The sequence below is a fragment of the Perca fluviatilis genome, chromosome 16 (genome assembly GCF_010015445.1).
Source record: "Perca fluviatilis chromosome 16, GENO_Pfluv_1.0, whole genome shotgun sequence".
Classification (NCBI taxonomy): domain Eukaryota; kingdom Metazoa; phylum Chordata; class Actinopteri; order Perciformes; family Percidae; genus Perca; species Perca fluviatilis.
This window is the reverse complement of record NC_053127.1, coordinates 16,387,394-16,531,572: the sequence shown is the minus strand read 5'-3', so window position 1 is coordinate 16,531,572 and position 144,179 is coordinate 16,387,394. Positions and strand designations below refer to the sequence as shown.

The 144,179-nt window shown below is 39.4% G+C and overlaps 1 protein-coding gene and 1 long non-coding RNA gene across 2 annotated transcripts; one reads left to right on the top strand and one right to left on the bottom strand.

Moving 5' to 3' along the window:
- Positions 1-23,395: 23,395 nt before the first annotated feature.
- Positions 23,396-124,721, bottom strand: LOC120544700. The gene is made up of 3 exons (XR_005636540.1): positions 124,496-124,721; positions 24,952-25,113; positions 23,396-23,733 (listed from the first exon to the last, which is right to left on the bottom strand). It is a non-coding gene; the product is annotated as an uncharacterized LOC120544700 (long non-coding RNA).
- Positions 56,781-59,143, top strand: msx2b (muscle segment homeobox 2b). The gene is made up of 2 exons (XM_039778644.1): positions 56,781-57,290; positions 57,821-59,143. The coding sequence occupies exons 1-2, from the start codon at positions 56,903-56,905 to the stop codon at positions 58,267-58,269; spliced, it is 837 nt and encodes a 278-aa protein (XP_039634578.1). The 5' UTR covers positions 56,781-56,902; the 3' UTR covers positions 58,270-59,143.
- Positions 124,722-144,179: the final 19,458 nt, after the last annotated feature.

Below are 144,179 nucleotides of genomic sequence, written 5' to 3'. Positions count from 1 at the left end.
AGTATTCACAACTTTCTTCAACCATCCTGCGTCCTCTATTCTTCTCTTTTCCCTTTACTTCCCCCTCTAATTATCCTGTAATTGGGACTTCATTCAACAGCATATCTGTCTCATCCCACCGGCACCTGACAATGAAACCTGATCAGAAGGAAAGAGAGACAGAGGGAAATAGCCAGGTAGGTTATCTCTTCCCTACTGATTTGCTGCTGAACTTCAATAACAACCTTACGCATTCAACTAGTCTGTTTAAAAAGAAACTCTCTTCCTTCATATACACACTACCATGGATTCTGCATCAGAAACAGGGGCGACCACATTTTCCACTCATCTACAACCATGGCAGAAAACAGGGATGGGCACAAGCGTTGTGTACAAACTATTGTTACTGCCTATATCATAATCTCTGATAAGTCTGCCATCGCTCATCAGTGACTGTGACACATATCGTTCATTTAAAATGAATTCAAAGTCATGGTTAAAATGCAATCAAGCATCATTTGACCAAACTCCTATATAGGAGCTTGATTGTCACACACACACACACACACACACGCACACACACATATATATACAGTCATGTGAAACAATTAGGACACCCATGCTAAAGTTGACTAAAAAGAGGAATAAAAAAATCATCTTTTGGAAATTGATCTTAATGTCTTAATTTAAAAAATGAGGAAAATTTCAATCTTTAAGGACACCAATTTTCTTTGTGAATGAATAATGTATCGTAAATAAATAAATGTTCTTCCTTAAAATACAGGGGGCATAAGTAAGTACACCCCTATGTGAAATTCCCTTAGAGGCAGGCAGATTTTTATTTTTAAAGGCCAGTTATTTCAGGATACTGTGCATCCTGATAAAGTTCCCTTGGCCTTTGGAATTAAAATAGCCCCACATCATCACATACCCTTCACAATACCTAGAGATTGGCATGGTTTTATTTCAGTTAGCCTAATAGCTGGTTTGATTTGCATTGAGAGATGATTTTATGGAAAGTACCCCATGCCAATTTTCTTTCTTGTCTTATTTAGCTGGAATTACACCTGCCCAGGGACTGCAGTTAAAATGTAGCCAAAATAAAATGAGCCAAAAGTAAATGTGCCACTAAAATGGCACATTTACAAAAATGTCTATTAATGTGCATTGTCCCTGTAACTTTAAACTGTATAAATAAAAAAATACATAATTTAAATCAGTGGGAAGAACATGCCAGAAGTAATTGAATACATACAGTAAACCTGTTTCCAATGATGTAATCAAACAGGGATAGAAGAGGGAAAATCTCAATTCAGATTAAATCGTTAAATTGTCATTTCTTTTAAAAATAAGCTTTACTCATAAAAAAAACAAAACTTGCAGAGACACTGAAGTTAAAAGCCTGAGGAGAGAAACCACAGAATTCTCCTGAAGTCGGCGGTTGCTATTTTGAATATCCTGCCGAGATTTGACTACCACAGGTGCAGAAGGGGATAAAAATATTAAAAAATATATACATATAACGATGATTAAATGGGCGTTATCAGTTGTTCTCACTATCATAGATGTAAGGCTGTAGGGCCTTACTCTACCTCAGTTGGCTCAGTAGGCTGTTATCATCCTTTGTATATCATGGATGTACTGTATAATAACAACAGCAAAATTCAGCCTTGAACTGTTCCAGTTGTTTGTTTTATGTCAGTATCATTGTACAAGTACTTCTGTTATACTTTTACAGTGTGTGTAATCCATTATGTAAAGATCAATCTGTATATCCATTGTTGGTAATTGATTAATGAATTGCTGATCATAAAAAAAGACAGTTCATCAGCTCTTTTAGAATAAATGACAAAGACACTTTGGGCAGAGAATAAAGACAAAATGTGGATCTGGCTTCTAATTAACATATATGTAAATGGTTCTCCATTTACATTCAGGAGAAGAAAGAAAATTAAGATGCTTTAATTGTGTAACAAAAATAATGAAGCTATTTCATTAAAGCCCGGCAGGCTTTGATGAAATGAACTGTGACAAAAATATAAAATCCACAGGCACTTGGCTGTGTTGGTATGTTCACACCTAAAAGGGAGAAATCATTTGCCTTTACCTAGCAATAAAATAAAGTATGTTAATGACACACATACATTCTATCATTCTTTTTTCACCACATTCATAGGCCTCAACTGATGTGAACTAAATATTAGCCACTTAGAATACCAGACTAATACAACGTTTTTCTAAAACATTTCCTTTAGATTGAAACTCCCAGATATATACAGTAACTGCATTGGAATACAGCATTACTAGCATAACTGCACTGTGTACAGAGCCAACATTTCTGATACTGCTGTTGTTTGAGTGCTACAAAATGTATCACATTATTTGTGGCATTTAATCACATCTGCCTTGAGGGACAATTCTCTTTCTTTTTTGGTCCACTTGCCTAATTTGTTAAGTAATCCTAAATCTACTCATTTGAAAAGGCCTTCACAACACACAAACACTTAAGTGTCACTTCAACAGGAATTTAAATGTGCAAATGATTATTGCAGAAATACTATAGTTGTGTCTCATGCCCCATATGATGAAGGTGTATGGATTAGCAGTCAATTTTCCAATTGATACATTGAATCATAAACCATATGTGATGCTACAGCAGCTCACATGAGATATACATCCAGAAAAAAGGCCGTCCCTTTTTCTTTCTCTCTCTTGGCCTATCCATCTGATTTCATACTCGCGACATGACAGGTTTGCTCCATCGAATCAAGATCTTACTCTGACAGCCACAGTAACATGCAGTGGGTACAGATATGTTCTGATTTGCACACAGGACACACACACACACACACACACACACACACACACACAACACAAACACACACAGCAAGCACAGGAACCTCTCTGTCTGACTGCCTCCGTCTCTACCTATAACACACACAGACACACACATAAAGTACTGTTGTCTGTCTCACAGTCCCGAGGCTGACGTGACTGGCTACTGGAAAACTTAAACAATAACTACCTTTATTTCATTCTTTAAATTATTATTGTTTAACCATTTTTCCATCAATCAAACAGTTAGAATGGAATTATTTTGCTTTGCGGCTGAACTTAGTAAACATTAACAAATAAGGCCCATTGTCCTGATATTTCTTCTATTTTTGAATATAAACAACAGAAACAGAAGAAGATAGAAGACAAAATGCTACATCTGTGCACACTCTTTTACTACAAAACCTGATGTGACTGGCCACACATGCCTGGAGTGCTCTGTGACTTTGATGCAAATGTTCACCATGTTAACTCCTTCACAAATGCTAGGTCTTGTCACTCTATCTGAAATGAGAATGAAATCGAGGACACACAACCAATACTTCATATCCCTTTTACTGACTATACATTTAAAACTCATGTACTCAGGGTACGTCCTGAATCAAAACACACGCACGCACGCACACACACACACACACACACACACACACACACACACACACACACACACACACACACACACACACACACACACACACACACACACACACACACACACACACACACACACACACATAAAGGACTCTGGTGTCCTTCTGACATCCTGAGGCTGACATTGCTGGCAGATTCAGAACTAGATGGATGCATCCAAGGAGAAACTGTTCAGCGAACAGTTCTCCGCTGACATGTCTGACGCCGAGGGAGGTAAACTAGATAAATCACTGTCCATAGATTCATTTGTTGGATTATTTATTCTGTTGATGTTTTTTACTCTTGGAGTCAATTCATCCTTTCCATCCAACCATGCATTAATTAGTCAAACAATCAGCCTTATACCACTAAAATTAGCAATCTAGTAGCACTTTTTAGACACAGTTAATGAGCCTGAATAAATAAAGCTTCTTGTTATGATTGTGCCCATCTGCTACAGACAAAAGCAATAATTGCTCAGGATGAAAGGACTCATCTGTTTGCTGTACATTGCAACAGTTCCTTACTCCTTTTTATTCTGTCATTTGAAAGCGCACAGCATGTACTGTATCTGGCGTTAATGGCACAATTAGCCTCATATGTGGGCATTTTGCTTACTTAATGACCTTCCACTTCACCAATTCAAAACAAACAGTAAATGACCCACATCCAGGGCCAGCTTGTGTTTGTAGAAAGATTAAACATCCGTCATACGTATCAGTGTAAATGTCTTTGCTAAACAGCTGTCACTGTTTGAATTATTTTCTAAATCCAGATGCGCTATTACGCAGATATTAGATATTATTTCTACACTTTTCTCCTAAGTGAGTCTTCAGAAGAAAATCTAGACAGGTCCTTGAAGTACACAATTCTAAAGGTAGCGATAATGAAGGAATACAAATAAGTTCAACCTCAAAGTTTGACTGAAGTGAAAAAACACAAGGGGTAAGAAAGGAGGTAACATTGCAATGTTTCATTTTTTTTTGTATCTGTTTGGGTGAGACCAAAGAGGATTTTCCGGCCTCATACTTTTAGATGTGATCTATTGCATATTACTGTCAGTTCAAAGAAGTAAGGTACATTAGTCTTGAAACGCTGAAGGCTTTGGACACTGTTGAGCTAAACTGTTCAGTGCTCTATAGATGCAACAGTGGCTCTATACTGATAGAGGCAGGGGTGTTAATGTTATAGGTAGGCTAAGAGAATAGAAAACAACACATGAGGAAACACCAGCTCAAATTTCAATGTTTGTGATATGGATCAGTTTTGCGGTAGTCTGCCTTGCTGCAAATACATAATGCAGTGTCATTATTGTGAATGTGGTACTGTAAAATCATTCTCAAGTTTGCAAAAATGAACACTGTTTTAATTAATTACTCATTAAATTAATATATTTAATGCATCATCATATGAAATGTAGTTTCTCAGCCATGAATGTTTTTATCCTATTTTTCTTTTTTTTTTTTTAAATCATTACAGTTTTCAGATTTCCAAAAAAATGCCATGCTTCTTTGAATGAAAAGTTTATTATAAGTTGCATAACTTGCTCTTTTAATTTTAAAACATATATTTTTATTGTAAACGTTTTCTATTTTATGATCATGATTCTTGACTTGAAGTACTTGGTTTTTCTTTTTCTCTTACTTTTTTTTCTTATGACTGCTATGCCCCATACATTTCTGATTCTGATCAGTGACCCTGTATGGCCTCATGCAAATGCCTTTATGGTTGTAATATTGACAAAGAAAAAAAACTTTTCCCCCCCATTTCCTTTTTTTATATCTAACACTCACTCTTTGTGCCCTATTAACACCCACTGTAGCTGCAGCACTGCCGTCACAGTGCGCCTTTCAAGATTTTTTCAGTTAATCACCACAAAAATGAATGACACATTCCGGCACATTTCCAGACAATAGAGTATGATTATTATGTCAGTCTGTGTATGGGCACTGAGGAGCGAAGGAGAGCTTTTTATAATCCCCCTAATCTGTTTACCGCTCTGTTAGCCTAAAATTCAGAGAAGGAAATGTGGTATCAGAAGAATTCTCTCTCACATCATCCTTATGTTTAAATACGACCACAGGCTCTTTTTTGAAATGGTAATTGCTGTGCTGATAAACCTAATCTCCCTTGAACAACCAAACTGAATGTGGACATGAAATATCTTAAGGATTGAGTTTGGGGCAATGGAATTTGGTAGGCAAATGAAAATACAGTATTTGGCTATGAGACACATTTAAGTCTTACCTTATTTCAAATTGTATACAATTTTACAAGACACCCATACCTGGATTTACTTAAATTAGAAGTTGAGGGTAATATTTCCACTATTTACATGAACTAAAACATGTGGAATCCTTTAAAAAAGTACTGCAGACGAAGGTGTTCAGCCTTTATGAACATATTTTTATTTTCCCTTGATTTACAGAGATTTAACATTTCAATATAAAAAGTAGGATTTATCTGTAAGGCTACATTAAAAAAACTTTGAGTGCTTTATTAGTAGGTGTTGTTAAGAATAAAACACCTCTACTTAGTCCCACAGGATGAAGCACTATGCAAGCTAAGCATTAGTTGTGAAATTCAGAGTTTAGTGTAGTACAGCCTGTTCAAGAGACATCTATCTTTCTTTAAGATACAATAAAATGCATTTTGCCCATCTCCATAAGTTATTTTCTGTCACTGCTTCTTTAGTATGGGCATCTCCTGTTCATGTTTCATCCTTACTGCCATATCTGTTCCATACATCAAAACACCTTGAACAATAGTGAATAATGCCTTTTGAATTATCATATGAAAGTTTCTGAAAAATTAGTGGTATCAGAGAAACTGTACTGAAAACCATATAGAGACTACTGAAAAGAAACATATACTCACACACAGAAAGAGAGACTCTCAGGAGAAGAGATGAGCAGCAGGAAGAGAGGTGTTTCGATTAGAGGAAGTACTAGAAGTGCAGGTAACGTGAATGCTGAAAGAGATGGAAGAAAGATAAATGCATTGTGAAGAGCTATTCACTAACACCACTTGGCTGCAGGATCTCTTCTCTGGTGTTTATAAAGTGTCTGACTCATCCACAACAGTGCCAGAAAACCTCTGGGAGTAGCCCACATAAACCGATAACGAAGTATGATTTAGACTGGACTGTAAGGAAGAAGATCATTGCACTGCATCACTCACTTCCTGCATACAGAAAACTGTGCATATGGAAACCATGATTCCAGTCTGGGAACTGGCTTAACTGAACAATTTCCATCCCTAACTCTGGTCATTCATCTGGATAAGCAGTCCACCTTGAGCAGCTTGTAGCTTGAGGTGTCAAGTCAAGTCAATTTTATTTTATAGTCCAATATCACAAATCACAAATTTTCTTCAGGGGGCTTTACAATCTGTATAGCATATGACACTCTTTGTCCGTTTCAAACCTCGCTTTGGTTAAGGAAAAACTCCTCAAACAAACCGCTTTAATGGGGGGAAAATGGAAGAAACGTCAAGAAGATATACAGGCCAAAAGTTTGGACACACCTTCTCATTCAATGTGTTTCTTTATTTTCATGACTATTTACATTGTAGATTCTCACTGAAGGCATCAAAACTATGAATGAACACATATGGAATTATGTACTTAACAAAAAAGTGTGAAATAACTGAAAACATGTCTTATATTTTAGATTCTTCAAAGTAGCCACCCTTTACTTTTTTTGATAACTCTGCAAACCCTTGGTGTTCTCTCAATGAGCTTCATGAGGTAGTCACCTGAAATGGTTTTCACTTCACAGGTGTGCTTTGTCAGGGTTAATTAGTGGAATTGTTTCCCTTATTAATAAAAAAGCAAAGGGTGGCTGCTTTGAAGAATCTAAAATATAAGACATGTTTTCAGTTATTTCACACTTTTTTGTTAAGTACATAATTCCATATGTGTTCATTCATAGTTTTGATGCCTTCATTGAGAATCTACAATGTAAATAGTCATGAAAATAAAAAGGAAATGCATCGAATGAGAAGGTGTGTCCAAACTTTTGGACTGTACTGTACAATATAGACAATCCATATCACAAAATGCTATACATAGAATGTGAAAAAGAAAAAGATCTAGGAAGATGTCAAGCAGCTTCCAGTTGTCGCCAAACAGCTAGAGCCTGAGCCACGCAAACTCCTCTTCACCATGTAACCCGGAAAGAGGACAGACTATGCAAACACACACGAAACAAAACTGAAGCTCATCATTCACATAGATAGCAGAAAAAAAACTAACAGAAAGAGACAGAGAGAGAGAGAGAGAGAGAGAGACACACAACACACATACACAGAGACACAGAGAGGTGAAGCTGACTGGCATCCTGTTTAGTTGTTGCTACAACCTTCCTGAAATCAGCCCATCATGATGATCATGACTACGGCTGGGCAACATATCGAAATTATATCGATATATGAGGCTAGATATCGTCTTAAATTTTGGATATTGTAATATCTTGATGTGACACAAGTGTTGTCTTTTCCTGGTTTTAAAGGCTGCATTACAGTAATGTCATTTTCTGAACACACCAGACTGTTCTAGCTGTTCTATTATTTGCCTTTACCCACATAGTTATTATATCAACATAATTGATGATTATTTATCAAAAATCTCATTGTGTGCATATGTGAAAGAACCAATTGTCAACCCTACAATATCGCCACGATATCGAGGTATTTGGTCAAAAATATCGGGGTATTTGATTTTCTCCATATCGCCCAGCTCTAACCACGACTAAGCTCACAGCTGATCACTCCAACAGCAAATCATGTCCAACATCCAAAACATCACAATTACAGAAAAAGGAGAAACATAAAATCACAATCTGGGTAAACACAAGATAATGTACAAATCTGCTACAAGAAGACCGTGTGAGTATACAGAACATTTCAGCAACAAAGACAGCTCAAAAATTCTTTTGTTGATGTTCCAGTGATTATTTGGTAAATGAATTGCCTTCGAGCCTGTCTACCCCATTCACATCCACGTAGAACAAATATGTGTGTGTGAGAATGTGTGTGTGTGTGTGTGTGTGTGTGTGTATGAATGAGTGTTGTGTGCAAAAAATACTTTCCTCCACTTACATTATTTATGTCTTGTATGAAGCCACTGCTCAAGGACACTGCGTCACTGATCAGCTACTTTTGTGAGACTCAGTAAAGTGAAAAGTAAGATATTATGAAAAATAATCTATAGTAATGTACATTGGTTTAATGCAACAGGTCTGTTTATTAACGATTTTGAGTGGTAAATCTGGCACTGTTATCATTGTAAACCACACATGTGCTGCAACAGTAACTAAGGAGGAGTGGTCAGTTGTGCCCCAAACACTTACTGTGCGCTTTATTTGAATATATTGCACCTACTGTATGGTGTATTGCTCACTTTGCTTTTAGAGCCAACCATCTCCCCATCCTGCAAATTATGATATATATCTTTCTCACAATTCTCTGTTGTCCTCCATAAATTTAATCTGAGCCATATAATCCTGTGTTTTAAAATAACCTTGAACGTGATCAAGGCCTTCAAGATTTCAGTCTGCTGCATCAAAGCCAAAGACAGATGCACTCATTTAAAAAAATAAATTAAAAAAATAAAATAATATATATATATATACTGTATATATATATATATATATATAATATATATATATATATATATATATATATATATATATATGTGCATTCCATGCCAAGAAAATCTTTTTTATAATTCATTTATTCATAAAGTGCCTTCTCTGTCAATTCAACCATCAGTGTGAGCAATGCAAATTCATATTTTTGCCAGCAAGAATATGAATGTGCAAGCACTGACCTCTTCTTTTCATGTGTCATTTGCCCAATCTCCACCTCTCATGATGATAATTAGGCAAATTCACGCTTGCAAAAGGAAACCCTTTGTTCTGGGTGCTGCTTGTACACACATAGTTCAGTTTTTGACATCCTGAGATTACAACTGGATTAATGCCAATCATCCTACTGGTTTGGAACTTCCGTTCTTAAAATTCCTGCCTGAAACTGAGGGAGTTACAGTATATCATAAAAGGGAATTATTATATACATTTTAGGTGTTATAAACAGTTTTCTATAAACAGCTAGAATCTTCTGAGGTTTCACATTCCCTGTCTGTGGCCAACATGTCAGAATAGGAAGGATAGTAAATATTTTAATCTATGTTCTACTATGCCTTACAAAGGGGGAATTATCCTAAATTGTTGGCATAGATATGATATATTACCTCAAAATCTTCATTATCTTCAGGGAATGTGAGGGGAAAACACAGTATTAAACAAAATGATGCCTTATAGACACTTCCCATTTGTAAATAACTACATTGAAATCACTATAATACATTAAAGCAAACTCCAATTCCTTGTGTATAACAAACAGAAAATGCAGTATAACTGAGGCAGATGTTACCCAAAGTCTACCCAAACTGTTTCCATTAAACCTATGAAGACCAGCAGAATTTGCTCCATGCCTGTAACACAGTGTAGACATTACAGGCATGTACATATACTAGAATGGAGCCTGACAGCATCTCATCGAGGCATTGATCAATGTGTTTGAAGCCTGGCCCCTGAATGCAAGTCAGCTGGCAGTTCAGATGTCATTGTCATTTCTGAGACTTTTTTTTTAGCCATACTGTTTCTTTGGATGGTAATATCGATCTGTTGTTTGTATCGGTCGGTGCACTTTTTATCCAGGCTGACATCTCAAAATGAAATTTTGTGCCGACATTCAGATGATGTATCTTAATGACTTTGAAAATCCACTGACTTTTCCTCTTGTGCCACCATAAGGTAGACATTTGTGGTTTTAAAGGACAATTATTATATAGCATTTCCATGTTTATAATTGTATTTTGTGTTTGTACTAGAACATGTTCACATGCTTAAATGTTCAAAAAAACAGTTTCTTTTTCTCATACTGCCCATGACTGCTGCTCCTGTAATCACCCTCTGTATGAGATCCTATGTTGAAGCGCCTGGCTCTTTAAGTCCCACTCCCGACAAAGCCCAGTCTGCTCTGATTGGCCAGAGTGTCCGCTGTTGTTTCACTAGTTGAAGCTGGAACTACTGCAACGGAGTATATAGCAGGACTTTGAACCAAGGCTTCTAAACCAAATGCTACACAACCGGACATGTCCCAGCAGTAATGTGACTCGAAATTGGGGAGAAATGACCAATATTAATATTGTCCGCCAAGATTACAGCTATCTTGCGTTAGCATGCAGCTACTTAATAGTAAGCAGTAGGCTAACATTAGATTGTAATGGAACGAAGCAGCACTTTCTACCATCAACAATCTTAGATAAAGGCTTTTGAACCAAACACTACCCAATCAGACATGTTTCAAGAGTAATGCGACCCGAAATTTGGGAGAATTTAACAAATTGGCAGCCAAGATGACATATTTTACTGCCATTAGCATGTACCTACATGTGACAATGTTAACAACGCAGTAAACACTCCAGTCCTACCTACCTGGAGCAGATGACCAATCATAGAAGGCCGGCTTAGAGTTGCATAACACTTAGCTGAGAGTAGAACAAATTGTTGAAACCGGAGCGTTTAGAACAGTTGGAAATCTGAACGTTTTAGCTGACGGGGATTTCTCTGAAATATGTTTTGGCCACGTTTAACATAAAATAAAATCCGACATTATAACATTGTATGTATGACAGAAAACACGGAAAAGCATAATATGACCACTTTAAGGGAAATGTCTCAACAACTGTATTAGCAATCCATGCTATAATTTGGTACAATAATTCAATGTGATCCCTTTGGTGACCTTTCATCCAGTCAAAATTTTAATTTGTCCAATACTTTGGTTTGGAATCAAATACCTGCAAAACTAATTCCCATCAGCCTTACACGACTCAATTATTATTTTAACTGTGATGTGACCAGGGGCGTCGGACTGGGGGGAAGAAGGGGACTGAGTACCCAGGGCCCTCATGTGAGGAGGGCCCAAAAAGATGCTAGAATGAATAGCTGTGGATGCGGGGAGGGGCCCATAGAAAATGCCTTTCTACAAGGCCCAGAATTTTGTGCTACACCCCTGGATGTGACAACTGATGGTAATGCTTTTTGTTACATAATTGTCAACTTGCAGCTGGCTAGCTGGATGATTCAGTTGTTTTGACAAATTATTTTTATTAAATTTCAATACATAAACCAATATATGTTATATATATGTTATAATACATGCTGAAAGTTAAATATCTATTTTCAACCACTTCAGTATAGTCTGGTTCAATAAGTTACCTCTAGTCTCATGAAGCCATCCAAGGTCATTAAATGAAGAAATCTTTGGTTTTGTTTCAATAGATGAAATCAGCGTAGTTATCTAAAGCTGCAGTTGTAAATGGTAATGAAGGTGAAGGGATGAAGACCTTCTGGCCTCCATTCTGAGTCTGATTATAAGATTGCACACACACACACACACACACACACACACACACACACACACACACACACACACACACACACACACACACACACACACACACACACACACACACACACACACACACAAGCAGTGAATTCATTTGATCATGAGAAATCATAATTATTGGCTCTGGCCCTCACATCCTCTGTGATGCTTAGCATTTCACATTTTTTCAGTTTTTTTATCAGAACCTCTGGAAGTTGAAAGAGGGCTTTAACCATGACAGTCAGCAATCTGTTATAGGGAAGTAATAATGCAGCCTCAAACATGACTTTGTATTATTATGGTTTCACTAAAATCAATAAGCAAATTCACATGTTCTGCTGCTTATTAAAAAAAACATCATTATAGTTTAATTAACTATTTCAAAGTTAATTAAACTATGATGAACCTTCCAGAGAGGTGAAAGTGCTGAAAGAAACTGCTTGAAGAACAAAAAATCCCTGTAATTGTGATTGAGGGCATTGTCTACACAATGTATTCAATTAACCCAGACAGATGTGCTGTCAGGATGTTAATAAACATATTGAACAGTACACTGTGGATTAATCCCTGCAGTGTGAGTCATCCTGGTGTCACTGCTGGCAGTAATATTATCTTGCCTAAGATTTTCAATGCGTGCCCCTAGCTGCAAGCAAACATATACACACAAAAGGTCGACAGCTCATGCAGCTTTTGTATGGTTTTGAAGTGTGCTTGTGTGTTAGTTAGCTTGTGTTTTCCTGGGCTTCCTACAGAAAAAATTAATTTGTGCATGAGGCTATTTGTAGCCAATTATAACCCCTGAACCATGCACTACACCTGACTCAGCTGCTTCTTGCTCAAATTACCGGATTTTACTCAAAAAGAGCCACAGTACAGGCTCTCTGTCCCTCTCTTATTAACGCTATAGCTTCTTGGTAATGCAGCTGGCAATAGCGTTTAACATACAATATGGTACATACAATAAGTTGCCAGTTTATTAGCATAACTAATGCATTTTAATACAGCAGGTCTGCAATGAAATGGAGAAAATGTCTGCAACTTTCTATGTTGCTACCTTGGCCAGGCCTTCATTGCACAAACGTTTACAAGCTCATTGGTACATACATCTGACATATCATAACACATCATTACGGTATGGCTGTTCTAATATCTGTGTTTGTGTATGGACTTACCCTCCTCTCACCCTCTTCATCACTGATGTTCCATTACACTTTTGACTTCTGTGTGTGTCATGCTGAAGTGTGAGCTTGCAGCACATCAGGGCACATTTAGCCCATTCAATTGCAATTTTAATTAAGGAAAAGCTGCAATTATTTTCCATATGAGGGAGTTATCCTTTTGCTGTTGAGGTTATCCTATTCTCTAGAAAAATGTGACAGAAAGTGTGTGCGTCTGGATTGTTTGTTCCAATACCGCCATCCGAATCAGTGCCTTGGACTGTAGAGAAACATTAAGAAAACATCTGTGACACATTGGTTTCTGAAGAGCGTATTTAATCTTGGATTTGCATTTTCTAAGTGCTGCTATTTCGTTTGTCAAAAGTGTGGGTGTGATAATTACAAGCTGTTGTAGAAAGGCTGCTATTGAACATTGACAACATCTTAAAATTGCCTGTTACATCCTGCTGTTTCATACTATATCCACATAATAAACACCTTCTAGCACACCCACCTTCTTTCTTTCACTTCCTGTGCTTCCCTCATTTTCCACTCCCTTCCTCATGTCTTCCACATCTTTCAAAGTTTCTCTGTCTCTTCTCGCTCAGTAATTACCCCTCTACTGGAGTCAGATGTTTTAAAAGAGCAGAACGTATTTTCATCTCTGTGCTATAGGGATCAGACAAACTACAACAAACATTAATTCAGAACATTTACAAAGGAAGGGGCCATCTTTTCATTTCCCCCTTGTTTTCTATTTTTGTATTGAGCAAAAGAGCCAGATCTAAGGTTGATGTTGGTCTTTATCCTTTGATTTCTATCAGCTAATGTGGACTGAATTTAACCTTTGCTTGCATTGTATCCTAAACAGAAAGGCTAGATTAGATAAATGGATCAAACTTTAATGACTCCAGGGGAAATGAGGTCATTGCATCTGCACAGAACAAAATATTGATAACAGAGCAAAAAGGGACAAAGTGGACAAACTGAGAATAATGCAGCACATACTGTACATCTGGTATTCACTGATAGATTTAAAGGCAAAAACTTGTTTTTTTTGGTATAGAATGTTCATTTCCGTTCCCAGTACTTGCATCTTTAGATTTAGTGTACACTGGAGGCCGTTTAGATTATCACAAGCTGAAAGAAGAGAGGAAAAATATAGTTTCATAAGTATTGGTTGTACTTTAAAGATCAAGTCTGTTTGTAGGATAAGGAAAAAAAACTAATTTAGCTTTAGAAATCTAATAATTTCAGACTCAACCAGATTATTCTACAAGTATATGGTAGATCCTGTGAACAGCTAGATGCTCGAACTGTGCAGATGTGCACAGTTAATGTTTAAGATTGAGAGATGTACATTTAAAAGGTAAGAGCACCATTAGCTGTTCATAACATTTAATTATATTTATTATATCCAGACAAAGTTACACAAAGATATACAGTATTCTGCTAACATGCATGTAAAATGTATATGAGTGTTATGGTTTGCTTTGGACTACAGTGAGAATAGAGAGAGCCAGTGGAGGCGTAGATAGAAATACTGTGTATGGCAGAAAGCTTTGTGAAGCCGGATGGCAGTTGGTACAAATGAACACTTAAAGCACTCCTGCACTCATGTAGCTGCATCAGCTTATTGAAGAGAAGGTGGGAGGCTTTATCCAAGATAAATGAATCATCCGCCCCTGTGCCGACGCCTCCAGGGTTTCCTCGCTCAACCCTGTGACTCTGCCAGCCCGAAGAGGACAGGATCAGAATTTTCAGTCTGCGCTGTGGGTGGGGGGTGCTGGGGAAAGTGAGGCATTTTGGATTCAGGTGTGCTGCACAATGTCAGATTTCTGAAGGGGATTGATGTACTATGCTCCTCTACAGTCTATACTCCTAAGTTATATATCATCTGTGGATCTATAATGAGCATAACTGCACACAAAACACTTCAATCTAATCAAAACTAATCAATATGGAGTTGTAATAACTGGAACATAGCTCAGATGAAGAAGTGACCTCTATTTCACATGCCATCCATCTATCTATCATAATCTCAGCTGGCTCACATACTGTGCACTCAAGCAAGCAGCAAAATATGTCCCCCCACACACACACACACATTTCTATCTCACACTGTTTTGTTGGGTGTTGGATACCTCCCTCCTGCCTATCACCACAGGGCAGATTCAGTCTCACCCAGAGACCTAGAGATAATGACTCTAGAGATTCCTCAGCACAAAAAAAGAGAGAATTCCACAAGTGTTCAGTTTTCAATATATATTCATAGAGCAGAGTGGATGTGGTCGTACTGGATAAATAAAATAAAAACAAGTCACTTATAGCAGACCCAGATTCTTATTTCTTAGGTGAGGATGTACCCATTGTGTATGCGATCTATCGTCACGTTTTAGCTCAGCATTCACATGTCAACACGTTAAGACCCGTGTAGACACATTTTTCTGTTAAAGTGCAAGCACACACAAACTGATTCAACGTGCTCACGACCTAGTCATTATTTTACATGTGTTGAAAAAAGACACGATAATTGAGCTATGAATCATCGGTAATGAGAACTGTGAGCAAACGATGTGGATGGACCTGTGTACCTCGCCTGCATTTGAGTCTGGGTGAGTTTAAAAGGCTCCAGGGTTCACAGCAGAAGTATCCAGTAAATTTCAAAGCATAAAGTTGATTGTGGTTTTGACTTCTATCAGTCTTGAATGGATGCTTGTGTAGAGTGAGATAAATAGAGTCTACACTAAGGTTAACTACTTCATGTAAATCTAGTCTATTAGTGAGACAGACATTGACGTCAAGTGACAGAAAGTAGAGAAGTCCAAAATTGGAACCTCTTGCACATTCACTGGAGAACAGGAAACAATATTGATCCCTGTAAAGAAAGATGTGTGGGGAATCAGAAATGAGGCTCACTGACATCTTCTTACATGACTAAGTGAAACTGAAAGCCACTCAGCCATTCAGAGCCACAACTACTAGATTAAGTTCATTGTGTTAGTAATTCATTCATTCCTTTTTTAAAGGGGCTTTAATCTACATTAAATCTACATACCATGCATCAAATGACACTGAAAGCAGGCAGACAAAGTTGGCAACTAGTGAACACAGGGGAGCATTTGGGAGCTAAAGAGACAGATATTTCCCTCAGGAGTTGGTACAGACCTAAAACGAGAATTTCATATTGGACTTACATTCATCAGGTGGATCCATGACTCCAAAAAAGGAAATAAACAAAGAACAACTAAAAGCTAACAGGGAAAGTGAAAGACAACGTGCGAAATCCCAACGACATTCGGTTGGGCTTTCAACAGATGGAGACAATTACGGGATTGTAAATGATTCAAAACCCACCCGAATTGGCCCTCAGGTATGTTAATATGTCTATTTCATTCATAAAATAACTCTAGATTGCACAATGTGGTTGTACGTCAGTAGCCGACATTAAATAACATTCCCCTTCCATTTAGCGCAGAGGTGTTATTCCTTTTAGTCCGTGTTTGTGTTTATTGAAATTTATTGAAAAGATTTCTGGTACACGATATACAATGCTCTATTCCAGACTCTAAAAAACACAAACAAACATGTATATATATATGGAGATGATGATGATAATTTTTTAATTTTATTTTTTATTTCTTCACGGTTAGATTATTGTAATTCCCTTTTTACTTGTTTTAACAAATTTTCTCTGAGCCGTCTCCAATTGGTGCAAAATGCAGCAGCAAGGCTTTTAACAGGAACAAACAGAAGGGCACACATTACTCCGATTTTATTTACTCTCCACTGGCTTCCAGTAAAATACAGAATTGATTATAAAATTTTAGTTTTAACTTTTAGAGCACTACATGGACAGACACCTCAATATATCCCAGACATGTTGACCCCTTACTCTTCTTTCCGCACTCTTCGTTCCTCAGGTCAAAATCTCCTGATGGTCCCTTAAACCCGCCTTAAAACTGGGGGAGACCGCTCCTTTCAGGCAGTTGCTCCCAAATTGTAGAATGCCCTGCCCCTGTTGCTGCGTGTGGCCGATTCGATTGTTTCTTTTAAAAAACAGCTGAAGACACTACTATTCAGACAATAGTTGACTGATCTATCATGTTTTTATGTTTTGTATGATGTTTTTAAATTGTTAAACTTGCAGCATGTAAAGCACTTTGTGATTCTATCTGTGATAGGTGCTATATAAATAAAGTTTACTTACTTACTTATATTTTCACATTTTAACATTTTATAAAACACATTAATTTCATAATTGAAGTTTTCTAACAATTCATAAATAAATTACATACATTAATTACATAAGTTACTGACAAGCTTTATAATTATACATAACACCTTTGATGCATCCAACCTATTCTTAAAGGAATTAATAGAAGGGGAACACACAACTTCTTCTGGAAGCTCATTCCATGATTTTACCGCATGGATTGTGAAAAAGTTCTTTCTCTTTTCAGACAGACATGTTCTAGGGTAGAGTTTTAAAGAAATCCCTCGTGTCTCGTACCTATTGTTCCAAAACTGAAAGATAGGCTCAACTGTTACATCGTATATTCCCTGTACAAGCTTATATACCTGAATCATATCTCCTCTGTATCTCTTAAATTTGAGAGTTGGTAAACTTAATTTCCTCAGTCTATCTTCATACAACATATTTTTCATTCCTGGAATTAATTTAGTAGCTCTTCTCTGGACCCTTTCAATTTTTTCTACATATTTTAATTTATATGGACACCAGACTGAGCTTGCATTCAAGATGGGATCTTACCAGGGATTTATACAACGGTAAAAATATATCCTTACATAAATTTTGAAAAGTTATTTTTATTATTGCAATCCTAGATGTAGCTTTTTTAACTTTTTCAGAAATATGTGTGTGGAATTCAAGTGAACCATCCACCACAACACCTACATCCCTCTCCTCTTGTACAGGATTAACCACTATATCCCCAATTACATAATTCGCTACAGTGTCATTTTTTTTTCCCAATATGTAAATGTTTACACTTTTCGGGATTCATCTTTAATAGCCACTGGCCACACCATTTGCTCATGCTACATAGATCTTCTTGAAGATGGGCTCGGTCTGTGTCACTTGTTATTATTCTGAAAATTTTAGTATCATCCGCAAAATGGTAAACATCAGACTGTATCATGGCCTACAACTTTTTTTCCCCTTTTCCCCCTGTACTTGTCTAAAGCGTCCTTTTCATGAAATGTGCTATATAAATCAAAGTTATTATTACATTGGCTGCTACAACAAACTCTTAATGCTTTGGCTTGTGACACAGAGACAGTGATAACGTTACCTGGTTTAGCTCACAATACAGGCTCAGTTACCGTAAGAAACACTTGAAATTCAACGATGCATCTGTAACGTGTTCTCTTATTGTATTGTATTGATTTTCTGTCCGAGCAAAACATTCAACGCAACTATATGACCTCCCCATAACGCTAACTCAGCAATACAGTGGGCAATACAGCACCATAAAGAAAAGACCTTTACAACAGCAGGTGTGGTAAAAACACTACCGCTTTTATCCGAAGAGGCTGCTGGAATCAACACAAACTGAAAGTTGCAAACAGCCAACATTTTTTTAATTATAGCCATCCAAATATTGTTTGTGACAAAGTATTAACTAATCTAAATTTATAAACTCATTATTTTATATTACACTAAATGAACAATAAAATAACATACACTATAATATTACTAATCATTAGTTAACATTATAAATCAGAATTTCATTGTTTGTAAAATTAACTAAAGTTTAATTATCAATTTGCCATTTATTAATGGATATGGTTAGGGCTACACGATATTTTGTTTCATCGTCTACATCGCGATGTGCGCATGCGCGATAGTCACATCGCAGGACGTTGCGATGTTGACGCACTTTTTTGCTGCTTGATAGAAAAGTAAACTTTTACTGTTCTCCTTCTACATGATTGTTACTGGCCGACCCTTCCCCTTTAGAGCCCAAGACACACCAAGCTGATAATCAGCCGTTGGACAGTCTGGCGAGGTCAGTGACTAGAGTCTGTTCGGTGTGTCCCGTGCCGTCGTCCGTCTGAGGGGCTGTCGGCCTTCATTTTGGCCGACCTGACATGTTCAGTCAGAGGCAGGGCAGTAGGGACTTACCCGGAAATGGCGAGCGGAATGAGCCTGACTAGAGTCTCTCAAAATCTGATGAAAATCTTTTAAACTGACCTTTGTTGAGCTGAAATGAAGACAGATTCAGCAACTGCATGGCCTATTTCTCGCTTAAAATGTTTTCAGAAACACGTTTCAGTGAACTATTTTAGTACAATATGAGATCGTATTCTGAACAAGCCGCCATGACAGTCTGGATTTGAATTTCCGGAGAAAACAAACGTGACACGTTCGTCCAATCAGCTGCCGGTTTTCATTTCTTGGGCAACAATACAGAGTAGCGCCGCCTGCTACTATGGTCAAGTCGGTGTCACCTCAGTGTGTTCCGAGGCAGTTTTTTGGACCTCGGGGACCTGACTGATCATTCCGACTGGCTTTTCTGTCTTTTGCCGTCTGGTTGGTGTGTCTCGGCTATAAGACAGGTAGCCATGTGACGTAACGTTAGTCCGATGGGGGTTGTTATGGGAAGTGAGGCTCTCCCATGTGTAGAAAAGTACCGTAAGCGGCAGCTGCCACTGACACAGTGATGTTAATACTTTTCCATGGGTAGTCAGTGTTTTATGTACGCTGCAACGTAATCCCGACATCTCCCGGCCATTTTTCACCGCAGAAAGCTGCTACCAGCCAGGCTAAAGCTAACATAGTTAGCCTAAAGAAACAAGGCGTCTGTCCCACCTAATGTTATGGTTCGGAGCTGCGACACTGGAAACATAAAACTAATCTACAACAGCAGTCTGTTAACCCTTGTGCGGTCTTCCCATCAACCTTGAAAAAAAACAGTTTCACAGTTTGTTTTTGCTTTTTCCAGCGTTTTCAATTGTAAAATGTTTCTTCTTTACATTTTCAGCGCTTATTTCTACGTCCCATATTTTCTGATATAAAACAAAAACTGAAAACGGGTCAATTTCACGCAAAGTCAATGGATAACGTAATTTACACTGATTGAAGTGCTCTTGGATACACAGTTTGTTGCAAGAGTGTGACATGCAGGCTCTGCATGCACAGCAAACCAACAATCAAGATCAATTTTAATCAATTTATCAAACAACCAAAGCAGGCTCCGCTAGTCGACCAAAACCTGAAATTTAGAGGAAGCAACATGCATGCATTATTAATATCATTCACTTTAGCCTGGATTGATACTATATGAATACAATGGTGTCATGTCAGTCAACCAGTGTATTTCTTCCTAATTTCCCTCTCCAAAATCACTTCAGAAGAGTAGTCACAGCACTTACTTGTTTTGGTTTTTGTAAAGCAAAGTTCAACAAAGACACATAAGAAATTTCCATTTTCATTTTTCTTTGTAGATGCACTCCCCTACAAAATCACCCCAGTAGTTGAGAATGATTTAGTATTTCTAAATAGGGCTATTTATGTCCTCTTGTAAAAATTACAGTCTTTTTTTCATATCGCAATATCGCAATAATATATAGTTTTTTCCAATATCTTGCAGGCCTAGTTATGGTTATTATAAAGTGTTACCAATACATTTATACTAAATCAAATGCAATTAGACAGAAAGAAAAACTGCCAAAAATGTAGACACACCGCTGTGTGTCTACATTTTTTGTTTTTATTACTATGTTTGTGGTAATTTTTTTAGTTTTATTTGTCGATTTACTGGGGATTTTCACGGAATAAAGAACGTCTGCAGACCGGCTCCGCTGCGTGTCGGCTCCGTGCTCCGCCGTCCGTCAATACCCACCAGGTCCAGATTTGTTGCGGTACGGCTGCGGCCATGACTGACAGCTGTAGTCATGAGGACCTATGAGATCTCGCGAATTCACGTAGAATAAAACCACAAAAACCAACAACAGTTTGTTTCCATCCAGAGGAGTAGAGGGGAAACAGCTCTCTGCTGTTTTCAAGGTGTAGTGCAGGGAAATATGATCCGCCGTGAGCACGGTGTATTTTATTTTGAAAATGAACCGGATGTTTTATTTTGCTTCTGTGCTCCACTTCCTGTTCCGCACGATCTGCCATGTGCTGAATTGCTGCGGAGCTCTCCGGCGTCCGGCAAAAATAGAAGCTCTGTGTATCTGCTCCGGAGGGCTGCGGATCGCCAGAGCTGTGCCGGAGTCGGAACGCAGCCGTTCTGCAGTCAGTGGAAATACACACATTGACTTTAATGGAAACCTAATGACTCCGCCGCCATTGTGGAGCGGATCCGCAGACGTTCCATAACCTGTGGAAATTGGGGGTTACATTGACCTCTCAAGATATTTTCATTTTTTCACACTGATGGTTTTTTTCAAAGAAGACATTTTGACGGGTCACAGTAAAAGCACAGGTGTAAATAATAAAATGAATGATGTCTGTCTTCCATTTAGCTGCTTAAGTTTCAGGGTCCTGCAGGACTGGCTACTTTGAATAATCTAAAATATAAGACATGTTTTCAGTTATTTCACACTTTTTTGTTAAGTACATAATTCCATATGTGTTCATTCATAGTTTTGATGCCTTCAGTGAAAATCTACAATGTAAATAGTCATGAAAATAAAGGAAATGCATTGAATGAGGTGTGCAAACTTTTGGCCTGTACTGTACACAATATACATACTTTATCATTCCAATATGCATCTTGCACAATACATTTGCATTATTACTTTGCACTCTACATCCTTATCTATTTTGTATTTTGTTTATTCTTTTTTGTATATTGTAAATTAAAGTTTTAAATCCCATCACGTTTGCCTGTTCATTCATTCCTGCTAATATATAATAATTAATTCCTGCTCATGCAGACGGTTTAAAGTAATAATAATATTAGTATCATTGTTGTTAAAGGTTAGGGAAATGTAAAAAAGAACGTTAGGGGAACGTAAAAAATGTAAAAAAGAAAGGTTACAATGTTAGGGGAACGTTCTCTAAAGGTTTCCTACAACGTTCGGAGAACGTTCGATGTAACCAAAAACGAACGTTCCCAGAACGTTCAACCAACTTTCCATAATAACCAAAACACAACCAAACCTAACCTTCAGGGAACGTTCGCGCAACCAAAAACGAACGTTCCCAGAACGTTCTGGGAACCTAAAATTGTTAGCTGGGTGGTTGTGCATACTGGCTCACTGCTTACTTGGCACTTGAATAGACAACTAAGCCATTGCTGATATTGCACTTGTGAATTCAGACTTTTTTTGTATTGTATTATATCGAATGGATTTTCACATTAACATATTTTTGTAAGTCAAGGGACTTCAATGGAAAGTAGGTCACTGAATTTCTTGTTGTGTTTTTACTTTATTTAAATGAATTAGACCTGAAGGTTTCCTGTGATTGCACTACATTTAGACAAAAATCAGGTCACATCACTGAAAATGAGATGCACCACAGAAAACAGGATAATACAAACAGGATGTTTCTGCCCCAGGAGTGTGCCAGTTAGTATTTGCGGGGACTCTTGAAATGCTCACACTAATTTGATATTTGTTGTTTACTCAATCAAGAGACATGGGATAAAGAAAATACAACTCTTATTTGAGGACTAACTTAATATTATGCTGAATAGCATTGACAATATGTCAAAGGACAGCAAAGATGGAGCTGATTGTTCATCGCTTGCTCAAATAGAAAAAAGATGAAATCAAATTCGTCCTTCACTGATACAAAGACTGACTTCAGTTTTTATATGCCTTTGGAGAAACCTAAGAATGATTCATTAAATGTTTATTCCTCCCTGCAGCATTGTCCAAAGGATTTTTCATGGGACATTGACTTTCTGTATACTAAATCATATCAAACTATCCTCTGCATCAGCCTTTGGAGCTTCTTTCACATTTGAATGCACAAAGACTCAACAGTCATCAACAGTTTCCTGTGCCTGAAGAATGAATGTGAAAATGTATCACGGTGGGGCGCCTGGGTAGCTCACCTGGTAGAGCTTGCGCCCCATGCACAGAGGCTCAGTCCTCGCTGCAGCAGCCATGGGTTTGGTTCCAACCTGCGGCCCTTTGCTACATGTGTTTCCCACTCTCTCTCCCCCCTTTCATTTCAAAGCTATCCTATCAAATAAAGCAGGGATCTTCAACAGGGGGTCCGGGACCCCTAGGGGGTTCTCAGAGTCAATGCAGGGGGCCCTCCAAATTATTGTTAAAGTTTGAAAGTTTTTTCAAAAATCAAGTTTGACTCTTTAAAGATATTAACAACAATTTATTTCTAATATATCCACATTTCTCTAAGTTTAACTAATATACCAATTAAGGAGTCATAGAAGCAATGAAAGTTAAAACATATTACGCCATGTCGTAATCTGTGAAATGCATTTGCCTTGCTTCAAACACGACTTGACTTTCAGAATATTGCTGTCCCTGTGTAAGCTAAAACCTCTCAATCCGCCAATAATGAGAAGTCCCTCCACTTCGGGTGTGGAGTTGCTGACACAAAGCTTCAGAGTGATACATGGCTTATGAGCGTGTGACTAATAGAAATAGAGGGATAATCCCTCTCACTGCTTGGGTCTGCAACTGACTGGCTTTGGAAAAAGAGGAGAGAGGCTGATACCCCGCCTTTCATCTGAAAAGATAGACAAACAGAGGAAAAGGTAAGAAAGGAAGAGAGGGGCAAAGGAATGATGAGTAAATAAAACTAAGGCAGCCAGTTCTTATTCAGCATAGTTACGACGAGGAAGAAAATGGCAATAGTTTGCCATGCACCATGAACTGTGTCTCACTTATGAACCAGCTACTAATCAGAAAGAAGAACCTCGAGGAAAGCAACACAGCGATTACTGTGGAAGCTACATTGTGTGGGTGTTAAATGCAACAATAACTACAAAATGTACGACTGACCCCGAACAGCAAACACTCATGTCTCTTGTCAGATTGTTCCCTCCAAGTTGAATGCAGGTTTAAGTGCATTTTAATTTTGTCTCTACAAGTTGATGTAACCTTTTTCCGGTCAAGCGAAGGCTGTTGTTGGTGGAGGTTGCCTCCAGGATTGTGTTTACCTTTCCATTACAGTAACAATGTCTGAATGTTGGGAAAGAAAATTTATAATTTCCTCACTTAAAAAGAGAATTTTGCCCTTTGGCCAACATTCAGCAGATATTAGCAGGTGGCTATATAGGTGTCAGACATGTTTTCTCGGGCAAGAGTGTGTGGAACAAACTACTGTATGAAGAACACTATTACATCAGTCCTGATTATGTTGTTTAGCTTTCCTGTGTCCCCAGGTGGTATAATGCCAATTAATGGAGGTTACTGCTTTATTGTAAAAGCATAGTGGTTTATGAGTTCCTTATGTGAATATTAAACCCAGAATGTTTTGAACACAAATATACGGTTGATCATTTAGTTTGGTGGACCCACACCAGAGACAAAAAGCCAGTAAACTGGATTAACATTTAACAGGCAGCTAAAAAGCCAAGGTCACACTTTATTATATTGTGTTTTTTGTTTGTTCCTTTTTTTGGTATTTCTTTCCTCATATTTGTGTGCTTTCTTCTAATTATGTTCTTCTTTGTGATAATACAATTATATTAATGCCCCACATTTGACCTGTTTGTACTCACTGTGTCATTTTGTCTGCAGAGACTTGGCCTTTGCCCTTATGTTATAGTTATGTAACCTGCATAGAGGTTATCATTTCTTTAAATCAGTGGATGAACTTTTAACTACTGCACAACTAAATTTTGATACTACCATACTCTGCTGCAAATACACACACCGTATACATTACTGAGAAGGAAATGACCCTGAGGTTTGTACCTACCTTATACATTTAACTCCCTACCTCTGATATTGGAATCTATTGAATCCTGTCCAATCTTTTGTTTTATAATGCCCTGGCTCTGGCTCTCTCACTCCGTTAGACAGAGTCTGTAAAGTGCCGCCTCGAGGCTGACGGCAAGCTCAGGATGTCGGGCAGAACATCTCTGGATCCGTGGCGGTAAATCTGGAAGGCAGGGATTGAATATATGAATGGAGGCTGGAAATGGAAAGGGATGTACAGATTAATGGGTTCAGAGAGCTCTTAAGTGTGTGAAGAGGGGAAGCTGCTTTGATCAGAGCTGCTACTAATCCCATAGACGTTTGAGTAATTAAACTAAACTAAAATGATCTCACTGTGGGAGAGACATTAAAAAGACTTCCATTTATTTTTCCTCATTCACATATTCCTCATTCCTTATGGGAACTATCCCATGTTCAGTTGTGTTTAATTACAGGTGGAAGTTGGGTGGAGCTATGCAGGGCATTATGTAATGTCACCAAACTCTATGTGCTAGGAATGAAAACAGTGTAAGTTTTCCGATTTGTGTGACAAAACCAACAGAAGAGTGAGGGAGCTGTCAATCAAGCACAGTCTGTACACGCCCATACAGTCCTGAGAGGAGGTCTTATCAGGCAACATAAGTGAAAACACCTGCGTAGGTGGACTATGGGTCGAGTGTGTACTTTAAGGGTTGTCTGTTCATTAGAAGAAAAACATTAGGGTATAGGTATTATGCAAATACGGTTATTAACATAATACAGGCTCACTTCATGCACTGCCTGCTGTGACATATAGCACTTTCCCTTTAATCTGTAAATGAGTTCTCTAGACACTTTTTTATGTCAAATGGTAAGAAATTCCACAGGAACAGAAGTGATCTTCTATTAAAGAGCCCCACATTATAAACCTCCCAGGTTATTTACTGTATTTGTAATAAGATTTGTCACTTGCCATGCCCCTCTCACAAAGGAGAGACATCAATGCAAAAACACAAGAGAAAAACAAAGAAAAGACACACAGGTGAAAATTAATTATTCAAAGGAGGAGGAGTGTGTTGTCAGAAATAATCTGAAATCTCATCAATCTCAGGTTAAATGGTTTGTCAGCAAAAATAACTAGAAGGCACTCAAATCTACCATCAAGTCATGATTCTTTAATTCGCCAAACTGCATCCAGCATGATCACTGTTCACTCACAAATAAAATTGTTGGTGTTCCTGCTCACCCTCATACCAGTTCAACCATCTGTTGAAGTCTGAGTCAATAAAACAAGCAATAAGTTATGTATCGGTTTGTCCTCCTACAATAAAAGTGACCATAAAATTAAAAAAATGGCTACAAAAACAACGTCCAAAATGCTGCATGTTTTCTACATCTGAATGCCTTTATACACTGAAGTAGTCTCTTTATATTTTTTGCCACTCAACACATTATTTATGGTTAGTTATATCCAAACAGAGGCCACCAATCAATACCTCTGACCTTACTTGGACCATCCAACAAGCACCTCAGTTTCTCATTCTGTGACATTTCTGTGCTGCATTTCAACTCTGCCATTTTCTCAAATGCAAAATAATGAGCTCTTTGCTTTTTAGTATCCATGAAGGTTGGTATTTATGGCTAATTGTTGGGGACTTAAGACTTGTGAATACAATGAAAGCTGATTGGAATTAATTAGCCTAATGAATAAAATGATTATTTTTATTTATTTATTTTTGCATTCCCCCTATTTTCAAAACATAGCCTTATAGTGCTTTATCTTTGTAAGTTTCAAATGAGATCAGCCTCCCTCGATATCAACTTTAAATACAATTAACATTGTACATCTAGCATGTGAGTAGTATAATCTCTGTAAACCTGAAAAAGGATCCATATTTTATACATACATAGCACGTCTCATTGTGTTGGTTTCACGTTGTGGACAGCTAAAACTTCACTAGTTTACCTTCAAGTGATGTCTCCATTGTGCTAAGCTCTGACCCCTGCTGTGCTCCGAGTTTTTCCCTGAAATTGGGGCACTGTTCCTGGCCAGTGAGAAAACAGAAACTCGTACCAACACACAACCTCATCACAAGCTCAGAGTGAAAACAAATGGACTGACCCGAAGACAGCAAAGTTGGATCATTGCTCACTGGGGTTCAATGAAAGCAAATCTAACATTTAGCAACTTATAAAGTAAAAGCACTTATCATTACAGGCCTTTTCACAGAGCACATTTTGACATGTCACAGTAGGGCTGTGCTCAAAATCACTTCCTTGTTCACTCATTCAGTGTTCCTGATATTATAGACAATAGGTTTACCCAATAGTGAGCAGTAAACAGAGGTGTCAAGTAACAAAGTACAAATACTTTGTTTCCTTACTTAAGTAGACATTTTGGTTTACTGGAGTAATTATTTTACAGCAGACATTTTACTTCTACTCCTTACATTTTCTTGCAATTATCTGTACATTCTACTCCTTACATTTTAAAAATAGCCTTGTTACTCCTATTTCAGTTTGGCTTGTTTTCATCCGGCTTGTCATCATTAAAAAAAAAAACAAAAAAAAAACACACACACAAAAAAAAACTATCCAGATAAATAGATATATCCGGATAGATTGAATTTGATTGTGGTTGGATGAGAAGTATAAACATATACCCTTCAGACACCCTATTGTTTGTACGCGATCCATCGCACCTGCACATGACACAAATCACGTCACACTCCAGCAAGGAAAGAGCAGACGTCTGTAGCCCATAGACAGTATATAAGAAGATGTAGCCTAGTACGAAGATGTACGTGGCAGAGACACAAGCGAACTCGAACGAAATGTCCCAACCAAGCACCAGCGAGGAGGTTGGTAGCCAGGAAGACCAGCCAACCCTTCTAAATCCCTGGCCGTACCTGGAAGAATTTTTCGAAGTGGTTATTTTTTTCCCCTTACCTTACTTTTACTTTTATACTTTAAGTAGTTTTGAAACCAGTACTTTTATACTTTTACTTAAGTAAAGAGCTTGAGTTGATACTTCAACCTCTACAGAAGTCTTTTTAAACCCTAGTATCTATACTTCTACCTGAGTAATGAATGTGAATACTTTTGACACCTCTGGCAGTAAATGATTTTGGACACTTTCTAATCATCATTTTGCGTCACCACTAACAGGTGTAGGGTCGCTCAACTGTAATTTTCGCATCTGTAAAATTCATAGCATTGCATTGTGGAATTTTTTATGGCATTTAAGAGTGGATAGAGTTAAAACGCGTAGAATCCGGACACTCAAATAAAATGGCAGACAGTAAATATAGTGCCCTACGTAGTTAATAGGGAGTGATATCGGACACAGCCTAGGTAAAGCACAGATGTAGGCCTATATTACAAAATTAAAAATGGATGAATTTAGCTGCTTCAGTTTCAGGGTCCTGCTTAAACTGCACTTAAGACGCTGTCCAATTTATAAACCAGTTATATTCATCAGTTGCTTGGTGTCATTAGACTTAATACTAGAAGAGGCAATCAAGAAAAACGAAAGAGAGAGTGAAATCAATACTTGCTTTGTTATGAGGCGTCACTCCAACACCTAAAGCCACAGTCTCTCTCTCTCTTATTTCTCTCTATTTCCCTGTATTTTCAGTTTCTCTTCTTTCTCCCTATCTCAAATGGACATGCATTCTTGGGAGAGAGAAGTGTGTGTGTGTGTGTGTGTGTGTGTGGTTGTGTGTGTGTATGTGTGTGTGTGTGTGTGTGTGTGTACTTGCTATAGATACTATTACAGCAGGGGAGAGTAAATTGTGCTCAGTGATTAATCATTTCGTACCCATGTTGTTTTGGTCACACTTTGTATGTATGTGCACAGAGCGGCATGTCCTTTTATGCGTGTGTGAATCACACACACACACACACACACACACACACACACACACACACACACACACACACACACACACACACACACACACACACACACACACACACACACACACACACACACACACACACACACACACACACACACACACACACACACACCCGTCCTGCAGCCAGAGGAGGAGCAAACTCTGAAGTACGTGGTTGGGGTATGAATAACCACTGGACTGTACAGACCCTGAATCTGGTGCAGTGGTTGAGAACCTCTGCAACATAGCAGCAGATACGTCAAATAGAAGCTGGAGAACTAGAACGCTACAACTCTCTGTTTACAAAACACCGTTTGAGTAGCACATTTGCTAAGACATTACTTTGCTTTAATCACTTATACAAATGCCATTGAAGCCTTTTATTTCATTTCTTATTAACTGACATTTTCATTATTCAGCTGTACTTCTATTCAAGCTTCTATAAATCCCAGTCATATAAATTATTAACTATTTTCAAAAGAAATACAGAATGATAACTAAGAGACATAGGTGGTAAAGGCACACTTAACTCAACCCTGTTTTGGAACAAATCCCTGATGCTCCCAATGATCCAAAATGTTTGTAAAAAGAAAATGTTTGTTACTTATTATGACTGTTCTGTTTCATAAATAAAGTCTGTGACCATTATCAGTGTTAGTGAGAACTCTTCTCATCTCTCATCATCATCAAAGGGAGCACAGCGACATCTGCTGGCCTTTTCATATTTATTCAGGAATCAAGGTTGTGGAGCCGAAAGCCTATTTTATACTGACAAGGACTTTGTGTGAATTGGGCTAAGAAAGTAACAATGGGCTTTTGAAGATTTTTCCTTTTCCTCATGTTTTTCAACTGCACTCAGATGCTGCCACAATATAAGAAAAAGTGTACACGTATCTAACCAGAATCTCCTAAAAACATGCTGTTGTGAGAATCTGATCTTGTCACAAGGGGGAGCACTTGCACAAGATAATTTACTGACCTGACTGCATCTAAGAAATAGTACAAACTATAGAAATAGATCAGTGTTTAATAAGGGGTACTCCAGGTACTTCTGGAGTTAACAGGCGGTAGGCTACATCAAAAGACTGTGGATACAGAAATTATGATATGGCAAATTTGGTTGATATTTGGTATATTTATTGTCACAATAACCAAAAAACTATTAGGAACGACAGGCTGACTGCATAGAACACACGTCCAACCATCCAGTCACCGTAAAACTAAATGGACTGCATTTCTATTGAGACTATGGCTGCTAACTGCTAAAATAACAATTATTTTCATAGTTGATTAGTTGTTTGGTCTAAAAAATGTCAGAAAATGGTAAAAGATGTTGATCAGTGTTTCCCAAAGCCTAAGATGATGTTCTCAGATGTCTTGTTTTGTTCACGGTCATAGAGGAGTGAAGAAGCTAGAATATTTTCACATTAAAGAAAATGGAATCAGAGATTTTTTCTTTAGTTCTTTATTTCTTCAAAAATAACTTAAACCGATTATCAAAATAGTTGGCGATTAATTAAAAAGATATACTCTAACTGAAAGTGCCTGGAAACTGGTGAGCAGAATTAAAAATAGCTAAAAAAGTAACGAATAAATAGTTGAAACATCCAGCTTCTGCCCCTCCGAGTGGTAAGAGTTAGTTAGTTTTAGCAGCAGTTTAGTTTAGTTAGTTTCTCTCTCTACCAAGCTGATGTGAGGTGAGCGTCTGGCGTCGTAAGGCTGCCGTGCATCACCCAGGTGCTACTGTAATTAATTATAAGAGTACGAATGCAAACTACGAAACCAAAACTACTGAAAAAAGAGACCAAGCCTAAGCACAAAACATGCTATAATCACTATGTATTGAACAAAGACAGTATTGTAACAATACTGTGCATTTTTGATTAATTAAATAGCATCCAGTTTAAAATTAAATCAACACATTTGGAGCATGACAGTGGTGTCAAATAAAGTGTACTTGAGCTCTAATTTGTACACTGATCTGATAGTGTTGGCAGAGTATGTCAAACTACTGTTATACTAAATGATATGAAAATGGCCAGACGTTGATAATAGGGCAATATATTGATATTATATATATATGAGGCTAGATATCGTCTTAAATTTTGAATATTGTATTGTGATATGACACGTGTGTAGTCTTTTCCTGGTTTAAAGGCTGCCTTACAGTAAAGTGATGTAGTTTTCTGAACTTACCAGACTTACTGCTGTTTTATTATGTGCCTTTACCCACTTAGTCATTGTATCCACATTATTGGCGATTATTTATGTGAACTCTCATTGTGAAAATATTTTGTGAAATCACCAATAGCCAACCCTACAATATCGCCGCAATATCAACATCAATTTATTTGGTCAAAAATATCGTGATATTGGATTTTTTACATATCGCAGCTCTAGTTGATAGGAGTCTGGAAGTTCAGACTTGACCTTGACAAGTAGTCCACTTACAAGCTGAAACAGAGAGTTTGGCTTCATCTGTGAAATGGCAAGGACCCTGGACAAGAGACTGAATTAAAACCAGAAAACAGACAGCATCAGCTTCACCAGACTGAGACCGGTCAAAGCATCGACTGAGAAGAGGTCAGAGTAATGTACCAGGAGTCAGTAGACGGCTGCAGAAAGATCAAGGAGGACATCACATCAATACTTGTATAGCTCTTGGATGTCTAATGAGGACAAAAAGGTCCTGCCGTAGCAGAAGCTTGTCTCAACTTGTACGTACATTTTACAAACATTATATATTAAAGAGCAACTATTACATAGCATTTTCAGGATTATACTTGCATTTTGTGTTTATATTAGAACATGTTTACATGCTTTAATGTTAAAAAAACACTTTATTTTTCTCATACTGCCCATGACTGCTGCACTTGTCAGTCCCTCCAGGATTTCGCGGCCTTTTATTGAGATTGTTGCGGCCCAAAATAACTGATTTTGCGGGAGCTTTTTATAAAAAATTTCGATAAAAGTTGCAATGAAGTTGCAGGAGAAAGTGAAAGCCGCAAAAAAAGTTGCGATTTTTTTTGTATAGTTCTTTAAAAATAAAAAGGAAAACTTGTTTCGGGGAGAATAAAACTACTCTGGGCCGAGTTTTCCTAGTAACCTTACCAAAAAGGCTCAGGATGCTGCAAATGTTGGTATAATATGAAAATGGCTGGTGGATTTAAGACAAAAATTAATAATTTATTGAATAAATCAAATTTGAAAATATGTGTCAGTGGCTTGTTGATCTTTACATTGTTAGTTAATTTCCTATCCTGGCCTGGGACACACATTCATACAGTTCGATAAGTACTTACTGGACTTTAACTTATCATTGCACTTACAATAACGAGCGTAGCTGTCCTCAATTTAGGTCATTGTGTCGTCTCCTCTCCGGTTTTTCCTGCATCCACCGTGTGTGTGCGCGTCAGTAGCAGGGGAAACTGTATGAGCAGCAGCCCCGCCCCCTGCAGACAGCCGCAGTGAAAAATCGTTACAGCGTACATTGATGTCTTCCCTTACGTTTTGTTGGTAAATGTGAGATGTTCGAGTCTCGTCTTCATATCGGAATTCAGAAACAAGCTCGCTCTTACTCTCGCTTGGTGAGTGGCAGTCAGAGTCACATTATACTGACCTAAAGTCTGGCACGTGGGACTGCTGGGATTGGTTGAAGTCGCGGGAAAACTCTGGTGATTGATCAAAATTGCGAGTCGCACCAAAGTCACGGTGAATGGTTGAATTTGCGTGAATTGGCGCGATCGCGACATTGCGAAATCCTGGAGGGACTGACCTGTAATCACCCTCTGTATGAGATGCTCTGTAGGAGCGCCTGTATCTTTAAGCCCTCCCCCCCAAAAAAGCCTGCTCTGATTGGCCAGCATGCTTCCTGGAAACTCCAGGGCCTCCACTCCGTGTCACTAGTTGAAGCTGGGGCTACTGAAACGGAGTAGCTATATAGCAGGACTTCGTACCGTGAAAAATCACCAATAAAGGCCAAATATTACACAACCAGACATGTCCCAGCAGTAAAGTGACTGGAACCCTCTGTATGAGATCCTATGTTGAAGTGCCTGGCTCTTTAAGTCCCACTCCCGACAAAGCCCAGTCTGCTCTGATTGGCCAGAGTGTCCGCTGTTGTTTCACTAGTTGAAGCTGGAACTACTGCAACGGAGTATATAGCAGGACTTTGAACCAAGGCTTCTAAACCAAATGCTACACAACCGGACATGTCCCAGCAGTAATGTGCTCGTTAGCATGTAGCTGCTTAACAATTAGATTGTAATGGAACAAAGCAGCACTTTCTACCATAAAAAATCGCAGACAAAGGCTTCTGAACCAAATACTACCCAATCGGACATGTTTCAGCAGTAATGCAACCCGGAAATGGGGAGACTTTAACAACATTGGCATCCTAGATGACATTGTTTACTGCCATTAGCCATGTAGCTACTATAGTTTGTAGGCCTAGTGGACACTTTATAGAATATAGCAGCAATTTCTAGAGTCAAAATCGCCAATAAAGGCTTTTAAACCAAAAACTACATAAACAGAAAATGTTTAAGGAGTAATGTGACCCGGAATTGGGGAGAATTTAATGACAGTGGCAGACAAGATGACATATTTTACTGCCATAGCTACATGGGACAATGTTAACCACTCCAGTCCTGCCTACTTGGAGCAGATGACCATTCATAGAAGGCCGGCTTAGAGTTACGTAAGACTTAGCCGAGCGTAGAAAAAACTGTTGAAACTGGAACGTTCAGAATAGTTGGAAATCTGAACGTTTTAGCTCACAGTGATTTGTCTAAAATACGTTTACCTCGTTATTTGAATGTTTAATGTTTAACATGAAACTCTAACATTATTATTATTTGGAGACAGAGCCTTTAGTGTTGCAGCCCCATCCCTCTGGAACACCCTTCCTGCAGATATCCGAAATGCTACATCCCTGGACATATTTTAAAAACTCCTGAAACACCACCTATTTACCACAGCTTACAACCTGTAATTCTGTAAAGTGTCCTTAGGTTTCTTGAAAGGCGCTATATAAATAAAAGTTATTATTATTATCATTAGTAGTAGTATTATAACATTTTAGATATGACAGAAAAAAACAGAAAAGTATAATATGTCCCCTTTAAAATATTGTTTTCTACACTTCCCCCTCCAGCCAAAGTCCCTCTGACACTGAGAGTGTTGACCAAACTTACAAATGTCAACCCACAATAACACACTTTTGATTTTTACATAATTTGAGGGAAGAGACTAAACTGTTTGTGTCTGAATAGAGAAAACAAACAACAGCAGGAAAATACAATTGAAAATATGTAGAAAACAGTCTGTTTCCATTCCCGTAACTTCACCACACACCACACACACAGAGACACACACACACTCACACACACACACACACACACACACACACACACACACACACACACACACACACACACACACACACACACACACACACACACACACACACACACACACACACCCTCTCCAGCATATATCTCTAGAGACAGTTTTAATAGGGATGAGTAGTGAACAGGTTAAGTGACAGGCTTACAAAATCACAAAACAGGTTCTCCTGTTTGAAACCGAGCCACGGCATTTATGAGTGAATCCATCATAATGGAGACAGGTAGAGTTCCCTTGTTGTGTCAGAGACTCTAAATAACACAATGAGACCAAGCTGTCCTGCTGTTGGCAGCAGCTGTGAAGAGGAACATGAGGACTGTCTCCACCAGCGACCTGTCTCTTTTAGTGTCTGTCTTTTTGATTCACAATCCTTCTCGGTCTCATCGCTGCGAGGAATCTGATATCCTCCCTCGGTGCATTTAGCCCAGAAAGCTAATGCAATATGATGACAGATAGAACGAGTTGGAGAGGCATTTCCACAGAAGTTTGCTCATAATACAACAGTCCATTGACTAAAACATGACTAACAAGAGCAGAAAAGGTTTATGATTTATACATTGTTATCTGTATTCATCTGCACGGCTTTCATCAACTAATTTACCCATCTTTCTGTCTTTCTATTTTTACTTTACATACATTACCTTTAAGTTAAATTCTCTTTCTAAATTGGTTAGCCAATAATTACAAAGATGTATATTTATTTGACAGCAGTCTTTGTAGTAAAATGACTCCCTTACTGCAGTCTACAAAAGCCTGATTCCCAATTAAGGCGTGTGTAAACACTTGCCGTACTGGCAGTGACTAGAACTACTAAAAGTCTTTTTAATCATGACTGTGGTCTTTTTTGTAATAGACCTAAAGTCATGAGGGGCCTTTTCCAACTCTGTGGCTTCAAACCACCCTGTGACAGCGCTACATTTCCCCTCTGTGCCTGCTTATGAGAAGATGTATTTACTGTAAGGATAATGGGGCCCCGGTTGGGCACTTTGTTATCTCAAAAAAACCACGCTATATGCCAGCCTATTGCTATAGCTGTGTGAAACTTTCCTTGCAATAAGCTATAAAGACAAAGAATAACTCTAACGATGCTGTTAAAACACTAATTTGTTTAAGTTTGTTATATGTATTATCACATATTACAGTAGTAAGTACAGCATTGGTTGTTCCTGTAATTTGATAAATAAAGAAGGTAAACATCAACGCTGCCCTGAGGACTTGATATCATTAAAATAGAGTAGCCTATACATTTGGCACTTCTAATCTTGAGTTCTAATTACATTGCTATTTAATTTTAAAAAAACTGAACAAATAGAAAAAGAAGAAATGTTGTTACTGCATGCCCAAACAAATTGTGTTTTGGTGTGAAATGACGACATCAAAATATTTTCCAGCTCGGCTCATTTTTTTCTTGTTTGTTAGGACAGTCACATCCATTACACATATAATTAGCTACTGGCAAGGACCATGCATGCAGCCTTAACATCTAACTTTGACATATGACCTTCCTAAATGCTCCAACCATCACTTCGACATAAAATATTAAGTGTTACAACATAAAAAGAGCCAAGCCGCAGGCTTTGAAGAGTAAACCTCATTTCCCCCCAGAGGTTCCCCGCATGAAATAGGATAGGGTTTTTAAGTCCTAATAAGTTCTTTAATTTAGTGGAAATACACACACACACACATACACACACACACACACACACACACACACAGGGTCAATAGCAGCTCCCCATCGTGCATGAGTTATTTCCCTACTAAATTACAGTTTGTGTGTGCGTGTCCTTGCTTTCTCTACACATTCTGGGGTCTGGTTTCAGGATATTTCAACTAAAGGTTAAACAGACATGTAAAGTTCACAAACAAGTGTGGATAGTATAGTGTGGATAGTATATGTTGCAATCTGAACAAAAGTTAAATTTAAGTTAAATTGTAATGTATTGAAAAAAGCTCATTATGTGCATTCATTCCTCCTTTCATGCTTGTTTTGGGTGTTAACAGGGGGAGGGCCTAAAAACCTATTGAGGTTAGTTAATTAGAGCACGTGGAGACCAGGGGGCCTCCATCATTAATCAAAGCAGTTCTCTGTTTGGAGACTAATAAAATCTCTCTGGTTGATTACACACTGCCATGCAGCAGATGGATAGGACACAACTTCTGATTGAGAAGTGATAGTCCATAGTCCCACTGTGTTTAGCTCTCTGTGCAATCAACTGGAAATATTTGTAAACTAGAATCATCCTCAGTCACTGCATCTTTTTTTTTTTTTTTTTTAAATGTTCCTTGAAGTTATTATTGCATATTCAAAAATCATGTGGCACAATTAAGTGGATATAATAAGTAAAGTTGTGAGTAACGTCAACTAATCCTTTTCGACAAGAAAACACGTTTTACATTTGTGCTAATGCTTTTAGCCGTAGCTAAAAGTCTTTTGGGTCGCAGATTAATCCTTAAGAGTTGAAAATCAAACAAACCTCCTACCTTTCAATTATGGAGACATATATCATATATTATTATCTATCTTAATTTTTAAGTATCCCATATCTGATTCCACATTCCTTGAAACGGTCAAGGAAACTGCCTTAAATGAGATCTATCTCACTCATTTATCTCAGTGAGGCACTTTTTCAGGTTAAATACATTTAATTATTTATTTTAGAAGAAGTGTAACAACTGACTACTATGATACAACTTGCAAGGATCAATCAATAAATATATTAACACATGGACATAATTTATAGCTCATGTAAAGCACCTAAAGTAACTGATTAAGTCTGATACAAAAGAATTTGTTTCCAGATCCAAGGTGTGGGTGGATGTCAAACACTGATCCAGGATTAGCCGATTGCTTTCATCTCAAATTTGTTGTAATGATGGCTGAACACCAATTACTTTGGTGGTCGCTTAATTTTTCTATCTGGCACCACAAATTGGACCAAAGTCCTTTTTGTCCTTTTTAATACCTAAAAACTAAGCATTCCTTAGTTCCTGTCAGTACCAGTTTGTACCTCTTATGTATTACCATTACTTTTGAGTAATGATTTATTTCCCTAAAAGATGAAAACCAGGCAGAGGATTGTGTAACACTTACTGCTTTTTTGAAGGTATTTCCAGAATCCTTAAAATATTTTTCTGGATATTTGGATGAATAAATATTCCGTCAGCCGCACGACAAAGAATCTCTGCTTGGATTAGGAAACAAAGTGAGCATGCTAACACTAAATGTTTGCACTTGATAAAGTTAACTTCCAATTCAAAGCACACCTGAATACACAGAGTCTGACAAATTAAAGCTCAGACAAATAAAAATTATGTAGAACTAAGTTTGACAAGCTGAATCTGAGATAATTAATGCTTAATTTAGGTAAGAACATGGCCTTACCTCTGGCTCTTTAAATTAGTAGTAAGGTCCATCCACAAATAGCTAAGTTGTCTAATATTCTACACATCCAACAATTGTGTGTTACTCTGTGTGTTGAGCCTCACAGGGCAGCTTGTTAACTTAGAGGTCCATTTTACAGGAGACAAGGAAATCAATGCAACACAGACAGAGTGTAACCCCTATTAACTCCCTGCTATAATGTCTTTTTCTGTTTTGTCTAAACTAGCAAATACAAACGCACAACAGGGTGCCAAACAATCCCTGTCAGTCCTCAATAATGCCACAGACAAGTAACACCAATGCAGAATATAGCTAAAGTGATAATCGCACCCGCTTCTGAGAATTGGCAAACATGAACACAACTCCTGTTTTTTTTTATCATTAATTTGCTGTCAAAGGAGAAGTCTGTGTGCATATGTGAGAATTTGTTTGTGCAGCACACTTGTGCATGGATGAATGAATGTTTCCAATTAGAGTTACAAAGTGTATACACGCAGTGCACGCACGCACACACACACACACACACACACACACACACACACACACACACACATCTTCTGTTCTCTGAAACAGACTCCAACACGGCTGTCTGGCATTCCTCTCTACTGACAGTTGACAGGTTTAGGCCGACATTAAGCCATGCTGCCGTGTAATTTACATCCTGTTGGTTGTCAGGCGTTTTTCTTTTTCTACTGTTCCTTCAATTAGAACATTGGTGCCTCATTCTCACACTAACAATACAGGTCACATGATGAGGCCTGGGAAAATTATTCAGTTTTTTTTTTTTTTTTTTTTTTAAAGCAGAAGTTGTGTGTTTGTGTGCCCGAGAAGTGAAACTAGATCCATGTCTCAGATTGACAGTTCATGACATGGTCTCAATAGAATTTTTTGATGGTTACGTGGCCTTGACAGGATGATCATGGAAACTTCATTGACACACAGGCATGGGCACTTTCTTAATTATGAGATACCAATGTTAGATACCTACCCATGGAACCATAACACATCAACGCTGTTGATACTCCATAACAACAGAAACAAGTGTATTTCATGAACATTACTACAAGACACAAACCAGAAATGTGGAACACAAAATCAGTTACTGAAAGTGGTGATCCTTAAGAGTCCTGGATGATTTGGCTAAAGCCGTGGTGGTAACAATAAATTAGGTTTTATACAACAGAAAACATCCAAACAAAAGAAGTTTTTCCTCACCACTGTTGCACCAAATGCTTGCTATTGGGGGGGATTGTTGGGTCTTTGTAAATGATAATGTGTGGTCTAGACCTACTCTATCTGTAAAGTAACTTCTGTTATGATTTGACACTATGAATACAATTGAATTGAAAAACTGAATTCCTTGACCAGCCATTTATATCAGAAATACAATAGAAGAGGAACTTGTGGTTACAGTACTAATAAATTAGTCAGCCATGACTTCCTTTAATATTTAACACTGATGTGCTGATGTTTGAGATGCATTTTTGATGAACAATCGCAGTCAACACTAACCTCGGTGACATATACACTTCACAACAAAAGCCATCCTGTGTTTCACCAGTTGAATGCTTTTAATGTGAACTAACAGTAGTAGTTCAATTTGCATTAGCAGTAACTCAATACAGCTCTGACACAATGATGCTGACAACAAGATAAAATTACAAACGGCAACAGGATTAGTCATGCATCGTTTCCTGTAAATCCTTCATACGTGTGAAGGCAATTGGAATCTACTGCTGGAATGGCAGACTCCGTCACTAACAATCAAAACTACGATATAGAGAGGTAACTGCAAAATTTATACATTTACAGTAATGGCCATTTCTGTAAAAAATACAGAAATGGGGTTTAATAACTTGGGGGTGACAAATATCTGTCTCTTATAAGAGAGATGGTTTTAATTGTATAGATAAAAGAATCAACACAGTGTCTGAGGCTGGACTTGAGGACATTGAATGTTCTTGACCATTGAACCTTTCTTTGTGGGTGAGACAACATCACACAGTGTGTCCATAATGTAAATCAGCATTCTGTACATCCAATCATCAGAATGCGAGTAAATATAACTTGTGACAATCATGTCAGATCCCTATAGTTAAATAATGGTTACGTAAGTTGTTGAGCAGCACGGTGTCAGTTTTGAGCGCTGTATTGTCACTAATGGACACTTTGGAAATGTCTCACAGAGGACAAAAGACAGGACTTAAAAAGGCCATTATGGCTGGTCAAAGGCCTTATAATTATATGGTACTAGTCAACTTGGACAGATGTCAGGCCTAAATAATGAAGGGTGTTACAGTTTCACCTGCAGGCCGGTGTGACAACAGTATCAATTCTACACATGGAAGCAAATGTTCATCTTACTCACATGCTTTTCTTACATATTTGCTAGGTCCTAAGGTCCCATCATATCTTTACTGATTTCATATTAGGTACTGCATAACAATATATTTATTATTTTGGCATTTCCAATCCATTACAAATCTTTTGCAAAGAAGGGTTTAAGAATCAAACAAATGATGGCAAACATTCAATTAATTTGCATATCTATTTAATAGCCCATAGATAGTATATACTATTTAGTACAGTATAACATGGTATAGTATCTACTCTATATAATATAGAACAAAACCCATTGGGAAAAATTACAATATATAATTTACTGTATCACAATATATATCAAGACTGTGGTATAAAATGAAATATAGAGTGATAGAGGATTTTATCCTCTCACCCACTCCTAATCTGTACAGTACCTGAATATATTTTATGGATATATTTCAAATTATAAGCTTTTTAGATTTGTGTTAAAGATTACAAAACTCTCATAAAGATCTTCATGTATAGAACATGTCACAAGTTCAAACTGCATTATAAAATACAAAAACTACCATAAAGCTCCTGGTGTGGAAAACAGAGAGAAAAAAACCCAAACTGTTAATCCATGAACTAACCACTGCTGAGACGGCAGGCTAAGCCTCAGGTATTTCATGCACTTTACAACTTCAAATTAAGAAGCAATTATATTCTCTCCTGGGTCATTACTAATCCTGCTGAGGTAATGGAGCCGCACCTACTGCCTTAATTGCAGGGATTACAACTGAAACGGCACATTACTTTAACCAATGCTGTCAGAAACAAAATCTTAACAGGAAGAAGGGAAACTTTAATACCTAATTTGCTAAAGCTGAGAAAACCTTAAGCGAAAGGAAACTATAATCTCTCTATGTACTAACGCTTGTCTTTCAAGCCATCGCTTTCTTACACTCTCCTTTTTAAATCAATTAACACTTCAACAAATGGCATGTTTATATTATATGTTAAAATGTAGATCGCGGAGCTGAAACACCAACACTGTGGACTGCAAGAGGAGGATTTAAACACATGAATGGATTCATTACTTTCACCAACATAACATTACACATGCATGTTTTTAACACTCGTTTTATGGCCCAAGACGGCAGAGAACTTCATAGATTCTCTGTCAGATATACTGTAGAGCAAAATCTCAAACCTATGCAAACCAAATGTTTGCATGCACCATTGTGCCTGCTCAAAACTGGGCATATTGTTGGTGCATGGTGGTACAGTAGCTGATATGAAGTGCAGAGAGGCAGAGATTTGATACAACTTCAATGATTCCCGTTGGGAAAGTTTCAGTGTGCAGACACACGGCAATAAATTCCTAATACTGTAAATCACTGTGACCACTCGGCCACAACAACTTGTTAAACTAAAAGAGGGAGAAGATAAGAGAGAGAACTAAAGAGAGGTGAGAGCTGAGTACAGGGGCAGAAGAACATCCCCTTCACATTAACCAGTATTAGCACTGACCTTGTTCAAAGAGAAACATTCCCTGTTGTCACCACAATGTCTGCAGGAGGTGGAGAGTTAACCAAACCCAATTATCAACCCTTTCTATGAAGTATAGCCCTGCAAGTTCACGTTCTTGTGAGTACCATTTGTATATAATTATTTCTTTTCTGTCCACTTAGCAGAACTGGTAATCAAAATAAAGTTGTAAAAATGATTACAAAGCTGTGTTTCCTCTTGAAGGGAGACAAACAGGCAAGCATTGAGGAATTCACTGTAGTAGATGATTGTATCAATGTACTAAGAAAATGTAACCTGCATTGCAGAATATTGCCTCCAAAGAACTGGAAAAACAAAATGTTGGCAGGGATGTGATGAAGTTCATTTCACTTCTGTCAAAACATGTACAATGATTTGTTCATGTCTGCACATAAAAATGTTACGCTGGTATAATTGTTACATGTGAGAATAAATAATATGAACATGGGTAGGTGTCAGTGTAATGTGGGACTTTTGGTGCCATGCATGGGTCAGCAATGTTCCCGGACCTTTAAATCACCTGAGTGGTGGTGTAATTACGGCTCTCTGGGACGCCACTCAACCCTCTAATACCTAAGGGGCTCTACAGCGGCGCCACTTGTTGCGCAAGTATTCGCAGAGAGGGAGCTCCAGGGAGGGAAACACAGAGAGAGGCGGGGGAAGAGGCTAAGGGTGGAGGGGAGTTGGGATGCCCTTTGGCAATTTCAAGGTTAATCTTCTAAACGTCGGCTGACAAAGCAATATTGCTGAGTGAGTGTGCGTGTGTGTGAAAGGGCAAAGGGGTGGGGACCAGGGTTTGTGGGAGAGGGGTTTATGGTGGCAAAGCAAATGAGAGGGAGAAAATAAGGGAGTCACTCCACTTCAGACAGTTTAGCCAAGATTTAAAGTGTTGTTTTTTCTTCAATCAAAACAAGTGCTGTTTGTTTTTTGTTTTTTAATCCAGGAAATATTTGCTGTTTAAGCAGTGCTACAGGCCAAAGTTCCACACAGAGTACATTTCTTGCTTAAGGATGCTTCATTTGCTGCTGAAGGTAGAGGGAGGAAAAACATGTATTCTTTTACTTTCTCTTTAGGCTTAAGGATTAAGCTACCAATGTCTGGTCAGCTTCTTGAACCCGCACGCTACCGGAAGCTATGACATACTGTACTGTAGACACCATAGACTATAAAAATGGTAGGCACCGACTCCCAAATAAGCAATCCCAAGTGAGTATTTACCAATGGCGTGATATAACTACTAAGATCTTTAAAGTAAATTAAAGACAGAAGCAATCAGCAATGCTCATTGTCACTGCTGTGATTTTAATAAACTCTGCTGATGTGAACAAACAAAGAGGGTTGAAGCCCAGACACGACAGTTGGCGCCTTCTGCACTACAGCAAATGATCTGCCCTTCATCAGTGAGTATGTGAGTACGGATTTGTGTCTGTAAGACTCCATATCAAAAGCGTTGTAAAGAGAACAATCCTGTGATAATGGATTATATCTTAAACCATCAAAAAGTTTCCCCCCTTTCATAAATGCTTCAGACTAATGCCCGGATTTTATGATAATGAAAAAGGCAACAATAACTTTTGTGTTAAGTATGGTTAAGTATGGTTGGAAGTTATTTGGTACGAAAGGAAATCATAATTTTTTTATGCTGTAAAGACGTTGCTGCATTTCAAGCCCTCATGGCGCCAGCATATATTTAATGCCCAAGAGAGGATCTCATAGCTGCCAGAGGAAATGTTAGGTTAGGTGAAAGCCCTCTATAATCGGAACAGAAAGAACTGATAATAGATAAGCATCACTCTGTGTTTAACCAATGACATTGACGCAAGTTAATGTTTTGTTAGTGTGCAAAAACAAAGCAAATACATAATTAGAGAGGCATACAATCACTTAAACAAAGATCTGCCTTTTCCAGGTTTGATTGGCCATAATTCATCATATCTGAATCTAAACATATCATGTATTCATGTTTTGTTGATAGAGGTTTTTTTGATTTTCCCTATCTGGATGTTGGAGGACCACAATGACAAATAAGGCATCCATTAATCAGTCTTTATCATCAATGACTGTAATTGTATTTTTAATCATCATTAAATCAATGAATCTTCTTAAACATAAATTTGTGGATACACATTCAAAACAGGTATTTTAAGGTAAAAACAAACAGAAAAACAAAAAAAGGGTCGAATCAAGGGCAACTGGACTTGATAAAAACCTTCTTAGTTAATTATGATCTTGATGACTGAGAACAACCCAGAGTCATATTTTTATAGCTCATCTAAAATATTCCAACATTTCAAACACAGCTCATCACTATCAATCCATCTTTACAGGATGAGGCAGCGCATGGCTGTTTTCCATACAATGAAGATAAAGCTTCAACTGGCGCCTAACATTTTATTAAAGGTTATTTCCAGATCCATCTTTCACACTGTGACGACTCAGCAGCCATTACAGATGCCTAGGCCAACTGGATTTTCACAGCGTAGGGAACTGGCAAATTTGTGAAAGACATACAAAAAAAAATAAAAATAAAAACTTCAAATTGAAGGAAATAAAAGTAACATTTCAAACCCCTTGACTTGGAGTTAAAACTCCCCTCTGTTAAATATTAAGATTTGCAGTCAACACATTTCAAAGTAATGTTTTAATGACATGCAAATAGTTGCAGATGCACAGATATAAATCCATTTCCCTTCACATCAGTCACTAAATATATGGTAACACATTAGACGATGCACCGATACACTGTAAATCCATTTCACTTCACATCAGTCACTAAATATATGGTAACACATGAGGGATGTGCACTGACTGGCTACAGTAATATGTAGGCTAATAGTATGCTAACTATCCAATGCAACTCACAAGAAATTCAGTTAGTAGTGTGGGTAAGGTGGAGCTCTTATAAACCTCATTGTAATTGGTGTAAGGTATTTGGAGTATTCAAATAATATAATATAGTGCATAGAGTGCATGTTGGCCAAGTGAACACCTTAAGCAATAAATTATCTATGAAACATCAACACAGCACTTTAACATTAGTCTTTGAATCAATGCTGACATTTTTTTTTTTTTTTCAGAGATTCAAATACTACAGTACGTACGGTGTTGTGCTCATTGACAGCAATTTTCCCACTTGGAAAAACAACAGAGCCAATCAGAGCTTTGTAGGCGAGATTAAGAATGACAATGTCATCTTCTTGTGCCAGAGAAATGGCCACAATATGGCAACAAGAGTGGATGAGGTGGACATAATAATATAATAATTATAATAGTGGGCTGCCGGGCTGTGCGTTTCTCAGCAGGCCAAACCCCCCCCCCCCTTACCCACGCCCTACCCCGAGTCCCACGCCTTCGCGGCGAAATGTGCAACTGTACATTTCTGTTATGTTGTATTGTGTTATGTTGTGTTATGTTATGTGCAGCAGTGCAAATGTACTGTTGTGTGCTTATGTGCTGAGGTGTTTTTTCCTGTTCCCAAACTGTTCTTATCTTTATGAGGACAGTCTGAGAGCCGCTTTTTTGTTTCCCTCCCCTCTCCTCATGTCATGCTGTATCTGCGAGAGTTAGGAGAGAGTTGTGATGGCGCCGCATATGGCGACTCGGTGTGTTTGTGCATGTTGCTTTAATGCTTTAATGTGACTTGCACCTACGATACCACGACACATCCCTCGTGTGTGTAAACATACTTGGCAATAAAGCTTTTCTGATTCTGATTCTGATAATAATAATAATAATAATAATACATAATACATTTCATTTAAAAGGCGCCTTTCTCGGCACTCAAGGACACCGTACAGGGATACATAAGACATTTAAAAGCAGCAAAAAAATATAAATTAAAATTAAAAAAAGAATAAAACAACAATAGAAACAACAGAAAGAGGCAGAGCAATTGGCATCAAGTGGAATAGGCAGTTTTAAACATTTGTGTTTTGAGTTGCAATTTGAAATGGGGAATGAATCGATGTTTCTGAGTTGGGGTGGTAATGAATTCCAGAGACGGGGGAGCAGAACGGCTGAATGCTCTGCCCCAAACTATACAGGTCAATTAAACCTGCATTAACAAACATGTTTGCCCATTTCATTGACAGAATATTATTCTTTAAATATTTTAAAATCAACATATTCATTTATCCAACTATCTAATCCATATACTGTAACTTGCATAGTTGGAGTAATACTCGTGCATTGTTTTTACCTGCAAACACATCCACTGATATGCCATTTGATTTAAAAGAGCAACTGTATTCACTTGCTATTTCAGTATAATACTACCCTAAAGGACAACTGTTTAGTTAATGTTTAACTTTTAAAGCATCAAAATGTGTTCACACTTAATAATTTGTAATATCTTCTGGTTTTCATGGCGACACAGTGCTGCAGATATTTTTAGAAGTGGGTCTTTATTACAAGCTCACGCCCTGACACTTATCTATGCATGACAAATCACACAAACACACATAGGCGCATGGAAACATTCATTTCATTTTTTGTTTTTTTACCTTTTCATTTATTTCACCTCTCACTTGCCTCAGATTTGACAGGGCTCCCAGTCATTTGTTGAGGTAATTACCTATAGACATGGCACAGAACAAAGCAATCAGGGAGGGTCCCTAAATATGCTGTCTAGACTTGGTGTCTCGCTCCCTCTCTCTGTATCCCTCCATTTATTATTTGACCTGTTGTTTGGCCTGACGAGGAGTCAACCTTTAACATGAAAGAGGACAGACGACACCAATTGTCTTCAGCTCATTGCTCGTCATTTATCCTTTAATTAGCAAGATAGAATTGGTCTGTTTTGTGCATGGTTTTCTTTATTAACAGATTTCAGCACCTAAAATGTTAAAGCGTAACATATCTGAAGCTTCTTACTCTGAGGCAAACAACATAAAGAGACAGTTAGTCTGACCCGCTGTAATGGCCCTCCTTTGAAGTGGTGAAGATAGTGCTTGTAATCAGCTTAATTGATTGTAACAAGGCACCAGCACCAGAGAGTAAGATAGAGACAGAGCACTGTGGGGTGGTTTTAGAGAATGTTTGGGTGTTTGGGTAGGGTAGTAATTCACCATAATGACAGCCATTACTCCAAAGGAAAACAATGTCACTCACTTCTCCAAACTCTAGGTCAAGCTGGCAGATGTAGTCATTGTACTAGAACACATCCACAGGGGAAATCACAAGCAAATAGGGTTTAAGTGCTACTCAAGTACTATTGAATCATGAGTAATTGCCTTTCAATTAGGTAAGGAATAAACTGAAGGGCAACACAAACACCTTTCTGTTTCTATTAAGGAGCAATTACCAAAACACAATATTCGTCGTACTTTCAAATGTGGAAATCAATCACATTATCAAAATTATGTCATGTCCCATGTTGATCTTTTCACGAACATCTAGGAGCTAATGTTAGATTGTGTGAACAAAATGTCACATTTACCGTAAAAACTGCATGATCAGTATATTTGTCTCTCGCTCTCTCTCTTTTTTTTTTTTTTTTTTTTTTTTTTTTTCCCCCCCACCACCACACATTTGTCTGTCTTGCTCTCTCCTCGCTCTTGTCTCGTCATCTGGAGTTGATCATTCCATTTCCTGGCTAGTATTACAGTCAACAATTATCCACAGATCAGCAGACAGCCTAACTTAAATGGCTTGGAGGGGGCACTCAAATAGGAGTGGAGAGAGCAAGAGAAAGAATGTCATATCATTATTATGAAATTATTATCTTAGTGAGGTTGTTAATATGGTTCCAATCTCAAGTCTTTCAACCTGCAATAAATTACATTTTGGCCACATTGGGGCAGTGGAAACAGGCTAGAAACACAACACTGACCCCTATTTTCCACTGCGCTGCGTTCGAGGTGCATGCGACCCCCGTGAGCGATCACGGCCATTCAAGTCAATGCTTGAGAATCCAACAGCCGCGTCCCAGAAGCTCTCCGCTCCGCTAAAGATACATGCCAGGTCTATTTTCACGCAAGCCGTGAGCCGTTCAGACAGACGGGCAGGAAGTGAAACAGCGAGAGGATCCAGTCAATTTACCAAAAGATACCCCCCAATATTTCAAGACCACAGACGACAATAGATTTATAAAATAGAAAAAAATTGCCGGTGCAACAAGATTTATCTTGGAGGTGGAAAAATAATAAGACATCACAGATCGTTTTTATGAAGACAAAGCTAGAAATGAGAAGGCATGGGGTTTAATTGTAGGAGTGCCTGGAGTGGAAGGTAGAACCTAGCTTAATAAACACGTAGAGACAATATAATCTAAGATTTGGGAAGCAAGACGCTCCGCTTCTGAGACGCTCCCGGTGTGGTATGGTGCGTGGCGGAGGACGGAACAAAACCGGAACGCAACAAAGACGTGCCTAGTGGAAAATCGGGGTTACATGTTTATATGGCCACTTGTTAGCATACAGTTGTTTATCTACATATCCAGCAGGTACATCAGAGTTTCAGTAGCTTTCATTTTGAGTCGGGTTTCTGGCCACCTGGTGAATGCGAGTCCAATATTTACTCTCGTTTTAGCTCTGTTTTTGTTTCCACAAACTCCTGAGGAAGTATCTGGTTCTTTAGGTGCTAAATTATCCACTGTTTTCACTAACTAGTTGCTAACTTTGGTGGTGTGATATTTATCATGATTTTTTTTTTTTTTTGCTAAAACCTGCATCTGGAAACAATGCTTATGAGAGCTGTGGGAGTAAGTCAAAATAGTGAAGTTGCGGATTGGACAGCAAAAACATTGAGTTAAAAGATGCTGAAAGACTCCCCAAGAACTGCCGAGTTAAGGTGATAAATCTCTGTTGGATTATCACTTTAGGCGACCCATATTTACATGACCATAGTCATTTCATTGATGATATGAACATATTGATAACAGCAGCTTTAAAATAATGAACCAAGCTGTATCTTGTATTTATTTTATTTTACAAAAGTATTGCATGGTCAACTTTGTGTGCACAATCAAATGTCGTAAGTGTTGGCATTTTCGATGTTGTTTTCACTTCCACATCATTTTGTTGTAGATAATAGATTACTGGATTTGTTTCCAACCTGTCCGATCATCTCATTGCTGTGTTGCTTTCTTTAAGTTTATTCTAGAAATGCCCTTAAAAGTCTTGATCTCAGCTTTCCTATACAATCTCACCACCTTATTTTAGATGACCCAGCTTGAGCCAATTAATGGAAGACCAAATATGTTTCATCCACAAAATAATCACACACACAAACACTGCCATCCATATCAGCACCCTGTAAAATGTGATGCCACCTTGCTTATGCCCATTACAAAGTTAGACTGGCTGTCTATAGGTGATGGCAGACATGGCAATTCTGGGTGTTAATCGTATAAGAAATAGTGTAAATAAATATTATAATAATAATAATAATAATAATAATAATAATAATAATAGTGTATGATATAACTTTGAAAGAAAACTTATCATTGCAGCAGTAAGCATATTCCATGCTGTTTAAAAGCATATTGACATAATGTAGATATAGATGTGTAATAGTGCAGCAATAGTGGTAGAAGAACTTATTGTTTTATGAAAAAAAACATAGATAAAACCAATTAAGAAGACAATACAGCAACAATGCTGTGGTAGTCTAGAATATAGTGTTGTGTTTTTCTAGGATGGATTCATAAAAGCATGTGTTAAAGATACAATCAAAGCAGACAACCTTTAGCTCTGAAAGCCATTAAGTGTCATCTTTGAGATATTTTTGCCAAGAATTCAGCAACAGTATTATTTATGGATTGCAAAAGCAAGCTCAAACTTTATATATTATTTACACTTGCTGCTGCTTTCTCTGCTTTTTTCGCCCTTTCATGGCTGGAAGGTGAGGCAGATAAAGTGGACAAGCATTTTGGTAATTGCCATCCTGCCAATCAGTTCAACAGCAAGCCCCTGTTGCTCCATTTCAAAGGATGCATGCAGAGGTTTGTAACCTTTGACCCCATAGGCAAAGAAAGGGGTCACCACAAGGGACTCCGGTGGCAGTTCTCGCTCTACAGGGTCAGAGCAAAGATCAGTGTGGTTGTGTGGTTGTGTGTTCTGGACTCTTTATCATATCCTCGCTCTGTCCTTGGTCCCACTGTGACTGGCGTCTTTCGCTCGTTAAACAGCAGTGAGTCCGAGACTTGAGTCTGCCAGGAAGGATTTCATTAATGAAGATCCAGTGTGGTAATGCCTTTTTTTGCACCTCATTTCAGGTCTCTGTGGTTCCTCACCCTACAGAAGCCAGCCTGTGGATCACGTCCCAATGATTCAAACAATCCGCTGATGAAATAGCCCGTCCTCCCAGACATTATTCAGGTCAACTCAGCCAGCCGACGAGCCATCTTCCACAGTAAACCCACTAGCCGACTAACCAACGAGTTAGTCAGTAAGCCGCCCAGTCCTTTCCCAGCTGCTGACCTTTTAAACGATGAGACCAGCTTTGATGTTCCCCTTTTCCTTGTTCTGGCAGAGTGGCTGATTTGTTTATTCAGTTAAGTGCTTTGCACTTTATGACTCTATAAAATAAGCTCTTGCCAGACACTGAAGGCAGAACTGCACATACTGATTTTACCTCAAGGTAACACAAAACACATACAGACTGAAATTTGAATCTCGATAAAGATGAGTGGACTTTTACTGTAAATATTGAAAGGTTGGCGCCATATATTAAAGAAGAGGATGAAGGACACAAACTAAGAATCTTCTGTGATATGATAGAATTGTTATAAAAGTCCATAATGAGGGAGATATCTGAAGTTATATCAAGTTTTCAAGGCTCAAATTAAACATACACTTTATTCTTTAAAGCAGCAAATGTTTACCAATATTTGTTTAATTAAATTTTTATTATTATTATTATTATTATTATTATTAATAATAATAATGATAATAATAATAATAATAATAATAATAATAATAATAAGACACCTAATCACCATTTGAAATTTTAAGTAACACGGTCCTTAAAAGTGTATACATCAGGTTGGTGATATACTATGCACATTTTAGGGTTAATGCAGATGGTCAAAAAAAACATTTTCCATGGTTTCGGATATAAATGAAACACTAATATTGCAACATGGCATCATGACTTTGCGTAAACATACACGCCACTTTCCTAAAGCCAAATGGCGTGTTATCTGTACGCATTTTGAGCTATCCACGTGTATGTCTACGCTGTATACAGCAGATGTAAACATACACACCACATGGCATCGCCAACGAGGTTGGTTTAGGAAAAGAACATTGGGAAAGACTTTAGTAACACAAAAAAACAACAAAAACATGACGGTGACCAACGTCACACGCTTAGGAAAACAATAAACGGTTGGGTTTAGGAAAGAAACATTGGGGAAGGCTTAAAAAAATAAACAAGAAAAAAAAACGGCTGAAAAACGCCACACGCGGGACGCGATCCGGGCTCTCCTGGGTGAAGGTCCTGTGTTTTACCCATCCGCGGACTTACGTCCTTTCATACTACTCGCTACGGCGAAAATTCACATGTAATGTAGGTCAATGGCAGCTGAACTGCGTTGATAAACACGCTAAAAAGCGATTATGCGTCTTGATAACACACCAAAATGGCATACGAATTGGCGTGTCATACATACACCACTTTATGAGATCAGTCTGAATATTGAGGAAACTTTTAACATACTCCGTTCATTCACAGTTGTCAAAAACTCTTATTGTTGTTGCACAGATAAACACTGTTCCTGTGTGTAAGCACATTTCACTCTCATATAACCAGGGTGCGTGTAACGCGGCCATAATAGCTGGGAAAGTTGTGGCTTTTTCTACCATGAAATGTGATTTGTTGTAATGAGACAAAAATTTATTTTAAGGAGATTTGTTTTCGTGGTTTAAGTTGTTTGTTGTGTGGTAGGTGGATTTCCCCAATCTCTGGAAAACTTCCCAGAATACTGTGCATGTTCACGCGATCTTATGCAGCGCACACACACACACACACACACACACACACACACACACACACACACACACACACACACACGCTTGCCCTTCCAGCACTACTTAAAAACAATTATACCATTTCAGTGCATCTCCATAATAACAAGCCTTCTTGTGATTTACACGACGACCTTGTCATAAATCCTACCTGTCAGAAGTGATTAAGATATAGTGTGTCAAAGGGAATCTACATGGCTGTGAGAGGAACAGATGGCCCGTGGCTGGTCTCTCACTCTCTGCAGAGGCTGAGAGTTTGACACGGAAACTGAAGTCTCGAGGCCTGTGATGCACAATGAGTCATAAAAGTCTGATGATGCTCCTTTTTTCTGATCTTCATGGCACTCTATGATAATTTCCAAATATTAGCAGCAAATTACTCCTGCAAGATGTAAAAGATGGCTCCTGTAATGAGCAATTACGGTGAGCGTCTAGAGTGCTAATTCTTCGAATTTATACTGTACTTGAACTACAAGTTGCTCTGCAAGAGTTATATATTTACCACTGTTAGCAGTAAAGAGTTAAGGTACATTCTGTAAAGTAAAGCTCATGATTTTAGAGCTAACCTACATAGGAAAAAAAAATGCATACCCATTTGCACAATTTTATCGTGTACAAGAAAGGTTAAGATGTTGCAGAGTTTGAATGGGCCCAACTTTCCAAAACCCTTCAAGGTGTAATATTTTAGTCGTGAATTGATGGGAAGACTTGATAATGATGGGTTATGGTGAGGTGAAGCTATGAACCTACATTAGTGGGTAAGTACTGTACATAAGACTACGTAGTGTTCAGAACTTCATCAAAGAGCAGTTCCAAAAATATAATTGCAGATGGCAATTACCCAAGCAATCATCACCTTCAAAAGAACACACTTACCAATTGTTATGTTATGCGTCACCACATTGCTACATGCATCATTATGCTTTGCACTGGGCAGACATGCATGTTCACATGCATGTGGCAGTGTGTTCCCTGACAGCAACTTGCACCAGTTTACACTTTTGTGTATTTGTGACATGGTGTTGTGTGAAATCTGTTCTATAAAGGTAATATGTGACATGTGTGTCATGTTTTATTTATCATTGTGGCTGTGTGACAATGTTTATAGAACTGTAATATTTCATATTGTGTGTAATAAACTCCAACAGCTTGGCTGTGTGGCCATTAAAGTGAACTGAACCGAATGCGTGTATAATAAGTAAGCCGTTCATGGCCACTGTGCGGCTGTTAATAGAACATACATACCGGTATGTTGTTTTGGAAGTCATTGACAATAGACCTATTCTGTCATTCAGGTGTGAGGGTGTGTTTTCAAAGCTGTCACGTTGTTTTGCAACATTGCCAGAAACGCCCTAGTGCAACCAAAGATATTTAAGGAATACCCAAGTCATAGGGTAACAAAATGTCTTATGGCTGACAAACTTCTGTCATATATCATCATATTGCCCAATACTAGTTGTAAACATACATGTTTAATTATGTGTGCATGTATCTGTATGTGTGTTGACGTCCCCCATTTGACCCCAATAGTGAGTTAAACTCCATTTCCAATTTTCTCAGGAGGCCTCCCCTGCAGGCTCACAGTCATCAGCTGACTATCCTGTAACCTATAGTCCAGGGCTGAGTCAAGCAACAGATTGCCTCCTTCTCTTGTCATTAGCTAAGTGGGCATCAATCTTTCCCGTTACAGGAGGAGGCCTCATTCACTGGCTTCTGAATAGATCTGTCCCCAGCGTTAACAGCTAATTGGCCCTGGCGCCATTGTAGCATTCAAGGTAGTCATTTAGGTGCATTACAAGCAGAGGTTCTGAGGGCTCTGGAAGATGAGAGAGAGAGAGAGAGAGAGAGAGAGAGAGAGAGAGAGAGAGGTGGGGTTTGTGACAGTACTAGGATCATTTGGATGTGAGTGAAAACAATGTGATTACATTAATTGAGCATGTGTGAATGTGTTCATTATTTATGACATGTCCCACTGGTATATATATATATATATATATATATATATATATATATATATATATATATATATATATATATATATGTCAAGAAGTTCATAATAACATTGTATTAGTTGTAATGAAATAGTGTAGTCCAAGCTAATGTTTTTTAAACTTAAAATGAATTAGTGATGTTTTTGTTTCACGTGTGAAAAATGTAATGCGACTTAAGTTCAGTACATTGAGCATCAATTTAATTATTTTGTATTTGATTTTGCACACATTTGCTATACTTTAAAAATAAATGGCATATTGTTATTGGAAATATATTAATAACATGATATCCTAATCAAGTCAGGTCTTATAAGGAAGATAATTAGAAAAGGGTAAATAAAAGCAGAAGAACTTCATGAGAAACTTCCACCTAATACTGATTACACCAATTTACATACTGTAACATCACTGCACATTTTACATTTAGGTTGTTACTTCCCCAACTTTGTACACAGTAAGTATTAGTATGATGGCAACATATGCTGATATGATGGCATGAATAAGTGTTTTAGTGGAAATGTCAATAGTGTGAGAGTGCAGCACAGCCTGCTGATTATCCCAACCAAACATTCCACCACTTCAAAGCTGCTGCTGTAATTACAATGCTCTGAGGTGTGCCCAACCCACACAACCAGAGGCTTCTCTGTCACACACACAAAAGCACATACTGTACGGACATCACAGTACACACATAGTGTGCGCACACACACACACACACACACACACACACACACACACACACACACACACACACACACACACACACACACACAACAAATTGCTTTAGCTACTATCAGGCTTACATGATATTATGGAAAAAAGGAAGTGGGATGTGTGGGTAATTTTGCAACACCCAGGAGAGAACCCCTCTCATTTCTACCCCTCCTCTTCCCTGCTTCCTTCCTTCTTTCCTCCCTATTCTTCTCCTGCTTCTCTTTGGTCACACAAAGCTGTGGTTGCATTATTTGTATGTCTAAAATATATTTAACATGCATATAATGTATACAAAATATTTCATTTATATCAGCTTCCACACATTCAAAGTGCATCTAAGACAACATGACCTCAGATTAAATATTACTTGAGTTGGGCATGGCATTTTTTTTTTATAGAGGAGCTGTCAGTGGAGGCTGTAATTTGTGTTAATGTCAGATAGGTTTTCGAAATAAGATAATTATTAAATGAGTGCTACAGTTCCTGTAATTAGAATATCTGTGATTGGCAGTTCTCTTGCAACAGGATTGAAAAATAATTTAGCACACATGCCAAGAATGTTTTTTTTTTTTCTTTTTAAATATCCCCTCTTTTTAGACTTTTGTCACCTCTTTTGAAGATTTCACATCTGATAGGCTGGATGGACCTGTAGATTGATTTATAAATAATCTCTTTAAATCTCGTTTAGATATTTTTTTCGGTGACACTTAGATCCAAAGAAACAAGAACGAAAGAGGTACAAAAAGGATGGAGGAAAGGAAGGAAGGTCAAAGGGTCAGAAGGAAGATTAACATGAGGGAAGATCAGGATGAAATAATTTATTAGGAAAGAGATAAAGTAAAAAGGTAGAGAAAAAAAGAAAGGAAAAAATCAATGAAGGAAAGAATGAAATGCAACAGATAATGATACTTGTCTTAACTAAACACAGCAAGGATAAAAAAGGATGCAAGAAAGAAGACGGGAGGGAGCAAAGGAGAAAACGTGTTGCTGACACTTAGCCAAGAACAAGTTCTGTGGATAATGACTGACAAGGTGCCTGCAGGGCGTGCGGGCACAGCCAGAGAGACAGAGTGAGAGAGCAAGAGAGGGGGTGAAGGGCATGGAGGTGGGGATCCTGAACAGAGCTGCAAGAAGGAAAAGGCAACAGTTTCTCCCCTGAGGAGTCAGTCCTTTCATCTAGCCGCTCACTGGCGCCTTCACAAACCTCTGATTGTCTGTGAAATAACCCCACTTTAATAAGGCAGCAGCGGCAGCCTCCTGGGAACTGAGCTCTGCTACACAGTCTGCTATAGACAAGCTACTCAGGCCTGCATGGCCAAGTGTTTGCTGTATATAAATATATCCACGGGGATGTTGGAAAATATACGCAGTGTTTTTTAAAGAATGAATATGTTAAATAAGCAGTGAATTTTAAAGGAAAATAATCTGAAAATCAACTTATTCTTGTGGGAGTGGGAGGCCGTAAAAGTTCCGTACTGCTGTAGGTAGCACACACACACACACACACACACACACACACACACACACACACACACACACACCTTCGACCACTTACACATTAGCATATTAGGAGTGTGGATCAGGCCTTGTGATGTGAAGCGATTAATCATCATTCAGCAGCAGAACGGTTCCAATAAGCAATGGCATGGGTGTTAAATAAGAGCAATTATAGGCAACAGATAAAGTACATAAACAAGCATAACCATGAGGAAAAAAATCTTAAGATAATCAAAAGGACTGTTTCAGATAAACTGCTGGAACAAGGGTGACGTTCTCCATGAAGAGTCAGGCACTTTCATCTGACAGAACGTGAAATTGTTCATGGTAAAAAAAAAATAACAATGAGTTACTTCATGAGGATCATAAGCAAGTTCATGTCTAATGTGCATACTGTAGAGAATGAGATTGAATCATAGGACAAGAAGATGAATGATTCGGCTACAGGGGTTTGTCTCATCTAGATTGCGTCGTGGCGCCTCAGACACCAGTTGGACCGAGCTCAGGAAAACAAAATCTGTTATTTAGTGAAGTAGTTTGAGTGTGACACCCTTCTTTAGGCTACATGCTGCACTGACAGCACACAACAGTATTGTGAGTTACAATGGAAAGTCCCAATAAAGGGGACAGCAAACAAATCAGAGAGAAAGATAAAGAAGAAAAGGGATCAGAGTTTAATCCCGGGTATAATTCTCCATAATTACTCACATGGGGCCCATGTTTACACATGCAGTCTCATGAGGTTAGATTTAGAGCTAATCCATCACTAAAGCTTAACTTGTGAGTAGGCCTGTGCTGTGGCGCAGCTATTGTTTTGTTTTTTGGCAGCCTATAAGCATCGTATACTACACTAGACGCAGCCCACTCAATTAATTAACTAAACCAAAGAGGCAACGTGAGGGCGAGGGTGTTGTTAAGTTTTCAAAGAATTCTTGATTTTCACTTAACAAAATTGAGCTACAAACCTGTTAATCTTTATTTGACACCCATCGGTTTATGTTATAATAGGCTACTGAACATCTTATAGGAGAAACAACTAGGAGGAGTGAAACTCCTGGTCATTCATTTATCAAGCAACATCAGTTTCCGACCGTCCATGAATGCAACATCTGCTCAGTCATAAACATTTCGGGCTGCGCGGATTGGTCAAAGTTGAGCAGTGTCAACGTGATGCGTCTACATACTCCCACATAGTACTTGACAGCTCCATAACATAGTGCTCGCCGGAGCGGCTCTCACCGCCCTTTGACTGTTCCGCTCGGAAGTTCGCCTGTTCGGAGAAGAGATGACTTCTCAAGAGACCTTTAACGACATGGGATGCAGTTCGTCCGAGGAGGACAGTAACCGTGCAGACTTGGCAGAGAGCACGGCGGAGGAAAAGACATCTCCGGTGGTGCCGCGGCATCATCCGTTCAGCGTGGAGGCGCTGATGTCCGGGAGGAAGACGGACGGTCGCGGCGGAGAGTCCATTCGCTGTAAACCGGAGCGAGGCTCGGTGGCGGTGTCTCCTACAGGTTTAAACTCCCTGTATCTGTATCGAGAGACGTGTAGTCCTCCAGGTGGAAGCCGAAAGAGCTTCACGGCTGTGCCTTTGTCGCCGGTAAAATCCGAGGCATCAGAATCCGAGGATTGCGTACCCTGGGTCACTAACGGCGCGTTTTCCACACAGCCTCGTAAGTTTTCTCCTACACGATGAAGCATTTTAAAACTTGTATGGTTTTATAGATTTAGTTTTTAACCAAATGCTATCCAGCAGCCTACAAAATCAGAGTTAGGCTACCTTTAAGTTTCAACAAGCCTACATTAGCAGTTAGGATGAAGAGGCCAAACTTCATAATTTTCCAGCATTTTTTGCTGCTATAGGATTCTCTAAAAGCTGTGCTGCAAGGATGCCTCCTGTTGGACAGTGTCGTTTAAAGAAAGGCATAAAATAAATAAAAAGCAAACCAGTTACTCTAAATCAGTTAATGTAAAAATGTGTGGCATATTATAAAAAAAGTAGCCCTCAAAGATAAAAGTGTGTCCTGATATCTAACTTTCAACTTCAAGTTTAATTAATTTCGCCATTGTTGTTCAAGTATAGCCAACTGATCTAGTAGCCTATAAGGACACTCAAACTCCACAATAGATCAATGGAATTCTATGAAAGTCAATTGAATTAATCACATCTTCATTCTAAACTCTTTATTGTTTCTTCTCCCAGGTCATGCAGGTCCTGGCTGTCCGTTGAGGAAACACAAGACCAACCGAAAGCCCCGCACTCCCTTCACCACGTCTCAGCTCCTGGCCCTGGAGAGGAAGTTCAGGCAGAAGCAGTACCTGTCCATCGCAGAGCGGGCCGAGTTCTCCTCCTCCTTGACCCTGACAGAGACCCAGGTGAAGATCTGGTTCCAGAATCGCCGGGCAAAAGCCAAGAGGCTCCAGGAGGCTGAGCTGGAGAAATTCAAGATGGCCTCAGACGCTAAGACGGCAGCGGTGGCAGCTGCTGGAGGTTTACACCACGGCTTTACATTACCGCTGTCGCTGGGCGCCATGTCACTCTATGGACAGTCGTACGCTGCGTATCACCACCACCACAGACACATACTACCCTTTTCACCTGTAGGAATGTACGCTACTCCTCTGGGCTACAGCATGTACCACTTATCATAAAAAATGGAAATATCACTGACTTTGGTTTCAGTGTTCCAAAAAAATTGGACACAGAGGACGTGTGGCTGACATTTTAAAAATCTATGTTTATAATATATCTACGGCACAAGGAGTGTTTTGAATCAACTTTCTGAGCACTTCAAATCAAATAAAAAAAATCTATTTTTTCCCACAGCGAGGATAACAAAAAAAAAAAACCTTAATGTCCTCTTGCCCGTTTGGATGCCTGTTTACATATGAGGAGGGGCGTTACTGTCCAGCTGTTTATACACTTCACTTGTTTACTTTTGCAATAATTGAGCTGGGCGAGGACTTGCACTGGGCACAATAATACAAAACAACTTTTCACTTAAGCCTTTCTCTTGATTCGATACAGTGCCTTGTGTTGAAAAGGGCCTTAATATCAAGACATGTATGGATGATAAGTGTTTCAGCAACTCAGGCCAAATAAAACAGATCACTGAAGCATTATTTTAATTCTACAAAAGTGTCTGCTTTAAAAAACTTCTCTCCTTTTTCAAATTTTGAAAAAAATTGGGTGGGAGGGTGTGACAGGAAGGTTTCACCCTCAAATTATTCATCCCAATGAAATCTTTACACCAATCTTTTTGGTCTTTTATCTCTTGTAGCAATAAAAAACAATTGACTGCACATTTATAGAGCGTAGACATATTCTCTTTGAAAGAATTATGCTGAAAATGTATGAATGTCTCATGTTGTGTATATTTATGTGAGAATATGGTACAAAAGTTCTGACCAAAAGTGTATTTATATTATTCTTCCTGAAAGGCCCTTTGAAAGGGCCTACATTTTGCTATGCAGTTTTTGTTTTATCATTCAAATGAACAAATCAATTAAAGCCTTTCAGACTGTTTCCTTTAAATACATTTTATGTAAAAAAAAAAAAGTAGCAATATGTAAACGTGCTTCTACGTTCACTTAAGATCTTTTGAGAAAGGTCATTGTAAGTGAAACCAGCTGTGTTGTGCACTTTTTTGCAGATACGGCTTCCGTGTGTGGTTTAATCCCGTGTCTGTGTTTCCCATCCATCCGTTTCAGACAGTGGTCAGTTCAAGGCGATGTTTGACGAACCATAAATTCTACCCATAAATTATCCCAACTTCACAGATAGTTCCCGTTAATAGTAAGCGGTCATTCACCACACTGGTGAGCGCAGAGATGCACTTTTATAATGATGTTTTGTTTGTACAGAAATCCAGTTTGTTGTCTCTCTGGCAATCATGAACTCTATTTATGACCATAACCGAGTTGTTCAAATTTCACAACAGTAGCGTGAGAACCCACTACAGAATTCATCTCAGGTTGGCAATTAGGGGATTATCAAACTAAAACTACTGTCTGTGATTTTACATTTTGTCAAATCATTGTATGTTGACCAGCAACTAGCGGCAACTGTTCATTTAACTGGAAATAATCCAGAAGACTCCTTTAGTTAGCTTGTGGCAGTAGTGTTGATTAGCAAAACCTTCATGTATTAAATACATACATGAAGTTTACTTAAATATTAGTTTACTTAAACACTAACAGTTAACCTTGTTTGAAGAAGTGCACTCATTTGTTACTGCTCTTATCCTCATCAGCATCATGGTTTTTTTCCTGCCTCATTAAACTTTATATTAATGACCACTGATGACTAAGGTTTGAATTAGCCAAATTCTACCAGACCTCTTCCAGCTTAGCGCCGGTTTTCACAGAGCCGCAGGGCGAGTTTGGTGGCATGTGGGGCTGCTAAAAGGTGCCTGTGCTTTGTTGCAATTATAGGAGCAGCTTACAACTTCCGTGTTACTTTGATGTAACAAGGAAATCGTTCATAGGCAGCAGCGCATTTATGAGGTTCCCCTTTAATCAGAACAAGGCAGAGGGAACTAGCAGGAAAAGAGAGTAGCTTACACAGGCAAGCAATCAGCCTAATGAAGTGCATATTGGCTCTGAGTCTCTTGTGAAACATCAAGTTTGTGCTACTAACTGGAGGGGGGTTGTATTTCAGTGGTGTCTTTTCATTTGGAGGGTTGTCACTGGCTCTGCGGGGATCTGTTTTTGTCATTGCTGGTCGTCTGACAGTGATTAGGCATGTTTGTGGTGTTGTAAGTTAGTTAAACCCATTGTGACTGAGCCCCTCTCTGTCTGCAAGTCATTTGTATGTCTCCTACATCCTCTAGTGGCTGTTTGTAATACAGCATCATGGAACAACCCCTTCTCGCTCTTTCCCCTTGTTCTGTAAAGCACCATGTGAGTTAGGGCTGTAATAAACAACTATTTTGATAATCGATTAAATCGGTCGGTAATTAATTGGATAATTATTTTTTATTATTTCCAGCATTTGATTCAAAACTTCTTGTACAATGCCCTTTGTAAAGAACTTGCAAATAAAAATGCAAATGTTTGCTACATCGAGACTGCAAAACATATAGTTTTTTATAAAGTGCACATAACCGTAAAAGGCAAGTACAGACAAGGGCACTCCAATAAACAAATATGGGCATTGAGGATGCAGCCACACACTGAGAATAAAAGGAAAATGTCACTAATATATATTTCAGATATTGCTGAAGTTTCTGTTGTGAAGAAATATTCAAAATTTCAATGTCAATTAAAGGCGGAAAAGCCCAAAAACTAATCTTAAAAAAATAAAAGCTGCTGTAGGACGCATTCTTCAGGAGTAATAATTCAAGTCAGGCTAGCTTAATCTTTTTCAAACATATATATAATACAACTTTACCCCCATAACAGCTCAGCTGCAAAAATAAAGAGCTCAGCTCACCACCAACAGTAAATGTAGAAAGAACTAGAAATGTGTATTTTGCAGTATATTCCAACTAGTTTAATATATTTTATTCTCTCTCTTTCAGATCACAGAATTAGCATTAACATTCTCTGTGTTCTCTTTTAAACTTCTTACTACTGATACTAATGAAGCCTTGGGCGAGGCCTTCCAGAAACAAAGAGAAACGTCCTGTGAGTTTCCATGTCCGTGTGTGGCCTTTGGAGATATCCCTGGAGAGCCACACAGTAGCAGAGGTAGGGAAATTGCCCGGAGCAGGCCAGTGGAAGAGGAGAATGGCCAAAGCTTCTAAAGATCACTCTGGACACACACACACACACACACACACACACACACACACACACACACACACACACACACACACACACACACACACACACACACACACACACACACACACACACACACACACACACACACACACTCTCTCTCTTTCTGTTGCACTGATTTCTGGGGAACTCTCTTACAAACAAATGTTCACACACGCACACACGCACGCACGAAGGATTAACATACAGTTGTTAGCACTTCTGTCTTATTTGTGTCTCACTAAATCAGTCGAACACACAGTGCTGTCCAACTTCTATCTGTGGACATGTTGTTACGCTGTTTGTATGCACAAAAATGGCGTAATGCGTTGTTGACTACTGGTATTGCTCGCCTGGCTAGAGCTATCCCCACAATGAGAAATCCGACTTGTAAATTGAATGCATTGAACTCGGGTGTGACGTCATTCCCAGCTCCGATTTTTCAGGTAAATGGAACACACTATTAGCCAACTCAATAGTTTGAATCTTTAAAATACTGTCTCTCAGAAATAATGGATGAGCGCCAATGAACAGCAAATGTGATGAAACAGACCTTTATTGAAACATGCACCATTCTGAGAAGAATTATTGATTTGTGTATGCATTCTGGGTAAACCAATAAATGTTTATTAAAAGTAGACAACTGTCAATGGGAATGTGCAAGGTTCAATACTGTTATCAATTCTCCATTTTTGCAGACTCTGTTTGCAGCATGCCCAAATGTGCATATAGTTCTTAAATGAATACTGTTTAATTTGACTCTTGATACAGTTCCATATACAGCACATCTAAAGGTTTATGTCTGAATTCCAGTAGAATCTTCACATTAAATGAGACACATTTATAGATTAGGCCATTTGTCTATCTCAGTGGGAGTCCCTGCTTGTGTCTATGAGGCATTCCAACGAGAAATATTGTGACTGAGTCAGAATATGGCTTTGATTGGAGCACAAATAAACAAACAGATAGAGATGATTTTCCTTTCTGATGATTAGTCTAAAACAGGGCATCTTTCAGTTTGTTAATGAGCAGTCACTTTAGAAATGTTACAGTGTTCACAGAGACCAACACACTAATCAGGCTTATAAACAAGAAGGATCAACACTAACACTGAAGTTGCTTGAATTCATCTCTCAGCTGTTGTAAACACAAACCCCAAAGAAGCTCCTGAAAGCACTGGTAAATGGATATGTGCACTGTTCCTTTAACTTCGTGATTAAGCTGTTGTGCCAATGTGATCTTTTCTGTTCTGAAACCACTGAGAACTCTCAGCTAATCATCCATGCGCTTGTTGAGGAAGCTAAGAGACTGATGCTGATTTCTAGGTTTGATTGCATTTTCATGAATGTCCTCGCATAGAACTTTTGAGTGGCTGTGATAAAGTGGTTAAGATGTTCTATTCTGAGGGAGGACACATAACCCTACTGTTTGTGGAATCAGCAGTGGAGAGAAATGCACATGACTAATAAATTCAGTACAAACCGTGACCGGTATGTGTTGCAGAGATACATAGGATTGACCCCTAATGGAGATGGAGATTCCCTCTCAGTTGGATCTATATGTATTGAGCTTTTTTCTTTTAGATCAGAAGGCACATTCTTTCATTGTGATGTGGCAGTCAGCCTGAAGCAACAGCTTGGAGATGTTTGAAAGTGTTTTTCTTTTTCCCACTGAATGCCAATTTAAGAGCATTTCCACCGTGTGACTAGTTAATTATGTGGAAAAACCATTGCAGGTCCCTGGCATTTGGAGGATTATTTTAGATACATGGTTTGTCAGTAAGAAAATAAATATATATTTTTTTTTAAAAAGGCTGTCAAACACACCAGTCAAATTAAGCAAACAATTACAATGGAGGGCTGCCAATACATGGCGAGACAAACAGAGTGGTCTGAAACTCAGCAAAATTTCATACCGGTACAATACATCTAACAAATACACAGTAAGTGCACTGTCTCAACTGACTGCAAAAGAGAACAACAGAAGCTATAGAAGGATTCAGAAAGTCTCAGTCAGATCCAGTCACATCCTTTATGAGCACTCCCCAACTTTTTTTCCAAATGCATGAACCAAGTCAGCTGTTTAATAAGAGGGCTACAATCATCATACCTTTCTCTGCTGCCATTTAAGAAGACAGTTATTTCAACTTAGACAGCCAACAGTAATTGTGTTGGAAACTTAAATCCTATAGATATGTTAAGTTTGCAATACGGTAAATGCAATCGCACACACACATTTATGGTATTAGCAAATCCAGAGACAAAACAGAATGGGAGACACAGAGATGGCACTCTTTTTAAAGACAGTGAGGATGAAGTCCCCTTTTTTCTCCAGTAGGCGTCACTATAGCAACAAAGTTTAGCAGGAGTAGCCTTTGTGTGCATCAATGAAAGTTAACCGAGCCACCGGAGACCATCCAAAAAACAGGCTGCATAAATTTGGCTGCTGTTGGCTGCCACTCACAAAAAAATACAAACAAATCTTCTCTGAGCTGTTCTTATCTGCTATGAATTGAAGAGTGTGCCTATCTTAAGTTATTTTGGTCAATAGTAAATTGAGATTAAGTGTGTCTTTAAAAATGCAAATGATGCTGCATAGGGAGAGTAAAACACACATATTTATAAAATTCCATATTGTTCAGACACATGTTTACACAGGAGAATGCTTTTTGCATCATTAAGTATCTTTAAGGGTGTGTGTGTGTGAAAAAGACGGAGAGAGAAGATGAATTTGAGCGCCTCTACCTTTGTGACTCTGACATTCTCCAACCTTTTAACCTTCAATTCTTTAAAGGAGAAGGCAGAGGAGTTGTCACAGATTGAGTTTTCCATACATGCTACAATAATTACAACCCCCCCCCCCTCCACACACACACACACACAAACTCAGCACCATTACTACATCACTAATTAATGTGACAGATAGAGAGTGACATTACAGTGCAAATAAAGAGCTAGCGACACAGGCCACTGCAGCGCCCTCTCTTCCCCTTTTTCCTGTTTTTCAACACACACACACACACACACACACACACACACACACACACACACACACACACACACACACACACACACACACACACACACACACACACACACTCTCCCTGTTGCTGTTACACAAATTCACACACACTTATAGCACTGCCACCTCATCTTATCTACCCTCGCACAGAGCTGATTACGTTTGGCAGACACGTTACATACAAATTACAATTCAACAAGTCAGTAAAAATTCCTATTCAAATAATGATGCTTAAGCCTTTATTCACATCACAACCTCTTAGATAAATAGTAGAAATTTCATCTTAAAAATAGCCTTGGCTCCAACTGTGAAGTAGAACAACCTTCTAGTAGAGTAGTCGATTACACTTACATTCCATCCGGGTTTGAAGTCATGTGAATTGCAGGCTGTTGAAGCCATATGATGTGTGAGGACATAGCTGTGGGCTAAACACTATTTATAGATTCACATGTATGATTTCATGTGATTGCATCCTGGGTTTTCTCCCTCTCCCTTTCTCATTATGAACAGTTATGCACATGGATAGAGTTCTGAAGGGTCATTAGGGGGGGGCACAGGTGACAAGTGAGAGTGTGTGTGTGTGTGTGTGTGTGTGTGTGCATGCGTGTTGGGGTCGTAGGGGGGGCACAGGTGACAAGTGTGTGTGTGTGTGTGTGTGTGTGTGTGTGTGTGTGTGTGTGTGTGTGTGTGTGTGTGTGTGTGTGTGTGTGCATGAGTTCTGTAACACAGGAGCAAAAGGGATTTAATATAAGATATCGGAATTAGAAATGGCTTGTGGGATATAATGTTTTGCCTGTTATGTGTTTTGTAAATCACTGTGCTAACACAACCACACAGAGGCAGAGAAAGCAGGTAGAATTATGGTGACTTTTTGACTTACACAACATGAACTCCTTGATACACAGGACCACCCTCATTACACAGTCAGTTACCCCTAACACATGCATCAATGAGCACATACTGTACATTTGCTCACATTTTGTTAGCGATTAGAGTAAGTGAGAATTCCCAGCGGAGCCATTCATATGTCAAAAATTAGCTCAAATCTAAAAAATTTAAAAAAAAATCCACTTTTAGTCTTTCCTGGACATCCTATTATCTCAAGAAAAGACATATGATGAGAAGCTTTTTTTCATGATAAGCTTTTCTGCCCCTGGGTCTTTTCTGCCTTTGTGAATGAGGAATTTAAAGGCTCAGTGTAAAGTGACACCACCAGTAAGATCAAAAAAATGATGAAGGTAGAATCAATGAGCAGGTAAAGGGCTGATGGAGCCCTTTATTGCAATAAAAAGGAAATATTGGCATATGGTGTGGGTGTATGTGGGGTGGAGCTGGGTGGGTTGTACAAAGCAATGAAGAGGCATACATAGTGGAAATACTGAGAGAGTGTCCAAATCTTAATGGAACTGGGGAGGAGGATTTGATGGATGGCATCTCCTCAAGGGTCATTACTCGTCTTGATAAATGACTCGAAGTTGGTCTTTATTGCTTTTTACCTTTTGATAAGCAAGACTGTATTGTGCAGTCTAGACAGCAGTGTGTCATCTACTGATGCTTGTTTTTATTGTGTAGTGATAACAGCCTGTGGTAGAGGTATATAGCGCCAAGCAGCCCATCAACAAAACACTAAATCATTTTCAATTTTATAAACCCATTGTTTTTTTATTCTGGGTTGCTGGTATGACATGTTAATGAGGGAATTGATAGAATCAACTATTTTTGAAGAGCACTGAAATGATCTTAGAGCTGCAAATTGTTGTTGTTGTTGTTGTTGTCATGGCTAATGTGTTGGCAAAAAAAAAAAAGGTATTTATCCATCCAGGAGATACAGAGGATCATTAGCACTGCTTTATGTTTCTGTCCACATGATAAAAGTAAGTCCATTCACACTACTCCGTTCACAAGATAGTTGCTAACTGTGTCTGTCTGCCATTTGGTGCTGGGAAGGTAGCGTAGAGTGGGTTTTTAGAGGTTTCCACTAAAAAAAACAGCTGCCTGCTGTGGCCGAAAACGACTCTGCTAGAGTGGTGAGAGTGAAACAAATCAGTCAAGATTTCTTTTGCCTTTTGTCTGCTGCTGCTGAAAATGGGCCTGGTGAGAGTACACTTTGCGAGCAACCACAGCAATAAGCCAATAGAGGCTCAGAAGAGCTAAGGGGGACTGCATCGCTAGGAGATAAAAAAAATGGAACTTTAAGTTAGTTTGTTCTGGATTAATGGACCCAAGAAGCAGGGATATATAGGAGATAGACAAATGGACACAGAAAACAGAACACATACTACAGTATGTGCCATGAGTTTTAACATCCAACTGTGTGTGTACAATACCCTGAGGGATTTCATTAGCCACATTTCCTCGCATAGGGTCAGATGCCCTTGCGTGTATATATGTATGACTCACAGGAAGGAGGTAAGATCTCCCACATTGGAGCCTCTGAGTAGCAAATACAGGAGGGTCTGTCTGTCAGTCAGTCAGCATGCTACACATCGTGCATCCCTAAGAGTCAGCAGAACGCTCCACTGCTGTGTCACATTAAAGGCAAGATGACCTGAGGGTGGTGGCTGCCTGCTTTGTCAGTCTAGCAAAGCCAGATTGGCCATTTTCGTACCATTGCAAGGGCAATTTGCTGTGTGTGACCTTTCGAAAGGCAATGTAACATGACAAGAGCTGTTAACATCTGAAAAGCACCTAGGGGTTTCTGAAGATATAGGCCAGAGTTTATCCATTTGTCATCTTTTAAATGGACTTCCCTCCACGTTTTCTGTGCCATAATTGTTGCTGTCTATGAGGTTTTATTTATGAGGGCCAGCAGATTTCTCCTTGCCTGCACCCATTCGATAATTTCATGGCCTACGGTGGTATCACTTTCACTGGAAGGAAGAGGAGGAATGACACCAGAGAAAATTGTCAATACAAATCAGGAGGTGGGATGCAGTTCTGGCATCTAAAACTACTCTTGCCCCTTCAAATACAAACCACATCTTAATGCAGATACATAGGCATTATAATTAATGCAGATCCAACTTTGGTTGCATATACATCATATACATCACCTCTGGCAGAGCAAGTACATGAAATTCTATGCTTTTCTTCCAACTAATATGGCTGGCTGTGAGTTGGTTTTCCACACAGCTTCTAAAGTTAAACAGGACTTTTCTGATGTACTAGTTTTCTGCCACGGTGTCACATACTGGAATGCATGCACAGCGTACACCCCATGATTGACAACAAGTCCCTAATTTATTCCTCCAACTCGGGGTGGGAAATTAACTTTTTTGCCCACCAGCCACTTTGGCTGGTGATGCCCAATTTTACCAGCCACTTAAATTTTTTACCAGCCACTTTTTCCGGAATTCAAATTTATAAAAGAAAGTGCACTAGCATACTTTTAATTGCTTTATTAAATTACTTATTATTAATACATATTTTATTAATATAAATGTATTTATTATGTGTCAGTAGCTTGTTAATCTTTACATTGTTAGTTAATTTCCTATCCTGGCCTGAGACACACATTCATACGGTTTGATAAAGGACTTATTGGACTTAAACTTATCATTGGTCTTACAATAACAAGTGTAGCTGTCCTCAATTTAGGTCATCCTGTAGTCTCATCTCCGGTTTTTCCTGCATCCTGTGTGTGTATGTGTCTCGTCAGTCGCGGGGTAGAACTGAGCAGCAGAGAGCCGACAGGATTAAAACGGCAGCAGCTCCTTAAACATCGTTAGTCTACATTGACGTTAAAATTTATACAGGTTGGCAGGACGGTCTGAAATGTTTTGAACGGTCTTTCGCTGTATGTTTGTCAATGCGCCACTTGTTCGAGAAGTACCTCCTCTTTTTCTTTACTTCGCTCTCAACTGTTTGTACAGCCATAGCTATACTGACTGACGCCGCCGGGGCCTCTTAACACCACGGGGATATGTCGCCACATTTTTTAACAGATCATTTTCCTTTCGTCTGTACCTCAGCTCAGCTAGCTAGCTACATGTGTCACAGACACACGGACTAGCGCTGAAAACTAGCTACTCGACTATGCGTGGTCAAAGCCCCGGCTGTTTCATTTCCTGTAAGTTCTTCACAATAAAGGTCCTCCGTTATGTTGGTATTTGAATGTTTTTATTATGAAGCAGCAAAATCTGGACATTTTGGGGATTCATTAGCAGTAACGTAACGCGACTCCTATAAGCATTGTGCATTGTTACTTAACAACAGCATTCTTTGACAAAAACTGTCCAATCCGTTACAAGGAATGTTTTACAATCCACCCGCCACTGTGGCTGGTAAACAAGGCAAAGTCACCCGCCACTTTGAAAAAATACCCACCATTGGCGGGTGGCGGGTACTAATTTCCCACCATGCTCCAACTCCAACCAAATGTCCAAGAAAAATAATTTCCCTGTGGCCCTTTAATGAAATGTAGTTAAAACCTTAGTATATACAGCAAGTCTGCAATAGCGCACTGTTCTCTACAGCCTTGAATTCTCCCAGTGCTTCGGTTTAGCCATGCCCTGAGCTGCTGTAAAAACGCCCACCAATCACTGCCTCGCCGTCTGCTTGGAAAGAACCAATGAAAATGCCTCCTTGTAGCGCTGTGCGTACTCTACCTGTCCCGTGTACGAGCCTGAGCTCAATGCGCGTCACCGCTGCATTGCTAACAAATAGTCATGTTTGTCATCACATTTTAAATAAACACTGTCCTAGTACTGACACAAATCAAAATAAGTACATAAAGGGTACAAATATAAAATGTACAATTCAACACAAAAAAACAGATAAATACAAGGGAGGTACAAACTTAAAGGTAACATTTCAACATAAAACACTTTCAGACCAGAATAAATTATGGTAAAAGTAGAACATAAACTGATTAGGCAAATACTGTAGGTATTCTAAATAAGTAGTAAGGGCAGATAAACTGGAGAGAGAGTGGTGTGTGGTTTTGGAGCACCGAGTGCAGGGGGAAGAGTCAGATGGAGCCGCGAGAAATGCTACTTTAAAATCTTGCTAGCTTTTCAACAATACAACCAACAGTGCCTTTAAAAAATATTTAAATCTTATTTGTCATGATCTATTGCTCTATGCATACAAGTGTGTGAAAGTGTGCGTGTGAATGTTTATGTTAAGTCTGTAATGCGTCTCTGTGCTCAATTATGGATGCAAGCATGCAGACTTTCATTACTTTTTGTTTGGATACCCAGTGTGCTTGTGTGTGTGTGTGTGTGTGTGTGTGTGTGTGTGTGTGTGTGTGTGTGTGTGTGTGTGTGTGTGTGTGTGTGTGTGTGTGTGTGTGTGTGTGTGTGTGTGTGTGTGTGGCATCTAGCTTACTGCTCCTGAATAGTGAACCGGCTTGCCTCTGGGGTTTAGCTTCCGCTCTACACGCTGTGAACGCTGTTCTATTCTAGGAACTTGCCTAAAAACAGAGAGGAACACAGTTGTGGCACTTTCTGACACTCCTACCTCTAGTGCAGCTGCTGTTTAGTTTCGGCCGGGGAGGGCAGGAGGGAGCGAAGGAGAGAAAGGAAGAGGAACAGAAAGGACAGAAGAGGGAAAAGCTGAGGGGAGAATTTCGCCCAGAAGGCATTTATTCTGCCAGCCAGCAAAACATTTGCATAACCAGTTGGCAAGCTGGGCAGAGAACTAGTCAGCCAATCAGTAATCCATCAATCCAAAAAGAAAGCTAGCCCAGTAAACACCTATCCAGGCTGCCAGAGCCCAATTGAACTGAGATGTGGAGAGGCGACAGGCTTCGGACTTTGACTGTGGCAGGTGTGTGCCTCACTTTCATACGGCCCCCTGACCAGGGAATGCTAATAGAAAGTGGCAAGACAGGAGGTGTGAAAGAGGAGGAGTGGTTGAAGGGAACATGCCTCAGCTTTATGAGGTAAATGGAAAAGGATGGAGGGCTATATAAGGTGTGAATCACGAAGCAGACATTAGTGTGGCTGTGCCATGTAAGTGCTTGTGTGTCTCGACGGTTTTGTGTGTGTGTCTGTGTGTGTGTGTGTGTGTGAGATGTCATTGCTGCAGTTTTTGAACTACACATCCCATACATCATTTGGCAATCAAACAGTGCTATCTGTGTACAGTAAAGTGTTTTCTCAGGTTTTCCTGTCTGTGAAGTTTGAGTTACTATAGGTGGCGCTCTTTGACTGTTAGCAATGGTGGGCATTGCAGCTCGCGCTACACACTGAGCTCTTGTTCTGTTTATTCTATTTAAATGCTGTTAAAGTTGCAAGAAAGATAAAACACAAATCAATTCTTCTTTCTAATCAGACACTGCCTGCTTGGAGGGACTAATAGCTTTCATTAACTGTATACTGAATGTTGAATCACTATTGTGTCATTTCTCTTGGCAAGAGAGACTGGCAAAGCAGATGTTTATTTAAATGAAAAGGATTTAAATGAAAAGGATCATTAAATTACTATCTCTTCCTTTTTCTCTGTCATCTTTTTGTTCTCTCCTCTCCCTCTACAGTAAATAAAGCCACTCCATGGAAGTATGAGGAACTGACCAGGGTGTAAAACAAAATTTGAGAACTTCAAAAACTACTTTCATTTGCTGGAAGAACTGAAGAAAAAATATAGAGGGGCTGTACACTTGAGCATGCTCAGCATTGGTGTCATACAATGCATAAGTCCATTTTCGACTGGAGGGATTTTTGCAGTTCCTAGAACATAACGTTCCTAGAACCCTTCTTTTCTTGTGTTCCGACTGGACCAATTTAGGGATTATTAAGTTCCTCTGACCGCAGTTCCTGTAACTCTTTCAGCTCCTACTTCAGGGCAGGGTCTTTTCCCTTGATGGCCTCCTCCATGCTGGTTTGTTGTTGTATGTGGCGCTAAAGTCAAGTGACGACGCTATAAAGACCGTTGCCGTGCTTGCGTCACTCCCTTACCCCTCCTACCAGTTCCTATGGCCACTTGGCCAGTGTGAATGCAAATGGCAAAACCGGTTTTGGGGGAGTGTAGTTAGTAGAACTGTCTAGAAGTGGACTGTTCCTATAACTACATCCCTGTAACTACTTGGTCGGAAAGAGGCTAGTAATTAATACTAACAGTTAAATTAAAACTGCAATAACTGATCTTTTTGGCCCATTGGGGGAAGCAGAAACAAGCTGTGAACACAACATTGATATATCATCACTTTTTAAGTTGATATGGCAAGATCAGAACAATATTAGTCACTGGGCTAATGTTGTTCTATAACAAAATAATTTCTTATTCATCTTTTCTTCTTTTTCCTTTTCATTTGGAGTTGTGGTTCTGGCCATCTGGCAAATGTAATTCCAATATTCGCTCTCTTTTAGGTCTGTTTATGGTCTCTACCAACTCCTGAGGGAAATATCTGTCTCTTAAGCTGCTAAATGCTCCACTATGTTCACCAGCTAGTCGCCAACTGTGTGTCTGTCTGCCGTTTGGTGCTGAGCAGCAGACAGTGGGGTTTTTAAGATTTTTGCTGAAAAAAGCTGCCTGCTGCAACCGAAAAAAAGGATTTCGAGAGCGGTGAGAGTAAACCAAAACAGCAAAGGTGTGGACCGGACAGCTAAAAAAATGAGCTGAAACTTACTATGAAGCTCTGTAAAGCCGAGAAAAACTGCAGATTCAGGTGATGCATTATCTGTAGGTTTATCACTATGAACGAACCCTTTTACATTGTCACATTGTTTTCACATTATAAACAATATTGATTGTAGCTGCAATATTGATTGTATTCTATTCATAAGTGACGTTTTAGAAGCTGATGCAGGGTATTATAATTAAATCAGTTGTAAATGTCATTGCAAATGGAGAACACTGCAAGGCTGCAGAAAATGCCAATCATTTTGTTTATGCATAGAGACAGTCCACTGAAGAGAAAAATTATCTGCTGCGCACTCATGAATATCTCAAGAATAAACCATATGGCAGTCTCCATTTAATTAGCATATCATGCCACCAGACTGTAAACACATAATCTTCTCTCTGTCTCCCTCTCTCTTCCCTCAGACACAGACATGAACACATAAACAGACACATTCAAACTGACAAAATGAGCGACATGATCTGGATTGCCTCGGATACAAGGTGCATGTGTGTCTGAATGTGTGAGTTTCAGCACTAAAACTCACACCTCAGCGGTTGTGGCAGGTGCATGACCGAAGCCGTTTTCTTATATGAACTCTGGACAATGCCTGACAAATCAATCAAGTTGCCCTTACACACATGTTAACACACAAGAGAAGATTGCCCATGTCAGACACCTTCTCACTTATTAGAAATAATCTGTTTGGTTGAGGTGAGGGGTGGTGTTGAGTAGAGCGTGCAGGAGGCTCGGATTGGCCAAGAGGCAGCTGACACAGTACCCCCCTCTCAGCTGTGGCATATAGATTAGGTCGGAGCTAATGAAGTAGAAATGGTGTGTGTAAATTAGCTTTTTATCTCAGCTCATTGTGGGAGGCTGCGCAGCCAAGACAATGACACATCTGAGGTCAGCATGGAGGTTTGAGAAATGGTAATCTAACTCTGACACATATGGGGAATACTATTAGTCTAAGAAATCTGTCTAAAGTTAGCAGGGGTTTGGTTTGGCAGTACACTTGGACAGGTTACCTTCCAATAACTAATTTGTATCCATTTCTATCTCCAGAGTTGAACCCTAAGAGCACAATGAATAATGACTTTCAAAATGAGAGTCTACCAATAGGCATACAGATTTAGTTGCAGACAATTTTGTTTATTTTGTGTCCTTCCTCGGTTACGATTAATTGCTGTTCTTCTAAATCATTTATGTTGGGTTGGTTATGGGGGAAATAATAACAAAAATAATTAAATTGCAAGCTAAGATGTACAGGACAACTAAAAGAATGGAGGAACATTTGCAGCTAACTCAATTGACCACTGAAAGTTATTTTTAGCCAAGCTGAAGTTTGCCCTGTGCTTTTAAACTTAATTCACCATCTGGAATCACCATAGTCAGATGGCCTGACAAAAACTCCAAAGGGATGCCCATTTTTGCTAACACGTAAGCCATAAGTACCTGCTAACCCAAATGTATGTCATGGATCTGTTGTTGTGAGTGTTTCATTCCCTCTAAAAAGGTCAAAAATGGCTTAATGCAGCTTTAAGTATGAAGTAGCCTTAGTGGACATTTCAGACTGCTTTAAGAACACAAGTGATGCATATGTAGCACATAGAGCATTAGCAAATTTAGATTTTTTGGTCCAATACTACACCGTTTTCTCTCCTCATCTCAGCTTTTGTCTGGCCAGTCGTGATCTAACACTTAATGACTTGTTTATTACCAGCTGATGCTCCTTTCAACAATCTGCCATCTACAGGCTGCCCTCACACTGGCAATTAACTCTAATTGCTCTCCCTCTTCAAACTAAATATTTTAATGCCTGGTGCTTTGATATCTTCTTCCCAGCCTGCCATGGGGGGTGGGGGGATAATAAAAGCACAAGGATTTGATGGGTAGGTAATTAATCCACAGTTTCTTTTATATGTATAGTCAAATTCTAAGACGTAAAACTGTCCTTTTGTGCGCATCTGTGTATGTTTGTGTGTGTGTTTCCAACTTTCCTAATTGACTGAACAGACTAAGCTAACAACCTAAGCCCTTCCACCAAATATCCGCAACACTGACTAAAAATTCACCTAAAAACACACATTTTTAAACTGGCTTATTCTCTTTGATCACTGTATATATGTTAACATCATTTGCTGGTCTGATTTTTTGCTTTGTAAATATGCCCTGCACCTTTTATGAACAAGTGTTATATTATTTTTAACTTAGTACATTGTTTTTTTCTTGTAAGGTGACCTTGAGTGCTTTGAAAGGCGCCTATAAATAAAATGCATTATTATTAATTATTATTATTATTATCTCACAGTCACAAAATTAAGTGGCAACTTCTTTGATAATCGATTCATTGGGTCAGTTATTTTTCAAGCATTTTTTTGTTCCAGCTTCTCAAATGTGATTTGCTACTTTTCATTGTCATATATGACAATAAATTAAATATCTTTGGACTGTTAATATCGTCGGACAAAACACTCATTTTGAAATTACTTTCCAAACAGGAATAGTTTGATCTTCCATTTGACCATACCATTTGGCTCAATGGAAGAAAGAAAACGAGTTTCAGTCTCCACCTCATTTGACAGATTGGGTTTCAAATGTTCACCTACATTGAACAGATCCACAGAGACGCTTAGATAACTGGAAATAACTGAATGGTATTTAATTAAGCGGTTACTCAGCTCCGCTGTGTATTCTATCAATCTGTTTTCATTCCTGTGCAGAGGGTGAAAGCTGCCTCTCGCTGTATTAAGCAGCACAGGTGGAGGTCAGAAGCAATTTGACAGGAGGGAATTGTGCTTGAACTCTCAGATTTATTGAAGACAGAAATGTTATAATATAGTAGCACTTGATTTTCTCAGAGCATCCTTCAAGCGCACTGTTACTCAAACATCCCTTCTCTACAATATAACACTTTCAGACAATTTGTGTGCATTTTACCATCAACAATTCTAAAATCTAAAAGAGAAATCCAGTAAGAAATGGTAATGATTTTGTTTATACACCCCTGGCTTTACATTAAGTATAATACAGGCACTATACATTTTTTTTTTTTTATAAGATCTGCAGCTTTCCTGTTGTATTATGTTTCTCCTTTTACACTTTAGGCTACAGTTAACGAGAATGAATGCCATGTTTGCACACCTATTCTGTAAAGAAGGTGCATTGTTTCCAGTGGATATGGCTGAACTTTGCAGTAAGTCAGTGCTGATGACTACTTGACAGGCTCCATGGTCTTTTTATGGTCTCTCCCTCCACAGTGCTGATCAGGCCAGCTACACTACATCCTCATCGCAACCTTAACCATTAATAGACACTGTCAAAGTCCATTTTTAAACTGACAGCACATCAGCATTTAGGTTCACCCTGTTCCTCCAAGTCAGTCTTGGCTAGCCTAGCATTGCATTAATAACCCAATAAAGCTGGGAGACATTTGTCTCCTCTCTACAAGCGCTGATAATGATGGTTCCGGTTATAGGAAGTCAAAGGCACAATGAAGGTCCCCGATGAGTCATTCCTCTCTCAGGATAACAAGGGCTCTATCTTCTGAACACACAGGGGCGTACTGTACATGAAAATAAGTGTGTAAGGTGTGTATAGACCATTTAAATGCCAATTTAACCAATTTAGGGGTGCTATTTTTTTCTTAACTTAAATGTACCGGTATACGACAATAAACTGCATATTTGCGCCAGAGAAATATATCATCACAAAATCAAAACTACATATACCGTACATCGTCTCTCTCATTAGTTTGTTTTCCAAGCTTCACCAACATTCTCTGATAGCCATTTTATATTAAAGTATTTTCTCCTCTCAGTTTATGATACAATCTATTTTACTAAAGTGAGAAACAAAGGAAAAGGGGATCACCAGTTAATGAAATAAACGTACAGTGATTCCTCTACCCACCACCCATCCATCTATCCATCCATCCTCCAATTATTTGCAGAATGTAGAATAACTACTCATATCTTTCTTGTTAGGACTGACAATATTGGCCATTTTAAGAAAGAGGATATTGACTCTCTATGTATGTACTCTAAAAATGCCTCTTCTATTTTAAATATAAGGAAAGGAAATACATTATTTTCAAAAGGGTGGAACATTTTGTAACTATTATATATATAGAATTTTTTTTATCAAATATATATTTGATGTCAAAGATGGTTTAATTGATCGACATAAAGCTTTTAAATTAATCAATTTAGCACCTCTGTTTTTATATTTAAGTTCATTTTAGCCTATTTATCATTCCAGATGAATTCAATATTTAATCTTTATATGATTTGAAAAGCTAAACCCTATCAAAAGATGTTTCCTGGCTGTGCAGGGAAGCAGGGAGGAGACAGTAGAGGCTCAATGAAAATATTATATATATTCAACAACTCCAATAAGTCAAACCTCCATTGTTAGGGGAGTATGCATACTGACCTGCATACTGTAAGTTTTGTTACAGAACCTTTGGTCTGCCAAAACAGCTCCATATTCAGACTACACAAAAATATGCATGATGCATGAGGTGTTAAACAGTTTTAACATCACTGGGTGAGGGTTCATACAACTGATATATTATCCCACAAAACAGGAGATAGGTTCCTAATCTGTCCTTAACTTAAAGGGCAACTTGTTTTTGTGTCTAAATGATTGATGGGAACAACAATCTTTGAAATTGGTCCAGTACTAAGCAAGATCGCTGCAGTCGGCAGCAGCGAAAGAAGTTACAATCTAAGTTAAAAGGGCAATTGTCCAGTTTGTATTTACCTTCACAAAAGTGCTTGTTTTGCCACTGACAGGCTCAGATTAATATTGTGTCTGACAAAATTATGGAAAAGGATGTCTAAGGAGGTCGACCTTTCTGTTAAAGAGTAAGATCCTTTTTTTAAACAAAAAAAAAAACATCCGCAAAATTGCGTTTGCTAAACACACCAGACTCCATGTAAATAAACAGTTATTTTAGCATCGTAAAATACACTTCATTTAAAGTTGTCAGAAACAAAATAAAACTATGAAAAGCCGTTTTGGGTCGTCTTTCCACTTTTCCAACCATCACAACTCTAGTTTTGGTTGAAATAAACACATAGGGCCCTATCTTGCACTCAGCGCAATTGCCTTTGTGCGTCGGGTGCAAAATAGGAATGTTACATGCGTATGTAACATTCCTATTTTGCACCCGACGCACAGCGGATTTTTCCCTCTACAGATGCACGTCGGTAATATAGGGAATGTATTTATGCTCCCGGGGGGCTGTTCAGCGAAAAGAGGAGGCGTGTTTCGGCGCAAACGTTACTTGGTGCTATTTTGCAGTTTCAGAAAACAATTCCGCTACTGACCAGGAAAAACCTGGTCTAAAGTCAGTGGCGCTAGTCTAAAGTCAGTAGCGCGTTATTCAGATGCTGTTTTAGGGGCGCATGCTTGACCATAATGTAGCGTGTGCACAACGCTACACTTCTCTCATCTAAACGGACGCAGCAGTTCCCATTTTTGCAAACCATACATAATTACAAAGGAAAATATTACAAAAAATGCGCTTCCAAAAAGGTGTTTGGATAGGTCAGGAGGCATTTTACAGTACAGTCCTCAAAAAGTCGCAGCATTCTTTGTGGCTGGTTGTGTTTTACACAACATTTCCATGAATCATGGATGTGTTGATGACATAAATGAGGAAATATTAGAGGACTTAAGGAGACGTGATGTTGAACTACGGTGGGATTGGACACTCCGGCGGAATCTGGTCCGGGAGTAATGCGCGATGTCCTCCTGGTGGAGCGGGTGGACGGAGATGGAGTTGGGGAGGAGGAACGGGCACAACAGGAGCAGGTGGTGCGTTTGGAGGCCCACGCTCCATGGCTGCAGCAATCCTCTCCAGACTTGAGAAGATGCGCCCGAGGGGCCGCAGCAACATCGCCACCCGGCCAAGACGGGCATTTATTACTTTGCCGCATCTCGGACAGCTCCCGCTGGCGTGCGCCAGGCAAATCCACCATCATAATAGCAATCCGCCATGGAACAAGCGTGCCTGCTCTTAAAGGGAATGTGAGATGACGCTCTGATTGGTTATTTTCACGTTACGCCCAAACCACACCTAGCTACTTCAGACCAACCCATTTAAGATGTGCGTCGGGCACAAGAGTCATTTATCCCGCCCGTAAAATAGCAACAGCGCCCGAGATCCGCCCACAAAGCTACTTGCGTTTTGCGTTTCATTCTTGCGTTTCAGATCGTTAAAATAGGGCCCATAGTGTACTGATTTACATACAAAAAATTACAAAATATGTTGGCTCTATACACGCTAAAAGTATTGCTTTTTTTTTAAATAGAGTCTGGTGGGTTTAGCGCTAGCAACTTCAGAGCGGTTTCTGGTTAAACAGAAAGGTCTCAAAGAGGTTTTAAAGGTCTATCTCTGAAGGGATCCTTTCCATAATGTTGTTAGACACTTAGAATATTAATCGGAGCCCGTCAGTGGCAAAACAAGCACTTTTGTGAAGGTAAATACAAGCTGGACAATTGCCCTATACGTTGTAGCTTGTTTAGCCGCTGCCGACCGGACCAATGTCAAAGACCGTTGTTCCCATCAGTCACTTAGACACAAAAACATAGAAAAATAGGGTCCAGGTTGAAAAAAACGGTAGTTACCCTTTAAACATCTACTGTTACTCATTTACATAATACGGTCAAGTTAGAGACTTTCTTTCACGAGCAAAATCTGAAGTGATTTGCTGCACTGGCAGAAGAAATTTAAAGTATGTGCGAGTTGTTTGGAGCTGTCAGGCAGAGCTGCTCTGTAAAAAGGTAAGGACGATAAAAGTCCTCAGTTACCCTAAATTTCGAGTGTTGCACATATAAAACAATGTAGAGATACATCCCTTACTGCAGGGTTGTACCAAGGCCAGGTCAACGACAGAGTGAAACCCTTTTCACCCCTGTCTCCTACAAGATGTACAAGGCAGTTGGAGAAAATCAATAGGTGAAACAGAAGAATGGAGGAAATTGCAGGAGACGTAAGAAGTGCTCGATCGTCAGTAGAGTGGGCCAACAGCTGAGCCTGAGAAAGAAAAGTTCTCAGTTCAAGATGCTCATTGTTCCTCAGAAATAAATATCCATCTGTAACGTTTAAAAGAAACTTGACAGAGTAAATATGCTTTTCTAAATGTGCAGCCAGAACAACAGAGACATCCTGCTGATGGATCACTTGAAAGTATAATGTGGATTTATTATCTTTTACCTCAAGCTGCATAAACTATGTGAAAAAGCTGCACAGCAACATTGTTTCAGACGTGTTTCGAATTATTCAATGTGCAATAAAATGAGAAACTGTTTAAGTCATGCAGAACATTAATGTATCTTGGTTGCTTTATTATTTTGACTGCTTAAAAGTTGATGGTCTAGTGTATGTTTGAGGGGGAGACAGATGGAAAGACTAGAGTGCAAACTTTGTATGCACTTGTTTTTTTATGAGCGCCACAAAGCTCATTTGGGCTTTTTGTTGTGATTTTCTACATGTTATTCATGTATTGTTTAAAGTTAAATAAAGACTTTGGGGGTTAGTGCATTTTGAGTTACTTCTCCTCTACTTTTGAATATCCCTACTGCTTCATTAAGCACCTCCACAAAATATGCATATGTAGAGCTAGTTAAAAACACATTACCATAAATAAATATTGCATTTTTACAAAAAAGAAATGAGGTGATGGATTTCCTTTGTGTTTTCAGGGGTGAGAATATTTAAATCTAATCTTCTAATGCAGCTTAGTGTGGGAGGCAGGGTCCATGACATGGGCAAAAACACCTGGCACTCGCTTCAGATGTACTTTATTTTATTCATCAGCTTTTTTATTACTGTGCGGAGGTCTGGTAAATGTAGGTTTAGGGAGGGTTGTAAGTGTTGCACACCTCTGTTAAATGCCTCAATCCTGACCTATAGCCCTCTGCTTTTCTGATGACAACACACCTCAATATTCATTTCAAAATAAAACTAAGTAAATGTTTTGCTAACTAACACTTTGGTACCACTGCTTGTGAGATTAAGTGACAACAACTAAAATCCTTTTTTATAGGGAAGTTTTTGTAAATATGTTTTGTTTACATGAAAAAGACAAGCCGTTGAGAAGGCTTGCAGCATCAGGAATCAAATAGTCTCGATCGGAGACAACTCATTTACCGGATAATCGCAGAACATCCATCGCCGCCGGATCTTCCGTCGGATGTCCCTCGCCTTGCAAAACTCTGATGGTTTCGGTAAACATCAGCAAACTTCGAGCTAGCAAGCTATTTGCTGAAAATGTCAAGTTTTGAAGAAAATCTGGATCGTGCAACAAGGCAGGCCTGCTTGGTTCTTTCGGGGAATGATTGTAAAGATTTACAAAGAATATGTTTACAGCATTTACTCTCTAACTGGAATGTTTTGGTACCGACCATGTATCCAGCTAATTTAAATAGCTCACATTACTGTATTGTGTGAACAGTAACTTCATTTAATATTGTATACAGCGTTTTCTTTTGCCGGGTGCAAATATTCCACCAAAACAAGTTCTTTCCAGAGACCAATTTGCAGATACAACGTCCCTGTGACTGGAGCTTAGCACTACCCAAGACGATTGTGATTGGTTTAAAGAAATGCAAGCTCCTATCCAGGTTTGTATTTGTAGAGGGGCCAGACCTTACTCCACAGCACTGTAGTGACAGGTCTGGCAACCGAGACTAGGTATAAAAGAAACATTAAAGGAATAATTTAAGGGTTTGTGAAATGTGAAATTTCTGTTGGGTATTTTTCACTTCCTCTGGAAAATCCCTAGGGTTTACAAAAACACCCTGCTGATTATGCTGTTTTGTGTTTACAAGGCAGGAAGATTTTTTTTCAGCAACAGGTCCCTGTTGTCAGGTATTTTCAGTCTCCAGGATGTGCTGGAGGCACATGTGGGTAACACAAACAAAGAATATGCCATTGGTCTGTCCTGCTATCATTCATTTAAATCGCTATCCGTTATGCAGTCAACCCGCATACATCAATATTATGAACCTGGCATGACCTCAATGTTTATTCTCTTTCAGATTGTATTCCTTTAAAGCACTTGGTAATTGCTTCATTTTGTATACTTTATTAAAAGAGCAGATCAAGTCATTTTCTATCTGTCTGCTTCTCTCAAGAACAGGAGTTAATTAAGCCCATTTTACAAAACTTGTATCCAATTTGTTTCCTACTTTGTTAGTCTTATCACTTGCAATAAATTCTATTAGTGTACAACAATTTATATCTAGCTGCTGTCAGCCCTTCCTTGTGCGACATATGTGCTTTGTTGCACAATCCCCCAGGCCTAAAGATGCACATAAACATACAGTAGAAACTCCAAATGCCAGCACCTATTTTTTGACTCTTTTCAACCAGGGCTGATAGATTAATCTTGGTGTCTATACTAAATATAGCAGCAGTTGATGAAAATGCATTACACGAATGTGGCATTTTATGCTGGAAGGTATCCATGCAATCTTAATCTGTTCCTCTGAATTGACATACAGATGTTCCTCGATGGCAGCTTAATGAATGGAGGAGCATTGCAAAGTCAGCCTGTCCACACACTACGACCTGCAGAGAAAATCAAGTGAATACAGAGAATAATTCTTATCTCCTGCAATTACTGCCAGCCACTTGAGTCAACTAACTACCCAAATGTTACCAAAATGTTTTGGTGGAGCTGCTCAGTGGGGAAAATGCATGCTTGACAGTTCCAGTGATCAGCAGATGGATTTAATAGTTTAAAGGTTTGACTTCATGCTAAATTCTTAATCTACATCTCAAAACCTGGTGGTTGATTTTCTTTGCTCTCACATCACAAACAAACCACACCACAGTCTGATTGACAGCTTTTACACCAGCCTAAACACACCAAAATGGGCAGATGGGTTAAATGTAAAAGCCCAGTAGATTTAGCATACAAAATAAGCTATGTGATTGCAAATGCTTGCCTCATAGCTCTACAACGCTTACTTTAAAAAAGTGTTAATGAGATTTAAGAGTTTGAAAAGGTAGTCACACTGGGGAGTTTTTCTTTTAATTCAGTGTTACTCACCAAAATGTATTGTGTGTATCCTTGAGCTCTAACCAACATGTTGGATGCATCTGCTTCCTCATAAGATATGCAAAGCCAATTTTGAAAGTTTTAAAATACAGCACTGTTTCATGTTTACTAGCTTCAGTCTTTGGCACATTGCTGCATATCTTGGTACATCACCTGTAGACCATTAAAATAGTGTGAAACCATTAGCAGTAACGTGTATTGCTTCACCCACATGGGCACACACATGCATGTGTGTTTTTGTTTTTGGGTATAAAAGTCTGTTTGCACTCATAATGGCAGAAATAATGACATTTTTTTTTATTTTAAATGAAGTCATTGTATGAATTTATAAGAAAAGCAGCTTAAATAACATCACCATCCTCAATAGGTACAGGTTCCACATCAAAAGGATTAAATACAGCTCTATTTTCCAGAATAGGTTTTGAGAGAAAAAGAGAAAAAACATGAGTCTAACACTTAAAAAAATATGCAGTTGCCTATTGTTAGGCCCCATTATATCATGGCATATCCTCGTCCTTTTCACATAAACAAAAATGGATTGCGAAATATTCTTTCTTGTGAATGCAACACTGTTTCCACTCATAAAATTCTAAAGCGTTGCCACTTAATGCTTTCCCATGGTCTCACTAGCTGAACATCATTTTAAAACATTTGTTTTTTGAAAGCCGTGACCTTTCATGTGGGAAGCAGCAAATGGTTTTCAGCAACTCTGCCAAAAAGCGAGCAGATGCAAAACAGAAAGAAACAGGCTGCGAGTCAGACAAAGGCCGACTATAATGATGCAGTAGGAAATAAAGCATATTTCATTTTGAGATAATAAACTGGCTTTATGCACAGCAAACTGCAGAGTGAACGACGTAACAAGGGTGTGGTTAGATTTTTAAACATGGATTCATGGCGCTTGTTACCTTGTTGGATAAAGCTTTTACGAGCCCAAGAGCGAAGACCTGGAGGACCGTTAATGGAGATTCCACTCTCTTTCTCCGTGTCTCTTCATAAAAACTAAGATCATGGCTTCACTGTGACACAGAGGCTGTATCTTTAAACAGGGTATATACAGAAATCCTGGAGATAAATTCAATACATTTTAATACCATTTTTAATACCTTCTCAATATTTTTTAAAACCAACACGCCATTAAGTTGCTGGTTTATACGGCAACATGTTTTCTAACCATTAAACAGAGTTTGAGATTTATAAAAATACACCCTCTAGGCCAATAGAACAACACAGATAGGGAAAGTCAACAGAATAGATTAGACTCACTGACTCTGCATACATCTTGCAACCCTAACCCATCTTGCACTCATTTCACCTTTAGAATAAAATTAATAGATGAAATAAAATGATAAATTAAAGCAGTTCGCTGATGCCATTATAACCACTTAAAACTAAGTGAACCTTCTTCTGTATGTAGACACGCAAATGAGTACACATAGAAAATATTCCATGAAGCAAGTGAAATACAAGAAAACAGACATACATACAGACATGCATGCCATTCTAACGATTTGAAACTAAGTGAACCTGTGATCTCATGGTAAGTGCTTCAATTGAATTGCTTTTTCTTCCCCACTAGGGGTGCATACCGCTCAAACCAACATGAAAAACGTAGCTAGTAATGTTCTCTCAGCGTTTTGTTGTTAAACTGTGTAAAATGAGCGGTGACGTTAATCACCGGTTTCAGGTAACAGCACCGTCTATTTGCTGGATGGTTTTAAGCTAACGGTCGGTAGCCAACATTAGCAGATAAGCCCGTTGACAGCGACATTATTGTTCATATTTTGGCACAATCAATGTTTCTGACCGTAGTAGTAGAGGTCATGACTGAAAGTGTGATGTAAGATGCTAAAAAGAACCTACACGCTGTTTTCAGGTAACGTTACTTTTTGACGCTCAACACCCCCACCCCCGCTGCAGAAAGCATTTCTAGAGGAAACACTGTCAACCATCACAGCATCTACATCGAGAGCTAGGAGTACATAGTATATTTTTTCAGAACTTATTATAATAAGTAATAATAAATTATTTACGTAAAAGCAATAACACTTCCACACTGTTAAGAGAATGCACAAAACCACCTTGCACACTGAGACCGCTAACACATATCCTTAATCAATCTGAATAACCTATCCACTTCTACTGTCCCTATACAATATTTTCTTACCAGCTGAGATGCCAACTGCTTTCCCTGGAGCAATGTTTGCACTATACTCTTCATCTGTACGATGCACCACTCAGGATCTCTGTTCATCTTTGTGGGATACAAAGAACTTGAAAACAAAGAAGTGCTGCTGCTGGCTAACAGCGGTCTTTTGAATCGGCTTTGGCCGTGACTCTGGAAGACTTGGAGTTCAGCTTTTCTTTGAGAAAAGAACGCCACTGAAGTCATTCTTAAAAAAGGAAGATTTGTTCGGAGTTTTGCCGACCCGATACGCAAAAGTTTAATCTATTAACTAGCTCCGCTATCGTCTTCGTTGCTCTGCTTGGTTGTAGGTGCGGAGAGAATTTGAAAGACCGTTTATCCCGCCCCTCAGATTGAGCCCTGCCAATAGTGAGTTCCCAGACCCAACATCTGTGGGTCTGGCTTGTCAGGCATCACCCGATGCGGGATAGGATATAATATCACACAAACTTTACAAGATCAACTTAAATAGACATAATAAAATAAATGGACAACTCATAGTTTGCAAAAAAAAATCATTAAAAAAATTAATACCTCGTAAAATGGCGATTAATACCATTTAATACCTTTCAATGGCCTTCATTTTTACTAATTTGATTTACTACCTTTTAATACTTTTTAAAACCCCACGGACACCCTGTTAAATGATTACACATCAGTATCAGTAGTGTCAGCATGTGCCATTTTGTCCTGCAAATTACATAACGTATTAAAGTGCTCATATTATGCTCATCTTCAGGTTCATAATTGTATTTAGAGGTTGTACCAGAATAGGTTTACATGGTTTAATTTTCAAAAAACACCATATTTTTGTTGTACTGCACGTGTGTTAAGCTTTCCATTTTGGCTACAGAGTGAGGCATCACACTTCTATTGCATCTATGTTAGAAGTCGCACATGCGCAGTAGCTAGGTAAGGACTACTAGCCAGTCAGAAGCAGAGTATGAGGGCGTGCCACACTAGCAGCTAAGCGAGCATTATAACGTGTGTTACAAAGTGACGCACGTTCGTCATGGAAGTAAAGGCTGGATTACAATAGAGCAGTTTGGAGTAGTTTGTGAACAATGTTTTCTGAGATGGTAAGTCCCTTTGGGGTGGACTTTGGGCTTTTTTACTTTGTAAACCTATAACATGCACAAAAAGATATATAACACAATAAAGGTAAGGGAAAAAGCCAAAAAGCATAATATGAGCACTTTAAGTCTTAATTAAATACAGGTGTTGTTTTCTTTTGCTGACATTAAAGCTTGTGTAATTTTTTTAGTTGATTCTTAGCAAAAAACCCTTTGTTCTTTCACAAATATGTGCTCATTCATGTGTAATTACTTCCACCAACTAATCAAAGTATTCTCGTATGCGTAGAATCTGCCATAGGCCTATGTCACACTTCCTGCTTCCGGAATGCGTAGTAGGGAATCAGAACTTCCGGTCAACAGTCCCTTTCTCCATAAGGATTTAGATTAGCAGTCATAATGTCTAAACCATCCAAGGTAGACTCACCATGAGCTATGTGGTTGTGAAACAAAAGTTTCTGCTCCTGTAGAAGCTAGAAGTCTGTATGAAATCAACCTTGTTTTAAGAAAAAAATGTTTTAGCCGCGATATAATGGAGAAAAACTACACTACCCACAATCCTAAGCGTAACAGCAACGTCTCTGATTGGTCCAATTCACTGTTACTATAGAAACGTTTGCCGTACCCGCGAAACCGCGAACGGCTAGAGCGAGCTTCTACCATTTAAGTCTATGATAGTTTCTGTGCACAGTCTTGTACCTTTTGCCTTTTTTGCCGTTTTCAAAATGTTTTTTTACTTTGAGAGTGTTCATTTACAATCCGAACCACATCGTTGTAGGTGACTTCAGGCAGGTAGCGCAGAGACTTGGTCCAGCAGTATCTATCGGGCTCCGCCACTGTAAAAAGCTAACCGTATCCCCACTCAGAAACGTTCTTCCGGTCTTCAATTGTTGCGTGACATAGGCCTATTCAGTATCATTCAGAATACATACGAGCGACTCGCTGGAATGACGGCCGCCATGTTGCGCCTCCATCTTTAAAATACATTAGCCAAAGAGGGACATATCTCCGCCTTTCGCGCTTTTCACTCAGTGGCACTGACTGTGACGAATGCCAGGGAGGGGGAGAAGATTACTTGCGACTGCCGGCAGATTTGAAAGCCTGTTGAAAATGGAGGATTGCACCTATTCTCGAGGACATGTAACGGAGACGCCAAGGAAGTTAAAAAGAGAATTCAAACGACAACACGACAGGCAAAGCAACAAGACCAAAGTTAATATTGGAGTGGCTTTTCCAAGATGGAAATAGATCATAAGGAGCAAGGATTGTTTTCTTCTTGACAGGTAATTCTGCCTATTTGTGTAAAGTAATATTCAGTTGGTTGTCATATACAATTTCACCGCTAGATGGGAGATTCTTACACAATGTAGCTTTAAAGGAGCTGTTGAAGTATGCATCTTGGGTTTGACAAATTAAATTAAGTCAATGAACTCATACAAATTCCTGTGTTTAACTTTGTCTGCTGATAGAAATGACTGGTTGCTCTTGTCCAACCTCCACAGTCTGGATATTAAAGTGCTGTGGAAAGTGGAGAGGCAAATGAATCCCTGCAGGAATTACTTGCTATCTTGCTATTAGAGCCTTTTAAATCTCTTTCTCCATTAGTCTCTATCACACATCATGCTCACATGTCACCCTTCACTTCTGCTCTAATATATTCTCTCTGAAGTTTAACACAACTCCTATGAACTTCCATTATCTTTCATGGTCAATTTTACATTTCTAGTGCCTCAGAAGTACTTCTCTTGATTATGATGATCATTGCATAGGGTCACAGGTACATTTGCCAATGCCTCTCCATACAGTCTCAACTGTTAGCTAGAAAAGGAAAAGTATTGTGAAGAAATTTGCTTCCTGCTTAAGAAATATTTATCAAGAATAGGTTTTTCTGGATATGTTGCCTAACGTTCGCTAGGTGTTTGCTATGTGCATTGTTAAATTGATATATATATATACACACAGTGGTGATGAAGCATAATACAGTAGGTGACTGACAGGGTGTTTAACGTGATTGCTAGATGTTTTCTATGGTGTTGCAGGTGGTTTCTCAGGTGTTGCTAGGCTAATCCATTTGCTTGTGTTGCATCCATGTATAGGTCTAAATCAAAAGGCAAAAAATACATCGAGTACGTTTACATGCACACCAATACTCCACTATATTTTTTCTATTTGATACAGGTCATGTAAACAGCATATTCCAGTTGGATATTCCAAATAAGACCTTTTTCCGAACCTAGCATTTTCTGATTAAGACGTGTAGGATATTCCGGTATTATTCAGGTTTTAGAGGCATTCTTTGGACATGTATACAGCGCATTCTGAATATGCGTTTCAATCTTGGGTTTTACTGCAGTTTACGGCCTCTTGCCTGTTTACGGCTTATGATCAGCTCTGTGCATTGCTATAGTTGCTGTACACAAACCAACCAGCCAATAGTTTGCAAGGCTGGAGACCCGATAAGAAGGAGAAACAGCTACTTTTAAACATTATCAATCATTATCATTATCAAAGGGTTTTTGGATATGCGCATACATCGCTACGCCGACCTTTTCAAGAAGCTGGTTGAAGGAATGAAAGATGGAGGCTGTGTTCACACTGTCCAACAAGTCCGCCACCGCTGCAAAATTTCTACTAAAATCGTATTTTGCACGGCTACATGTAAACGGGAATATTAGTGGAATATTCACTTTCATTAGCCTTGTAAACAGCTTAGTCGGAATATCGTCTTTTTTGGAATAAGGGCAAAAAACTGAATATTATGTGAATGTAAACGTAGCAGTGTACTCAGTATCATACTGATTTCCTAGGAGAATAACCATGTTCAGCAAATGCATATTAACAACAAAAATGGATTATGAAGGAAGGCAGCTGATTATGTGCCTTTATCACGAAATGGCTGAATGTTTAAAAAACAAACAAAGAGAAGGGTGTAGAAGATTCGTTGGAGTGTAAAATATGTACATTCGCATGTCACACTGTGTGCCGTTCTAAGGTTTTTAATCATGTTACCATTTCAAGTATATGCAAAACAAAATATTCGGCACTTCAGTATTTCTCAGTTGAAGCCAGCAATTTCTAAGGTGTTTTATGAAGCACTACAATGAACAAGTAACACCTGATAAAACCGTGTCACAGGCAATTAGTGGGCCTATTACAGTGTTAACACATCTTTAAAATATAATTTAAAGTGTAAAATATAGTGCAGAGTGGAAACTTCTACCTTAAGCCCTTACCTGAAAAAGCTTGAGCTGTAACTACTTTATACCTTTATCTTGTGTGCACCTTCTCTTCTTGGTGTTTTTATCTTTTCCCTAGTTTTCTCTTTATATTTCATAGATAAAGTCAAATGAGCCTCAATATACCCCCATTGCATTTGTCAGCAACAGGCTTCATATACTGGCACAGTCACATCCACACATTGAATAATCAAATATCTCAACTTTGTAGCCGGCAGGTGTGATTTGTCCCAAGATACAGGTTCACAGAAGAAGAGCCGTGGCATCCTCTGCAGTGTACGAACGGGGAAAAGTAAAGAAAACTTGCACAGCAACCGTGTCTTCCAAACACTGATGATGAGTGAGCAGCAGTGTAGCTCTGTGTCATTCCTGCAGGCCTAAATACTGTATTTCCGTGGCCAGAGGAGAAGCTCACCCCCCCACCACTTGTTTTGGCTGGCAGATGTTTTCTTACCCATGGGAGCCTCAGGTTCGCATTCATCCTGTTCTGCCTTGAAGAGAGCCCCAGCTTCTAAATTTAGACACAATATATCACAGTAAATGACTCCATTTCTGTTCTTCACATAAGCAATGCTGTTTTCTAACAAGTATACATGCTGCAAAAGGCTTAAAATGAGAGGCAGGCTCTGTTCAAGAGTTATGAAAGAAAGAAGTGCTTTACATATGGCAACACTGTTACCCACCAACAACGTTCATCCCTGGCTTACCATACGCCTACGTGCCACCAAATTATACTGACTTTTATATAAAAATTATGTAAAAATGTATGTAAAAATACATGTTGCCAAATACCTCACACATAAGAGAGAGAGACCAAAGCAGAGCAACAGATTGATGAAGACAAATACAAACATGCTACATAAAGCAAAAATAAGCCATAAAAAACCTCTGTGAAAGCCTGCAGCAGACTACGGGGCACATTGCCTGCTGGACTCCCACAATGCAACTGGAGGGCACAGATAGAGCCTCTCCAACCTGTTTGGATCTCAGTGAACTGAACAGAAATATACCCTGCAGACTGTACAGTAGCAGGCAGGATGTATAAGTAAGTGGGCAAAAGAGAGAGGGACAGAGAGAAAGACAGATAGTGAGCCAACTATGTGCAAGGTGACAGATTGGCCCGAGCTCGGAGGGTGTATTTTCACCAGGCAGCATGTCTGTTTCCCATGGCCAGGGGGTTCTTCAGATGGCCATCTATTTCAACAGCACCCTTTTCTGATGTTATTTTTACTGTGATATTACAGCCAACTGTCCTACTTATATTTACAAGTGGTCGAGGGTAAAGCTATATTCTAATCTGACATGATGTCATCTGATAACTGATTGTCTGTCAAATGTAGGGCTGTGACGGTATGGATTTTTACTGTGCTGAAGAAGCAACGTATCACCGCAATATTGCGGTTAACCACAACCCCATGTTATGAGAGTGGCGCAAGTTACAGCGAGAATGGCAGGGTGCCTTAAAGGAACACGCTGACTTATTGGGACTTTAGCTTATTCACCGTAACCCCCAGAGTAAGACAAGTCGATACATACCGTTCTCATCTCCGTGCGTGCTGTAACGCTGTCTGACGCCCCCAGCATTAGCTTAGCCTAGCACAGATCCTGCAGGTAACTGGTTCCAACTAGCCTACTGCTCTGAATAAGTGACAAAATAACGCCAACATGTTCCTATTTACATGTTCTGATTTGTATAGTCAGACAGCGTGTACAAATAACAAGGTCACATGAGACACAGCCATCTTCTAACTGTATAAAAACTGGGAACTATATTCTCAGAAAGGCAAAGCACTGCTACTTCTGCTACTTGGGCGGAGTGATATGCTTGTAGCACCTGAGAAGCCCAGAGCAGCTTCGCCTTTCTGAGACTATAGTTCCCGACACAAGCCGAAACGAGCTGGCTAACCGCAACCATTAGCTCGTAGCGTAGCGTTAGCATGCTACCTCGTTCTCAATAGCAAAGCACTGCTACAACACACACAAGTTCACCATAATCTACAAAAGAACTACTTACATGTGCGCCCTTGTTTAGAAGAAGTCTCCCAGCTAACTCCATGTGCGAGTGCAATCAAAGATAGTACAGAAGAAGAAGAAGAAAAGAGGTCTCACTCTGTAGCTAAAACAGAGACCAGGTGAAAAGAGGATCTGCAACAGTGAGAGAGAGCTGTGCAGTACAACAAAAATATGGTGTTTTTTGAAAATTAAACCATGTAAACCTATTCTGGTACAACCTTAAAATACAATTATGAACCTGAAAATGAGCATAATATGGGCGCTTTAAGAATTTTTTTCTCCATAACCTCTTGAATATAGGATAGAAGACAGCCAATGATGATAACTAAACAATAATTATTTTGTTCATTATATTTCATATCACAAGACATTATACCCTCCTGTAATTTTCACCAGCAAAATAAGTAATAAAATGCGGTGATGACGGCGGTGATGTCATCTCAGTGATGCGGTGATTGTCACAGCCCTAGTCAAATGTTTATATTTTATGCCAGTAAAATATAAACGTAAATGTGTACCTACACTACAGAAAAAGGCCCTCCATTTTAATGTATAGACTGTCATGCATCTGCTTACACTAAGATTTCTTGAACAAGTCATTGACTAGCTGTGTCTAGAGGTGCTGAAACCATTTCTTTGACCTCCTTGTGAGGGGAGCAATGATAAAAACTGCTTCTGTAAGAAATGTGGGACTATAATGAGCAGCTTTTAAAAGTTTTCCCAGTTTTGGATTAACAACAGTCTGCTTATCTGAAATTAATTGACTTTCAAAGATAAAAATTCTTAAAGAAGACGATTGTTCAGAATTTAAAATCACTTTTTAAGCAATGTGGTGCACTTAATAATATTGCACAGCGAGGGATGAGCAGTTTGACTGCACATCCCACTGTGAGAGACATACTGTATTGTGCGTGCAAGATTTCAGAGCAGTTAGCTTTGCAGAACTTCAAGGACATCTAAACTAATACATCAGCTTTCTACTATGATCATCTGGCGAACCACCATGCAACTCGGAAACATAGAAACTCTAATCTTTAAAACGTTTAATGGATGTTTTTATGCAACACAGCTACAGTCTGTTTTCATGTACACATAATTTACTTAAGTAAACTGGTGTTAGGTTGGCATATTTAAGCATCATAACCCAATTATACAAACATGGGCAAGCTGACAGTCCAATTATGGGAAACCTGGTTAGATGCCTCTGGCTTACTATATTACTCTGTGCCAGCTACACAGTATATCTTAATTCTTTTCACATTTGATCATCACCATCTGTGCAAATGCAAACTCGCACCAAAAAGGTTGTTTGTAGAGTTTTATATGAACAAGAAAATGCTGCATAGAACACTATTCTATTATGTATGGGCCACCTCAGCTGGAGAGGAACACTGTATACAGTTTGGTTTATTAATGCCAAAGGTTTGTGTATAACATGCATGTAACCAAGCATAGTAAAGCTAGTGCTTCAGCATTTTGTTCAGGGCCAATTCAACAAATACTTGGCAAAGCAGCTTGGGCTGTGATTGTAAGCGTCACCTCTGGATAACCTCCAAGGAGCCCTAACAGCCAAACAGGTGCCCATAGAGGGAAATGATGCGAGCATATAGAGTGGATAGCGATAATACCTTTTCAGAGACAAGGACAAAGTAGCAAAAAAGGAAGAACACCATGTTTCGCTAAGTCGGCAAAAAGTGAGCTCTCGTTCATAATGAGCACAGATATCAAGTGACAGACCTGCCTGTGTGCACACAGGAAATCAGACACACTCATTTTGGCGCACACACTCATACAATAAACACATGCAGCTATACATAACCTCTTCTTGTTTTTAGGGGGCACTAAGGTGAATGGCACAAATACCAGAATGCATTTAATGTGCAGCATCTACAGGGAGGACGCTGTAGGACTGAGTGCCAGCATTATAAAGACAAACTCACCTTTTGAAAGGTCAGTGCAAAAAAAATGTGATGATTTAATAACAGCAGTCCTATAGATCATTTCACACAGAGCCAAGCATGGAGAAGGTAACAGATAAAATGAGAAAAACAAGTTTTACAATGCAACAATAGGCAAACAGACACTGGCACGCTAATGCAAATACACACATGCAGCATGTCATCACAAATTCTGTTCCAGCACAATAACTGTCACCTTGGCAAATATAAATGTTAATTCAGCTAAATTTGCTGATATTGGCCTTAAGACAAAAAGCCCATTAAGCAAGGGGAAGAAAGACTACTTCTCCTGTACCAAGTCCAAGGACCAGGATTTGTCCTTTGACTGTGTCGCACAAAACGAGATTATAAAAGGCAGACATACAGTAGAAGTTGTAGTGAAGTACAAATCTTTACAATGAGTACATATTAGCAAAACAAAGAATTTAACGTAAAGTTTTTTAACAGTGGAAAAGAGGGTCTTTTCATAAAACGGGGCTGTCTATTTTTTTGTTTTGGTACTACGTGGCCACAGAAAACAGAGAAAAGTAGCAGTGATATTCCCTTTCACTCAAAGGTAGAAAACCTACAACTACCAGAATGCACTGTGCCGCACCAGACCCACAAACCCTCCTGCTGGTCACAGACTACGTTTACAAGCTGTCAATTTTCAGGTTATGGTCGGGTTAAGGTCACTACTCGGGTTTCTGAAACATTCGGAATAACCCGTTTACATGCGTGAGCAGAGGGAGTTAATATCCCATGCATAATGGTGACGCACGGTTAGCGTCTGGATGTACGGACAAACCCTGCTTCGCGTAACCTTTCGGGCACCTTCTTATAAATCTCACTATCTCGGTACTTTCTGCCGTCAACAAAAGACATTATATTCATGGTTTTCACCACACTAATAAAGAAATTGGTTTCCTCCTCGCTCCAAAAGTGTGGTGCTGTGCTGCGTCTCGCCATGTTTACCTCTACTTCTTGTTTACTTCCGGTATACTGCGGGCAGATTTTCTGGCGCATACAAGAAGTTCCTCTACTCAAAAGACCAAGATTCCTTGCGAATAGAACATGCGCAGAACACAAATCAATGTTCCTTTTGATGGGGATATGCCGATAACCGTTTACATGACCAAAATTTCGGGTTAGAAAAGGGGTAACCCAGGGATCATTTTCGGGTTTTTAAAAACAGGAATATGAGCATATTCGTGTTTTTGCCGGTTTTTACATGGCCGTGCGCGACCGGGTTATTGCTAATATTCCGGTTTTGAACGGGTTATTGGCTGCTTGTAAACGTAGTGTCAGAATTAACATGGCAGCTGCCGGGTAACATATAATGTCATTTTACACTCAGTCAGTTAAACGGAAAGCGGAAAAATGTTTCTGAAAACATTTAAGCGAGAAATAGGCAATGCAGTGACAGAATCTGGGTTTATATTTGTTCACCACTGCCTAGTTTTACTATTTCATCTGAGTTTTGTCAGCCTCTGTTTTTGCAATACAGGAAACAGTATGACACCCACTTCCTGTTCACAAACTATCGTATTTAAGCCAAACAATGCGCTAAAATGTGTTTTTAAAAACATTTTAGGCTAGAAATAGGCAATGAAGTAATAGAATCGCTGTGTATATTTGATCAGCACTGTCTAGTTTTACAGTTTAATCTGAGTTTGGTCTGAGTTTGAGGGAGAGGCAACAGCCCTAGAGCCAGCAAAAAAACACCGGATGACGTGATTTGCTTCATCTGGCGTATTTGAGAGTTTTTCTGTGAGTAGAGAGATCTGGGCACTAGTGAGATGGAGGGAAGTTTAACATAGTTCATTTACACATACTACCAACATTATTACGCTTCAACCTTGGTTGAATAACAGCAAAGTATCCCTTTAACAGAAAAATGGATTACGGTTTCTGCTGCAGAGGTTACAGAGGATTACTAGTGGAAACAGTCTAAACATGCCTATCACTGCAACTCTCATAGGCAGAGACGACTTGGTAGCCTAAACACGTCCAAATAAGGCTGTGCAGCAATGTTACCATGGTGATCTTTCTCAGTTAATAGTGAGTCACCACCACCATTGGGAGAGGAAAGCCAGAGTTGAGCCATGCAGAGATGGCTCGCTAACCTATTCATTTTGCTTTGTAAGACAGGCTCCTGGAGTTAGCTGGTCAGGGTAAAAGCAGTCCGATCGGGGTCTGCTGAGCCTTGGTGTCTTTTGAGTTTTTCTAAGCAGACGGGGCGGCTGTGGTGGTTGATTTGCTATTTAGTGACATAATAAATCTAATGATATATTTGATGGCATTTCTCTAAGCATCCAAACAGCCAGGGTGAGTGAAAATATGTGCTCGCAAAGACTTTTTATTAAGACTTTATATTTATATTAAGAATTAATATCTAGGGAGAATTTAGACAAATGGTACACAATCCTGTCAACAAAGCAGGTCTTCCTCATTACACACACGTAGAGCCTATGAATAGAACAGACGGCACCTTTCCTCAGGTGTATTGTGCACCTGGGTTTTGTTTTTTCCCTCAGATACATAAAGAAAATACCGGTAACAGTATAACCCTTCTTCAATGAGCCTACAGTTTGTATTAGTCTCATAAGAATTCTGTATGTGTTTGAATATTTAAATTTCAGGTTAATACTGGCTTGTCCATTAAATAATTGGACCCTGGAGTTTTTTTTAATCAGCATTTAAAATTATATTCCTCAAAATTGTAAATTAACTTTATATACACCAGCACATTATATTTTGGTGTGAATTTCTGGCAAGATTAAGTAAGTCATGACTTTGGATATAAAATGTGCAGGATCACTATGTAAAGGAATCACTTTGACGATTAACTGATAAGCGTCAGTCAGGTCTGAAACACGCTTTGAAATGTAAAAACTCAATGAAAAAATTAAACAGGACGTGAGAAGACAGACACTCTCTGACGGAGACTCCTATCAACTTTTTGTGACTTTACCGGGGCCATTTCATCTGTTATTATCCTGTGATTTAAATCTTGACATTGATTGATGTCACCCACTCTCGTTTTGGCAGACAGCCCGGAGAGAGAACCTGCCAACTTAAACACGTATTTCTAAAACCAGGATGAATTAAAAGGTGAGTTTTGCGTCCACCTTTTGGGGGTTGTTCTATCAGGAAAAGTAAACTGGTCTTTTCTTGAAAGGAAATTAATGACTCAACTCTTTTACCGAGGTTTTGCCTGAAGTGTTTCAAAGACATTTTGTGGAGACTGACTGTGGAGAGCCTCCAGTGCACCTGTACACAGACATAAGATGGCTTAATATGATGAAGAAAACCTTATTGGGGGGGCTCCCCGGGTTGCTCAGTTAGTAGAGCGCGCGCCCATATAAAGATGTTTATTCCTTGATGCAGACTGCAGCTGTCCGGGGTTAACCCTGCAGTGCACTGACCTTTTCCACTGAGTCAATGGAACATTGTCACTATGGTTTTGCAGCTAACTATATCACCTCTATGTGAAAGAGTTCATGCCCTGAAGACAGCCACTTACAGCACCACTGACACATTCATAAAATCCTAAGCAGCAATCAAGCAATTATATTTATGGTCATGGCCACCTACTCCATCACAGGAATGTAACATAGGTGTGATGAAAAAGTTATTTGAAGCGTTTGGACACTGCAGGCAGAGGCTCCCATCAAGAGCTACACTCAAAATCAACACATTATTATATAGCCTAGCGCCTGACCTCTCCGTCTGATACAGATGCTGTTTTTATTAATTAGGTCTATATAAAAGCATCCAAAGAGCACCATGTCATGGGACCTTTAAAGCTGAGAGGAGATTCAGATTCATGTCATAATTCTCTGTAGTTTGATCACTTTGAGTGATCCCTTTTACATTGCCATATTGTTGTCACATGTCAATGCGATGCAATGCGATGTCATTATAAAAAATATTAAAACCGCTTTAAGTCACTACTGGCAACAATATCATTATCATGGGCTTGGATGTTTTTCCTCCTGTATCTCTTTATTTATCCAACTTTTCATTAGTGCTTTATGTAGCCTACTGTATTTGTACTACGGGTTTTGACTTTCTATTAAAAATAAATAAATAAAAAAACACTGTTTGAACATGGAAAAAAGTAAATATTCAGCCTGTAATGATCTTTCCGAGTTCAAAATGCCTCAACTCAAAAGGTCCACCTACTAGCTTTTCAGAGCTTTTAACTGCATTACATGGTCAACAATGAACTTCAGTGGTCAAAATTCAGTGTTTTGGTGCCGCATCTTGTACTTCAGCAGTGGGAGAGTAAATTACTTCTCAAGCTATCTGAGAAGTAAAGGGTGATAGCATTTTAGATTTAACACCACAGATGGAAGAATCAAGCATAACTAAGCATCAACTTATAAACCTGAGGCGAGGGTACAAACACAAGTCAAGGGGTTTGCGATATTAAGTAGGGGTATGACGAGACACTCAGCTCACGAGACCAGACACGAGATTGGGTTCACGAGAACGAGATGAGACAAGATTTTAACGCTATTTTAAAGAAAACTTAAATTAAGAAATATGACTGGAAAAATAGTCTTTACTCAGAGAACCAAGGTTACATAGTAACCAAGCGTTACATTGCAGCAGTAAACAAGGAAGTAGGCTGCTCTTGTATTGATTTATGACCATTTTAAGACGAGGGTATAACATTTCTCTTTGTTTAATATCATTAAAAGTAAAGTTAGGTTTTGCTTTCTGCTTCCAAAGCCCTATTCGCACGGGATAAGTATTACCTGGTGACCTCCAGTCATTTGTAATAATCGCGGAGGTTGTCTGTGATCTTAATCCCGTGCGAATCGGTCATGTCTGTAATTTGTAAAGTAATAATTCCCCCGCAAATGACCTACCATATTTCGCCGAAAACGGAGGTCCTGTGATAATATTAGTCCCGTGCGAATCGGCATCTCTGTGATTTGGGGTCTAACTGGCTGCGTTGTCAATTATAAATGAAAAGTTTTGACATCATATCCGGGGGATAATGTCTGTAAATTTGAGTAAAATACAGACTTCAGTTATCCCGTGTGAATGCGCCAGACGAAATACAGACGTGTGGGGGTAATTTATAAACTACAAGAGGTCCCCAGGTAATACTTATCCCGTGCGAATAGGGCTCAAGTCATTTAAAAAAAGACAGAGAAAGAGAGTGATCTGCGCGAGTCAGCGCCACACTGAACTGCACGCTGCAGTGTGACCAATTCAATCAGAAGAGACTTTATTTATTATTTATTACATAATATGAAATGTACATGAAATGTACAGAGTCTTTGGGATTAGACTCCATCATTAAAAATATTTAAAGGGGTAGAGAAGCAGGAATATTCCCCTCCGATGGAGCCTAGACACTGGTGATGGCGGAGAGGGAACGCGGAGGCCAAACGAAGGACCTGTCTGCCGGAAAGTAGGCCTGTAGCGTCGATGACGTCGACGCATCAACGTCAAAATTACGTCAACTTCATATTTTTCGCCACAGCTCGCCACACACACGTAGAATGCCCTGCAAAAAGCCCCAATAAAAGAAAAAGCACTACAACTTCTGAATTTATGTTGGTACTGTAAAAGAGTAAACAGGCTGGCCTTTCATTTTGTATCACAGTAAAATAATTTTATTTATTTTATTTTGTGTAAAACAGAAGAGTTTTTGCTGTGCAAAACTGTTGTTTAATAAAGTATACTATTAAGAATTGTTTGGTATTTATTTGGGATACATTGAGGTTTTTATTAATCGAGCAACCGAAAAATAATCATTATATTAATCGTCCAATTAGTCGTTAGATTAGTCGACTAATCGATAAAATAATCGCCCAATTAATCGTTTAATAAATAATCGTTTACCCCCAGCCCTACCGGAAAGGGACTCAGGTTGGAGTGGTTGACGACGCCTGGAGGTGGAAGGGGAGGAGGAGGGTTGCGAGTTTGCCTGAGAAGACAGCTGATAGCAAGGAGAGAGACATTTAAAGCAGGATGTCATGCTGTGATTGGATCATGAATTTCATAGCCAATTCTGATTGGTTTACTTAAGAGTGAACGCCTCTTAACAGCTGAACAGATTAAGGGAGAGATAGTGGTGATTGCAGTAATTAGAAGTATTCCTGAAATAATTTGCGCTGAGCTTCATTATCGTGAGACAATTTTTACCTTGACGAGAAGTCCAGTCACATTTTAATCTTGCGAGATCTTGTGAGATGATCTAGTCACACCTCTAATAATCAGTGTAAACCATTGGTCTTATATTGCCACATTACTCAAGAATAAAATGATTTCACTCTGTGAATGAGGTTTGTATGTGTAAAATGTTTCTCTGTCCTGATTTAGATTTTGTACAAAATCCTAAGCTGTTAACTTACAAGTCAAAAGCGTTTTTTTTCTTTTCTTTTCCCAGGGAACATGTTGCTCATCTCAAAGTACAACACTCCTATTCCTACACCATGCAGAATTTAGTTTCTCTGCTCTTTCACTCCCCAGAGGGTCTTTCATAATGTACAGATTACTTTAAGGTCGCTAGGTTGCTGGGTTGAAGCTGATGCTAAGTGGCAGTGTTATTTTTAAAGTCAATGCCTTTTTTTTTTGCCTGTTACACATTTGATCAAAACAAATGGTGTTTGTATGTTTACTTTTCAAGCTATTTTGAAATGAGACTATTCAGAATGAAAGTGAGTGAAGCTTATTTTATAGTATTCCCCTTATTGTGATGGCCAATAGGTTATATTATAGGAATCTAAAATGATTCAATACGGCACTTTGTTTTTTTTGGGTACTTCTAGACAGCCTGAATCGCTAAATCCCAGTATGATAACGTGTCCTTTACCTGTCAGACCTCAGCACTAGCCGATAATTTAACTCTGGAAATGGGTGCACAGATGGCTTCGGTGTGTCTGTTTTGCAACCTCCAATAGGTCAAGGATGTTACTGACACTTTCCTGGCTCTAGCTGTCTGGTAACACTTTATAATAATAAAATAACAAATGATAGTTTAATTAACTATCCATTTACCATGTATTAGTGATGTTATTATAAAGTGCTACCAGCTGTCCTAATTTCTAAAAAGTCTCAAGTTTTCTTGAGTCTTAACCGCTAAATGACCTTCAAAAATACACGGGTGAATAAGTAAGCAGGGGTAGAGAAAGTAGAAGAGCAACTGTCTCCGTGAAAAAAATACATGTAGATGTGTGAAGTAAAGCGGGTATATGTGTGAGTATTTTTTATTTCTGGAACCATATGCACACAAGCACGTGTGGGCTTGTGTGCATATGTCTTCATGTAACATGACAGCAGTGAGCGCCTCTTAGATGGTGTCACTGTGGTTGTGGTTCTTCAACTCAGTAACATCATCCATTCTGTCAGTCAACCTGTCTTCACTCTGATGGGAGCATTTTTGTAACTACAGTATGTAAGGAGAACATTATTAATGTAGAAATCAATAATGATGTGAAATGTCTCTACAGCACTGTACTTTACTTTTCAAAAAAAGATTTCTATTACTCTACGAAACTGCAACATAGAGAAATGTAGGCAAAACTATACTTGTCCATGCATTAGGGATGTCCGTTTCAGTTAATTTTGCTTTCGACAGCAAGGGTTTAAGAAATTGTGTGTCATATGTTGCACGGTTTGTGTAGTCCTCTTGGACAAAAATGTGATTTTGGACTATAGGCCTATACCACTACAGATTAACTGAATACTGTAACTGCCTAACACTGCTTAATGTGGTGATGCATGCCTCACTGTATGTGCTACATGCTAGTCCTGAATGCCTTTATTGGTATTTGCCTGATTCTGCTTCTTGTTTGTTCTGCATGCTTCATGTACTTTATGCCTTGGGCTACTATGGCTGGGCAATATATCAATATTGTATCGATATAAGAGGCTAGATATCGGCTTAAATTTTTGATATCGTAATATCCTGATATGACATAAGTGTTGTCTTTTCCTGGTTTTAAAGGCTGCATTACAGTAAAGTAATGTCATTTTCCAAACACACCAGACTGTTATAGCTGTTCTATTATTATTATTATTATCTATTATTATTATTATGCCTTTACCCACATAGTTATTATATCAACATAACTGATGATTATTTATCAAAAATTTCATTGTGTGCATATTTTGTGAAAGCACCAATTGTCAACCCTACAATATCGCCATTGATGTATTTGGTCAAAAATATCAGGATATTTGATTTTCTCCATATCGCCCAGCTCTATGGGCTAATGACTTTTCCAAATGTAGATTTTATCAATGTTTTATCTTAATCTTAGTTAATGTGTGGTTTTTCTCAACCCCTCTTGTTTATTTACTTTTTAGGTAGCCTATTGTAACATCTGGCCAGGGACTGCAGATAAAAACTAGCCTTTTGGCTAAATCTGGCATATTTACAGAAATGTTAATTAAGATGCACTGCCCCTGTCAAATAAAAAATTAAGATAAAGAAAGATAAATATGCAGTTTGAAAACCAGGATTTATAAAAATTTGTACATTATTCAGTATGTACTCTCATGTCTTTAAGCTATTTACCTTCCTAGAAATGCATAAAATGCAGTCCTAAAAACAAGAGTAGACTCAGTATAGTCCCGGGCTTATGTGGGAGAGCGGTGCTCATACAGAGCTCATACTGCTGATCAGGGGATCACAAAGGGAAAGAGAAGCTGGAGGAAACGGGAATTGCTAACAGTGCTAACGGCTACAGTGCAAACAGAGCGTTAGTTAGCTCCACGTAAGCTCACACTCACCGGGGCGATCTGGCTTCCGGGGGAGAGCGGTGCTCATCATTTACCGTCCCCACTGGGACAGTGTTATCAGCAGGTAACCTCCATATGGGACTGATCTCCCGCTGAAGCCAGGGCAGCGCAGTTCTTCCGTTGTCGCCATATTTGTATACTCTAAATTTCTGTTCAATCACGCAAGGTTTCCAATTTTGAGATTCAGGACTCTGGTTGTTTGTTAATTCAATCTGTCCACACATTATAGTAAAAAACTGTTAAATCTATCATCGATTTTGTTATGTGTGGGTCTGTTACATTTTCAAAATCTGTTAGGATCTGAAAAATCTGAAAAAAAGTGTGGGCCAGGCATTAGATGCAGTAGGACATTCTACCGGCTAAAGTGGATAAACAGAATGAGTGTAGGAGCGATGGAAAGAGAAAGTTTCCCAGATGAGACGTGCAGCCCTCCATCAAACTCTTACTCTCTCAGCATGCAGTTTAATCCGGCGGCCACTGAGCGGGAGTGCATGTGCATGTGCAGGCTGGCCTGCCGGAGGCACAGAAGGTCAAAGCATTATGAGAGAGTGGGAGACCACCAACACGACACTAGGAGGTCAATACGGAGATATGAATGAGGCAAGGGACAAATGACAGGACAGAATATGGATGGGGAGGCAAGTTTAGATTTAAAAAAAGATGGTGGACAGAAGATGAATGGGGAAATAGGTCACTGGTCAAGACGGTGGAAGGGGAAAAAAAACAGTTAAGGTGGAAAGATGAAATGGATTATGGTCGTTGAACTGAGTAGAGGTCTGAATAAAGTACAAGTCTTATTTTATTTTTTCAGTTTTAAAGTAAATGTGAGCTGAAGAACAGTTGGAGCTTCCAGTTCGTACAGAAGATTAAAACTCTCCCACATTGAATCTGCAAACACTGAGCAACTGCGCTGCTTCTAGGATGGCCCAAAACCAATTTACATGTAATGTCAGATGCTAAATGGAAATATCATGGTGAAGATCCAACTAATCAGCTGTTCTGTTTAGACCATTGTCTGGTCAGAGTCCAGCCGACTAACTTTCTACCCACCTCATGTATGTCCACAAGAGGATGGATACCGGATGGGTTCGGACAGATCTTTGGAAATGATGTTCGGGTTCGGGTCGGGCTCGGTCACATCAACATGATTGGCATGAGAGGCATTGAACATTTTAAATTTGAAAAAGCTTATTATGTAGGTGCGCGCCTGTGTTAACGTGTGCTTGTTTCCCCGTGTGCGCTGATGCGTTCATCTGTTGACATTTCCGAATGCCTTCCTACAGTTGCTTAAAGGGGTGATAGAATGATTATATAGGGTATTTCACACTGTTCCTTATGGTCTCCTAATGGGGTATGTAACATTGGTTGGGCTGAAAATGGCCTGGTTGATATTTTACTGGCCCTTATGCATCCCTGTGTTTTGGCCCTATTTGTAACAAGAGCTTTTCTTCCAAATATGGTATGGTCATGAATATTTAGATGAGCTGCGCGCTGATTGGTTGAGCGACTTGCCAACCCACCGACATTAGAGACGCAGCTGATTGGTTGAGCGAATCCCCAATACACATACATTAGAGAAGCGAACAGAATCTCATATTCCAGACACTGCAATGTTTCATTACCAAATTCACTTCTGAGACTTTTTAACGCAGAAATCAACTATATAAAGCTGAAATATGGGCCGTTTTACAAAAATTGATGGCTAATTGCAAATTTGGTAAGACGTGTCGGAGCTCCACACAGTCTGACGAGAAAGCGGCAGCCTGCTGGGCTCCATACCCAGCGCAAAGTCACCCTTTGTGGATACTGCACTACGGGGCTCCGCGGCCAGCTGCCGGCATAACTCTAATATATTTACGGTTTGAATTTCGTCACGCCACTTATATAACATCATTCCCCAATGTCTATTAAAGTTAACGTTTGTGTCGATTTTGATTTTAAGGCATTTTACGGACGCGAGGCGTCTTTGTAGGACGAGCAGCTGCTTGCTATATGTCCCATTCATTACAATGGGGAAATACTGCAGCTAGCTAGCTATACTGTCGCCATAACTAAATTATATTTACAGTTTGAATTTCGTCACGCCACTTATATAACATCATTCCCCAATGTCTTATAAAGCTAACCGTTGTGTCCGATTTGATTTTAAGGCATTTTTATGAACGCGAGGCTCTTTGTAGGACGAGCAGCTGCTTGCTATATGTCCCATTCATTACAATGGGGAAATATCGCATGTTTGCTCACTTTTGCATAACTAAAGTATATTTACAGTTTGAATTTCGTCACGGCATGAATATTACAGGTTCCTCAAGGTCTTACAAAGCTTAGCTAACACTTGTCCGATTTCGGATTTCAATTGAATGTATTTTTGTGAATGTCAGAGTTAGGAGGAGGCTAGCTAGCTTTCATTGATGGACTCCATCTCACCGTGGCTCTATCAATGAGACTCGCGGACAAGAGGCATTTATTTCCCCGATTGTTTGTTTAAATAACTCAACACACATACCCATTATAAGATTAACTGGAACCTGCGGGCTGCCGGTTAAAAGATTGCGCTAAGAAGCTCGCTGACACTGCGGTCAGGGCGGCGATGTAGCAACCCAGGCAGTACCAACACCGGCACTAAACTCCGACACACAGTCGGAGAAAATTTGCAATTAGCCATCCATTTTCGTAAAGCGGCCCATATTTGAGCTTTATATGGTTGATTTCTCGCATAAAAAAGTTTCAGAAGTGAATTTTGTAATGGAATAGCAGAGATCTGCGTGACCTAGCTAGATTCAGAAGACTACCTGATCTCAGGTCAGTTGTGTAGCCTATGTAAATGTTGGGGCGTGACCGTTCTCTTAATACACCCATGGGCTGACAAAGGTTCCGGATTTTGGGAGGTTGACGTCAACTTCCAGCTTTGTTGGGATTCGCCCGTTTTCAGCGGCAGTTTCAAAATATGAGATTTTCATAGTAAAGGGGTGTCAATGGGATTTTGAGCTTCTATGTATGTCCTATTTACCCACCGAACTGTCCTCATTCAACTATGACAGGGTAAAATCGGTTTTGCATTCTATCACCCCTTTAATAAAAGTGGGCACGTATGTGTCATTAGTATGAGAAAAAAAAAGAGATTTTAACTGTGTCAGGCTCGGGTCGGGCTTGGACATAAATATCTTAATGCCTGTCGGGCAAAAAACTGTACGTAAAAACGCAGTCAGCCAGAGAGATACAGAGGGTACAGACAGAAGTGCGTCAATTATGCATACCACCATGATTGACTTAAGAATAAAGAAAAAAAACACCACCTTCTGGACCATTTTAATTACAAAACTGCTTATTTTATGGGTTAGTTATATCTGCAATCAATTGAAAAGGGATGTGTGTGTTGACTTGAGTGCCGTTCTCGACAGAGTGATGGGTCTCACCAAAATTCACAGTAATTTGAGAGGAAGGAAAACTAATGCAGGTCTGTGAGGCCAGGAAATATCTACTATCTCAGCACTGTTCTTTTCCACTAATGGATATATGGTGAAGTGGTCAAGAACTCCTGTTCATGACTGACGACAAACAACTGCCAGTATCACTGTAAAATAACTACAATGTAAGTTTAAAAAAACAAAAAAACACTGCATTAATCAGTCATTTTGCTCATGTTGCTCCATGTCTGCTGGATGTGTAAGTAGGCAAGCAGGTAGTGGCTGTGCATCAGTCAGCTTGTTTTGATGTTTTTTTATGCCCTGTAGTGGTCAGCAATGAAATATTGCAGCTTTTCCATTTTGTCCATCAGTCACTTATGATACAAAAAAGTAGCCTAACTGAACTAGTGTAACAATTCTAACTAGCATTTGCACTATTAGTAGGGCTGGGCGACATGGAGAAAATCAAATATCACAATGAGATTTTTGATAAATAATCATCAGTAATGTGGATATAATGACTAAGTGGGTAAAGGCAAATAATAGAACAGTCTGGTAAGTTCAGAAAACTACATCACTTTACTGTAATGCAGCCTTTAAAACCAGGAAAAGACAACACTTATGCGATATTACGATATCCAAAATCTAAGACGATATCTAGTCTCATATCACGATATCGATTAAGGATTTGACTTTTGCCCAAAAATCATATTCGAAGTTCGTTTGTATATTAATATTAGAATATATTCGAATATTTATTAATAATATTTTGACCATTAAATGCCTTCAGTTTAAAAAAAAAATTAAGTCAGACCCTGGATTAAACACAAACAGTGTGCTTTCGACAGGAAGTTCGAGCTTTCACCGTAGCCCTCGTAGAAGTGGTGCGAGGTTTATACCATATGTCAATGGTTGTACGTGCGTGTGTGTGATGGTGGGTGTGTGTTTAGCGTACATTTTTTAAAAAAGCGACTAATTCTGGAAATGTAGAAGCTGAAAACAACTTTCTGTAAAGAGCAAAGGCGCCAGTATTGTCCACCACGCACGACAATGTATTTCTCTACTTGGCCAAACGTGTCATCTCTTTTTTTTTTTGAGGAAAAGGCCCCCCCTTCCTTTCTGTGCTCACTTCATCATGCAGCAGCACTGAGCAGGCAGGTAGAAAAGGGAGAAAGACCCGCTGATCGGGCCTGGCCCTGGGAGCCAAGCTTTCGGCTTTTTTGAGAATTAGGGAGGAATGCACGCGATATGCAACCACGGCGATGCGTGGCGCCGAAACGGCGATGTAGTTACATTTTGAAATGCGTGAAAAAGCCTCGGAATCTGAACTTAAAACAACGTTTACAAGCAAACGCATTTACAAAAAATAATGCCCATAACAGGTTCGAATATTAAGGGCTGGCTAATATTCGTTCGAATATCATTATTTTTTTAATATTCGAATGATATTTGAATAACGAAGTTCGGAGTCAAAGCCCTAATATCGATATAATATCGATATACTGTATTGCCCATCTCTAACTATTAGCTTGAAAAACATCATCTGATAGTAACATACAGCCTGTAAAATCTTCAGAGATTGAATAGAACAAATAGCCTATGTGTAAAACTTAAGCTTAACAGCTTAACTTAATGTTAGCTGTAGCTTTAAAATGATACTCTAACTTGCAACAATTTGCATTTTTATAGGAAAACAAGTAGAATTTCTCTTACAGAAAAACAATAATTGAGAGTGCATTGTTTTCGCTTCTTGAAGCAAACATGCCAATAAACCATATCCTCAATCACTACAGTTTTGAAGCCAACATTTCGTCACATAAGACAAAATAAGTTGGCTCATTATTAAGGCATTTTCGATACCACCTGAAACACTGACGTCTAAAGTGTCTGTCCCCTTGGTCTGAACAGAAAGGACACAATTTCATATTCTGTTGAACAGCTTGTTAGTAAAACAACTTCTTTCTGTCATATGAACTAATAACTTATTGCAAAGAAGGAACACCCTGATCGACATGAGCATGAGCGAGGTGGAGCGGGAGAGATAGAGCAATATTGGCAACAGATAAGAAAACATTGTGCCCTTCAGACGAAATGACTGGCAAGGTGCAGCGCAATAACACAGAGAGAAGGTGAGTGAGAAGGGAAGAATTTATGAGGTGTCCTTTGCAAAGCTAACGTCTTGTGTAAAGCTGCTGTGAGCAATTTTACACACTAGCAGCTCTAACTGGCAGCATGAGGTGAAGAAAATATGAATTTACAGTTAATGGCATAAGGCCAGTAAACTGCAAGAAATTAATGTGTACTAAGTGAGTCAGTGGTCTCCTTATGCCAAATAATTCCAAAAGGGAGAGTTAGCGAAGTGCTTAAAAAAGTTCACAATGTTGTAGAAACCCCAGCAGAAATCATGACATGCTATTAGGGTTTTCTCTGTATTATGGGGCCCTCATGGGGTCCAATTACAGATGCCTGTTGTAGGCTATTAAATATCAGAAGGGTAAAGGGATACGAAAAGAGGAAGAGAGAGCAAAAAAGGCACTTGTTTCCTGTTGATTAATCGAGATGTGCCAATCCTCTAAGTGGACACCGGCTCTAATGACCCACAAGCAGTTGCAGAGAAGTTAATGCTGTAGAGTGATTATTAGTCACCTCCGTGTAATAAGGAAGCCCATTACAACAATCCCCAGTTGTGGAAATAACTTTCTTGATATCTACCAGTGTGTACAAAAATATCAAAATGTGCTTTTCAAGTTCTCCAGACTCGAGCCCATTTTGGTTAAAATGGGATTACTGTGATTCTATTTCAGCCCGAGAGTGGGAGGTTGGCAGTGTGCTGAAAGACCTTTATCCCCCCGTGGCGATGCTTTATTTACTTTCTGGGAGAGCCAGAAATTATTGGTGTGTCTCGGTGTGGAGTATTCACTAAAGTGGTCATTAAATAAAGAAACGTGAGTTACAGAGATCATGTTTACTAATACTTCAAGCTCATGTACAATGACATTTTAAAATTATTGTTATGTTTGAAGTCAATCCAAAAATATTTGACATGTTCTCTGTCAACCTAAAATTATATCTGATCTAATCGTTGTTGACGAGTGAGACGCAGTGAGTAAGTAGGTACTCACTGAACATTTTTGGATATGTTGGCTCTCATTCTGAGGCTGCAGCTTGCGCTACATCATGAGTTTTGTATGACGATGGGGAACAAGCTACACATCTACTGACTTTTAGCAAGTGTAAATTTGGCTGCCCTTTTCTCCGTTTTATGTACCGACTTTAGCTTCAGTGGAAACATCCAGCACCCAGAAATTTCACCTTTTCAGTTATGCTCCTTGAGGCCCAAAGATCACATCAGGATTCCATGCATGGAAGAGAGGATATGGAGTAGTAGGCTTTAAGATTCAGCTTTCATTTATTGGTTCAGGTTCAACTACAGTAGACATCACAGGGAATAAAGTGGAGAGGAGTGAAGAAGTAGAGAGAAACTTGAGACAAAATGTGCATTACATATGCTGAACTCTTTAAAGCTCCTTCACCTCCTGACACTTTATATACAAGGATAATTACACGTATTTCTAAATTGGGTCAGACATTGTCTGCATTTAGCCACTTAAACTTACATACTGTACTGTCCCGTGAGGAGCTTTATGAGACTTGTGCGGTGGTATAGGAAAGAAACTTTGGTCTGCTGTCCTCCCACAGACATTTAATGTGTGGGGAGAAAAATATAGAAAGAACTTGTTTCAAGCTTGGTTCAATTAAGTAGGTTATTAGTAGTACAGTGTTTCCTCTATGTTGATACCATAGTGGCGGTGCGCCACGGTAAAATTTCCTGCGCCATGGTATCAGAAATAGGAAAGACGCACAACAGGGTTTTCGCAATGTACACCACGCACCACCGTTCCTTCGGCTGTTTATGAAAAGTGATAAAGTCGTAGAGCCGTCTGCTCTACTGAACTCAAGCGAACTGTCATTCGCTCTCTCTCCCCCTAGGGTGAGCAGAGCAACTGGAACAGTGACAGGACGTCATCACTCGCGAAGTCATGGCAACCAAATAAACAACAGGGCGAGTACTACTTCACTCAATAAGTGATAAACAGCGACGAAAGCCGCGACATGAAATCCATACTCAGCGGGTCCCGTGAAATTTGACAGCTACAGTTTATTGGAAAAAAGTGTTGGGCACACTGACTTTGATGAATTTACTGTTTATCAGACCCCCAGATAAGACAAGAAGCTAATGTTAGCGAACGCTGCGGTGACAGCCCCTCTGCCTCTGACTCCCGTTGCAGGAGAACGCTGTAGTTATTCCTCCGACACGCTGTATTAACGTTACTGTTTTAAAAATGTTTTCCAGGTTAGCTCAAAACCAACATGCAAAACGTATCGAGTAATGTTCACTCAGCATTTAGTTTTGTTGTTAAACTGTGTGTAAAATGAGCGGTGACGTTAAATCACCCTACGGTACCGTCTATTTGCTGGATGGTTTCAAGGTAACGGTCGGCAGCTAACATTAGCAGATAAGCTCGTACACTGATGTCCAATTCCACCCCCCCCCCCGCCACCGCTGAAAGAAATTCTAGAGGAAACACTGAGTAGTAAGTAGTCAATGTTACTGTAGTGTACCTATGATGCCAGTGATGAATTCCAATGACTTTAAGGCCACCATTTACATGAAACATGACAGTATATCTAAATAAGCACAACCAACTTTGATCATACTTTCAGTTAGGGCTATTGCAAATTAAAGATATGGCAAAACATGGGATCACAATATATTTTCCCGTTATGATCAATATCGATATTTATCACAATATAATTATTTTGCTATTGTCCGTTCCAAGTACATACTGACTGAAGCTGGAATAAACCGGATGTTTAAATACACTTTAAAATATATATATATATATATATATATATATATATATATATATATATATATATATATATAAAAAATAAAATAAAAATAACCTTTACAATATTCAGTACAATGTTTTTCTTGAGAACTCACATTACACATTCAAATTATGAGATGCCCCACTGGTCAACAGATTATTCGTCCCCTCTACTGGCAAAAGAAAATTAAGAGTAGCTTACAGAGTCATCTTACAATTATGTTTTCCTTTTTTGTGTCTGCAAAATAAACAAGTGCAAACTAAGTAAGTAGTCAGTTTTGGCTACAATTCTTTTGATTTTGTAAACAACTTAAAAGCAACATATTAAAGTAAAAACACTCCTGGCAAGAAAGCATCTCAAATTATAGCACAAAACCAAACAAAGTAAACAAATGCATGTGTAAGCAAGTGTATTTTGCTATACAATTATATTTTTTTTGCTCCTTTTGAATATTTCTCATATGGGGCAATGGCCGCAAAAGACAACACGGTTGATTGTTGTTTTGGTACGGCAGCTACAGCATGGCTAATGCTAGCGCTGTTAGCAGAAGAGCTCCTACTTTGGACCAAACTTGCAGGCTTTGGGTCCGCATTTTGATACTCTTGTGTGTTCGCTGGGAGGGTACCTGTTTAGGTGATGGAAAAGATTTGTAGCGTTTCCTGTCCTGGTTGGTACCAACGCCGACACATTTTGCAGACCGGCTTAATCTGCTCCTCGTCACTTTTGTGAAATCCAAACCATTTCCACACAACCTACGTCGTGTAACTCTTTTTATCAACAATGTCTTCAGCTTGAGATGATAAGGCGAATTCACGTTCATGTCCACCATCACTTTCATTGCCCTCGGCTCCACTTTCGCAGTTAAAGACTGTTCCCCTGTTGATATGGGTTTCCCCCTACCTAAACCGGAACTAGGGCTGTACCGAATACCAGTTTTTGATCTTCGAAGCTTCGGTGCTTTTCAACAGCGAATATTCGAAGCTTCGAAACCAACATTTCCAAACTGCACCTGAAGGCAGCTTTTTTTCACGGTAAAAGAGACAAGCGAGACGAAGCAACTGCTTTGTTGTTGCAGGACACAGTCCCCTGTTACTACAGTAGGCTACGTTTTTACTGTTCGTCATTAACTGCCGTAGCCTATTCGCAAGTCACGTTATTTTCCATGAAAATTAGTGCACATTTTTATCACGTGTAAATGGCCGATAAAAGCAGCTCGTTCTACTAACAGAACTCAGGTGATTTCTCAAGCTTGATGTGCTGTTGTGGTAGGCCAGTTTCAAATTGCATATTTGACACTCTGCCTTTGTCTTGTCCTCACTTAATTTAAAATTCTCCCACACAGATGAAGTCTTCGGCATTTTTGTCATTTTTGTTCTTCTTTTCGCTGAATCGTGACAGTAATGACGTTCAACTCATGGGCGTTTTAACTGGGGCATGTGATGTGACGTCCCAGTAAAATCTCAAAGTCACCTATATTTCGCAGTAGATTAATTTAGATTGATAATAACAGGTAAAAAGGATAATACATTTTGTTTCTATTATTTTATTTTCCACAATGTCAAAGCAACGCAGCTTAACCCAAAATACAAGCTCAGGCATGCACTTCTGTCCATACAAACTGCGCTGTTCTGCGCTCTAGTCAGAGAATACTCCCATTGCAGGAACACTTTAGTAGTCCAAAAAGAAGCAAATATATTTATTAGGTATAACGAGGTTGGGTTGTCCATTCTATTAAAATGGCTAGGCTATATAAGAAAATTGTAAAAGAGAACCGTTTGGAGGGGGATGCCAGGTTGTGCAAAAAAAAAAACGAATATTCGAATGTCAAAGTTTCAAATCGAATACCAACCCACCGAACGAATATTCGAATATTCGAATTAGGTCCAGCCCTAACCGGAAACAAACCTATCTCTAACTATAACTATGACTGGGGGTACTACACATTTTAACAGGAGGAAAACACGATTTAGCGGGGAAACACATTTTGACACAACACCGGCAACTCAAATGCTCACAGAAGTTTGTGGCCGTGTCCGGCATCCAAACCTAAAAGGCAGACTCTGGCAGTTGTGTTATCGGGTGAATATATCCAAAGCTTATCGTCGTTATCGACCTGAATTTTATCGCAATCACGTGCAGGATTGTTTAATGGCCCAGCCCTACTTTGATCATGTAATGTGGGGATACTGAAAGTAATTGGTGTTGGTGAGTGGTGTTAAAGTATGGTTGTTTATCTTGCACAGGCACATTTACCAATGAAAGCTAGTGTTGCAGCTCCTGCCATTTACCTCATCAGTTTCTGTATTTAGTTGTGATCATCCACTGACATATTTCACAGTCTGTTTCCTGCATTATACTCAGTGCACTAGTTTTTTAGTTACTCAGTCAGACATATGCTATATAACCTCTCTGTTGTTGCTGAATAGTAGTGTGTTGTATTGTGCTGCAAAAGCTGTGCTACTTATTCCAAAGGAAAAATAAATTTGATAGAAAAATGTATTATAAATTATATAATTGTCTATTTTTACTCTGCAGTTGTTTTACAGTGTTTGGTTGAAATGTACAAATTATCCATCCATCCATCCATCTTCGTCCGCTTATCCGGTGTCGGGTCGCGGGGGGAGCAGCTCCAGCAGGGGACCCCAAACTTCCCTTTCCCGAGCAACATTAACCAGCTCCGACTGGGGGATCCCGAGGCGTTCCCAGGCCAGGTTGGAGATATAATCCCTCCACCTAGTCCTGGGTCTTCCCCGAGGCCTCCTCCCAGCTGGACGTGCCTGGAACACCTTCCTAGGGAGGCCCCAGGGGCATCCTCACCAGATGCCCGAACCACCTCAACTGGGCTCCTTCGACGCAGCAAAGGAGCAGTGGCTCTACTCCGAGCTCCTCACGGATGACTGAGCTTCTCACCCTATCTATAAGGGAGACGCCAGCCACCCTCCTGAAGGAAACCCATTTCGCGCCGCTTGCACACCTGGATCTCGTTCTTTTGGTCATGACCCAGCCTTCATGACCATAGGTGAGGGTAGGAACGAAAACTGACCGGTAGATCGAGAGCTTTGCCTTCTGGCTCAGCTCTCCACGCGTGCGATAGATGGAATGTAATACCGCACCCGGCTGCGCCGATTCTCCGACCAATCTCCCGCTCCATTGTCCCCTCACTGCGGACCAAAACCCCAAGGTACTTGAACTCCTTCACTTGGGGTAAGGACTCATTCCCTACCTGGAGAAGGCATTCCATCGGTTTCCTGCTGAGAACCATGGCCTCCGATTTAGAGGTGCTGATCCTCATCCCAACCGCTTCACTTCGGCTGCGAACCGATCCAGTGAGTGCTGAAGGTTGCAGGCCGATGATGCCATCAGGACCACATCATCTGCAAAAGCAGCAGCAATACGTACCCCCCGCCCACCGGACCGCAACCCCTCCCCACCCCGACTACGCCTCGATATCCTGTCCATAAATATTACAAACAGGATTGGTGACAAAGCGCAGCCCTGGCGGAGGCCAACCCTCACCTGAAACGAGTCCGACTTACCGCCGAGAACCCGGACACAGCTCTCACTTTGGTCGTACAGAGATTGGATGGCCCTGAGTAGAGACCCCTCACCCCATACTCCCGCAGCACCTCCCACAGTATCTCCCGGGGGACCCGGTCATACGCCTTCTCCAAATCCACAAAACACATGTAGACCGGTTGGGCATACTCCCAGGCCCCCTCCAGGATCCTTGCGAGAGTGAAGAGCTGGTCCGTTGTTCCACGACCAGGACGGAATCCGCATTGTTCCTCCTCAACCTGAGGTTCGACTATCGGCCGAACCCTCCTTTCCAGCACCTTGGAGTAGACTTTACCAGGGAGGCTGAGAAGTGTGATACCCCTGTAATTGGCACACACCCTCTGGTCCCCCTTTTTAAAAAGGGGAACCACCACCCCAGTCTGCCACTCCTTTGGCACTGTTCCAGACTTCCACGCAATGTTGAAGAGACGTGTCAACCAGGACAGCCCCTCCACACCCAGAGCCTTGAGCATTTCTGGACGGATCTCATCAACCCTCCCGGGGCTTTGCCACTGTGGAGTTGTTTGACTACATCAGTGACTTCCGCCGGAAATCGAGCCAATCCCCCATCATCCTCCAGCTCTGCCTCTAACATAGAGGGGGGCATTGTCGGATTCAGGAGTTCCTCAAAATGCTCCTTCCACCGCCTCTATTACCTCCTCAGTTGAGGTCAACAGTGTCCCATCCTTACTGTACACAGCTTGGATGGTTCCCCCGCCTCCTGAGGTGGCGAACAGTTTTCCAGAAGCACTTTGGTGCCGACCGAAAGTCCTTCTCCATGTCTTCTCCAAACTTCTCCCACACCCGCTGCTTTGCCTCTTTCACGGCAGAGGCTGCAGCCCTTCGGGCCCTTCGGTACCCTGCAACTGCCTCCGGAGTCCTCTGGGATAACATATCCCGGAAAGACTCCTTCTTCAGTCGGACGGCTTCCCTGACCACCGGTGTCCACCACGGTGTTCGTGGGTTACCGCCCTTGAGGCACCTAAGACCCTAAGACCACAGCCCGCCCGCGCAGCTTCAGCAATGGAAACTTTGAACATTGTCCACTCTAGTTCAATGCCCCCAGCCTCCACAGGGATGCACGAAAAAAAAGCTCCGCCGAGGTGCGAGTTGAAAGTCCGTTGGACAGGGGCCTCCTCCAGACGTTCCCAATTTACCCGCACTACACGTTTGGGCTTACCAGGTCTGTCCAGAGTCTTCCCCACCCCTGACCCAACTCACCACCAGATGGTGATCGGTTGACAGCTCTGCCCCTCTCTTCACCCGAGGTTCAAAACATACGGCCTCAGATCAGATGAAACGATTATAAAATCGATCATTGACCTTCGGCCTAGGGTGCTCTGGTACCAGGTACACTTATGAGCATCCCTATGTCGGAACATGGTGTTCGTTTATAGACAATCCATGACTAGCACAGAAGTCCAACAACAAACAACCGCTCTGGTTTAGATCAGGGAGGCCGGTTCCTCCCAATCACGCTCTCCAGGTGTCTCCATCATTGCCCGATCGTGTGCCGAAGTCCCCCAGCAGAACAATGGATTCCCCCACTGGCGCCCCATGCAGGACTCCACTCAAGGTCTCCAAGAAGGCCGAATACTCGAACTCCTGTTTGGTGCATATGCACAAACAACAGTCAGAGTTTTCCCCACAACCCGCGCAGGCGTGAGGCGACCCTCTCGTCCACCGGGGTAAACACTCCACGCGACGCGGCCTCAGCCGGGGGCTTGTTAGTATCCCCACACCCGCCCGGGCCGCACACCCTGAGCAACTCCGGAGAAGAAAAGAGTCCAACCCCTATCCAGGAGTACAGTTCCAGAACCGAGACTGTGCGTAGAGGTAAGCCCCACCAGATCTAACCGGTAGCGCTCCACCTCCCGCACCAGTTCCGGCTCCTTCCCCCACACAGAGGTGACGTTCCACGTCCCCCAGAGCCAGCGTCTGCTGCCCGGGTCTGGTCCGTCGAGGCCCCTGACCTTCACTGCCACCCATGTGGCAGCGCACCCGACCCCAGCGGTTCCTCCCACAGGTGGTGGGCCCATGGGCTGGAGAGATGGGAGCCACGTAGCTTGTTCGGGCTGTGCCCGGCCGGGCTCCGTGGCAAACCCGGCCACCAGGCGCTCGCCGACGAGCCCGCCGTCTGGGCCTGGCTCCAGACGGGGGCCCCGGGCTTCCTCCGGGCAGGGTCACTCCATTTCTACCTTGTTTTTCCATTGGGGTTTTTGGGGTTTTGTACAAATTATTGAGATGATTATAGCTAATACATGCATTATGCAAATTCATAATGGATTTGACTTGACATATTTAAAAAGCACCTAGGGAGCTAACAATGCTGAATTCAGCATTGCTCCATGGAGGCGGTGCAGCCTGCCAGTCCTGCAATGTTATGCAGTAAGATATTATGCACAAACGCATGCTTACTCATAGCACTGGGCTGATGTTGCCAGCTGTTGTAACATTTGCTGGTTAAACAAAAACATTATGTTGCACTTTTGAATTATTTGTGATTACATACTGGAGGGGAAACTGATTTAGTGATGCACTCCATATATGCAAACATACATGCATATACAGTACTGCGGTAATGCGGTGACCCATTTAGGCTAATAGTTTGAATGTTGCCATTCCCACATGACTGTGACAAAGGAGAACTACATGTCCACACGTGGACTGTCATGTATGGATGTCAAATGTTTCTGTCTCAATGCTTTGGTTCACTTATCAACTTTTGTAGGCAATGACCTTAGTTTGCATCCCATCCATCACCACTGAATCTCTTTTGGGAAATGTGCAGCTGTAATGAAAGGTTGTAGTGGCAAGTGGGTGTTAGCAGGATAATTGTGGCTATGATATACACACCGTACCATGCCCGAAAAATGTCAGGAACGCTGGCAATGATGAAGCCTGATTAAACTAAACCAGAGAGATTAATATATTGAGAAAAGAAGTTAGAGGAACATTAAATTATCCACTGATCTCAAACTTTACTAAAAGTAACATCCCTAAATAGAGATTTGTAAGAATATAATCAGTGACTGATGAAAAGGGACTGAAGCTGGTGTATTATATTGCTCATTTCCAGTAGCAGTCTTTATTATATCTGTACTGTATATAATATATTTACTGTTTTAAAATGTGCTCTAAATAAGCTTGACTTAACATCTTATATTTTGTTTGTGTGTCTGAGTATAAAAACTCTACTCTGTCGTCCTCGGTTCAAATGGACTGCTCTTTCTGACCTAACAGTGTGACATGTAGCCCACAGCATTGGTTTGGTACAGCAGGCTGCAGGGCTGTAGCTACTGGTAATGCTGGGTTACTTATTATCCAGTGCCTGATTACGAGCTGAAGGAAACCAATCCCAACAACAGGAGGGAGAGAAAACTGCAAAATGTATTGTATTAATAGACCTCCCTCTCTTTGCACCGCTAAACAATTAGCCCTCCTAGTTAGGCTAGCTTACTAGCCAGCCTCTAAATTAGTAAAATGTAACAGCTTAATGTTTCATTCACATACTCTTGTCACATCGTAGGAAAGCACATTTCTATCGCCAGATGAGTGACAATGTACAGTCTTTAGCAAAAAAATGGATGAACTTCGGCTGTGGATCACCACTCAAATGTATTATGTACTGCAACATCATGATTTTCACAGGAACATGGTCACAACAGCGCTGTGCAACAGCATGTGCATGTTACGCCCTGGTTAACTTTTACCAACGACAAAAAATAAGACGAGTGTAGATCACATCCATGAGTAGGTACCCACGCAGTTTACTAATTACTCACGGACCCTCCCCCTTTCACACACATTGACCAACCCTGGCAGACTTGCTCTCTCCTCGTTTTTCAACATTAAATAAAAAGATTATTTGACCATCTCTAATACTAATTGGACAATCCCATTCATAAACCATGTTAAACACTATAGCCCCATTTGTCATTAGATTTGTGTAGGCTTATTTTGGCATTTTATTTCCAATGAATTCATGTGAACCACTCTAATGGATTTAAAATATTTAAAATCATTTAACTGATTTTAATTCTCAATATACAGTATTTTCCAATAAAATGATTATTTTCTATACAGTATGTGCTCTTTTGATATGTCCCTTCCTATTGCCTTTCTTATCATCTTCATATCACCCTTCTACAATTTGCTAGTGCCTGTTCTAACATTTAGCCTACGTGAACTCCACGTGCTACTGGGTAGTTGATAGGCATGTAGATTTGTCTCGCTCTCTTAATGATGATACTTTAGGGCCTAAAGTTTAGGCTGTCCATCCAGGTTAAAGGATAAATGTTTCCTAAAAAAAAATATCCTGCAGCACTCAGGCATTCTTCTCTCGGCCTGATGCATGATGTTTTATGTGTGTTTGTGTTGTGTGTGCCTTGCACTCATGTCACTGCTACATGTTTTTCATATTGTGAGTAGGAATTCAAGCTCGTCCTTTATGAATCAGTGTTTGTGTTCCATTTGGGTCCTTCCCAAGAAGCATGAAATAAATAAATTACGGTTTTCCTGTGTTTCTTGCCTCAGGGTGTTAACCTCCTAAACTCTGCCAGACACCACCAGAGAGTAGAACTCAAGTTGCACAGCCAAATGTTCAAATCTGCATTAGAAAACTTGAAATTCTAAGTGAGACCCCACTATTTCCAGAGATACCAAATATGTCAGGCTGTTTTAAAAGAAAAATGATGCAGAGACACCTAGAATACTTCAACTTAATGTAATGGCACTGCATGGCATGTTGGGTTGAAGAAGCAGATACAGAATGTAATATTGTCACACAGTGTGGAACACTTTTAAATTTACATATCAAGAAACATTACCCTTTAGGATAACACTTTATAATAACCATTATTCATAAATTGTTAATTAATAGTTCATTAAACTTAAGTTAGTCATTATTTTACTGTTAACATATATACAACATACAATTGTAATTTTTACTTATCGTTAGTAATGGTATAATATATGCTATTTTATCATTAGTGCAGTGTCATATACAATAATTAGTACATTTAGATAGATATTTAATACTTTGTCAATGGCTAATCATTGTTTTGTAAACCATATTTAAACATTATTTGGATGTTATTATAAAGTTGCAACTAATGCTTATAATAAGTTAATGATTAATAAGTATTTTTATTTTATTATTTTATTATTTCAGGACAATGCACATTTGATGAACATGTACAACAGTACATGTAAAAAAAATGCCAGATTGTAGCCCAAAGGCTAATTTCCATCTGTAGTCCATTAGGCAGGTTACAAAAGTTACAATAAAAAGGACACAAGATATACAATAGTCAAATTTGCTATAAAACAAGGAGAAACAGAAAGAAACAAAAAAAGGAAAACAGGACAATTCATTAGTAAGCGTTAAAACTGAGATACAATTCATTAGTATGCTCTACTGGGCTAATACGGTACAACATACAGTTAGAGGTGGTTGCACATTTGGTTAGCTCTAAGCCCCACCTTTACTTGGCTCTTAAAAAGGTGGCCAGAGTGGGACATTCCCTTATAATTGGGGGTAGTGTGTTCCATAATGCACTACCTTTAATAGATAGTGCATTATAGCTGAAGGAGGTTTTTCTAAAAGGAACCTCACAGTCCCTGTTTACAACAGCTCTGGTGATCCGAGTCTGTCTGTATTTAATAAACTCTAGCAGAGGGGGTGGTGCCAAGCCATGTAGTACTTAAATTAAGCATATTGAGCAAAATTTACAAAAATGATCAAAACTTAGTAAGTTATATTTCTCTAAGATCTTGCAATGATGATAAGAGAAAGGTTTTTTTATCTACAGTTTTGAGTGCCTTTTTATACAAAAGCTCAACTGGCTCCTAATAATTTTTATTGACTGTTAAACAATTTCTTAAAAGGTTTACAAATTATTTGGTAATCATTAACACATACTTAATATAATACATAAAATGTTGTGTGTAACAATAAACTGTTATAATAACATAAATTATAGACTTACTTATAATTAGCAAACTATTTCATTATTTGTTAACATTAAAATAAGTGTTAACTAAAGTTGAATTAACTATCAATTTACCATTTATTATTGATGATAATTATAGAGTTAATCAGAATGGTAAACTGAATTCTTTCCCTCTATCTGTATTTGAGTTGCTGAAGAACAGGACTCATGTTTTATTGTCCAAATTCAACAGAACTGACAACACAAAGCTGGATGAATTAAATGCTCAGCTGGATTGCAAAATCTTGTTTAAAACAAACACAAAAATGTAAAAAAAAAAAAAAAACACACTGAATTTAAATTGGAAATGTGCAAGATGATACTATCGAAAATATCAGCTCTCACCTCAGTCTAGAGAATGGAATGAAATGCATGAGCGACAGTGTATTAAATAAAGAGATACCTACAGCTTTGCTTTTTTTAGGGCACGCTTGCATAACACACTTCACGCTCACTCCCTTGGAAAGGGGAAGGAAAGGTATTCATGCATGTGGACAAAGACAACATTAAGGATGGTTTTTAACTTGCAAAACCACTTGGACACAACCTGCAGCAGCTGAATTATTTAATAGCAACAAGCATTATAAGATACCCCTTATCAAATGACTGGCTCTGAAAAAGTGTGCAAGGTGCCTTCGACTACAGTATATCAGTACTTCTTGACATCTATCACTGCAACAATGAGGACACTGATGGTTTCTGCTATCAGCTTTTTCTATTCTATTGAGTTGAACCAATGAGTTTAGGTTATATTTCTGCAACTGTCAACCAAATACATTCAGCATTTCCTCTGAAAGCCTCCAGAGTTGGATCATACAATTCTTAGAATCACCATTTTCTGTGACAATTCAACCAGCAGCCACTATATACCTATCCATTACTTCTTTCTTCTAAATTAGGTTGGTTGATGCACAGATTTGCATTTCCCTGACATCAGCTAAACCATGTTTTAATAACTGCATCTCCAGCAGCTAAGCCAGACAAGGTAACACTAATGCCCAAATGCATACGGAGTAAGAAAGTACAAATTGAAGCAGAAATAGCCTATATGTGGCATGTTAAAGTAAAGTGGGTACGACACAAAGACAATATGAAATGCAGTGAAACTCTCAGATTTACAGTAGTGTGCTAGGTGAAATTTTCCATTACATAACATCCATTCATTTGCAGCTCACTGTGACCAATGAAACAGAAATGTGTCACAATGTCCTTGTTGGCGCTGTTGACATCTGACATTTTCTTTCATGTTACATGTTGATGGCAGATCCGCACAGACAGCAGACACGGGCACACAGCACTGCCGTACATGGATTGTCAGCGAGCTCATGGCTTGTAGCGCCTGTGGACCGATGTCACTAGCTCTTATTGCACATGACAGCCAACAAAAGTCATTGTGAGAAAAGGTGTGTGAGCACACAGTACATCCAACCCAGAGCACCACTCATACACATGCACACGGTACACACATGTACATGTCTTGAGTTGTTTTGCCATGGTCATAATATTACATTATGTGTTTCTTCAACACTATATGACAGTTTGTACTGTATGAAAATAATATAATGTCCGCAACACTGCTTTAAACTCCCATATTTAATATAAAAATGCAACGTTTCGACCCAGCTGGGTCTTCTTGCCTGAAGAAGACCCAGCTGGGTTCCGAAACGCATTTTATTACCCAAATATGGGAGTTTAAAGCAGTGTTGCGGACATTATATTATTTTCGTTTTAAGTATTTTCATTTGTCCTGCACCTGCCAGAAGGTGGGATGTGCACACAGTTACTTTTATAAAGTTTGTACTGTATGACCTTTAAAAACACAACTTTTTTTATTCACATACAAAACGTATTTCTCTCTGCATAATTCTGTTCTCAATGCTATCAGTGGCTGCCTTGTCAGACCTGCTAAGACTGACTTTTGAACAGAGGAAATGTGGGCTGCCTGCCAGAAACTAATGGCCCTGATTTTCCGCTCCCCAACAAAAGCCCCATATCTCAGGCAAATCAGCATTGGTTCTGCTCTTGTGTGTGCACAGGCGCGAGAAAAATGTGTGAACTTACTTCTCGCATGCGTTTTCGTGACAAAAACATAGTTTGGAAACTTGACTCTGGGATTCCTCCTGGTGAACGATCTTGTAGTTTGTAAGCCCCTGATGCAGGTCAGTCAGGTAGTGTGAAAAGAAGACAACAAGACAGCACTGTAGTGTGAACAGTACAGTACAGCGAACTGGTGATTTTGATAGTCTTTTAGTGGGAATTTAATTGAGTAAAGAGATTATAAATCACACATATAACCCGACACACAGACACGAATTAGAGCAGGAGCATCAATTTAGAATTCTCTACAGCAATTTGGATTTAACTTAGATATAAAATATATGCATTCTAGGCCTATTATTTTAAGATTGTTTCATAGTATGCTATTATGATATGAAAGCAGTGGGTGACGTGGACGAAATCTGATCTACACAGTTGCCTCTTTATTAGGTACACTTAGCTCAAACTAATGCAGTCTAACACAACAGTCCTGCAATTATACACATGCCATTGTTTTATATGGCTTTATGATACTTTTGGAGGTTTGTGGTGTACTGGCAGGTGTATCTATTATTTTGTCCATCCCCATATATGAATTTGGGTATGCAAAATAACAGAAACACCTCACTTTATAATGCAATACAGTTCAACAGCACCATAAACTTTCGCCTCCAAAATCATATTATGTTGAATTCATATTTATATGGGAAAGTCAATCAAAGATCTCCTGCTAAACAGCTTTGTATTTCCATGTGGTTTCCTCCCAACCGAAGATAAATGATAAACAAAAGCCGCTACAAGGCTTTGAAGGCTGGATAATTGTTCAGCATTAGCGGGGGCACCGGTATGAAGTAGAATGTATCCTATTGTTTTGAAAAATGCTAAACAAAATTGAACTTGACTGTTTGTTTAAACTGATAAATGAAATAGAAAGTGAGTTCACTTTTAAATCTAGGCTATACAATATGATTGATTGCATAAAACCAGACTCTGACCTCTGAGGTTTGCTTCAGTGATGCTTATCATAGTTCTATTTTCATTTAACTTTTTTTATTGTTTTTGTTATTATTTTCTTTATGATTGAGATAATCAAAAGGTAGTGGAGCGCCCATAAGAAGTGCTTATATGCGTACCTTATGTCATCTACTATATATATGCATCAATATTTATTTAAAATAAAATCACCAGCAGTCTCACCTCATCATTTCCCAAAAAGCAAACACCAAGCTCAGCACAGCAGATATAAGTGTGATAATGTGATGATAATAAACAAAACCCCAAAAACTGCATAAACATGCTCCAAGCAATCCACCAGATATGAAACAGCAAGCCAAGACACTACAGTAGATAATAAATTATGCATATTAAAATCCCTAGATTTCATGACCTGTAGCTGACTACGGTAGTCTGGATCAACGGAAGTTTATTTCCAGGATAAAGCCTGATGCCAGGCTTCGCCCCCCACCTTCAGCTTTTTGTGTGTTGCCGCCTTTTGCTACGGGAAACAACAAATTTTGACCTAGCAAGCTACACGCTGAAAATTGCAAGTTTTTAAGAAAATTTGGATCGTGCAATAAGGCAGGCTTGCTTGGTTCTTTCAGGGAATTATTGTAAAGATTTACAAATAAAATGTTAATGGCATTTACTATCCAACTGGGACGTTTTGGGACCGACTGGTGGGATTGCTGTGGACGAATTACACATGGCTATACAGAGGTAAGAGCAAAAGAGGTTTAACCAGGTATCCAGCTAATTCAAATAGCTTACGTTACTGTATTGTGTGAACAGTTAACTTCATTTAAAGGTCCCATGACATGCTGCTTTTTGGATGCTTTTATATAGGCCTTAGTGGTCCCCTACTACTGTATCTGAAGTCTCTTTCCCAAAATTCAGCCTTGGTGCAGAATTACTGCCACTAGAGCCAGTCCCACAATGAGCTTTCCTTAGTATGTGCCATTTCTGTGTCTTAAATGCTATTGAAGAGGAGAGAGGGGGGGGCAAGGTGGAGGGTGGGGGTGTGGCCTTGACCAACTGCCACTTTGCTCGTTTGAAAGCCATGATGTCTCTCTCTCATGGGTGGGCCAAATTCTCTGGGCGGGTAAAGCAGAGAAAGGGGAGGTAACCTTGCTCCTTATGACCTCATAAGGAGCAGATTCCAGATCGGCCCATCTGAGCTTTCATTTTCTCAAAGGCAGAGCAGGATACCCAGGGCTCGGTTTACACCTATCGCCATTTCTAGCCACTGGGGGACCATAGGCAGGCTGGGGGAACTCATATTAATGTTAAAAAAGTGAAATTTTCATGCCATGGGACCTTTAATATTGTATGTCACTTTTTCTTTTGCAGGGTACAAATGTTCCACCAAAACAAGTACCTTCCCAAGACTGTTTTGCAGAGCCACTGTCACTGCGTCCGGAACTTAGCGCTGCACAAGATGATTGTGATTGGTTTAAGAAAATGCCAACAACCCAATGAGGTTTTTTCTCCTATTCTAGAATGTATCTGCGGTGTAGCCAGACCCTCTTAATGCATCCATGAGCCAGACCTTACTCCACAGCGCTATGGAGATAGGTCTGGCAATGCAAGACTAGTAGCTGACAAGTCATGGTGTTGATATGCAGCAGATGATTATCAAAACATGGCAGCTGTGCGTAAATGCCATTTAGATTAAGATATGAAGAATAGTACATAGTACAATGAAAAGCATTTCCAGGCCTGGCTGAGTTAAAAACTGCTGTCCCTCAAAGAGTGATAAAACAGCAAAAAGAAAGACAGAGAACAATAAAACTTATAGCAGCTGAACAACAAAACTATTGTTATATGTTCTTTTAAAGAAAAAAAACGTTCATGTTTGCAAGTCAATACAGTATTCCTTCCTCAGAGCCAGTTTTCTAACAGGAAACCCAAATAAAACAATGCAACAACCTGGAGGGAAATATGTGCTAAATCATGATTCAATCATGATTCTCAAACACACACACACACACACACATATATATATATATATATATATATATATATATATATATATATATATATATATATATATATAAAATTCACATTTTATCACCAAGTAAATCAATAGTAATGTTACTTAAAGCATCATAATGCACATGCTAGATAACACCCAAAACAAAAAGTAACGTTAAGCTAGGCTACTACAAGAAGCTCATTTACAATACCATTGCAAAAATAACACAGCCTACTGCAGTAAATCGGCAACACACAACAAGCAGAAATGAGTTTGCTCACAAACAACGAGCTTCAGTCGCATAGCTTAACAAGCGCAAACTATTAACCACTACAGAGCCAAAAACAGTAGCTATGTTAGCACAAGCAACATGTACTTAACTTACAGTGGCGTAGTGAAGTGAAGCCGTGATCTCTGGTGTCTCAGTTGAGAGTAATCCTTTTAGTATTTGGTAACCGAGCTGCCAAAAGCTGGACAGAAAAGCTCCTCTACCTGCTCGGTGTGCTGTTTGAGGCCAACAGCTTATATGTGAAAGTATGCAAACACAATTAGTCAGGCTAGCTTGCTTATGAAATGCTACACAAGAAACAGGGCCCCGTTCTTTAAATATAAAAACACCTACAAAGCGGAGCACAAGAGTGTGCGTTTCATTGAAAATTTAAATAGACCGCCTTTTTTTCTAAACGGTGCGTTTGATAAATGTCACAGTACCAGCACAACTGAACTACTGTAGCTCACAGGTTTCACTCTATCAAACATTTTAACATTTCTTTAGGAAATGTCATGGTATCACATAATTTAAGACTGGATGGCAGCAGGATCTTATTAAAGGATATTTTGTGTGATAGTGAAATATGATATATTATAAACTTCTTTTTTATTTATGTCTTTTTAAGCAAACATTATTTTTTTGGGTTAAAAAATTATTTAAAAATATATTGTGGAATGGACAAAGAGAGTTATTGTCCACACAATTAATATTGCATATACTTGCAATATAATTGCATTCATTGCATAAAGCACCATATAAAAGCATGTATTGCATAAAGGATATATACCTGCTGTATAATAGGCAAAACATTGGATTCTACAACAAATTTGTGCAAATATACAGTGGTTATACATGCAAAAGGACTGATCTGTAAATAGCTTAAGTTTAGCACCAGAAGGACCCATCTTGTTAAAAAAGTGGGTAAAGGAGATGACATTTAATATTTTTTATAGGAAGGGTTTATGTCAAATTTGACATTTAAACAATTGGGCGACACCATCTAGTGTGTATAAAGGTGCCAGTATAATCCAACAGGAGTGCTTGTTGGACAGCCATACATCTCCTCCCACATCTTTCCAATGTCGAAGGTTTTGAACTTCTCTCTCAAGCTCTCTTTTTTTCATTCCTCACACATCTGTCTAACTGACTGCCTGAAAGTGTGTGCCGTTATCCTCGTTTTAACCTTCATCACACCTTCATTGTGGCCCTTCGAAACAGCTAAAAGCACTTTAGCCTTCTGACATGGTCTCTTAAGTTTGTTCGGTTTTTGTGTTTTTTTACAACATAATCAAAACCAATTGGACCAGATGGGCCTGTTTGGGCCTTTTAGTTGAAATGTAAATGTGTGTGTGGGCAGGAGTTTCTACAGCATCAGTGGAGTTAAGGTCAGGATATCTAATCTATGCAGGGCTTATCTGCAATTATTGTCCTGGCCCAAACTCATCGAGCACTGAGCACATAGAGCATTCACTGCAACAAATGGGCACCCATACTAACACATTTGGGGACAGTTTTCTTATGAAACTTTATTTCTGAAGTGCAATACAAAATATATTGTTTTTATTGCATTGAAGTGCCATAATATATTATGGTTGTGTGTGATTAAATTTTTTTTTCAAGTGCATCGTTGTCGTGCATATCTCCATTTGCAGGGTCGCGCTTGGACATATGAAAGCAGTTGGAGATTGATACAATCATGACAGAGTCAGACGCAGAATTCACTCCTTTAAATGTAAAATAACTCCAGTATGATGATATCTCTGGCAACAAATAGCACTTCAGAATAATGGGGATTATAGAGCCCTGGTGGAATAGATTTATCTGACATTCTTAGATAAATAAGGTGGCTGTAATTACTGTGTGAGACAGATTTAAAAGAAAGAGCAGAGAAACAGTTTTTGTTATTTATCTTCAGAGCCCATAATGTATTACACAAAGTGATAAAAAAACAGCAGTAAAAAGTAAAAGACATGCAATGCCTTGCATAACAAAACGAACCAAGGGCAAACTTAGCTTTGCCTACTTAATTTTCTAGTGGCTTTTATCAACCAAAAATTTACAGTTTTGCAGTTTAAAGGGTCAAAAGTCTGTTTTGCTTGTCTCAACAAGTAGGCTCTTTACCAAGCCTCTATTTCACTGTAAATGATGCAATAAGTTGTGTTTACCATTCAGTCACTGATTTGTAATAGTTTAGTGTCAACAAAAATGCACAGAAATTTGGCATATTGACCTCGAGATTATACCAAAGTACTGATGTAGCAAAAGACTGAGACAGTCTGAGCAAAAACATGTCACCCAGGTCTCCTTTCAGAGGCCGCTGTCCTGGGACGGCCTAAGGGCGGATCACTGCCATGTCACAAACCCTTAGTATGCATAACAGCATTATGACACCTGTCAGAGATGTAGAGGTACACGGCTGCGATATGGTCCATCATTAAAAAAGCTCCCTGTCTCCTCCTGTTCTTTTCTCATAATTCTTGTTTAAAACATGAACATATCAGTGCGTACAAGTGGCATTCTATTTCACTCTAAATGTATTTGTTGTTGCAAATTAGTATTACATAAATATAATTTCTGGGAGACAGGGTAGGCTCAAGGCATCATGTTTAGATTTTAATTGATTTAATAAGGAATATCATTCACACTCGCCCACCAGTAAAGATTCATAGTTACCATACAGAGCAGCCGCATGTACAGATTTATATATATCCACAACCTTGTACAAATGTACAGAAACAGTGTGTTTTGGCAACATTGAGTCATGCCATTACATTGTGTTGTTATTTTGTGTAATATATTCAGTAGTCTTGTCCCATGTTTGTAAAGGTAAAATGATCCCAAAAAAAGCTATCTCTTGCAGTCAGCTAACGAGCATCCAAACAAATGAATGAACATTGCATTATTTCTTCATCCCAATGGGTTTGATAGCCAACTTGTGTTTGCCCTCTACCATCATACATGTTGTTTTGTAATCTCAAACTTTATTTTACAGTGTTAAAGTTGCAAGCACAGACTGTTAATTGCATACAGCAGGCTGGTTGACATAAGCTTCAGAAAGACGCTGCTTCATTATTTAAAAATAATTAAATAATGGCCGGGTTAGCTCAGTTGGTAGAGCGGGTGCACATACGTAGAGGTTTATTCCTCGACGCAGAAGGTCCAGGGTTTCGAGTCCGAGACCTGTGACAGTTTGATGCATGTCTTCCCCCCTCTCTCTCCCCTTTCATATTCTAGCTGTCCTATCCATTAAAGGTGGAAATGCCCAATAAATAAAATAATATTTAATAAATAAATAAAAATACATTAATTAATAGATAGATCAAATTAGTTGGCAGTACATTTGAATGCTGCATGCATAACATAATGTAGTTAAGACATAAGCAGCTACTGTATTGTTTGTCTAAATATGTTTCCCTTTTGATTTATTTGTTTTCCAATACACAGTTGAAGGATTGAAAGTGAAAAGTAGCTTCTACAGTATGTTTATAAAAATGAATAAAGTCAAGAGGTTATTTATTTGTATGATTAATTTGAAGTGTCACAAGAGTCACAGTCATTGAACGGTAAGAAGAAAGGTAGCAAACCCTTCACTAATGACACATTCAGCATACATCTAATCACTCACTCATTCAACTTTTATCCAATGTGACAAATACCAACCATCTGGCATTTCTAAGTGGAGTGTACGTATACATATTTCCAAATACTCTTTCCTTTCTCAAATGCTTGTGAGTGTGCACTTGACCTTTAGCATGAAATACAAGTGTGTTATTTGCTCCTGATTCTCCTGACAGACCACTCTCTAACCACACAGCTCTCGAGCCACCTGTGTCCTGTGTTAACCATTTGAGTTAGAGGGGCATCAGATGTTCTGGAGGAGATCTTTAAAAGAACACAAACAGACACTTGTTCAATGCAATGAACATTTATGCACAGAGACTATTCTGGCTAGAGATATAAGTCGCTGTAATCATAAGATAATCCTTTCCAAAATCCCTAAAGATTGAAAAATCCAAAAACCCTAGGCTTATCTATGCATACTTAAAGGTCCAATATTTAATATTTGTACTGTAATAAATCCAAAAATGACACCAATGCCTCATCAGATATTAAGGAAACATGTTAAACTGAAATACTATCTTTTCTGACAACAATGCTAATGTCAGTATTTTTCTTTTTGAAATTTACATTCCGTGACGGAATTTATGTTTATGTTTTGATCTGTGTGTTGTTATCAACGGCCCAGTTTGACAGCCAGGCCGGGTTGCCAGATATACCTGTAAAAACGTAAATCCAGCGTGCTACAGCTGTAACGGTAGTACAGCCATACCCGTCGCTATGGGCGGGCCATAAGGGGCCGGGCCCGCCCCCAAAAATGCTTGTGCCCCCCCACTTGAGGCACAGATCTCTTAAAAAAATTACTTTAATTTTATATTATCATAGTTGCTAATTTTGTGTTGCATTAATGTTGCATTCTTTATCATTAAAACATTATAAATACAAATAAGCAATGGTGTGATTTTTGTTTGATTGATGGGAATCTACACTGCAACAGCCTATCACGGCCTTACTAAAAGAAAGTTAGGCTACGATGTGGCACAGCCACATAGGTAGCTGCTCAACAGTTACCGCACATTTTTGAAAGCTGGATGAGTTTTCGCCGGCTTACTCGCTTCAGTTCCTCATGGTAAGTGGTTGAAAAGCCCACCAACATTCTCCTCTGCCAAATTGGATACAACACCGACGCCTCCTGATGTTGTCGTTGGAGAAGGAGCCCCTGGACGACAGTCTGAGCCTGATGCTAGTAGCTCCGTGGAGCCCGACCCTGGGCCTGGCAGGACCTGCAGTCCAAGTGCAACTGTGACTGGGGCAGCATTTGGGCCACAACTAACTGTTGAATCAGGGGGTGTGACGGATAAACCCAAACAGGTTGTGTTGAGGAAATATCCAGTCAAAATGTTTGGTTAAAAAAAAACGTAGCTGTAGCTGGTATTTGAACAGGGACTGGCTTGCGTAGGCTACTCGGTGGAAAAGGACTCCGCATTTTGTTATGCCTGCAGGAAATTCACATCTGTATCATCGGACGCGACCTTCTTCATTAAGGGGTTTAAGATTTACAGACAAGGGCTTAAATAAGCATGCAGCTTCAAATGACAGGAGGGTCTGAAGAGAGGACATGCTGTCTCCACTCAAAGTACCGGTAGGTTCAAAGTCTCTGTGTGTGTGTGTGTGTGTGTGTGTGTGTGTGTGTGTGTGTGTGTGTGTGTGTGTGTGTGTGTGTGTGTGTGCGTGCGTGCGTGTCTCATGGCACATGCATAGCAATGCATATCCTTCTGTTGACTGCTTTAAAATGCAATGTTTGAGAGATGCTTCTGGTGTTACATCTAATATGTTGTCAAGTGTTTTATGTATATTCATAACATTGCTTCTATGTAATGTGTTGTAGGCTATATAGGCTACCTGGTCATATTGCTGTTGGTTATGTTTAACGTGATGATTACGTGCGAATAGTATAACAAGAGTATATGATTATTATACATATACGTACTGTACGCCAATAATAATTGTGCCCCCCCATGTATTTCATGTGCCCCCCTTAAGACTGAGGTCTAGCGACGGGTCTGAGTACAGCCATGAAAGCAGCACACAAACAAACAGGATCAACGGAGATAGATTCTACCCGACCTAAAAAAAAGAAAACAGCATGTTTCTAACAGTTGCGTGACCAGAGACGTAACAACCCCCTGCTAAATATTGGAGATGTATTTGAAAGATGGAGACAGCTTAGATCCCAAAAGGACGCAGAATTGGCTTATTTACAGAGGTGTATAGTCCAGGTACCAGAAAGTAGAAATCCTGTCCAGCAGCTGTCCCAACCATCACTAAACCAGCTCCTCTACCAGGTAGATGAGCTTGTTAGTGAAAACACCTGTTCTAGATGTAGAGGCAGATCCAAAAACATGGCAGGATTTTTACTTTCTGGCACCTGGACTATACACGTCTGCTTATTTCCTCCTGAACAGGTAAGCATAGCTTCAGGCTAATTTATCACAGCCACTAGGGACGGGCATTTTATGTCATTTCAACATTTGTGTACTCACATTTTATTATATAGCTAGAGTACCCGAGTTGGTTACTCGCAAAAACAATTGAGACCCAGCCAGTAAAGTGATCCCGACTGGTCCTGGCTAACGCCGCCATGCTAACCCTGCTAACTGCTAACGTTACCGGAGGACCAGGTAAGCAGCCCATGGCTGTTTACAACGTGTAGTTAAGCGTCTGGAGCCGACAACGGTGAGTTATTTTAAGCCACGAGAGGGGGGCTGTAAATCGGGAAGAGAGGACTGTGAGTTTGCAGTGTGTTTAGCGATTGTTGCCGTAATTCTAAGCCAATGAAGTGTGTTCCGTCGGCAAGGTAGTGGTATTTTTAGCATTTCGTATTGTAATTCTAAGCCGAGGAAGTGTGCCTGACTGGCGTGTAGGAAGACGGTGATGTTGTTGTGTTTTTAGCGGTTCATACTGTAATTTTAAGCCGAAAAAGTGTGTCTGTCAGTTGGTTACAGAGCTCCGCGTGAGCACGGGCTTTTATGACTGTCAATATAGCCAGCATCTAACGTTAGCTAGTCCGCTGTGCTGTGGAGTAATGTCTGGCTATGTGAGACTAGCATCTAACGTTAGCTACTCTGCTGTGCTGTGGAGTAATGTCTGGCTATGTGAGACTAGCATCTAACGTTAGCTACTCTGCTGTACTGTGAAGTAATGTCTGGCTATGTGAGACTAGCATCTAACGTTAGCTACTCTGCTGTGCTGTGGAGTAATGTCTGGCTATGTGAGAAGAGCGTCTAGCAACATTGTTGTGAATGCTGCGGTCTCAGCCTGGCAACCAACGTGAACTTCGAGTCTGGGCAGGAGGCGGCGGGGGAAACGACTCTCCAGTATTTTGAATTGGTAGTGCAGTAACTATTTTAACCGCTAGCTGCCAGTATTACATACAATATTACATATTGCACCTTTAACAAACAAGATGTGTTGTGCACATGCTGTGATGTGTTTTGACCTTACAAACTGGAGTGTGTTTGATCTTGACAAACACAGTCAGCTGGTATATCAGATTTTGGTTACGATTCTTGCTATAGCTATCAATGTGTTCAATCACTACTGTTGAAGTTAAAAAAGTTAAAACAATGTACTTTTGGTTATGCAGCTTGTAGGTAGATCTAATCAAATAACTACACTAATCAGCATTTGACTGCCTCACCCAAAACCTAGCTTCTAAAGAATTAATCAGGTCATGTCTGACATTTAGCATATGAAGAAGACTCATTGTCCCCACAGGAAAGGTAACTATTGTTTCTGCTTTTGGGGAGCCACTCCCTGCTAGGGCCAGACATGATTAGAACAAAGGAAATGTAAACTTTAACCGAATCGGCACTACCATGTGAAACGACCTTTGTCTGTGACCTGGAGTAAACCTGAAATCAGAGGTGTGTCTTTAACCTGGGACAGTTTCCATTCAGGGAAACACCCACAATTCCAAGGGATATAATTCTGATACTGAGTAAGATTCAAGACTTCAATCTGTGACCCGCAAGGGAAGCAGGTTGGAGTCCACTGTTTACAGTGTATTGTTTTGTCATGTCGCATGGCTGCAATCTGTGTCCCCGCAAGGGGAATCATGTTTGCAGTCTGCTGCTGGCAGTGTTTCGTGTCTTATGATTTATTGTGTTTTGACTGTCGTTTTCATGTTGTTTTATTAAACCTCTTGCTTGACTTTCAATTCGACCACCAGCCACTCCTTTCTCCTCCAGAAATCAGAACGAACGCGTCTATTAGAGAATTCTTAACACTACCCAGGTTAAACCTAAGAAAGGTATCAGGATGTAATTAAAAGGCATGGGCAGGAGCTTGTAATCTGGGCAAAGAGTTTGGCTTGTCCTAAATGACAAGAACAACTCTCCTCTGCATGTAATATCACACAATTTCCAATCAGTGGATTTAGATTTCAAAAACGGAGTGTCTATTTGCACCCCCGGTACGAATAGCCTCGGCCACACAGCTGAGCTATTTACACCAAGGGGGTAAGCTTCGCTTCAGAACTCGAGCCATCATGGCGCCATTTTGTTGCTAACTGGCCATCACCTCCTGTTAGCATTCCGCTGACCGCCATTTTTTTTTAACGTCACTTGACTGAGAATAACTTTACATCTGAAGCGTTTAAAGACTCTATTTGTCCATTGTTTAGTTCTAAAGAAACACAACAACGTATAAAAGGCTCCATTACCTTGTATCTCACGTTATGGCTCCGTAGCAGACGTTTTTGTAAAAATAGGCTAACGATTGTGTCATAACCAAGTGACTTACTGTCGCACAGTAGAGGAATTACCGTATAGTACAGGAGAAGCTCGCAGGCAGTTTCGACTTATGTTAGCTGTTTAGGTTTAATTACTAATGTTAACTAGCATGTTAGTTAGCAATAATTAGCCTGTGCTTATGTTATCTCCTTACATATACCTACACTCTCCGTCTCTGTAAGATTGGGAATGATTGAGATTTCTCTTGGCACAGCTACCAGAACACTTACAACTTTCAGACACGTTGCTCACGTCACATTTACGCTGTCTCTCTCAGTTGGAGGCTGCGCAGTAAAGCTGGCCATCACCGGAAAAGTGCTTCTAATATCCTTCACTGGTCTCCGTCCAGAGCAAGGGGCTCTGTTGGTCCATTATATATATGTCAATGATTTACACCCTGTGACGTAACAACAAAAAAACGTTGCTCGCGTGCACCGAAATCATGGCGGACGTTCATCTTCCATGACCGCAGAAACTGGCATATTAGGGAAGTTTTGTCTCTAAAGTTTATAACAATTGAATTTCTAGCGGAAAATGGATACTACAGTTGCGCTTTCTGTCTTCAGTGAAAGCATAGTGTGCACATTAGTTTGTTAGTTAGTACCTATTTTTTTGTATACAGTATGGTTACCTAGCAACCGAGGCTTGAAGAAACCAAGTGGTAAAAAGTTGTTCAACTTCCTGCAAGAACTGCTAGGTGAGTGGTTAGTGTGCTTGCCTTTGGTATGGGAGTTTGGACTTCGATTCCCCTGTGTGGTGATCTTATTTTTTTAAATTTGGATTGGATAATTTGCATGCAATTGCGCAAGTCAGGACCCGCGAACGCGTTTTTGTTTTTTTGCGGGGGTGGTAGGGGAAGACTCATGAATATGCCTGCTCTGGTTGGGTTGGTTAGGTTTAGGCAAGAGGAGTGGGATGGTTATGGTTAGGGTAAGAATGTCAGGGCGATAATATTCCAAAAAGGTGTAATACATGAGTAGTATGGATAATTGTGTGTAAATATATGCCAAGGTACTGTAAATGCACAGGGGTGCAAATAGCATACATTGATATTTGTACCAGGGGTGCAAATAGCATACACTTCTAATTGTACCAGGGGTGCAAATAGCATACACTTCTAATTGCACCAGGGTACAAATAGCATACTGCTAATTGTACCAGGGGTGCAAATAGCATACACTTCTAATTGTACCAGGGGTGCAAATAGCATACACTTCTAATTGTACCAGGGGTGCAAATAGCATACACTTCTAATTGCACCAGGGTACAAATAGCATACTGCTAATTGTACCAGGGGTGCAAATAGCATACACTGCTAATTGTACCAGGGGTGCAAATAGTCTCACCCTTTCAAAAAACGTGTTAGGTTTGAGTGCATTTTCTGAGTTGTATTTCTGCATCACCTCAAACTTGTTCACGAAGTTGTAAGGGCTTGTATGCTTGTATATGATTTTGAGACTGCTGCACTACACGTGACTTTTCTATCTTTTATCAAGCCTCTCAGGCAGCATGTACTCTCTGTTTTGTACAGTGACTGCCTTTAAAGCTCACACCGGGGCAACAAGGTCATATGCTTGTTTAGTAGAAAGCAATGCTAAACTTCCCTGAATATTAAATACTGACATGAATATGGATGTAGAAAAACTGTATCCATCTCACTCTTTAGTTATCCGTTTTGTAATCATCAGGTTGACAGGATCGTGCCATTATGCTCAACAAATCATTGCTGAGCCAGTTTCTTCACAAATGCCAAACACATAGCACATTTAATTTTACACTCCATTGCGTCTATACAATGTTTTTTATATATATAATAATTACATAATATGTAATATTTTATGTTCCAATTTATTTTATTCTTAATTTTATTTTGTGCTTTATGTGTATTTGTGGATTCTCCAGTGTATTTCATGTTTTGATGCATTTCCCTCTGAGTACTATGAGTCTTGATGAGCTCTGTACTTTTTATTTCGGTGTGGTTAACCACACACACACACACACACACACACACACACACACACACACACACACACACACACACACACACACACACACACACACACACACACATATATATATATATATACACACACACACACATACACACACACACACACACACACACACACACACACACACACACACACACAGTTCTGTCCCCATAGATAGACTATAACCATCTACAACAATGACTGTTATGTAACTCCCAGGTATGTTACAGTTTTTTTACAATCACTTTGCTACTAATTTCAGAACCTTGTTGTCATTTTTCAAAACTCTAGACACAAATCTCAAAATGGTCATCACTTGTAACACAGGCTGTCCAATGTTCAAAACATTGCATTGTGCATTCATATATTTAAAGAAATATTGCACTTGCACAATCACTGATTCAAAAAACTAATTTATTGTGAAATACCATTGAAACGTTACTTTAGATCACCCACACACAAGCTACCCATAGTTTCACTGTGTCATCGTTCGTACAATCATTAAATATTGTAGTACAAAATAGGTGATACATGTTTCATTATGGTACTACATATAAATTTATCCCTGTAAAAGTACTGCAGTAGTAGAGAGAATACTACAGACCAATGTGGTGCAGTGTATATATATATATATATATATATATATATATATATATATATATATATATATATATATATATATATATATATATATATATATATATATATATATACACATATATATATATATACATATACATATATATATATATACATACATATATATATATATATATATATATATATATATATATATATATATACACTGTATTTACCCTTTATTTACAGTATACAGGTAAGTATACAAATTCTCATCATCAGTAATGAGTTGGCAGAATTGGACAAGCAATTCCAAGGGCCTGCATCCATACAGTGCAGTACTGTCAATACAGTAAATAGTCTGAAAGGTAGTACATGGGACCATAGAAACAGTGTCTGATACTGTAAACAGTAGTACATTACAGTAAAGAAGGATGATGAAATATTACATCCATAGATAATGTATTCTAATTGGTCCATGCTCCACGCTAATTGGTGACAATGAATCTCGTTATCTTGAAACTTTCATGATCTAAACATGGAATATTGTTTGTCTCTTTCCATACAACTATGCATTAAGAGTAATGCAACAGTTAACTATCATTTTGAGTAGTTGTATGAATTGATAGTTAGATGATTGTAATGAAATGAATAGACAATCATCTGAAATGTAATGTGTGAATTGCTTTTTGAAATAGTAGTACTTTGATGTTAAGTTGTGTCATATTGAACAGGTGATCTTTGTTATATGAACGAATGATCTCAGGTGTATGTGTATTGTATCCAAGCAATTGAAAAAAGTGTTAGAGTTTTGAAAAATGTGCATTTTGATCATTTGTTGTGAGTTTTGTGTCTAGAGTGTTGAAAAATGACGTCAAGGTTCTGAAATTAGTGCCACAGTGATTGTAAAAAACTGTAATAAATCATCATTCAGTTATAACTGTAGAGAAGAACGTTAACACTTAAAGTTGATAAGTAGGTAGGCTATAAGCCCATTTGTGACATTTAGAATTACATGTAATTGTGTCTTTGCTGTTGTTGCAGATTTTAAGGGTATGAGAGAAGAGTTTAGTGGCATCATAGAGCAGACACACTTGTTAGGAGCACCTTCCTGGGACCCATTATATTTCAGTTCAATTAACGATTGTGTACCTACCAAAGACTTAGGATATCGCAATTCAAATTGCAGCTCATAGTGTCACGGGCCCTGTCCAAGGTGCTGATTCTGGTGTCGTCCCTGGTGTTTGCCAGAAATCACATGGACGACAGGCTGATACCGATGTTAGCCTCACTGTACAACATAAGCTGTATATTGCTTGGTTCCACATCCTTAACACCAAGCAATCACCGTTCCAGTCACTCCTGCTTCTCCATACTTCAGAGAGAGATTATAGTTAGTATGTCATGTAAAATATCTGTGGCCAGTTTGAGGAAGTTATCTCTTACTATTCATCCAGGAGCATTTCCTCCACAAACTGTTCAAATTAAAAGACAGAATTGGTTGTTTGTTGTTGCCTAAAACAATTGATATGAGTGTTTTCTAATCTGAAAATTCTATTGGCAGAATTACATTGTTTGTCAATGCCCTGCCAATCCAAAAACCCATACAACCATTACAAAAATGATTCATATATACATTTTTGATCTGCAACCACTATGGTTACATTTTGTATATAGGTTTAGGCATAACAACGTTGGTTTGTTCTAAGTCTGGTTTAAAGTGGACAGCTGGTAAGAAACAGGATGCAAATAGTGGACTCCAGTGTTAAAGTCACAGGATTTGTACACACAAAAACACACCTGTACCTCCTTCTTGCAGCACGGGCACAATAGGTCCTTCTCAGGTAAACAAGTGCTGTTAATCTATTTTAACATACTATAGATTTCCTTGCACCATGAAAAGAAACAGTTTATTCCACTGCTACAAAAATGCTCATACTACCCCAACTACCACTACAATGGTGAGCGACACTCTGCTCCATGCCCACACTTTCACATACGCATGAACACCTGGAAGCTGTCCAGTACGATCACTCTCATGCACATGCACAGTGCAGCTCCACAGAAACATTTGGCAGAACACGGCTGAGCATGTATGGGTAGAAACTTTATGACATAAGCAACTGTCCAACGGTTTCTAGTTGTCACTATATTCCTTATATCTTAAAGTGGCTGCAAAAACCATGATGACGAACATCATCCTAAACTCTGTCCACGACAAAGCCATATCTGGTGGTTATTGAAGGCAACTGGTATTATAATGTAAAGCAGTGGCTTTTCATGATGTCTAAAAAAAGTGTCTAAAACATACAAAAAACTAAACTCTTTTGTTTGTGGCAGATCTTTTTTCCCAGAAGACATCATTTCCCAGCAAACTGCTTTTTTTACACAAGATGTGAGCAAAGTGAGCCAAAGTGGAAAAAACAAAAGAGATGGTGATTGACTTAGGAGGAGGGCTGGCAAGTCCCATCACATGCCGCTGACCATCGGTTGTGCCACTGTGGAGAGGGTAAACACCATCAGGTTCCTGGGGGTTCACATAACAGATGACTTGACCTCCACCATCAACACCTTAGCCATCATCAAGAAAGTCCAGCAGCAGCTCTACCCCCTCTGGAAACTCAAAAAGGCAGGTCTCCCCAACCTACACTTCATCACCTTTACAAGGGCACCATTAAATCGGTCCTAACTTACGGCCTCTCTTGCTGGTTCGACAGCTACAAGGAACACAAGGGATAAGGGTTGCACAGGATTGTGAAGACGGCCAGTAAAATCATTGGTGCCCCCTTCCCCTCCTGCTAGAGCTGTTTCACCACGGCTCACAGAGCCACCAGCATGATTAAGGACCCTCAGCACCCCTCCCACAGCCTGTTCTCCTTTCTGCCATCAGGGAAAAGGTACAGGAGCATCAGCACCAGATCCAGCAGGATGCTCAATAGCGTCTTTCCACATGCAGTGAGGATTGTAAATAGACTGTGTGCACCCTCACCCACCACCCCAAGCTATAATCTGATCTAAAAGGACTGTACTAAATGCACATCACCACTTTACATGATCTGTGTTGAGCACCATAACACTTTAACACACTGCCGTGCCAACTACATACTACAGCACTTTGACATACTGTACCGTTGACAGGTTTTAACAGTTTTTAAATGTTTTTTATGTAGTTTTATATATTTAAGTCCTATGTATGTATTCTTGCATACGTCTGTATGATTGGTGTTTTTTCCTGTTGCACTGCAAGTGGTGTTGGAGAACAGTCTTCTTTATGTATGTAAGTACACAAGGAACTATGACAAATAAATTAATCTCAGACCGATAATGATTTAGTGCTCGGAAAATTCACAAATAAAGACTGATATTGTGTTTTTGGAGGTAAAACAAAAAAAACAGGTGACCAATAGGGCAGACTTCAAAAGTTGTAGCGTGTTTAAACCATGCTAGGTGGTCACTACAGCTTCAATAAACCAGTGATTTCACAATGGAATTCAGAATTTCCTAATCTATGAATGATTCAAGTCAGCGGAAGCAGAGCAAATGTTGAATTGCTACAGTGTGTGCACATGCGTGTGTGTGTGGGAAAGAGTTTGTCTGTAATTTGTGTGTCAGTGTGTGTAGTTATTCATATATCAGCATGGAATTGGCATTTGCATCATAAAAAACATAGAGGATAGAGCTTGTGGATGCATTTTGCTCTCTCTGTATCTCTCTCTCTCTCTCTCCCCCTCTCTCTCACTGCCTCTCTCCCCCTCTCTCTCTCTCTGTCTCTCTCTCTCACTCTCTCTTTCTCTCTCTGGCTCAGCCTACCAGTGCAGACTGTGTAACCAGCGACAGTGAGCTTTAACATGTGCTGACAGCTAATCAATAGCAGATAGTGTTTTTTAGCTTTTAGGGAGAACTATTTATAACAGACTGCACCATCACTCTCAAAAACAAATCAAATATTTCCATGGGATATACCAAGTGCTGCAACATCATGCTTCACAGCAGTGTGTGTGCATACACAGACTGCATATGTGTGTGTGTGTGTGTGTGTGTGTGTGTGTGTGTGTGTGTGTGTGTGTGTGTGTGTGTGTGTGTGTGTGTGTGTGTGTGTGTGTGTGTGTGTAACGCTGATCACTGTGTGAACCAGATGTATATAAGGCAACAAACAGTAGGAAAATACATTTGGCTATATTGTCCTTAATTTTCAATTCAATAAATTAGCATTTTTGGGTAGGTTTGTTGATAAACAACTATCACATGACAAACTGTAATCCTAAGGCACACTTTAGTGTCTGTGACCTAGAGCCTGGGTATAAGCCCAAACTCCAACGTTACCTTAAAAGAGTACTTCAGCAATTGAGCATTGCACTCGATGTAGCACAACCAAACATATTGTTTATTTTACTCCAGCCATTCTTCTTCACTGTCAAAATATGGTGCCTACATTAACCACATTGCAATTCGACCATCAACAGTTCATTTGTAGAGTTGGGTGTGTTATGCTTGTACTAGTTAAGCTATAACTAGCCTCAAAACTGCACTGTGGTGCCTCCTACTTCAGACAGTTGAGCAGCTTAGCATTGTTTAATAACTTTTACAGTTGCCAAGATAGGAAAGCAAATTAGTCTTTTCCAACTCAAATTTAGAGATAATACTGTAAATGAAGCCTGTAAAACTCATCATCTCACATCGGCTTTGTTCTTTAGAAACAAAGCACATTATGTGACAAGGCTTTTTTTTTGTCAAATTAGACTAGCAAAACCCCTCAGGGTTAAAGGTTACTTTGCATGGGTGTAGAGCTTTGAACCCACTACTTGCACTGCTTCTGTTTATTTAAGTCCATCTGAAAAAAAGTCATTGAATATATTATATATATATATATTCCATTTACATAATTTAGGTTTGCTAGTGCAAAGGTTATTTTTAAATTGTTTGTGTGCAATGGTTTGTGTGAAATACATGAATCATTGAAGAGCCAGGGTGCAGTGCAAATGCTGAATTACTTCTAATCCTGTATGTGGGTGTGCGAGTGAGTGAGTGAGCGAGCGAGTAAGTGAGTGTGTGTGCGTGTGTTTGGGTGGACATGGCAAGAAGGCATTTATGTCATGAGCAGTATAATTACACAATTTTGATTCAATAAGACAATCTGTTGATGCATTTGCTAAGAGAAAGTGTGACAGACAACTTCTTCAGTGCCTCATCATCATCTCTCCCTCTCACTTTTCTCACACACACACACACACACACCTATTGCCAGGCTCTGTCTTCCTCCCCTCATTACTGCTCCAGCCTCTTCTTCTCACTCCTGCTTTACTCCCTTCAAGTCCTTTCCACTCTGTTAATTTCCCACCGGCAGCCCGTCCATTGCTCCTCTCCATCTCCACCAACCAATGTTGTGGCAGCTGTCATGTCACCTCGCTTCATGAAACAAGTGACTCTTTATAATTACCAGGTGGACTAAGTCATAAATCTTACATGTGCTGACACTGCTGCTGATGAAGAGTGACGCTTGTTTGCTGCGCCAGCCTGCAAATCAGTCAGCCAGCCAGTTTGCCATCCAAAGACACATTTGATTTGTCGATCAATAAGCCAGCCAGTCATCCAGTTTCAGATACTAATGATGGAAAATGGCATTTTATCACAAGTAACACAGAAGATGGGTAACACAATGCAGTATGACATTAATTTGCATATAAGCTGGGCAGCCAGCCATTCATTCCAAAAGTGGCACAGAATTTGTTTTGATTTGATTTGATTTGATTTTGATTTTTCAATCAATCACTCAATGCCATTATAGTGCAGCCAGAAAATCATTAAAATCTCACCGAAATGATTAATTACTTTTTCCTCCACGCTGCTGGTTAATTCCCTAACCCACAATGTATTGCCTACAGGGGTTGGACACAGTTGAACACATTTTGAGCTCATTTTTCGTTGTAGTGGTCCTATTTTAATCTCAAGGGTGCACACGTTACATGAAAATCGTTAGAAAATCATTTTAAAGTATGTAGCAACAAAGAAGTATGCATACAGCATTTGTAAATAGTTCCTCCTGCTATAACATCCTATTTCAACCAGAAATTAACAATTAAAGGGGTGATAGAATGCAAAACCGATTTTACCCTGTCATAGTTGAATAACGACAGTTCGGTGGGTAAATAGGACATACATAGAAGCTCAAAATCCCATTGACACCCCTTTACTATGAAAATCTCATATTTTGAAACTGCCTCTGAAAACGGGCGAATCCCAACAAAGCTGAGTTGCTTACGCGCGCTCTCAAAATCGGAACCTTAAGAGAACAGTCCGCCCCCAATATTTACATAGGCTACACAACTGACCTGAGATCAGGTAGTTTTCTGAATCTAGCTAGGTCCGCAGATCTCTGCTATTCCATTACAAAATTCACTTCTCAAACTTTTTAGGCGAGCAATCAACCATATAAAGCTCAAATATGGTCCGCTTTACGAAAATGGATGGCTAATTGCAAATTTTCTCCGACTGTGTGTCGGAGTTTAGTGCCGGTGTTGGTGCTGCCTGGGTTGCTACATCGCCACCCTGACCGCAGTGTCAATCTTTTACCGCAGCCCGCAGGTTCCAGTTAATCTTATAATGGGTATGTGTGTTGAGTTATTTAAACAAACAATCGGGGAAATAAACGCCTCTTGTCCGCGAGTCTCATTGATAGAGCCGCGGTGAGATGGAGTCCATCAATGAGAGCTAGCTAGCCTCCTCCTAACTCTGACATTCACAAAAATACATTCAATTGAAATCCAAAATCGGACAAGTGTTAGCTAAGCTTTGTAAGACCGTGAGGAACCTGTAATATTCATGCCGTGACGAAATTCAAACTGTAAATATACTTTAGTTATGCGAAAGTGAGCAAGCTGCGGTATTTCCCCATTGTAATGAATGGGACATATAGCAAGCAGCTGCTCGTCCTACAAAGACGCCTTGCGTTCATAAAAATGCCTTAAAATCAAATCGGACACAACGGTTAGCTTTATAATACATTGGGGAATGATGTTGTATAAGTGGCGTGACGAAATTCAAACTGTAAATATAATTTAGTTATGGCGACAGTGTAGCTAGCTAGCTGCGGTATTTCCCCATTGTAATGAATGGGACATATAGCAAGCAGCTGCTTGTCCTACAAAGACGCCTCACGTTCATAAAAATGCCTTAAAATCAAATCGGACACATCGGTTAGCTTTATAAGACATTGGGACATTCAAAACCGTAAATGTATTATTTATAGATATAGTTATGCGGGCAGCTGGCCGCGGAGCCCCGTATGCAGTATCCACAAAGGGTGACTTTGCGCTGGGTATGGAGCCCAGCAGGCTGTCGCTTTCTCGTCAGACTGTGTGGAGCTCCTAAAGTCCGACACGTCTTACCAAATTTGCAATTAGCCATCAATTTTTGTAAAACGGCCCATATTTGAGCTTTATATAGTTGATTTCTCGCTTAAAAAAGTCTCAGAAGTGAATTTGGTAATGAAACATTGCAGTGTCTGGAATATGAGATTCTGTCGCTTCTCTAATGTATGTGTATTGGGGATTCGCTCAACCAATCACCGCGCAGCTCATCTAAATATTCATGACCATACCATATTTGGAAGAAAAGCTCTTGTTACAAATAGGGCCAAAACACAGGGATGCATAAGGGCCAATAAAATATCAACCAGGCCATTTTCAGCCCAACCAATGTTACATACCCCATTAGGAGACCATAAGGAACAGTGTGAAATACCCTATATAATCATTCTATCACCCCTTTAAAATACTTTTTCTTTAAGCACCAGTCACACAGTTTTTTTGTTTTTTTTACCCAGACACCCTATCCAGTGGTAGCCCGTAAGCTGTCAGGCCAGGCAAACATCATCCTGCCATCCAGTCATCATCCCTGTTGCCTACCCATTACATTGGGTCAGTATTAACAAGACTGCTGCTGCTGTGGGAGCGTCAGTCCCTGAAGCTGACTCCCTGTGACAAGACCTACGTTACATAAGGAAGAAGAGGAGACTGTGGAGCCAGCGATGGATTTGTTTGTTTTCAGAATGTCTGTGGTTTAACATGCCTTTTTAGGCTGTTGACCAGCACATATAAAAAGGAACGCATTGGGCACATGCAGGGAAAACATGTATGGAGATGAGTACTGTACTGCACACACCTCTTACTCTTTCCTTATTACAGTGTGAATATTAAACAGCTGTTTGTGAAAGTAGTGTCAATACTACAGTGGTCCTGTGAGCTCAACACACTGCAAATTAAGAAAACATGAAAATAGACTAAATGCAAGCAAATTAAGAAAACATCACCAATTTGACAACCCATATATTTAGAAGAAATGCTGCAAATAGAGAAAACAGAACCAAAAACAGAAATGCAAGTAGCACAGACAACAATAGATACTTTTTTTAGGGGACCTTAAAAAGTGATGCACACGGCCAGGACGCACAAAATAGTATAAATGTATTTGTTTAATTATTGCCAGCAGCATGGCTCTAGGAATGACAATGTCTGTCAGTCTGTCTGTTGGTTGGTCAGTTGGTCCCCCACTTCAATCAAGACTAAAATAGGTACCAAAGAGACATTCATGGTCCCCAGAGGGTGAATCCTACTGACTGTGGTGATCACCTGACTTTTCCTCCAGCACTACCATGAGGTCAAATTTGAATTTGTCTTTGTTTTGGTTACTTTAGTTCATGACCAATATAATACCAAATACCTGCTAGGCTACTGACACTCTCACCATCCTCACCTGTAGTTGTAGTAGTAACAAGCACATGTTAGCATGTTAACATGCTAAACTAAGATGTGCAACGCTGTGCATAAGGAGAGCCACACAGAGCCCCTCACATGACTGTAGACTCCTTTTGTTTAACCT

Excerpts from the sequence above, each read along its gene's own strand:
- msx2b (XM_039778644.1), top strand. The coding sequence starts at position 56,903 with ATGACTTCTCAAGAGACCTTTAACGACATGGGATGCAGTTCGTCCGAG. Across the intron at positions 57,291-57,820 it reads CGCGTTTTCCACACAGCCTC|GTCATGCAGGTCCTGGCTGT; the intron begins GTAAGTTTTCTC and ends TTCTTCTCCCAG.